General features: G+C 38.5%; 4 protein-coding genes and 3 long non-coding RNA genes across 22 annotated transcripts; 3 read left to right on the forward strand and 4 right to left on the reverse strand.

Annotated features, from left to right (window-relative positions):
- Positions 1-5,821: 5,821 nt before the first annotated feature.
- On the reverse strand, positions 5,822-6,823 carry LOC121881316. The gene is made up of 3 exons (XR_006091752.1): positions 6,776-6,823; positions 6,570-6,640; positions 5,822-6,464 (listed from the first exon to the last, which is right to left on the reverse strand). It is a non-coding gene; the product is annotated as an uncharacterized LOC121881316 (long non-coding RNA).
- Positions 6,824-27,865: 21,042 nt separating this feature from the next.
- Positions 27,866-54,032, reverse strand: LOC121880987. Of its 9 annotated transcripts, XR_006091672.1 has the most exons (8): positions 53,764-54,032; positions 41,450-44,301; positions 40,713-40,847; positions 37,876-38,092; positions 32,433-32,576; positions 30,186-30,279; positions 29,495-29,637; positions 27,866-29,397 (listed from the first exon to the last, which is right to left on the reverse strand). It is a non-coding gene; the product is annotated as an uncharacterized LOC121880987 (long non-coding RNA). The 9 variants fall into 9 exon arrangements; XR_006091671.1 differs by lacking the exon at positions 30,186-30,279; XR_006091674.1 differs by lacking the exons at positions 27,866-29,397; positions 29,495-29,637; positions 30,186-30,279 and adding an exon at positions 30,423-31,796.
- An 8,399-nt stretch (positions 54,033-62,431) lies between these two features.
- On the reverse strand, positions 62,432-81,171 carry wdr43 (WD repeat domain 43). The gene is made up of 18 exons (XM_042388720.1): positions 80,887-81,171; positions 79,681-79,815; positions 79,263-79,384; positions 76,703-76,823; positions 76,325-76,443; positions 76,093-76,195; positions 75,635-75,699; positions 74,319-74,478; positions 73,782-73,868; positions 73,484-73,609; positions 72,858-73,007; positions 71,564-71,650; positions 70,717-70,748; positions 70,458-70,521; positions 66,413-66,526; positions 65,639-65,708; positions 63,688-63,746; positions 62,432-63,518 (listed from the first exon to the last, which is right to left on the reverse strand). Exons 1-18 carry the CDS (start codon positions 81,091-81,093, stop codon positions 63,378-63,380), a joined length of 1,962 nt encoding a protein of 653 aa, XP_042244654.1. The 5' UTR covers positions 81,094-81,171; the 3' UTR covers positions 62,432-63,377.
- Positions 81,172-82,843: 1,672 nt separating this feature from the next.
- Positions 82,844-86,716, forward strand: trmt61b (tRNA methyltransferase 61B). Of its 2 annotated transcripts, none has more exons than XM_042389141.1 (7): positions 82,844-83,870; positions 83,977-84,079; positions 84,811-85,001; positions 85,147-85,238; positions 86,123-86,325; positions 86,406-86,489; positions 86,574-86,716. In XM_042389141.1, the coding sequence occupies exons 1-7, from the start codon at positions 83,073-83,075 to the stop codon at positions 86,606-86,608; spliced, it is 1,506 nt and encodes a 501-aa protein (XP_042245075.1). In that variant the 5' UTR covers positions 82,844-83,072; the 3' UTR covers positions 86,609-86,716. The 2 variants fall into 2 exon arrangements, with proteins under 2 accessions (XP_042245075.1, XP_042245076.1); XM_042389142.1 differs by having other exon boundaries at positions 86,409-86,489.
- Positions 86,717-86,939: 223 nt separating this feature from the next.
- On the reverse strand, positions 86,940-90,547 carry spdya (speedy/RINGO cell cycle regulator family member A). Of its 6 annotated transcripts, none has more exons than XM_042389147.1 (7): positions 90,448-90,547; positions 89,598-89,894; positions 89,415-89,473; positions 89,244-89,329; positions 88,930-89,101; positions 88,339-88,681; positions 86,940-87,602 (listed from the first exon to the last, which is right to left on the reverse strand). In XM_042389147.1, exons 2-7 carry the CDS (start codon positions 89,848-89,850, stop codon positions 87,544-87,546), a joined length of 972 nt encoding a protein of 323 aa, XP_042245081.1. In that variant the 5' UTR covers positions 89,851-89,894; positions 90,448-90,547; the 3' UTR covers positions 86,940-87,543. The 6 variants fall into 6 exon arrangements, with proteins under 6 accessions (XP_042245081.1, XP_042245079.1, XP_042245077.1 ...); XM_042389145.1 differs by having other exon boundaries at positions 90,430-90,529; XM_042389143.1 differs by having other exon boundaries at positions 90,205-90,503.
- Positions 90,548-91,511: 964 nt separating this feature from the next.
- pcare1 (photoreceptor cilium actin regulator 1) lies at positions 91,512-96,271 on the forward strand. The gene is made up of 2 exons (XM_042388831.1): positions 91,512-95,044; positions 95,708-96,271. Exons 1-2 carry the CDS (start codon positions 91,665-91,667, stop codon positions 95,829-95,831), a joined length of 3,504 nt encoding a protein of 1,167 aa, XP_042244765.1. The 5' UTR covers positions 91,512-91,664; the 3' UTR covers positions 95,832-96,271.
- Positions 96,272-125,290: 29,019 nt separating this feature from the next.
- LOC121881593 lies at positions 125,291-127,037 on the forward strand. 2 transcript variants are annotated; one of them, XR_006091827.1, is made up of 4 exons: positions 125,291-125,505; positions 126,364-126,415; positions 126,693-126,753; positions 126,959-127,037. It is a non-coding gene; the product is annotated as an uncharacterized LOC121881593 (long non-coding RNA). The 2 variants fall into 2 exon arrangements; XR_006091828.1 differs by having other exon boundaries at positions 126,367-126,415.
- The last annotated feature ends 17,142 nt before the right edge of the window (positions 127,038-144,179 follow it).

Consider the following 144,179-nt stretch of genomic DNA (forward strand, 5'->3'; position numbering starts at 1 on the left):
CACAACTTTTGCGTGGGAGGTGGCATACGCCTCTTTCAGGCCCCATTTTGTGCATAGCCATGGTTATAAATGAGACCCCAGCTTAACCCAATTGAACACCTATGTGTGATTAGGGTGTTTTCACATCTAACCTGTTTGGTGCGGTTCAAACAAACTCTGGTGTGTTTGCCCATTTGATGTTCGACCAAACACATGCTTTGGTGCTAATAGATAGATAGAATAATATGACAGTAGAAAGGAGTTAAAACTGAGGTGTGTTGTGCTTGTGTACTGCTACACTATTTTACAAGATCCCTCCTTCAGAGACTTGTAGGATCTATGGTAAAGGGCACTGAAACTGTTCTAGAAGCTTGATATGAACCAACACTACACTAAGACACATTATGTTTATTTCCTCTAATTTGTCGCTCATTTGTATATTTTAGGTGTGTTGTGCAGTAATATAGTCTCTTGTAAACAGCTACTGCAGCATCATTAACACTTTTGTCCTATGCTTGCTCTGTAAAACAACAGCTGCTCTGACTTGTTTGACAGGCAGAGTGCTGATTAGCATTTACATCGGCTGTTTATTTCTAGAGAGACTAGATCATAGCAATTTAACTCTGATCTGTTTCTCTACCTTTGTAGTGTCACAGCTGCTGGAGTTTGCTTACTTATGGTGTGCTTATACAATAATAGTGGTCTGATTTTTATCTCCAGTGTCTTTATATCTTAGGTAGTTTTCTGTTTGGTTGTAGTGACTTCTCTCTCCATTAAAAACTTTCCCTTTCTTCAGGCTATAAATGTAGTTTCTACTGGTTTATAAGTGCAATGTTCATGTATAATACATTATCAGCTTGTGTTGATGAGATCTGAGCAGTGTCACACCTTCAGTGTAAATAGTCACGTGACCACAGTCACATTTCTTGGATGCACTTTGAAGTGAGGAAGGAATCATCAAAGCTCCAAGACAGAAGACTATATAAAACATTTATGGTACTTTAGATACAATCTTGGAAGGGTGTAATATTGATATATTATTTTGAAATAATATGTAGTCCATGTTACTCGTAGCATGAAGAAATATTTTGTTGGTCACAATTGTGACTAATGGGACGATACAGGGACTCGAGGTATATCATAAATTTTAGTCACCAATCCACTGTGTGAGTTCTCACTGTTATTTTGGACGTCCTCAATCAAGATAAGCCTTTAGAGGCCACTTGCAACATTGCAGGTGTTCCCCAGGCAAAAAGATGACTTTGACAATGCTCCATCAAGCCCTTCACCTCGGCATCCTCATGGTTGTACGCACCTGATGTATTGATTTCTCCCCGTGGACTGGAGGTAAGGGAACTCTTGCATTCAACTAACGCGGGTATCAGGAGGTTGCTAGCCTGTGAGTCGGCCATTGCAACGTCTTCCAGCAGCTAATGCTAGCTTGGAGCCTCGATACTAGAGCAGTTGTAGATCAGAAGTGCATTCACGTATTGATTGATAAGATATGCTTTGAAGCATATTTAAACTAAAAAATAAGAAAAAACTTACAGACTGTAGCTTTAGCTTAACCAGACCAAAAGTTTTGGAAGGCACTGACGAATGATATCTTTCTGCCAATACAGGCAACAGATGAAAAAAACACTCATATGGGTCGTTTTGGAATGAGTATCAATGACCTATCTTGTTGAAAGTTCAATACACAAACTATACATATCAACATATTTACTGAAAGTAATAAAAAAAATCTCCATAAAAAAAACAATGTAGTAACAGTGTATGAAACTGTACGCACTATGTTCACAATATGTTTACCCTTCCTTACCTACCCTCGTCAATATAAATACTGTATGTTTCCACTAGTAAACAATTTTGACCAAATATAGTTAATTGGCTTCTCCACTGAAATTTTCAAAAGATATTACATATTCCTTAATGAGACTGCCTTAGTTAAAATTCAGTAGTTCAGTAATTCAACCACAAAAAGACCACATCATTCCTATTGTAATTACAAATCCTTCATATATTTCTACCCTTTCATGTTCGAGTGCTTCCACTTACAGTGTTACACTGTTGCTCAGTGAGCTGCCTTATCTCTTCCTCCTCACCACTGCACAATAAGACCGGATGAAAAGAGATATAGGAGCAGCTATACAGTGCCTCTCAAGGTTATATCCCACAGACACGTTAACCCTGTGTTTATATATCCATCTCTGCTTGAAGCAGAGGGAATGAAAGAAACAGTCTCAGTGTCAGGATCTTTGCACATGCAGTTTTATCTTCTAACACAGAGTGGTATCGGCACAGGGCAAAACAAAGTGAGGTCAAATGAAGTTTGTGTTAAATGTAATTTCCTGATTGAACACGCTGGTAATCCATCTAGCGCTCTGATGCACAAAACATTAATTTGTTGTCTTTTTGCAATTTTGTCAGAGAAAGAAAAGATAGAGTAATGCTTAGGGTAAGCCTGTCCGTATACCTAGCTGCTGCATATGCATTACATGCCAGAACACTGGATTCCATTATGCATTTCTTTCATTTAAATGTGAGCTGGAGTATTGTAGCAGAGATTTACTTTTGTCATTAAGCAGAGCGGGATAACAATCCCGAGCCGCCGTGTAATTTCCCCAGGCTGATACCTGGGATTGCAGGTTGAATCCCTGATCCTTCACTCTTCCTTGTACCATGGCGTTCAGAGTTTAGCACTGCTCTGTCTGTGCTATCCAAGCTTTAATAGTTTGCACTTTCTACTTTCATTAATTGATACCTCCATCTCTACAGACTGACATGCCCACCCACACATGCTCCACTGTCAGGATTTCACCACTCCTCTGTAGTACCATACACTGACTGGATATGAAAAATTCATTAGCCGCCTGGCAACCAGCAAGGTGAGCCTATAGTGTGAGTTGTTACCAAGAGAGACAGAAAGTAAAGAGTGGGAATAAAAGATGAGATAGAGGAGATCGGAGATGTGTAGTCGACATAAATGCATAGTTAGTCGCCTCATTATCTTTTACTGTCCACTCTTGTTGAACCAGTACATACAGATTGCCAGGATTATATATTGGTGATGACTGTGAGACACAGAAACGTACAAGACCACAGGTACTGTACTCTCCCTGTTTCCATAACAAGTGAACACGGTGGGCCTTGGGAGGCTGTGTCCAGCTATGAATCAATGCAAAGTGAACACAGTATATACACAGTTTTTCACCACAAATGGCTCCAAAAACGCCCATCAAAATAAAATCTGCTTGTAGAATCTACTTAGAGTTTATTATGGTTCATTTTTGTAAAGCTATGAATCAAGAAGGTATAACAACACAGACAGCATTTTATCATTTATCAGTTTTTATCATTATTACAAGCAGTTTACTTTGGATAATGGTGTTCACCTACTATCACCAAGCTTAATGTATTCTAAACTGATAGCAAGAAGCACTTGACCAATGAATAATATTGATGTCACATGCTCACATCACTTTTTGCTCAGCCAACAGGGCAGTCCTTTATAGTCGTGCACTAAATCTCAATATCAGTTTCACCCATAATACAAACAAGTGTATGTTTTCTTACATACCCCTAGTGGTTTCTGGCAGTCCAGATACTTTTGATTTTATTTGCCCGGGTTTTAAGATATCTGAGATTTCAAATTCTACTCATGGTGCTGGAAAAATTGCATTAACCCTCTGATGCACAATACAGGTCAAAGGTGACCTGAGCAAATGATTTTGTTAAATATCTTTGCATGTTATAGATTTTATCAACTAAGTTATTTTCTAACATCACAAACATTTATTTTAATGTTATTTTATTTTTGTATAAAAAATATTTTTGTATCACTACCCCATAAATGCACAACATGGGTCAAAAATTGACCCGTATGTATTCTCAATGGAATTTGATAGGAACTTTTGATTTGTTTACATATTTGTAATTAGGAACATATTTATGTAGACCGCTCCCCTCAAGGTCACAGTTTCACCTATTTACAAGACTGCTTTAACACAACTGTGTGACACATGTAAGTTTTATTGTACCCGCCTCAGAATATACAGTACATCATGTTCATATACATCCTTCTGTAAATGTATAAATGGTTAGAAAGATGTGAGAATAAAATAATTATATGTTTAAAATCATTATTGAGATAGCTTGACCTGCTGTGTTTTAGCTAGCTAGCTGCTGACCTGTGGTGCTTTAGCTGGTAAAGTGAGAGAGAGAGAGCTGACCTGTTGTATTCTAGTAAGTAAATGTAAGGTAAAAATATAAAATAGCATACAGTTGTTTGAAAATATAACCGTAGGTCCACTTGAAAATACTGTATTGTGTTTTGTTCCTTATTGACAGTGTTGACATGGCTGGTCGAAGTCATGCCAGATTTGGGTGTAACAAGTATAAGATGAGGAGGCAATTCAGAGAACCGATTCAGTGCCTGACGTATCTGGGCCTATATTTTTGTGCCAGCACAGGACGCAAAGCGCAATGGCGCACCAGCAAGCTGCTATCTTCCTGGGTGGACTGGAGTTATTTCCTCGACTGTGCCGGTTTGGTATCTTGGTGACTTACCCTGCGCCACAGGGGGAGGAGAGGCATAGTTGAGGGTGTGGCGATCTCAATCCAGTGACACACTGCAGTCTTGGTGCCAAGAATGAGTGCACCTCCAAAAAAGTGAATTCAACTTTAAAAAAGACATCATCTGCTCTTGGCAGCATATTTGAGCTGCTGTATTAATATTTGAAACTTTTTACGTCCCAGCTAACAATACATTTCCTCTGAGGAAAACTCTCCATGATTCCCAAACTGTCCATGTGTCATGATGGGGAAAGCCCTGTGTTTAAAGGGGATGAAATTAGCGATTATGATCGACCATGACTGTCACAGCCTCTCACGCACCCACTTATAATGTATGATAATATAATGTATAATTCTTTCTGATCCCACCCTGTATCCAAGGCTACGACAATACCAAAAGTGTGCTAGGTACAGTGCACTTGACTACGATCTGCACCACTGGGTTCAGGAAAATATGGCCCTCTGAAGATGATGATCCCGACTGTGGCCCACAGAGTCCAACTGTAGTGAATGTGCCTGAGGGATCAGCTTCACATCATGACTATCAACACAGTTCGCTGCAGTGATTGAAAAGTCAGCAGTTGCTCTCAGTGTAAGGATCACAGCCACAAACACACTGCGGTTATTTGATATGATTTCCCATGATGAGACAACAACAAAGGAATACAAGTGGATGTCGACACTGTTAAGTTTAGAGTGTTTTCTTTCAGTATTGTTCATTTAAGTCTTAATGGTAATGAAAATCGCTATCCAGATCAATAACACCTTAATCAATTATGTGATATGCTATAGGGTTATGTATATTATAAAGGGAAAGTCATAAATGAAATCATTTCAAGTATTGATTGTATTTTGTATAGTCAGATTTGTTGTAAAAACAACTCATTGAAACAAGTATGATTATATTTTAGAAAAAAATCATACTGTTGACTTTCATCCTGGTGGGTCATTTTTGACCCATGTCTGCAAATTTCAGTTAGACATATAAAAAATGTTTTTCTCTACATAGCAAGACAGAAAAAATAATAAATAATACAATGACTTATATTACTAATGGCAACTAATTAATTAATTCTCAAAATCCTGGGTGATGACATAATTTTGCTTCAAAGATAATACAATGAAACATTCAGCTACGTATCAAAAATATTGAAAATGAATATAGGTCATTTTTGACCCATGTTGTTCATTAAAAGGTTTAAATTTGTGTAGCCTGGTCATAAATGATGGAACCGGACACAGGGCACAATTCTTTTTGTGGGTCCTTTATTTCCCCGACTGCACTCAATAAAGAACAGCGTTAACTCTAATTTTGAGGGTTTGAGATAATCACAATGATAACAAAATAATATCACTTTTCCTGTGTTTTATACTTAATTCACAACAGGGAAAACAATAAAGAATCAGATATTTCTCCTATGAACAACTTTCCTGAAACAATTTTCCTGATGAAAACTTGATGATGACTTGTTCATTGCTCCTAACTGTCTACTATAGTGCAAACAACAATGGTGCAGTTAGGCCACCTGGAATATCACAGTACATTAACGCTAATAGTAGCCTGACTCCATCTCAAGCTTTCCAACAGAAAACTGAATCTAATGAACTCTAGACATGAAGTATCTATAGACAACAGTAGTGGCTCGCTTCTTAAATAAATAAAATAAAATAGAAATACAACACAAATAAATACATTTGCTCCACCACTCAACTTATGTCACTACCTTGCAGAAAATTACATTAGTTTAGAAAAATATATATTCATGAACAAAATATATTTTATAACCACTCTTACATGAACTCAGAATACACTTTTAGATGGAAAATAATGAATTCACTTGCACTCCAGTGTGCAGCCTGTGTGCTTAGACAAACACACCTGGGACTCAACACGGCACTCTATCTCCCCTCTAAATGCAGCAGAAGCATACAAACAGGGCAGTTTAGTGAAATAGTCAACATACAGCCCTATGATGCTATGATTCTATCTGTCAGTTTACTTTATCACCACTTACGCTGCACTGCTGTTCAGTGTTTGGCCTCAGCGTGGCGGGGATATCACACACACACAACACGTTTTACCAATCTACAAAAATCAGGAAGAGAATCATCATTCATCGAACGTACTCTTATACTCTTATCTACTGATGCTGCGGATCATCTTTGTGTTTTAACAATATATAACAGGATATTTTTCCTACACAAAGTGATAAATACATACCTGACAGTCACTCGTTTCGCGGCATTACAGGTTTTAGGTGCGTTAAAAGTCTCATGGGAGCTCTGTACTCTCGCGAGATCTACTTATTTCTATGATAGAAAGTAGTTCTAATGAAAACAGTGACAGCACATTTCTCAAAAGACACATTGCCGTTGAGTCTTTAAAATGTTGTTGTTTAATGCAGTGAGAACCACAAATAGAATTTAAAAAAATGTTGAAAGAACTCTAAGAGTTACATATTTAAAAACCACACCATGTATGTATGACTATATACTGCAGGGGTTAAGTGAGAAAATACATTTTTTTTTGTAATTTGATATATATATATATATATATATATATATAATATTAATACTTAATCTGCATTAATTTAATTTTTTGGCCACTTGGGGCAGTGTAAACACACTGTGAACACTCACATGTCACCTTCTTTTATCACATGATGACCTTGTTAGCAAACCAACAGTCCTCTAAATTAAACAACAATAAGAACAATAAGAAAAATATACAGCCAGCCAGATTCTTAAATGGATGGAAAATACCACCTGTAACAAAAATGTCCTTCAGATTACATTAATTCTGTTCTTGAGAAACATCTGTTAATGTAAGCATACTGTGACAAAAATACACTGTTCCTTAGTTTGTTTGAAGGGCCAGGCTGGAAGGCAGTAGGTGTATTCATCTATCATCCATTACATCCCCTCTCTAACTGAGACATAAATTACCACAATAATGTAATAATGTAAAGGCTTTCTCTATCATGCCATAAAATTGAGCCAAAGAGCCCCAAATGTCTGAGACTAATTATTTGATCCACTTTTTGTGTTGTATTTTATTTCATAGCAAACACAGAACAGAGCAACTAAACTTTAGATTTAATTTAACATTACATTATTGGAAAAGTTCATATTCAAGAGCAATATAAAGTCCTTTGGAGAGAATATATTTACACTGATAATATGATTCTTATTAACAATAAGTCACCTTCTTCCGTCCTCCTCAACAAACTGCATTGCAGACTTTGTTAAGCTGGGACAATTTAGTGCCAGGGGCCATCATAAGCAGAAGGGTTATTCAATTAGCCAGATAATTCTCAAGGCCATGAATAAACTTCAAAATGATGTTGAGAGTATTGTTCACAATAAGAGAGTACAGTGATAACAGGACATCAGTAAGGCTGCATTTGCACAGTGCAACTTTTGTGAAATCAGTCACAAGTGCCAAGTTTACATTGTTTACAAGTGCCAAGCCCATTTACATTGGCTTCAACACTAAACTCACTCTGATTCACTCTGATTTATGATACAAGCCCATGTAGCTATGCTAAAATCTGTGTATGGATCATTGTCTGTCTCTTTAAATGCTTGTATTCATGTTGTGGCTTAATTCCTTCCAAAAATATATAACTCAAATTGCAGTGCAAACCTCGTCTTCCATATCAGATCTTGAGGAGCTGATGGCTACTGTGAGAGTGAGTCCATGCGGACCTGTGACTTAATGTGCCATGGCATGAGTGGATGAGAAGTGGAGCACTGAAACAATAAATGTAACCATAGCATATGAATCAGTCCTTTCAAGTTGTTTCCTCTGGTGAAACATGAACAATTGTGGTAGATCTCTAGTGTAGCATATAGCATGAACAACCTATTATGTGATAGGTCAACCTCATAGATTACCTGTTCACTGAAAACACAATTCCTTTGAGCATGCAGCTGCATGAGCTATTAGTGGACTCGGAATGCTTTCAGTTCATCATGGTGACGCAGATCTGTGTCAAAGTGCCAAGAGAAGGGATGCTTGGATGGCTTTGTGTTGTCACAGTCATCTCTCTATAATTTAGGTGCATTATTTATTTATTTATTTATTTGTTTGTTTTAGCCTTGCACTTTTGAAGACTTGTGAAAATGTCATATCAAGGCTGTCAAATCTGCTGGATGTTTTTGTATACGTGTATTTATAGGACAATGCAGTAGGTGTGGTGTAGGACACAACATTCACTTTGTGGATGTGTGTGTGAATGGAGGTGAGGGTCAGGGGCATTGTCATAGAAACAGTTGGCTCTAATTTCTTATCTACCAAAATGCTTTGAATGGAATAATGAGATGGTATAACCACATATATGAATGATACTGACAAAGGCAGAGATTAGTAGAAACACCAAAATTAGATGAAAAATAATTGAATAACCAATATACTTTTAGTAAAAAAGAAAAACAGATATAAAGTAGAGCTGCAAAGATTAGTCAATTAATAGATTAGTTGACAACTATAAAATTAATGGCAACTATTTTGATTATCAATTAATCATTTTGAATCATTTTTTAAGAATAAAAAAGTCCAAATTAGCTTCCCAAATGTGAATATTTTCTGGTTTCTTTAGTCTTCTGTAAACTGAATATCTATTGGTTTGTGGACTGTTGGTCGGAACAAAACAAGACATTTGAGGACGTCATCTTTGGCTTTGGGAGACAGTGATTGATATTTACAACCATTTTCTGATAGTTTCTGACCACACAACTAATCGAGAAATTAAATGATAATGAAAATAATTGTTAGTTGCAGCCCTAATATAAAGATGCAATAACAACCGTAATCATTATCACCCTTCAGTAATAAATTAAAGTATGACTGCCTTTTGTATTGAGTTACTTCCATGGGATAAGAAATTTGAATATTTACCTCCTGTAGAAAGATTTGTGCTATTGATGTGGTTAAAAGTGAAAATTGGACTTGCTTAAAATCAGGTTGAGGCTGTGGTAAATCCAATGTTATACTAACCTATGGTCGCCAAAACTAGGAGGGGGCTGGGAGGGGGACTGGAGGGAAGCCATTTGCAGGCAGGTTAAGAAGGTTAAATGAATTAGGAATGGATTAGGAACATAGCTTGTAATTCCTCAGGTAATCTCAGGTAATTCCATTAACTGAAGATTTGTAGGACTTCTATAAACTGATAAACCTTTGTAAAATTATGACCTTAAACTGTTTCTGACCCGCTTTCAGCCAGCTTCTAGATCCAGCACAGCGACACCATGTAACCTTTGAGAAAAGAAGAACATAACATCCTCTTACTAATAGACTTTGGCATTGGCATATAATCAATAAAACATGTAAGTAATAAAATTGAGCCTTGCTCAGTTCAAAACACTCTGGAGTTTTGCTGCTATAGCCTTATTTGACCAATTGCTTATGGCTAATGTAGTGAATGTTAGTAAACTTTGGATATATATTGTTGTGCAGCTAACTTTATAGAGTGAGTTTATTAGCTTTATGAACACTTGTTCTATCTCACCTCACCAGGAGAAATTCTTGTTGTTTCGTGCTTGTAGTTCCAGGAGACTCAAGATGCAGCTAAGATCTGCAAGGCGTCAGTAGGATGCTTTTTTCGTAAACTTGCTAGTTTGTCTACTTTAGGCTACTTTAAAAATGTAATTAGTGAAAGAGCACATAACACAACTGAAAAATTCATAAAACTCTCTTCTACAAAGAACAAAAATGCACAAAAGCTTGTTAATAAACCTGACACATTTCTTTAGCCTTTCACCTCTGTTTAGTCAACAGAATAGTTTATCACTGTGAATCCAATGCAATCAATGCAAAAATGTGCATATGTACAATGAATAATCATGAGAAAAGTGAACTAAATAAAGACATGGAGAAAGACAATGTCCCTCCAAAATATGACATGACACCCTTCATGAATATTCATGCAAACTTAACTTTGAAAACCACATTTAACTTAATTTATTCCTTCAGTGTAAGTTACTTTTAAAAGAATCTGTATTACAATTCTATCATCACAGAATTTCCCCTCAAATTCTTTAATGTGTGAGACTGTTGCGCAGCAAAACACTTCAACCAGCTGTGTTCAGATTGTCTGGCTGGAGAAATATCAGATCAAGAGGGCACAGCTCAATGCTGCTGCAGTAAAAAGAGAACAGATGTTATTTTCAATAGTCAGTTCCTACAGAAATTAATCCATTGAGACATTTTATGATAAAAATTCATAAAACAAAATTTTCAAATGCACAACCAAGCTATAGGATAGCATTGCAACAATTGCTCACGCAGCCAGCCAGTGTCGGTGATGTGACTCTCAGTGGTCTCTTAGGAGTCTCTCCTGTGGTCGCATCATGGATGTATTAAGAGGAAATAGATACCACTTTCCAAGATGGCGCCCTGTTGATTCCTATTAAAGTTGCACCCAAAACATTTTCATGCTTTAGTGAACTTCTGTTTCTGTTCTTGCGCCCATAGATGATACAAGTTAGTGACTTGCCATTGGCTATATAAGGTGCGCCTTATTTATCTGACCTTCATGCTTTCACATCACAGGGTGCTTTTCTTGTTTTGCTCCACATCTTTGAAACCATCTCCTTCTTTGCAATCACGGAGGCAAATTCAATCGAAGTCTCAAAGCACCATCTAGCTTGGGAACATTTCGGTCTTTTCCCAGCATAGCCTGCAGTGATATAGAAAACTACAGTCAGAACCCAAGTGGAAACTCATTCTGTTTGCTGTGCGATCACACTAATCCAACGTCTGCTATCTGTGTCACTGTGAGTGAGTCATGATTTGCACAGTTATGTCCAACTGTGTCCTCCGCCCAGGGACACCACTGCTCCTTTACGGCTGTGTGTGTGTGTGGGTGCTGCCTCCTACTTAGCAGTTGATATGAAGGCTGCCTGTGATTCTGCATGTGTTGAATCCCATCACCAACACAGCACCTCCTTTTGACAGTTACACTCAAAGAAACTGGCGCTGGCCAAAGTCCCATCTGTCCCTTCTGAAGCATATGGGACTGGAAAAACATGTCCGGCTATGTTTTTTTCTGTCTCGTATGCTTTAATCACTGTCACTTTACATATTCAGTGTTCAGTTTACTGTTATACTCATGGTAGAGGATCTGTCTCAGCCCACCCAAGTTTTCTCCCATTCATTTGTACAAGTGACTTTTTTTAAAGCCTGTGCTGTCACATACCGCTGACAATATTGCCCACAGTAGCTTTGTTGGTTTGGCAGATCTCGTTATGGTTTACATTTCTCACAGTCTCTGACTCCTTTCTCTGTCTCTGTTCACTCTTTAAAGCCCTTTGAGACTTGCTTATTATAAAAAGGTTACATAAATGCATTCAACTTGAACTTGAATGGCTATAAACACGTCACCTCTATCAAGTATAAAAAGGTGTGAAAATTTCAAGGAGAGCAAGTGGTTAGAAAAATATTTCTAAATATTTCATGGCTACGTCCTAAACTGGAGGAGGTCTGACAAAAATTCACACCAACTCATCTAGAGAAGTTGGATAAGTAGAACTTAGCACTAAGACATGAAAGTCATTTAAAAGACGTGTAGTTTGTTTTTATGTCAGGGTAGATACAAGGTTCCTTTGTTAATTTTAAGTTACTTACTACACAATTGAATGAGAAGGGTCCTTTAATCTTGGTGCTCAGATGGCGACATAGCCAAGGTTTCACAGGGAGGCATCTTCTATTTCGACTGACACACTGTATTTCAATCAGTTGTTCACACATACAATAGGGCTCTAGACTAACAGTCACTGTCATTAGCTGATCCTTCCTCATGATTGAGAGCTAACAATGCTCTCTCTCCACTCTACTCTGCCTGTGCATCAACCTCCTTGCTCCTGTTGAAGATAATTACATTGCTATCATACTTGTCACAGTAGCTGGCCATACTTCTGCTTGGCCTCATTTAATATTATGTTGTTATTTGTCATGTGTAGCATGCATTTTAATTAATAGTTCTTGGGTCCTTGACTGCAGTGGAAGGTAACGAGCCAAATGGTTGGACAGTGATGTTTTTAATCATGCTGGTTTGTCTTACTTTACCAGAGACTGTAGCTTGTTAGATGAAATTACAGCAGGCAAGGTCTCCAGCAGCAAGAGGCAGAAATGGGTCATTGCAGAGGTTAATTCTTGAGCTCAGCCATTATTAGGCAGGAGTGTAAATCAACTATAACCATTACATATTGTCTATTCACCCACATTTTTAGCCATGCTAGCAACTGGATGGATGACACTGTTGGTCAGGCCACCAATTTGGTCCAGACTGAAATATCTCAACTACTATTACATGGATTGCCATTAAATTTGGTACATAGAGCTTGTAAGTAATGTTATCATTTAGCTAAGTACAGCCTCACAGACCTGCTAACATGGCTGTAGACTCTTAGGGCCCTATTTTTGTGAACCCATCACAGGTGCAGATTGCAGTCGAAGGCACCCTGTGTACTTTTGGTATTTTCGTGACCAGAAGTGCCGGGCACACCTGTGGCACTCTTGGATACAGGGTGGGATCAGAAAGAATACATATTATAAATTATAGGTGGGCGCGTTGGAGGCTGTGACAGTCATTGCCAATCATATCTGCTAATTTCATCCTGTTTAATCACAGTTTGGGAATCCTGTGAGTTTTCCTCAGAGGAAACTTTTTGTTGTTAAAAAATTTCAAATATGAATACAGCAACTAAAATATACTGCCAAGAGCAGATGATGACTCTTTTTAAGTTGTTGTCACTTTTCTGGACACATTGATGATCCAGTAATCACCATGTTTTAGCTCGTGATTTTACTCAACATCACAATAATATTTACCATCTGCAGTTAAATATCTCTGTAGTGCCATAAAACGAAAGTTGAATTTAAAATGTGGTCTAGTATTTTGCATTTAAAAAAAAAAAAAAAAAATTTCTGAAATTATTTTTAAAGTTTAAATCTGTTGGATTTGACTGTTATACATGCAAAAATAACTGCTGACAGTTTGGAAAGGAAATAGTTGCTTGTTGAATCTTCATGTTGTGACACACACATGATCCTGGTTATGATTAACACACTTTTGTCTCTCTTTCATTTTGCTCATCAAAGCCACATGTCTACCTGCTAAATATTCTATGGCATCTTCATCAATCACATGAATTACATAAATATACACTATGTGAATTCCATCCCTTTGTCATTCTTATATATATATTAAATTATAGTGAAAATTGTCACTGTTGCCACTACATAACAATGCGGAACTAAGCACTGCTCCTGAACCTTGCTCCTACATGATAAAGTAGTAATGTACTCAGATGTCATTTTTTATTAGGCTAAATGAGGTTATCATCTGAGGAAACAGTTTTGTCATAAGATAATGAGACATTCCTGATTAATGCTTAAAAAACACCGCTTTGTAAACTGGTACTCTATTTAAGCACCCTCACATCAGTGTGAAGAGGAGCATGGACTTTAATGAATGAGGGGGAAAAACACTTGTTATCTCTCACCCCTGAGTGATTTTAACTACTGTAACAGAACCACAACTGCACATGTGTTATGATAAAATCGCCAACCCAGTGTGAACTATTTTATTGTGTTGTGGTGAATTTCATAGAAGCCGCAAGTGCTGATAAAATATGCCGGCATTGTCTTTTGTCATTTTGCAAAAGACTTAGTAACTCCAGTTCTTTATATAGACTACAGTAGCCGCACAAGATATACTGTATCTGTGGATAGTTCGCTCCAGCTCTGCCCTTTTCACAGCATCATTGTGAAGCAGTTTGTTGCATTGTTAAAACATACTGCAGATAATAAAAAAAAAAATAGCCATATCTGATGGGGAATCACTGATAAAGCTTGCTGTTGTAAATGGCACATACAGTAATTTGACCAGGCAGCAGTTTGTCCTTGTGAGCTGTGTAAGTATGTTTCTAAAAACAACAGGAGCTTGTGGCTCACAGGAGGGAAGGCGAACCTGCAGTAAAACACACAGGAGGAACATATGAATATTAGATTCAACTTCTTAAGGATGAAAATGATGAGGAGAATAAAGTAAAATAGAACTGGTGCAGTTCTTTAACTGAGATAAGTGCAGCTCCTAGTGCTTCAGAGTAAGAACGGGACCAGAGGGGGTAAAGATAACACACTTTCCTGTGTCTACTAACTTAAAATGGAAACTAATGTACCTTATGAGCCCTTTTTTTTCCTGAACAGGCCTAGAGCCACACAACAACACTCCTCATTCAGGAACCTTTCCTCCTTTGGCCCAATTGTTTTATATTTAGAAATTATTCTCCAGTGGACCTCCATGATCACACCAGACATGACCAGGAGGCTCGTAAGCAAAGCGCCGAGCCTCTACTAGTGATGAATGTGGCAGTAGATGCTACTTTGTGTTTTCCAGGCCGTTCCTGGCTCTCTAGTGTAATAAACGCTTGAAAGATGATGGATACATCTTTGTATTTGCTGATTTAGTGAGAGCTTACTGCTGGGATTTCTTTTATGACATAGTTTAGTCTCAAATAAAAAAACTCTGAATGGTTATATCATGCCTCTAAAACGGCTGTCGCTCAGGCGGTATGGAAGTTCGCAGTGTAATATGTCTTCATTTATCATGCTGAGTACTCCTCTCTATGGGCAAATCAATGAAGACCTCGCTGTATGCTGATCATCTTTTATTTTTGCTAATAATGTTCCCCAGCAAGTCTTTACATGACAGAGGGATGCTATTCTATTGACAGCGTGACCCAAATACCTCAATTATTCCAGAAGAGTGAAATCGGAGCGGAGAGAGACAGAGGGAGGTGTTAAAATAGACACAATATTCAGAAATATAGAGTCGATTTGACACATTGGGAAAGTCTGGCAAATAACAGCCATGGCACAAGATCAGAGAGTTTTCCTGATGAATCAAGCATTAGATAGACGATCACATTACGCTGTGCAGCCGTGACATATTTCAGACTATAATCTATATGCAAATATTCAACGTCTTCTTTCATTGCGCCCTTTATGGGTCAGTGTGAATGTTAGTAAAGGACACTTCTAACATTTTCCACAGAGGTGCATATGCTGACCTTCATCCCTCAGTCTTCATTCCATTATTGACAATGTTGGCAAAGTTTCTGCATGCTGAATCATCACTGCTGCAGAATGTATTCTCATCAAATATATATAATTTTCTCTCTGCACTTATTCAAGCTCAACATAATAAATGGGAATGTCAGACCGCATGAACAGGTGCCTCTCTGCTTCTGAAAAGTTGCTCCATCGAGCTGTGATCCCGTGATGACAACGACGACTCAATCTATGTTTCAAATAAGTTGCCCTGTTGCAGGACACTATCAGAGTCACATCGGGAATCTCACTATCGCGGATCCTCTTTTGAAGTGTAAATGTTTGATAAGAGCCACTTCTGGCGGTTTTCATTTTCACAGCAATTGCACATTAAACATCCAACTGTTTCTCAGAGCCTCCATCGCCGTCTATGTCTCTGTGCGTAGTTGTGGGTGTATGGAAAGCCATCCTGTGAGTGAGTGCTCACACTGGCAAGACTATCCTGTTTTGTATGAAATTTAGTGACATTAATGATTCATGGTTTACAAGATAGGCTCTTCACTGACACTCTTATCCAGAATGATGATTTTGTACAATAAGTGCAGCCATAAAACAAGTCAACATCTGTGACTGTCATGCACTAGCATGTAGTGGTAAAAAAAACAATTACTACTGATGTAGGATTTTTCCTATGTCACAGCAAGAGCAGATAGTGTAAAGTATGATAGCAGTGTTGTGCCTACGTGTTGCCTGAAGAGAAACATCTTTATTTTAATGTGCATTTCAAGCACAGTATATTTACAGTGAAGAACCAAAATTATTGGCTCAGATTCTAAACACACATAGATTCAAAACATCCCCTCAGTAACCTGCACAAATTCAATACTAATAAAACTAATTTGCACTATGCACTGTCTCACAGTTTTTTGCAGTCTATGTTGATGGCGGTAATTAAGCCAGTTTTCAGTAATGAAAAAATTGAAGCCTATGATATTCTGGTTTGTAGTATTCATATCCAAACACTAAATCTCCACAGATGGTAATAATAATTTAATATCAAAATTGTATTATTTTGACAGTTCAGAATATCCTGTATCTGAAATTGTAAAAAATAACAATTCTATCTGAGATTTCGGGAAATGTATTTTTCGGTAAAAATGTTATCAGACAGAACCCAGTACTTTTACTGTTTTCTATTATTTGTATTTATTTATTAAAGCATTGAGACTGCATGATGAAAACATGGAATAAAATAACAGCTCATAAGGGGAATACACAAGTTCATATATAATATGGGTGGGTTTGCTTTATGTAAAGGGTTACATTCTCAAATTTTCCCCAAATTTTCCTTGTATTACTGCTCAGCAGTTTTTCACTGTCATCTGATTGTTACTGTAATGCTATATGGTATGTATGATATTTGTTCTTTATGTGGAAAATAATTAAAGCCACCAAAACACCTAAGCTTGATTTAGCAGTGTGATTTTTTTATGAGCCAGAGGATAACTTCATTAACCAAGTGTGTGCCAGTGCTCTGATAGACCCTCACACACAAGGGGAAACTATCAGTGCCAAACCTCCACTCATAGGACTGCCACTCACACCATCTGGCCTACAGTGCTCGTGGAGAAACACAGGAAACAAAGGAAAATGTGGTCAGTTCACAGGATTGATTAATGATTTCAACTCAATGTACAAATAACCACTGTATGACATCACCACTGCATTCATTAAACAGTAAAAGTGTCTTGGTGGATTGAAGAAAACAACGAGGAAATGCTACACTGAAAGCTTAACCAAAATATATACATAACCAAATGAGGCAAGATAAACAAAGCAATTTAGCATAACAGCAATTTAAACAAAACAAATGATCCAAACAAAGCAGCTGTGGCGTTATCTACAAATACGAGTACAATAATAAATGTTATTGATGTGCTGCCATGCACAAACTACATAAGAAGTGGAGAGTACAAACTTCTGCCCTCTACTAGGTGATTTAGGGCATTTTCACACCTGGCTTGTTTACTTCAGTTGAATCAAACCCCAGAGCATTGGTGCGGTTCGTTTGGGCAGGTGTGAACACAGCAATTGCACTGGGGTACGGACCAAAACAGCTGGACAGAGACCTTGTTGAAGAGGTGGTCTCAGTCTGGTTACAAACAAACTCTGGTACGGTTGGTTTGTGGCATGAAGCAGTTATGAAGAAATGTCAGTTCTGCTGATGATCCATTTTGGATAACTATTTCAGAAGAAAAACAAACTCTCCTTTCACTGCCTGCCAACCCCATGAGATTTCTGACCAATGAACAGAGTGACAGCTCCCACATAGCTTGTGTTGATACATTTTGGTTCACTTTAAAAAAAAAAATTTGCCTTGGGAAACCAAACCAAAGAGAAAATGCAACAAAGCAACAACTCACCCACTGATTTGGACCAAAGCAAACAGACTATAGGTTTGAAAATGCTCTCAGAGTCTCTCACTTTAACCGCAACACACTGAAGAATTCTTTTGTACTTCAGTCTATCCTGTTGCTAAACTGAAATCAGCGTGCTGCTAACTGAGATCTGAATCCAGAGGATATAATGTGATATGTATGATTGTCATGACTGTTTGATGTGTTTTGTACTTCTATGAAAAGTGTCATGTGTAACTGTGTGTTCAATCTGTGTGTAAATCTCTTGAATGGAACTACCTAAGGATGCAAAAGCCTTTTCTATGCCTGCTTGCCGGACTGGTAGCTGGCTTCCTGGCTCAGCATGCCGCCGTCCTCGCCTCCCTCATTGGGTTGCGAGGACTGTCTACCCCTGGTCATTAAACTTAGCACTCTGGAGGAGACAATCTTGATGCTTTGTGGTAGAACTATGGAGGTGTATGAAGAAGATCACAAAAACACATTTCCCTACTGTGAAAACCCCTCTACTGTGATTCCTGTGAAGGACATGCAGGCTTGGGAGAGGTGTGGAGTGCACCCGAAACTTCCTCCACAACACATTGCTCTGAGAAAAAAATCAGCAGAGGTAAGCGTCGCAGGGGCAGCTCCCCCTGTCCCAATGCTGCTGACGCTGCTTTAGCTGGCACTGCTACAATGTCTGACAAAACTGAACTTAATAACATCAAAGCAGAGCTGAGGATTTTGGAGAAAGAGAGCCACAAGTTACTGGAGCGACAGATACAGCTAAATTAAAGATTGGCCATTTGGGAAGCAGCTGGGGCTGGTGATGCTGCCCATACAAATTGGGGTGGCCATCCAGCCCTGCCCTAAAGCAGGGGCTGATGAGGGCGAGACACAAGGCCACAGTAGCAGGGTTCCTTGGCTACATCTACATCACAAAAACCTCACCTGTGCCCACTAGCACCTCTGCGCCTCAGGCCGGGCACAGCAGTTTTCACCCCTGCACCGACAGACAGCTGCAGAGGTATAAAAGGCTTTCTGAGATCCCCTCCACCACCAGCCCGGCTTTCACCACCACAAACAGGTTTGAAGTTCTCAGCCTCCCCTGCGTCTTTGTCACCCTCACTGCCATCAACGTCAGACAAGACTGTCGTCATCGGAGACTTCATTGTGCGAAATCTGGACACAGCGATTGAACACAAACTTTTTAATGATTTTAAAGTACACTACTTCCCCGAAGCAAGAGTTTCTGATATTGCACATGTTGTCCCCTCAGTAAACACAGACCACTGTGCTACTGTTATTATTAATCCTGGCCCAAATGACATCAGGCTACGGAGATGAGAGACCCTCAAGAAAGATTTCATTTCATTACACAGCAAGATAAAGATAAGATAATATCTGACCCTCTCCCTGTCTACGACCATGGCAGTGAAACTTTCAGTCGCTTTCCCTCAATTACTGGCATAAAAGCTGGTGTCTTGCAAACAATGTGGATTTTATTGACAACTGGGACTGCTTCTGGGGGAGGCCTTCATTGTTCTAAAGGAATGGTCTTCACCCGAGTCGAAACGTACGTCAGTACTGGCAAATAACTTTAGGGAACATTTGTTACTATTATGACAAGGACTCTACAATAACAGATCAGTGTGCTCCTATTTGTAGTCCGGTAAGAAACCCACTGCTTGAACATTTTACTCATAGCTGTACACATTATGTCTACAATACTGAAACTGTTATCTCTGATAGAAATGTCATTTTGAAAGTTATTTCTGATAGAAAAATCAAAGCACAGAAGCAGTCAAAGAGATGGTCTAGTTTAATTACTGTACCCCTGAAAAATCATAGCCCAGCCAAAAAATTCAGACATGGGCAGAAGGTAAACATGGCTCCATTAAACATCTGAGCACTTATTAATAAGACTTTTATCATAAATGATCTTAACAGTGAACATAAGCTTGATTTTATTTTCCTCACTGAAACATGACTCGGTTCAGATGGAGCCGCTCTCTTAAATGAAGCCCCCCCCCCCCCTTCAAATTATAGCTATATACACTCGACATGTGAGGGGAAGAGAGAGGAGGTCTAGCGGTTATATTTTCAGACACTTTTAAATGTAGGCGTTTGAGCTTGGGTAGTTTTTCATCTTTTGAATATCAGGCTATTATGTTGGAAAATCAAACTTCAGTGCTGTTGATTACTATTTATCGACCACTGAAGCATATAGCATAATTTTTACCTGAAATGTCTGGACAATTTCAGTCTGCTTTATTAACCATGAAAGGATCCTCATAACTGGTGATTTTAATTTGCATATTGATAACGTCTCGGACTGCAAAGATATGGACTTCATGCAACTTTTGCCTATTGTTGGACCAACCCACAACTGTGGCCATACACTCGATTTAGTGATCTCTAGAGGTTTGAATATTGTTGTTGACAAAATTGTTGATATTAATCAAATCACTACTGTCTATTCTCTAATGTGACTATCGCTGGTATAACAAAAAATGATACAGAGCACCTCATTAAAAGACGCTCTCTGATGTAATTATATCGATTCATGAAAAAAAAAAATCACTTCAACCCTAAATTAAGATCAGCTCTCGACATGGTGGCACCTGAGAAAACTAAAAAGAAATCGCAGATTAAGGTAATGCTTTGGAAAAATGAGCAAATTCGTCTGCTAAAGAGGGAATGCCGCAGAACTGAGTGTATGTGGAGGAACAACCAATTAACAATCCACCGAGTGATCCTTACAAGATCATTATATGTCTATAACGGAGCTTTATGCTGTGAGAGGCAGACATTGTTCTCTAAGATTATCAATGAAAGCAGGAACAATCCTAGAATTTTAATTTCTGCCATTGATCACCTTTTAAACCCTTTGTGAACAAACATGTCCTGCCTCACAATCAAAATGTGAGGAGTTTGCATCATTTTTTGAAAATAAGATTGTTAATATCTGAGCTAGTATTGCAAACAATATTGACAATCAGAAAAATCAGACTGTTAGTTCTTCTTGGGGAAATCTAGATTCTTTTTGTAAAATTAGTAAAGGGGAACTCTGTAAAATTATTCTGCAGTTGAAGTCTTCCACTTGCTCCCTGGATGCAATTCCTACTACTTTTTAAAAGAGGTTTTAGATTTATTTTTTATTTTTATTTTATTTTATATTTTATTATTTTATTCTCAATCTATTAAACATTGTCAATTGCTCTCTAGAGACGGACCTTTTCCCAGATGAACTTAAAACAGCTCTAGTAAAGCCCTTACTTAAAAAACACAACCCTGACTCTTTTGCGCTGAGAAACTGTAGTCCCATTTCAAACCTGCCTTACCTGTGTTTAAACAGTTAAATGAGTTCCTATAAGACACAAAAAATCTTGATCAATCTCAGTCTGGCTTCAGAAGGGGACACAGCACTGTTTTGGTGCTGGTAAAAATAACTAATGATCTTAGAGAGAGCGCAGATAACAAAAATGTATTTATTCTGATACTTCTTGACTTAACTGCTGCATTCAACACCGTAGATCACAAGATTATTCTACAGACTTGAAAATTGGATTGGTCTAAAAGGTACAGCTCTGGATTGGTTAAACAGATACCTCACTGGCAGAAGATACTTTGTTAACCTTGGCGACCATGTCTCTGGAAAGTATGATAGCCTTTACGGTATTCCGCAGGGTTCAATTCTTGGTCCTTTACTATTTTGTTTATATATGCTACCACTTGGTAAAATTATAGGTGATCATGGCGTGAATTATCATTTCTATGCTATTGACACTCAGTTGTATTTATCTGTAGCGCCAGATGACACGCCAGGTGATGTACTGAACCCCATTATAAATTGTCTCTCCAGTATGGAACAGTAGATGAGCAATAAATTTCTTTAATTAAATGAAGACAAGAGACAAAAGATTTTTTAGCAAACTTGGAAGTCTGGCACCACAGAACAAGTCAGAGGTAAAAGACCTGGGTGATTTTAATTCACACATAAACAATGTTACAAAGATTGCCATTTATCACCTAAGAAATATTTCTTGAGTTAGACCCTACCTTACACTGAGACATTACACTAAAATGCCAAAAAGATGACTCATGCTTTTGTATTTTCTTGCCTAGATTATTATAATGCACCCCATTCAGGATTACTGAAAAAAACAACAACAACAACAACAAAAAAATGTTAATAGGCTGCAGCTTGTATAGAATTCAGCAGCCAGGGTTTTAACAAGAACCAGGAAAAGAGATCACATTACTTCAGTTTTAGTATCATTACACTGGCTGCCTGTGTCGCCAAGGATTGATTTTAAAATTATTTTACTTGTTTATAAGGCTCATAATAGTTTAGCACCTTCATACATTTCTGATTGCTTATCCGAGTATGTTCCAAACTGTCCCCTTAGGTCATGTAGTGCAGGCTTGCTAAATGTTCAAGACATGAACTATAAAAAGTATGGCAGCCTTCTGTTTTTATGCACCAAAGGTTTGGAACATACTCCCACCACAAATTAGACAAGCAACTTCTGTCAATAGTTTTAAGAAACAGATCACGACCTATTTTTATGATCTTACTTTTAATTAATTTTTTTTTTATTTTTAAATATCATTGTTTTTATTTGGTTCTTCTTTTATACCTTTAAAACCTGTTTTATGCTTTTTTATTATTTTTTATTGTTTCATTGTTCTTTTTTATTGCCCCTCATGTCTTCTTTTTAATACCTGTCTTTGATTTTATCTTCCCCAGTAAAGCACTTTGAGCTGCATTTTATGTATGAAAAGTTCCGTATAAATAAATTTTATTATTATTGTTATTATTAAAATGATTTTCAGGGTAAACTGACAATAAAAGTTGTATCGTATTGTACAAGCAAACAATCTGCAATATCTACCGTCTCTAGTCTGTCTGTCTGCCTCTAGGATTGCACAATACCTCACAGGCTCAGCACAAACACAAGGACTCCTCTGAAGCAAGACATGAAGCACAGCATTCAGCACACATGAAAACCTAACATAACAGTGTTTGGTAACATAGCATTAGCTGGATAGCTGATGTGAGAACCGACCGGGAAAATTGCGATGCACAGCCATCGTCACGAACATGTCACAGCATTTGCAGAACCAGCAAACAGGCAGGAAAGCTGCATAAGGTTTGTGCATGCTAATGGCCCCTTTACAACTACAGTGAACAAGGAGGAACTTGTGGTGGCTCAGGAAGGATATTTTAACAGATGGCTACAACTGGGTAGAACTGAAGTGAGAAAGGCAAGTGGCAAACACCACAGCTGATACACCTTGAATCAAGCAATCAACATCCCTTAAAGCAGCTATAATCAATATTTTTCATGATAACAATGTATCAAATGACAATATGCAAAGTCAGAGATGTCACCTGTAGTGACATATAGAGAATTGTCATCGACTCTGCAGCTCACCTTGGCTTTATAGCAAGTTTCAGCTCATTGTTTAGCTGTCCAGCTGCAACTTTACTCTTTTGGTTCACTCTCAGCACCCTCATAGTGTTGTTTTCAGCTGCTAAAAACCCACTGTACACTACCTGCTGAGCACCAGCTGGCAAACAGACACAGGTAGCAACTAGCTGATGAACAAAGTGGAGCATTTAACAGCTTAAGAGCCAGATATTTCCCTCAGGAGTTGGTAGAGAGCAAAAACAGAGCTAAAAGAGAGTGAATATTGGACTTATATTCACCAGGTGAATGAACAAAAACATGCCGTAGCTGCTGGATGTGGAAATAAGCAACTGCTTGCTGACAAGTGCAACATATCAGCTTGAAAGGTGATGATGTCAGTGTTGTGTTAACTCCTTGTTTCTGCTGTCCCCAATTGGCCAGAAAATGAGCTAATGCAGGTTTAAGCCTTCATATCTTCTCAATGAAACTATAATTTTATGACACACATTAGATAAATCAATGGCTTGACTATTAACTTTGCAAGAAAGGAAAAGCTTGAGTTTTCCCCTTAACATTACATTTCTATAGAACCTGGATCCAGCATCTAGTGACCATTAAAGGGAACTGCAGCTTCAAGTGTTTTCATATTGTCTTGAACATTCAGCTGTTGAAGTTGTTGAAGATGTTAATATCAGTAGCCTATTACCTCATATTTTCTTCCAGTAACAACCCCGGAACTGACTGTCCAATCAAATCCAAATAACAATCACTTGTTATAACTTGCGAGATGATTCCCTCACTACAATGGAAATGAAATTTCATCGGAACCTCAGATAAAGTGATGATAACAATGAGTCAGGGCTCATTAAAAAAGTGGAAATACAGTGTAATTTCCTCTGTTGCACTAAACACGATGACGTACTTCACCCATCTAATTATCTTCAGCTCAATTACGCCTCAGCACGTACAAACGATCCTCACTTCTTCCTGTAGTCTCTGTAATCGTGTCGTCCGTGTTGGCTGTTTACGTCATTTATCGTCTCTGTGGCCATAGGAGATGTGAGTGAAATCAAAGTGAAGATTAATTGTCATGTTGTGTTCATTAGTTGATTATTTTCCAATCATTGCTAAGGTGTTGTTTTATGACACTCAAGGCAATTGTGGCAGGATATTAACATGGTGATGACTCAGATTGGGAAACGTGGAGTCATTCCTTTATAAAACAAGAGCTGAGTCCAACTGTATAAAGAAAGTGGAAATGAAACCTAAGTGCAAAGACGATTTGTATATCCGAGACTTCCAAGATACCCATCTGGACTTCTCATACCTCGCCTGAAGCAATGTTTGAAATAAGATCTTCTCTTACATGTACCACCAACCTGTCACCCCTGGCTGGATTTAACATAGTATAGGTCCAAACTGTGTCATTACTGACTGGAGACATCATGTAGTACGTGAGGAGAGCCATATATTTTACACGAGTCTTTTTCCTCGTCGGTGTCTCCAAGGTGCCGTTTGTTCTGATTCCCCTCCTTCATCAAGCTTCTGCTTTCAGCTGTCACTCTCTCACTAAAAGCAGAAACGGGGGAGTCAAGTTGGACCAATCAGGGCAGATAATGCGCTTAAATCAGCCAGTAGGTGTGAAAGCCGACCACTTGGGTTTCAACTCCTCACTTCAAAGCCTCCAAATTTGCTTGACTCTCCTCATTAGCTCTGAAGTGGATACCACAAATACTGCTTTCAGTGGTTAATCAATCGCATAATGAAAGTCTTAATGTCTTCTTGTGCCTTTGGGCAGTCTGGTGCTTGTTTGTCGTAAGTGTCAGAAAGAGAAGCAAAACTTCAGTCTTTCATAATATGTCGTCATTCCTGCTCATTCAGTCTCAAATCAGCTCATGGAGAATGTTGAGAAGAGAATCCAGTTGATGCACATAACTGGGAAATCATACCTGTTTTCTGGTTTTTAGAGACAGCAGCAAAAGTCATAAAATTCATACCAAAGTGTAATAAAATATTATTCAAATATTAACTGTATTTCTTTTACATGTTTACCGCCACAAACATTTTTCTTTTTCCTTTCTCTTCTTTTTCCTTTTATTAAAAGGAATAGTTTGACATTTTGGAGAACATGTTTATTATTATTGTCTTTATTTATTTATTTATTTTTGCTGAGAGTTAGATGAGAAGATCAATCAATGCACTTTCATGCCTATGAGTTCAATATGAAGCTACAGCCAGGAGACGCTAGCATAGCACAAAGACTGCTAACAGGAAACAGCTACTCTGGTTCTGTCCAAAGGTGACAAAATCTGCCTACAAGCACCTCAAAGCTCACAAATTATCACGTATAACATATCAAGTTTATGTACTCCGTTCAATAACTGAGGTGTAAAAAAGACATGTTGTGGTGTTTATAGTGGGGGGTTATGTGCTAAACTAAGCTGCTAGCTTCATATTTATCATAGTAGCGTGTATTTCCCCAAAACCATTGCTTTTAAGCTAGAAAAACCACGTCTGAAAGGGATTGATCATAGAATTACCACTGACTCATTTTACTCAGTAATTTTAGCACCTTTCAAGTGGTTATGCAGTCTACATCTTTACTGTTTTAATTCAGTCTCACCACTGTCATCAGTGTTAGAGTTTCCAGTGGCAACAGGCAGCTGTTTAAAATAGAAACAACACCAAACAAAACAAAGTTAGTGACTAGCTGGTGAACAGTGTGGAGCATTTAGCAGCCAAAGAGGCAGATATTTCCCTCAGGAGTTAGTAGACAGCAAACCAGAGCTAGAAGAGAGTGAATATTGCATTTACATTCATCAGGTGGCCAGACACACAACTCAAAATGAATGCTAATGTTGCTCTTTGTCTGCTGGATGTGTAAACAAGCCACTACCAATAAGCAACTTTATAAGATGATGATTGATATGTCAATGTTATGTTTACGATTACAGCTTTTGTCATCTCATCTTAGCCAAATGATAAAATAAAATCATGCAGGTTCTAAGGAAATTACCCCTGATTGTTGGCAAAACACCCCAAACCTTGTGATTAATAGTTTCAAAAATAGTTCAGATCCTATCTGCCTTTTGCTGGACTTATCAAGGACAGACTGAGGGAATGACTCACCATTTTTGCCACTCTTTATCTGTCATGGATGTTACCTGTCTGAAAATAACTGTGAGTCAGTGTATAAAGTGCTGTTCATGGATGCAGATAATGCCAAGTCCAGGCCAAAAACATGTTGCTTTTTTTTATACCTTGTGTCATGTTAACTGTTTTTATAGATATAGAGGAAGGGAAGTGATAACAACCTTGAGAAAAAGCAAATCATTCAGAGGCAAAACAAGAACTGTGTCTAGTAAGTGTCATACATTTTGGATTTGAAGAGCAAGCCATGTGCCCTTTCTGACAGGCTGGTGAGGACACTCTGTGGCTATCATGCACACAGAGTGGCAATTGGACATTTGACTGGAAAAATGTGTTGTGTAGGTGGAGTAGTGCCATACTGTATGAGCATGTGTGTATGTGTGAGTGTGTTGTGTGCTAGTGAGGTTGATGGAAAAACTGTTTAACAGTTGGAAAATACATTTATCACTCACTGAGCTGAGGTGTTGCAGTCTTGGGTATATTTTTCCCATGCTGGACATTATTAAATGTCTCTAGTTCGACCTCAGTAATGGCAGGCTGTGAAACAGTCAGAATAATTTACTTCGTTTGAGATTCTGTAGAGGAATTTTAGCTTGGTTTCTCTGGTGCAGAGACATATTGCATATTGAAGGTTGAGTTCACCTTTAATAGGAAGAGTGTTGTTCTCCAGTTACTTGATATAAAACTAAGCAGTATATCTAACAAGATAATAGATGCTGTGGCTATTGCCAATAATATACTGTATATTGTTGAAATTTTGAACATCTTGGAACATCTTTGACCAGACCTGCAAACTAAAGTGGGATGAGAAACTGGTGAAACTGAACCTCCTTGCCACTTCCTCTTCCTTGACTACTTCTCTTGCTGCTCTACAGAATTGCTTCTTTTGGTGCAACACACATTCACCGCTTGAAGCGCACACTGTCCTGTGTGTGTGTGTCCTCCCCATACAAATACAAGAACAACTCACAGCACAGTAGCCAGGATGTGCCAAGGAGAAAATCTGATGAAAATGCTGGAAAATCTGAAGCAATGAAATGTGCCCAGACACTGCATGTGTGGAATTTTACATGGACGCACATCATACTTCGCCAACTACAACGCATTGAGAAGCAGGTCGCATGCCTCCCATAGAAAACAGACATAGGGCAAACTTTGATTCAAGCTGAACCGCATTAAGTGGGTCTTTACCCTGAGCTGTTTGTGACTGTGGGCTGTATTAAAAAAATTCAATTTACATGCTGTTGCTGGCCAGACAAAGCTACAATTAACTAACTTTAACATTCAGTATAAGGACAAGCAAATGTTACTGCAGCTTTGTTAAAGAGCAACATTTCAGCAATTGAAAACAAAAGTGCTTACCTCAGTTTTCATCAGTAGCCTTGCATCTAAACGTGTGGTGTGTTTTCATTCAATAAGGCAAATTTTGCTGATTATACCCAAATAAACATTTCTCAGCCATTTACTTCTGGCTCTATTTCCTGAGTATGACCACATTTCTTTTATTGAAACTTGATTTGCTTGAGGGCAGAATGTTTGTTGTTGGCAAATTATTAAAGTAATCTTGAATGCTGTAAAAAGCTGTGGTTGAACTGAATTCTGCCTCAGAGAAATGTTTGTATAAGTAAAACTCCAATTCTGCTGACATACTGGCATCACTCCAAGTCATTCCAGGACACAACTCCATGTACAGTGAGACATTATAAGGTATATTACTGATAGTACACAAAACATTCAGAATTACCAAGTTCTCTTTTCCATAACATCACCTATATCTTCCTCTGTAACAAATCTCAGATGTTAATTTTTCATTATCCCCAACAGATGGAGATAAAAATGTTAGATGGGTTATTTATGTCTTAATAATGAGAACGTAGACTATCTTGTACTCTAAACTGTGGATATTTCATTTGTTAACAAGGCTCAATGTGATCCAAGGTGTAACATAAAGAGCACAATGGTGCAAGTGCTCTCTTCTCTTTATGAGAGCTACTATTGTTTGTCTTTTTATGTGAGGCACCAAGGGGATTCCCTAATGTTATACAGTAGACTCATTTGTTAGCGTTAAGGATTGTCATTTAATATGTAAATTGAGATCACAGCTAAGGTTATGCTGCTGTAGGCGATGAATTAAAGATGAGTTTGCATGTTAAAGACAAGTCCTAGAGCTTCGACAGAATGTAGCGCAGGAGGCTGTGATATTTTATTACTATAACAACTGTTTCCTTTGAAACCCATTTTAGTGAAAGAGAGTTTTACCTTTTTTTTTTTTCAGTCGATGAAATTTTCATGAATAGCAACAAACTCTAGCTCCCTCCCAACATTGGAAAGATTTTGGCCTAAAATCAATAGGTGCCATCTGCCCGAGAGCCTTGTGTCAGCAGTTTAGCCATATCACACTATCTACTACATCTCTCTGATCAAGACATGGCTGCAGCTCAAACGCTTGCCCAGAATGACGGCTGGGCACAGAAACAGTGGGTGGAGAGAGATGCAATCTCAGCTTGGCGAGCGCTTTGATGTGAGCCAAGGCGTCCAACGATTACAGCAGCCCTGTCCTTTGTGGTCGGGGCTGTTTTGTCCCTTTGGGAATACACCCTGCAGAAACCAGCTGCTGGTGAAAAAATATGCCTCTTTTGTGGAACAGCAAATCGTGCTACAGATATATTCGATGGGTTACATGTAGAAGGGGGAGTCCAAATGCTGAATGTACACCATGCAGCCTGTAGTTGTCAGTGTCATCGCATGCTTCCTCTGAGATGATGCTGTGGGCTGTCTACCATTTTCACTGCCAGAATCATTACTCTGAGTGGGCATAATGAAGGATCTGCATATGAACACAGACATACACCTCATTATTATAAATTATATAAGGGAATGATGTCTTTATTTTTACCCATGACTCTCTTGAAGTGTCATGTCACCTCATCACAGGACCCCCGCTGACAGATATGAACTAGATGTCTCCAAAAGGAAACCGTGTTACAGGCAGACATCATATTTACCACCAGTGGTGACAGCACAGCCCAAGGAAGTATTCGTCCTCAGCCCAAATAGTGTTAGTCATCTGGAAAAACAACAGCAACACAGAGCATGTTATTACATTTTCGTTCAGAGCCAACACACATTGCTGACAGAGACAGTACGGTTTTTCGCCCGGAGCTAGCAGCACACTCGACTGAACATAAATAACACTTCTGAATCAGTGACTTACTGCTGTGTGTTCTTCAGCTTTCACCACCCCAACCAAGGCAATTATGGCACAATCGTGGGGCGTGCGCCCGTGTGTGTGTGTGTGTGTGGAGGGGTTTTTTTTTGCGCTGAACTTCCCGCGGGGGAAAAACCTTAAATCGTTGCGGTTAATCCTGTCAGAGGCATTTAGCATAAGCACATTATATTTCATTTCAATATGTGAAAGAGATGCCACACTGCCTTCGCATCTTCATATCAGCTTCTGCTCATGTTCAATTCAATTCAACTTTATTAATCCCCATGGAGGAAATTGATTTAAAAGCAAGAAAAGTGCCTCAGACAACAAGATAAGGGACATAAAAACTAAGTCATGGTTTGAGAGAGGGAGGGAGAAGCGTAGCAAGAGCATTTTACGAAACTTACTTCGTGTGAAGACCAGAGTGAAGTCTTCATTGTGTTGGCTCTGTTTTCAAGGATGCTGTAAAACCTTTTATGTGGCCAGCTGCTTAAAGTGCCCCTGTCATGTCAAGTATGAGTATAAGCAAGAGTTTTTATCTTAAATCGTGGAAACATGGTGAATTCAGGGTATCTGGGAAAATAGCGGTCAAAAAGCATGTTGTTAAACCAGAGATTTTTATTTCTCAGGAACTAATCACAGACATCTTTGAAATTTCCTATGAGAGACAATCATTTAGTTTTTCATTCCCTGCAATCACAGCTCTTATGAAAGACTGGCTTTATGAAAAAAACAAACAAACAAACAAACATTTCTTTTCACGTCACCCCTCTTATCATTGGGAGTGAAGCATGCTTGTGCTCCATGTATGCTTTGAAATAACATATATTTATAAAGCCCAAAGAAACCAAAAGCACTCTTATGAAATCAATAACACTTCACCTTAACCCCAGCTTTATGCATTCTTTACAATACAATCAGTGTGCTTACAGACATTCAGCTGCCGTCAGAATGTATTCTTCTTGTGTAATCCTCTTCTCAGTTGTCTCAAAGCTTAAAATCCTTACTCACAAACCTTACTCAGTGATTGTTTTAATTATCTGTATGTCCTTTGAGATTGATAAAACAAAAGAAATCAATGAAAGATAACAGCCCGTTTAAGCACACTGTACACAAACACGTTTAAACACTTCCACAGTTAAAGGGTTGCTTCACCCAAATTACCATAAAAGATATTTTCTCACTTAATGGTATTCTAAGCAGGCAAATTGTTTTGATTTTATTTTTTCCAGGCGTGTGGATTATTCACCGTAACAAGGAAATTTTTTCCAGAGAGAGATGCCACTGCTGATCTCTCTAAATGCCATTTTTTAAATGTTTTGAGAGACAGAGACAATTCTAGTCACTTCCATTGTACTGGGGTGAAGGCAGACATTTCAGAGACAGATGTTGCTTGGCAAATGGAACCAAAACTGTCCAAGTACTGGTGTAAAGTCTCTAAATGCTGCTTTAAACAGCTTCCAAAATATACATTACTATCTTTAATACTGCTAGTGAGCCAGCCTGGTGACCTGTTTTGTTTTAAATATACCTGAACCATATGCAACATATTAAGAACAATAGGTACATAGTGTAAACACATCTGAAAGCTTGATGTTACAAAAATGTCGCTACAACCGATTTTCCAGCTGTATTATAATGAAATGATCTGATTAGTGACAATAAACATGAAAATAAACACCATGAAAGTCACTCATGTACACTTTTACACTATGCTTTTAAATTTTACACTATTCAGACACAGACATCAATGAGCCACAGTGACAACTGATAACAATATAAGCAAGGTCGCCATTTTTGTCATTGTTTTCCTACTGCACCTAGCAAGACTTGATCACAGTAGGCAGGAAAATTCTAACCTGAACAAACAATTTGCCATGTCAGATGTCAACAAGACAACATCAGACAGGCTTTAAGACAGCTTATAATAAGTTGTGATGAGATATTAAAAACCTTTTTTATGCATGACAAAGTAACACTGCAACCTACTGCAGCTAGCACTCCTTTGCTGGATACTCCTTTGGGAGAAATGGAGAAACCACTTCTTTAAGAAATAATGCTTAAAACTATGATAAAACTACAATAATATCTGTCCTTTTTCATATAAAAACACATAATTTCAACAAACCAAATGTGAGCATATATTTGTAGCATGTACTCGATGCAACATTTTACAGTTAGAAATTTAACTTGTCAGCAGTGATGGAAAGAGTACTAGAATATTTCACTCAGATAAAAGTAAGATTACTTGTTTAAAAATGTAGTTAGATAAAAGTAATAAGTTGGCCAGTAAAAATGTACTCTGGAGGATAGAAAATGTTATATCATAAACAATAAAACTCCACAGCAGCTGCAACACACAAACACGCAAATTAGCATGCAGCTAATTTCAGGTCATGCAACATTGTGGGTGTGTTCAATTTGAGTTACTTAGCATACTAGCATGTTGTTGCATTAAATCAGTGACTAAAATAATTGTAATTAATGTAGATGTAACCCTTTTTAAAGATTTGCTGAGGTACAATAATGTTAACCTTGACCATAGTGCAAAATGATGTTATTTTTTGTTCTGTTCATAAACTGCTAGGCCTGGGCGAGATGTGACTGCACTCCCTGACACTCCACCAGTGAATGTTAACATTCAGAACATGTACCTTTTACAGAATGCCAGTTGAGAGGCGAGTGGCACTTCGCTGGACACGGACCCCTGCCCTCCACACCGGCAGCTTTTTTCTCTGCTCCTTTCTTTGGTTCCATTCTCACACAGTTCATCATGGCTCATTCATGCAACTCTTACTCTGTAACAGATATAACTCGCAATGTAGCAAAATACCATACTTGGAATAAAAAAACTTCTTAAGTAAAATTACAGAATTTAAAAAATACTCAAAAAAGTAACTACTACCGGCCAGAGCTGTGAAAATACAAACTCATGCAATGAATGTCAGCAATAAACATTCATGATTTAATGGATCAGTGACTACGGAGCCTGATCTCTTACTCTACACAGCTCTCTTACTCTACAGAGTAACCGTGTAGAGCGTGTGATCTCAAGCTGTTCGGTCCCCACGCCATCATCAATATTTATGAGCAAGTCAGTATCCTTTATTTAGAGCAAGTCAACCTAACTTGCAAATCCACCTGGGCTTACCTTTGAACATGATATCTGATTTATCCAGTGATAACGGCAACAGCATGGTGCCATGATATACAATGTAAAGGTAGAATTTGCACATGAGTGCTAGGAACAAGATTACAAGTAAAAGACATACAGAATGTCCATTTTGGCTAAATGTACAGGATGTCCACTTTAAGTCTCTGTTTGACTATGATTACAAACAGCTTTAGTAAATGACACATGGTTTAATCAATGTGTAATTATGTTTGTTTTCACACAACACTCCACACCATTATATAACTCTTCTGTACTTGGTTGTCTTGACCACACTCCAACACCATTTTAACATCCAAATTAGCGGCTTTTCTATATAGGTCATTGAGCTCCTGGGAGCTTTGCTTAACCAGCGCTACTAGCATTGTGACATTTTTCTCAGCCACAAGGGAGCTCTACCGAAGAAAATGGGCTTCATCTGAACCACAGTGTCGGACTATGAGGTAACAGCAGAATTTTTAACAAGGACCATCAAGAGATCAATGATTCATCACGCTTTATTTCCACTACGCATAACTCATGACCCAAGGGCTTCATTAGGCTCTTATAAATTTTTTCATCATGTACATAGACGCTCCACAAATACAGCAAAGAGGGATGTCAAGTGTGAGCTATCTATTCCAGTCCTTTAATTCACAAAGAGAGAGGAAACTGTCATTTGTTGTAAATATTCATTGTACACAGCATATACTTAAGTCATGAAAGAAGAAGGCATATATTACCAGTTCATATATTATCTTTTAATTGACAAACAAGCAAAAAAAAAACCAAACTGCTTGTATTGAATTGTCATTTAAGTATATGCCTGAAATAACAAATTAAAGTCACCATGTCATTTAGTCAAGAAGATGATTGTGTTAATAATGTAAGTTCTAAATTGTTGGCTAAGAGTCACACGCTTATAGGTCCTATATGTAAAATTTGTGAAGCAATTTACATGTATCAATTGTTTTTATTGCCAACGAGTGAACTTAAAAAATGAGACCTTCCACAACTTTTTCGGTTGTGTGCAACAGCCTGTGGACTGATTTTTATTTGAAGGACCCGGGCCGGATTTTCTGTAAAAATCCAACGGATGTGACGCATATTTGTTAAAAGATCTTCAAAGGGAAAAAGACATCACTTGCAATAGTCTTGCCCCGCTGTTCGCACCACAAGCGAGGGTAACAGGATAGTGACTGTAGCTCACTTAACTGCCACCGGTGTCACTAATGAGAAATAATTTCTGATTCTTACGTATAGAACCTTTAATTGTGAAACCTGCAGTAAATGTATGTGTGGTATATAAAGGAGAAAAAGATCTGGTTCATTAGAACATGGATTTTTGCATCAAATTTATTGGTTATGAGTACACTGTTCTATTTAAAGGGAGCAGGCTTTTATGTAAGCAGAAATGTAACATGATTATATGCTTGTATGAGTGTTTTGTGAAGTGGCCATTTAGCTGAATGGAAATGAAGTAAGTATGTAAAGTAAAGTTTACTTAGTATAGCACCTTTCACAGAGCAAAGTCACAAAGTGCTTCACAAGAGAAAAATTATGAAAAATAAGACCATAAAAAGCAGTAAAGAAAGAAAACAAACAATAAAATATAAGCAACAGAAAATACACAAAATTACAAACACTAGACAGCCCGAGGTGAGACAAAAGCCATTTTGAATAAATGAGTCTTCAGCTGCTTTTTAAAGGTGTCAACAGAGACCACACATCGTGTGTCTACAGGAAGAGCATTCCAGTGTCGGAACCACCACTTCAAAGGCATGATCACCTTTTTTTTCAATTGAGAGCGAGGGACAACCAGTAAGCCCTGGTCAGAAGACCTAAGTGACTACTGGTGATATAAGGATGAAGCAGGTCAGAGATGTACACAGATGCCTGACCATGCAGGGCTCTTTATGTGAAAACAAGAACCTTAAAATGAATCCTAAACTTGATGGGAAGCCAATGTAAAGAAGATAAAATGGAAGTGATGTGAGTTGTCCTGCTAGACCTGGTCAAGAGCTTTGCAGCAGTGTTCTGGGCCATATGTAGACTTGCTGAGGCAGGTGAAAAGGGAATTTTAGTAGTCTAACTGGGATGATATAAAAGTGTGAATAATCATCTCTAGCTCAGGTTGTGATACAACAGACCTGAGTTTGACAATGTTTCGTAAATGGAAGAAACATGTACAGGTCAATGATTTGATATGTTGATTTAAGTTCATAGCCTGATCAAATATACGACTGAGATTTCTAAGATTACAATGTACAGCTGAAGACAGGGTCCCAATACACTAAGCAACCTTGGAGGCTATGCTATCTGAAGCAGTGATAAGGACCTCAGTCTTATCTGTGTTTAGCTGTAAAAAGTTGTTAGCCATCCAGTCCTCAATGGCAGTCAGACAATTGTACAAAACAGTCAGTTTGACAGTCTCATCAGGCATAAAAGAGTCATACAGCTGGATATTATCAGCGTAACAGTGATGAGGGATACCTTTAAATTTGCTAATAATATGACCTTAGGGAAGCATATACAAAGCAAATAATATAGGACCCAAGACAGAATCCTGAGGCACACCACAGGAAAGAGCAGCAGTTTCAGACATGTAGGGACCGAGTAACAGAAAAAACCCTATCTGAGAGATAGGAGAAGAAGCCTTTCAGTCAGGATGCTGTGATCTACAGTATCAAAAGCTGCACTAAGATCCAGCAGCACCAAAACAGAGCACTCCTCCACATCAGAAGACATCATTATGTCATTGGAGACTCTGAGAAGAGCAGTTTCAGTGGAATGCTTCTGACGGAAACCAGATTGGAACTTATCTAAAATGTTGTGTGCAGTCAAGACAGCAGTAAGCTGTTTGGCAACAATTTTCTCTAAAACTTTTGAGATAAAAGGCAGCTTGGATATAGTCCTATAGTTTTTGGGAAGGGATGGGTCAAGGTTATTTTTTTTTTTCAGTAGAGGCTGAACAACTGCATGTTTAAAATAGGCTGGGACACGACCAGATTGCAGGGAGCTATTTATAGTAGAGATGAAAAATGAAATAATGGTTATGTCAAGCATCAATTATGATTTCAACATGGAAATCAACTCCTAAGGCAAATCGTAAACTAAAAAAAAGATAGATAGCAAGATAGCAACAGAATCAGACAGTGTTGTAACTGACAGAGCACTGACATTGTGGGTGTATGTGATGTTGTGTGTAGCTTTATATTTTGTATGGTGTGTTCTGTGTGCTTTTTTGTTTTGTTTGTTTGTGTGAGGTTTTTTTTTTTTTTTTTTTTTGCTCTGTACTGTTTGTTGTTGTGCTGTTGTATGTTTTGATTTTGGGGGACTATGGATGCAATTTAGCTTCGAGCTAACTCCGGTGCAGTGCATCTTTAATGTTTAAAACTGCACACTGTCCCAATCAATAAATCAAATAAAAAAAACAAAAACAAAAACAACAAAAAAAAAAAACACTTGTTCCTTTGCTTTCCCTCTGATTTGGACAAATGCCTCTCTAATAAACTAAACTTTAGATTTTTCAATAGATTTGAGCTTGCCTCCATCATAGCAGCTAAAAGCAATGTTGGATAGAGAGTTATTGTCAATATGTTGTAATGTATAAATTGCCTTAAAGCTGCTCTATTTCATATTTTTATATTAAAACTACATCAGGGGACGAGTAAGAGTGCCTCAGCCAGCAGCTGCAAAACAGGCTGCAATGTTATCTTTGGGAGCAATCTTTTGAGATAAGTTTCCCTTTAACCATTACACTATGTAACACAATTTTTGTCCGTGGTTACTAAGTGTTATTTCCTAATTGCTTATGTCTAAAAACTTTGTGACCTTTTTGTGACCTGGACAATGATATTTAGAAATGTCCTATTTCCGATGGGAAAATGGGTGAATTTGCACATTTTCATTCACATAAAGTCAGAAAAAACACCATATGAATCAAAATTAACACGTATTTATACTTAAGTTATACAAAAGTGACCACAAAGGAAAATATGTAGATTTCAAAATAGCACTATCCTGGTCACAAAAGCGAAGTTTGAAGGGAATAATACCCATGTTCTATATGTTTTAGGCATAAGCAATTAGGAAGTAACACTACCCAGAAACAAAAAACAAGTAAAAATTTGTTACAGGGTGTATGTGTTGATGCCTTGTGTCACTGCCCAATCATTGAAGGTTTAACATGATGCTTCCTGACAGCAACTTCAAGTGTAAACATTTTTTTTTCACAAATGTCAAGATTTAGAAGCTAATAATTACCACTAACTCATTACTGAACTTATGCCTGGTCATGGGGACACTTGAACATGTTATCACTTCTGTTACTGAATCTGATTGTAATGTAATATACCAAAATAATCAACATAATCCATCTGTGATTAAGTTAAATCCCGAGGCCTGGGAATGTATTAAAATACAGAAAAAACAAAGGCAAATGGCAGAATTATTACCCAAAATGTCTGTTGTAAACATCCATCCCAGTTTACAGTTTACAGTGTCCTCTTAGTTCAACTTCAACCTACCATACTTGCTGTAGCTGTGAACAGACAGTTTTCCTATTCAGTGAAGGATTATTAGCTACATTTCAGATGAGTTACTTTCAGTTTTACCTACAAATATTGCAGTTTAGATAATCTGGCCAAATTCTGATTCTTTTTTTTCAGCAATGACACAGTGTTCTCAGATCTGAGGAATTTCTTTGGTGACGGCAATGTTATCACAATTAATAAGAATGATGGCTAAAACTATAAATATAAGACCCAAATCATAATAAACTGGAATTACCTTTTAAACGAGTAAGCAAGTTACTCAATTCAGTATCATAAAAATTACAGCATATCCTTCTTCACAAGCTGAACTATATCAAACATATGCGGCATGTTGATGTTATTGATTTATGAACTGGTATGACTTAATGACAGCATATTGAACTTACTAACCATAGAAGTGACTCCTGGCCTGTGTGAGAGGCCTCTATATGACGCACTGGTGACTTTGTGGTATTTAGCTTTTGTCCTGTGCAGATCGCTGACCTATCCGCTCCCTCTGGACAGCTGCTGTCTCCCCTTTTATGTGACTTCATCAATCCTTGCAGTTAAGTTCTGGGCTGTGGCCACTTTCACAAAGAAGAGAGGGTCTTTCTCTGCCTGCCTGGACCTGTGGAATGATTTGTTGATCACCATCATGGAGAGCATTTGTTCACTCAGACAGCTACTTCTGAATGTGCTGAGCACAAGATGGACCTGTGCCATCATGTCTGGGATTGAAAGGGCCAACTTGACCCTCTGTGGCCCTACTGCACTGTGACTCACTCGTTTCTCTCGGTCGCTACTCTGTCATCACCTGCAAATGAAGGCTGACTCTGTAGTGTCATTTAGGAGCAAGGCAATTACTACCTGGTGTTTATTACAACTAGGGGACACTGTCATAGATATAAAGCACTCAACACAATTTGGTGACTGATCCTGAATCAGTGTATTGACTGTAAGAGAATCTGAGTATATGCTTCTTGGGGAGACATATAAACTCTAGCTGTGTCCCATTTCAGGGAGCTGCTCATTAGGACTGAAGGCTAGTAGGTTGAACTTGCACCTTCTCTCCAAATAAGACATCTACAGAGGGTTCACCATTGTGTCATCACAAGTACTCTCACAGAGACAAATGACTAGAACTCAATGAATTTGGGAATTAATGAATTAGCAGTGAGGTACTCTGTGTTTAAAATACCACTGAGTTATTTCTATGTTGCAGAAAAAAAGCTGAAGAACCTCAGTAATTGATAATGACTTGTACCTTTATGACAGGATTCATTTTGCAGAGGCAGTCACCACAGTTTCCACTGCTGAAACCTCTGAATGAACCTACCTACCACTTAAAATGGATTCTGGATAAAAATCCTACTCTGTGTTCAATTTGTGCACATACAGTAATCAAATCTGCCTCTGAGAAAATAATGGTGGTGACTGCACCTGTCACTGACTGACAAGTCAAATGGTAAGGAAATTTCTCTTGGTTTGCTTGGCTCTGCAGTTTTGTTTTGACTGTATTAGGGGTGTGCCCAAATTACAAATACATTATTCGGCAAAGCGCAAATAGTGTTTTTTTTTTTTTTACAAACATTCATTTTGTACAAATATTTTAAAAATTATTTGTTTTCAGGAAGAAAAAAATAAATGTCAAATACCAGTGCACAGGTCGGTTACATCACTATCTCTCTCCTCTGCTCTGCTGTTACGTCTATCAGCAGGTCTCAACAAGGGGAGTCACTTCCACCTGCTACATGACGCACATTTCCTTATTTGGACATCACTCCCAGCATTGGGGTTGTTCCCCAGAGATAAATCTAAGCTACTGACCCATGCGAAGTGCTCCCAAGGGACTCTCCATAACCTGTTGTTCCCCTTCTCCTTTCCACAAAGTTAAGTTGTAAAAAATAGGCAATAAATGAAAAGTGCAAAGCAAGAATCACCTTTGAAGTTCTTCTCTACATGTTACACGCTGTGCTGTCTCTGTGTTATGGTTGTATAAATAAGTAGCGGCCTGTCGGCACATTGGCAATGCACTTGCTTGGTTTAGTTCAGGAGTCAGCACAGTTATCTATGATCTGGGAGACTCGAGTTTGAGACCCGGTGTGGGGACCTCCTTTATAAGATAATTTATTCATAAACACTTATTTTAACACTTTAATATCCTGAAATTAAAAGTATATTTAAAAAAAACAAAAACACGCCTATTTCTACTTTTATTTGAATACAAATACAAATGTAAATAATTTTGCTGCCTCAACAAATATAGATACAAATACAAATACTGGGCTCTCTGCACATTCCTAGACTGTATCATCCATATTCAAGATCACCTGTTTGCATCACAGCAATACACATTCATGGGAGTGAGATGATCTGTTATGGCACATTAGAAAGTGAAAAAACATAAAGTAAATTGATAACACTTCTCCTGTTGAATGCCATGCGTCTTTAGAGTTTGCATTAGAGCTTTTAGCAACAATAGCAGCGTGGCTCTAGGGATGGCAATTATAGCACTTGGCTCCTAACACTACTATTTAGTAAGGATTTTAACAATTTTGGACCAGAATCAGAGGATACTAGATTCAGACAGGAGGCAGAAATGGCTATTTGCAACATTAAATGACCACACGAGACAAGAAGCTGTAAACTGGTACTGTGTATTATTTTTGAAAATAAACAAAATAAATTAAATAACTTCAAGTTCAGTAAATAGTTAAATTCCACAAAGATATCTCAGTTTGAATTCAGCAATTAATTATTTCTTCTGTCACTTTTTCTTTTGGTTTTGAACCACTGAGTTCTTTTCAACTACTTTTCTGTTTTGACTGGGTGCACCCTTCTATAGGTTAACTAAATTCTCAATATCTGGATCCAACGTTAGTTAGGTAACAATATCAGAACCATATCCTGTTCAATTTTATCACTTCACAACACATTTAATCCTTGCAACAGTTCACTATTCACTGCTCTAGCAATAACAAAATCACTTTAACCAAGGTACAATAATACACCATATCAATAGTATGAATACTCAGTCCACTCATTTAAACCAGTGCTGGTTATGGCTCGGTCCTTCCACAGGCACAGGGAATGCGTTTGAAGAAGAATGAAGAAGGTAAGTGTCTATTCCAAGTCAAGTCAAAAAATAAAGAGTAAAGTCAGAGTCTGGGACTTTGGATTGTGCAAGTGGGGCTGGGGGTTGAGCATGAAAGTGGTGCTGGCCTTGTGCAGTAAGATGTTTACCCTACCGCTGTGGCAAGAGAGAGGTAAGGTTGACAGTTCTCGGCTCTGGGCTCTCGGTTCAGGGATCTTCAATCCAGGGATCTAATGGTCTCGTCTGGTTTGGCTTGCCATCAACTTCAAATCAACTCAAAAAACCTGACCTGCAGTCATTGACATGGCCAGAAATGATCATTAATCAATTGCCATTCTGATTTGTCAGAAATGATTAATTCCTTAAACCTCAACAAAATGTATACATATGATGTAAACAATCAACATATTTTAAATAACCTTTACAGTAAATGAATTTCTGGGTAAAATGAACTAAATTACTATTTTTTTCTTAACCTGGTATTTTTAAATTAAAACAATATTACATGAATTATAGACCAACAGTGTGAACTTTACACTTTATATTCTTATGTCTTCTGTTCTTTTTAAATCAGATTCACTATATCAATGAAGTATAATACGTGATAAAACATAACTTGGTATGTTTCTTCAGTATTTAAAAGTTCAGTAGCTTTATCAGCCACAGAAAACATTGAACAATTAAATACTCTACATGTCACATCTTTATATTTTTTCCAGTTGAGTTGTCAAACAGTGTTACTTTAGTTGAGCTCTACAACAGTCAGCTAATTGTACTGTTCAGCACTAAAGGCTAATTTTTGTTAGCTTTAGGCTGATTCACTTGAACTAGCCAGCTTAGCCTAGCTTCGTGTAGCGCAGCATTTAATTGTTTACTTTTACTACGACTCACCAATTCAGGAGTTCCTCTGAGTCACTCGGCAGGTTTCAGTGAGCAGTCTCTCACACACACACCTGTATGAGCTTACAACAAAGTACAGGCTGTTACCGTTCTGTTTTGACAACATTATATGGTGTTTTTACTGTTTTATCTGAGTTATATTTTTTACCACTCAGCGGCAGGTCCTTCCTCAACAGTGTCACCCAGCGTCTGACTAGCGTACGCTGTGTAGCTTGCCTACGGTGCTGCGGACCTGCGCTCTGATTGGCTAAGGCACTTCTGTGTTGTTAACTCTTTGTGACCCGGGTTACACAATGTTAGTTGGTCAGTCCACCACTTTGGTTGGACAGACATTTCCGAACAGCTATTGGATGGATAGCCACGACATAGGGTACAGACATTTATGGCCCCCAAATGATAAAACCTTCACACTGATTTTTTCTTCAGTGCCAGTCATGAGTGGAATGCCTCGACTGTCGAAATTTGATGTAGACATTCATTTCACCCTCATGATGGATTGTAATAACTTTGATCTGTAAACACTGTACATACAGTATTAAACATAAGCATACTGGCATTGTCATTGTCAGTATTTTAGCATGCTGGCGTTAGCACTCAGCTTAAAGCACCTACTGTGCCAAAGTACAGTCTCAGCTGAGTTTGAGTCTTAGCTTTAGCTTGACCAGCATGATACAAAGTTTTTGTGTTCATTGAAAAAATGCCTCCAATTTGGCAAATGGGCAAGTGAGCCATGAGGTGTTGGTTCAGTGATGTTTTTATGCTTTTTTGAACATCTACCAAGTGGTATTTATGTACGGTATGTTATTGATCTTGTAGCAACCGCACATTTGGAGAACAACCAGGCTAATCTAAAGCTTGAAAGAAGACAGTCAGTTCCTGCATGTCTATTTAAGAGAGATATGTACATTTATTGATTCAGAACTTCTAGTGTCATGATTTCTGATATTAAGTGAAACTCATTGGAGTGTAAAGGCTCAAACTGTCTCAAATTTCCTAAGTATACACAGTCTGACTTCCAGGCACTGTGAGTTCAGATTTTGTCTCCTGGCATGGCTGTCTGCATCATATCATCCTGAGAGACTTGTTCATGTTTAAAAAATACTGACAAATACTGACAAAACTTTACAAAACATTAGAGATATTTTTCTGCAATTTGACTTCCAGGAGGATTTTCCCCTTCAAAGTTTCATTCTGTTCCAACCCATAAATGCAGAGCGGTAGATGTGGTTACTCACAGCTTAACCTCCCTGGGAGCTGATCTCCATATCAGCTGCTTCATGTTGCACTTGCTGTTGTTGTGATCCAGAAGGTTCCAGGCAGTAAAGGAGGGATGAGTAGTGAGAGGCTTATTCCTGCTCCCGCTGCTTTACATGGGGCCTGTCAAACTAAGTTTATGGGCTTGCTGGTGAGGTCTAGCCTAAAGCCAATAAAGTAGCTACAAAACCTTCATGAATATATAATTTACCTCCTGACTCCCAGTGCCTAAACCCATCTACTTGTTTGGTTAAATGAGAAGTTCTTTCATTGTTCAACAGAGTTTTATTTAATAGTCTCACTTGACAAGTGTTACACAGAAAGGCCTTAATTTAAATTAAACATGTGCTGAGTTGTTCACTGTCAGGCAAATATGACTTAATTCTGACCCAAAGGTCAGTGCCATTATGTCGAAATGTGATGCATTTTCAGCCTGTCCCTGACTGTTTTTCCTCTTGTTTAAATGCCAGAGTATCTTCACAAACACTCCACTCTCAGACTACTCTCAATCATACATACATCTCAAATAAATTAAACTGCAAACTAAACTATTGGATGGCTCAGCCAGTAGCTCTAGCCAAGTCCTGACTTTTATCATGGACCTGATGTGAAATGTGATGGACACTCTCTTTATGCAACCTGTCTAGCTTTTCATTAACAAAGAAAACTGATGTTTTAAAGGGGTATTCCACTGATATTACACACAAAGATCAGTTTACTTGCCACAAAGAGAACTTCTGTGGTTCTGTGGCTTTAATGGAGCTTTCTAAGGACTGGGAAAATAAGCCTGGATAATGTCATCAGGGTTATTTTGGATTGGACATGAGAGTACAGTTGAAATGATTAGTTGATTTATGATGTCGATTGACAGAAAGTAAGTTAGCAACTATTTTGATAATCCATTAATCGTTTGAGACATATGCTTATTACAACTCCTCAGAGTGAGGATTTGCTGCTTTTTGTTTTCTCATATAATAGTATAGTGAATATTTTAGGAATATGGACTATTGGATGGACAGAGGAGGCAATTCGAAGATGTCACTTTGGGCTCTGAGAAACTCTGATGGGCAACTTTAAAACATTTTTCTGACATTTTTCAATAGTTCCATGTAAGGCAGATATATAATGTAGCACAACAAGCTAGTGAGGCATTGTAAATGGAACTGTGTTCCTGTGGATGCACAATGCCGCCTGCCTTACAAAGAACTACTCTGTAGGGAAAACATGATCGCTGCTGCTAGTCTTTGGAGCTGTTTCTGAACAAACTACCGTGCCCAAACCCTTCGTAATGAAGGAACATGTCACTCAGTGCAGCAATGTGGCTCATTGATGTGTTTTTAATAGTTTTTGGATGTAACTTTAGCACATTCAGAATGCTGCTTCTACAGTCCTAACAAAGATGAGTACCTGAACATATGCCAGTTCTCAGGTCACTGGATTCCAGTGATTCATAGAGCTTAAATTACTTGTCTATAAATCTCTCTGTGGCCTAGGACCAAAATACATTCATGATTGTCTTTTACCATTTGAACCCTCTTGGCCTCTTGAGTCCTCTGCTAGTGGTCATCTCACTGTTCCCAGAGTCCACACTATGGAGACACACATAGTTACTATGCAGAGCTGGAATATAAAGACTTAACCTGACTTTGACTACCTTTAAATCCAAGTTAAAAACTTTTATGTTCTCCACTACCCTGACTTAGCCTGAAGCATTCTTCACTGTACACCATGCAGTTAATTATTTGCCTATCTAGGATTTATTTCTCTGTTTGCATTTTAATTTTTTCGTATAAAATGTGCTCTACAAATAAACTTGAAGTGTGGAATTCAGTGTTTTTGGAGTTTGAACAATGCTGAATAAGTGTATGCATGGATTCACACTCAGGATATCTGAACACCTCTTTTTGAGTATTCTTTTTCAAATGATCTTTTAAAAATGTTCTTTCATAAACCCTCCAACTTTATGGAAATACAGTGCTAAATCGCTGGATCACCACTTTGGATTTCATGACAATGGATTCTTTGAGATAGTCCAGTGGTTTTAAAGGGTTTTAGGAAGTAGGCTGATTTTCTCAGCCCATAAAGGAGCATTTAAGGGGGACATGAAACATACATGTTTTGGTACCTGTAGTGCCCATCTGCATTAGAAAAACACCTTACCTAAAATCAGATTTTAAAAAGTTGTTAAAACCACAGATATGACAAATTTATTTTTGTATTTTCTACCTAGCTATCAACCTAGCAAGCCGACATTTTGGAGTGACGTCATTGGGATTGTTGGTTCTGTTGTCCAGTGAAGACAGTGAAGTGTTTCTGGGCTCCGTTTGAAATCATATCTTATCTTTTTATTGATGTCTAGTTTCTATTCTGGTCTTTACTTTGATTTTTCTATTTTTACAAGGTGCTATAATAGTTACTAGTACTAGTTTTAGAGACTGATTATCAATTGATAGTATCTAAAATATATGTTCAGTAAAAGGCAAAAGCTAGACTACACTGAAATACTGAAAAATCGCCATATGCATAAATATATTATTTGGCCTACTGCTGCTACTATTGGTATTGCTATTATTGATATTGTTGATTGTTATGGTCATGTTGGTCATGAATAAAACCATTGTGTAGTAAACAGGTAGATCTGACATCTGCCAATAAAAAATGCTTATTTAGTTGTGAGCCAATTCTGGGTTGGTAAAAAAAAACAAACAACAAAAACAAGTCAGACCTCCAGTTGTTTCTTAATGGATGGTCAGACGGTCAACACTCACACAATAATTTACTTTTGGAACAATATCTTACTTTTTCAACCCAAATTATTGTGCCTTACATTGGTTCGTGAAGGCTACGATATATTTTTTTAAAGGCTAAAACTTTATTGCATGCATTGCAAGAAGAAGAAACAAGATGATGGTGAGGAAGATAATTGAGGAACGTCTGGGGATTATCTCATCTATGGAGTCTAAAGTCTGGAGTGTCTGAAGTGTGAGCCTGACTAACTGCTATGGAAAACGTGGAGTCACGGTAAGAAATGTTTCTTTGGAGGTTTGCACAGGGTTTCTCTTTTCTTTTATAAGTTTATATTTATCATGTTTGTTATATAATTGTTGATTAGAGTGGAAATCTAAATTATGTTAACTTCATTGACTGCTTTGTATCCACTTTAATCATTTGGTTTATCTTCACCTGGTTTAGAAAAACAGAATGGGTGGGAAATTAGTAGAATGATAGCATTAGGGTGTATTAGAAAGTAAGGTGTTGGGTCACCATGAGCCTCCAGAATAGTTTCAATGCTTCTTGTGTGTGTCAAGTCTGTGTTCAACAGGGTTGGGATCTGGTGACTGTGAGGGCTATAGTATATTATTCACATCATTTTCATACTCATTTAACCATTCAGTGACCCTCATGCCCTGTATGAAGGCATCTGCATTTGTCATCTTTCTCCACTTGTGTACTTTTTTCTTTTAAAGGACCAGTATGTAGGATTTAGTGGCATCTAGTGGTAAGTTCGCAGATTGCAAACAAATGAATACACCCCTCCTCACCCCCCCCCCCTTCTAAGCGTATAGGAGAACCTATGGTGGCTGTGAAACTTGCAAAAAATGCGAAAAGCCCTCTCTAGAGCCTGTGTTTGGTTTGTCTATGCTGGGCTACTGTAGAAACATGGCAGGCTCCGTGGAAGAGGACCTGCTCCCTATGTAGATATGAAGGGCTCATTCTAAGCTAACGAAAACACAACAATTCTTATATCCAGAGAATTTTACACTTATGAAAACATACTTATGAATATTGTATTCCATTTCTGTTAAGTCCATTCTGCTAGATGCCACTGAATTCTACACACTGGACCTTTAATTACCAGTCTGTACATGGTTTCCTCTAGACAGCAACACTTTGAAAAGAAGAGCACTTTACCTCACAAACGCTTACTGGCTAGAATGAACCTGAGTACACTTTTAAACTGTTTGAAACTCTAATAAGAATCCAGTGAAGCCCTGACCGCTCATAAAGTGCATCACTCATCTGCACATTCAGACTAAAAAGACTGAATGTTTGACTTTTGTTTGCTTTGGGCTCACTATGAAAATTATTATAATCATGTCAAACCAGGGGGCGACCGTGTTTATGCAATTCATTCATTCATTCTTCTCCCCCCCTCGTGCAAGCAGGGCATGATAGCTGCAAGCAGCTCTCCTCAGAAGTAATTTTGTTTGAACTAATGAGCGGAGAGAGAGAAGCCGGCTCGGCGTTTGCTTTTAAACGTCTTTGATGAATGACTCCTGTCCCAGTGGCTCACGTTGTCATTAGCTTGACACCAGATAGAAGTGAAGTCCTAAAAGAAAATGGAAAATTGATTTACCTCAATTTTCATCCGGAGCAAATAGTTCATCCCCGTAATCCCACGCGACGGTGCACAGAGCGATTAGAAAACTGCCAGCGTGTGCTTCCTGTCGCGCTCATGTGGAAAGACACCATTCTAATCAGCAGTTATGCCATCGTTTCACTGTGCTGCACCAGTATTAATGTGATATGAAAGACAGTCACCAAAGCTGGAGTCTAATTTGGGCGACGTTTCAATGGGACTTATTTGGAAAGCTGGTTCTATTCTAATTGTATTAGATTTGAGCATATGTTCTGGGCCTAAGTGAAAGAAACATTTGGGGATTAATGAAAAAGCAGAATATTTGATTTTCTGAGCCTGGACAAAATTATGATTACATGGCTATACTTATAATTTATGGAAAGTCTTGTACATAAATAAATTAAACGCCAGTGTCAGGCTCTGCTACTGTCAGTGCTTCCTGTGATGCAGGATATCTTTCCCAGGCCAGTATGTATAAGTATCTCTAAGTGAGTCAAAATGCTAAGTGCAATTTTATTTTAAAATTAAGAATAAGTGCCATGCATAAACATTCCTAAGGGTTGGTGCTTGGTTTCAACTCCAAAATGTATTAAGAGGGCCCAAGAGCTCTCTTAAGTGAGTTAGGAGTGACCAGCAGAGGCAGCAGCTACATATTTTACATATTTTGGAAAGTATAATGATAACAAGGTCTCTCCAAATACACACACTACCCATACAATATGAATAAATCTTGACATGACGGATTCAGCCTGAATGCAATCAAATGTTCATGTTAGTGTGATTATTTAATGTTCATAGGAACAATATCTATGTCAATTATAAAAAGTGTAATATGACAAAATAACAAATCAATATGATTGTAAATGTATCATTTTTTGATTTTTAGGTCAACCTCTGCATTCTCAGAAACAATTATACATGTATTTGATTTACATAGCTACAAATTTTACAAAAAGATCTTCACAGAGTATCACTTAACATGGTTATTATATTCATCTACCCTGTAGCAGTGTTTCCCCTAGGTTGAGAGGTTTAGCCTGGCACGCAGCTACACATTTCTGTTTTCTATTTATCTGTTTAGCATCGTCAGGCTAGGCTAACCCCTTGTTGCTAACTTTGGAGCTAACCCCTTCACTTTTCCAGCTGTTGGGGAAACAACAGACGTGACTTTTCATGGTCTTGACAAGCTGCAGCATTTATTAACTGACACACTGTAGTCTGTACAGTACATTTACCACCAGCCTGACAACTTACTGCTAACCTTTTCCTCTGCTCTCTTGCTTAACCACTCACTTGCTTACGCTCTGCCCTATTCCTTAAAAGCAGCTATGCTACCTGCAGTTTCCCAGGCAACGACACAGACGTTAACTCACGTTTCGAGACAGCGCTGCTCAGTGGCTCCCAAATGCTATTGATTTGCCAATGAGTGGATATTTGGCGTTACTTTTGACATTTAAAAAATTATTTTTTGGCCTGGCGGGGGTTCTTGTTGGCTGTATTATTATAGGGGAAACACTGCTGTAGAGTTTTTGACCACTAGCAGCATTATGGAGGAATGTTTTTATGAGTGGGTGACCATTTTGCTTTTACTGTGTGTGCACATGAGGACGCACATGCATGCATGCAAGCTTGCAGGTGACACAACATCTCTGCCAATGCTTTCTCACTATTCTGCTAAATGACAGTTGTGGCAGTAATATGCAAAGATGTGTAGCAATGGGCTAACAAAGGCATTAAACTGACTGCAACATGCTAGAAAACTAGCTATGAAGGATATAAAAATAAAAAAACACATCTGTCAGACCTCCAGGATACACACACACAATGTGTTTTGGTGATTGACACTGAATGTAAACAAAATGTAAACAAAAACTGACATTGTCAACATAACAGTAGGGGAAACATACAGGCTTTCAACTTGCATGTTTCAATATACTTGATTATGAAAGTCTTGGATACAATGAACGCTGAATAGTCAGTAGAAGCTGTGAGGACTGATGTGATGAAGCCCTGACAAGCCCTCACCTCTGGAGGCCTGCTATTGGCTGATTCAGTGCTTGAGGGAGGGTATTCTTGGTGGACATAGGCTAATTGTAGTCCTTATTTCATTTCATTTTACAAATCACACTCAGACTTTTCTAACAGTTTATTTTAGCTGCTTTATCAAAGCCTCTAAATCCTTCTAAGATCTTTTTGACACTTAAGTCAATGTTTAGGATCGGGAAACAGGGAAACAATAAGAAGAGTGAGGCTAAATGAGCAGAGGATACCATCTAGATAAAATACGGCAAACACCATCATTGCTTCTTTTATTGCACATTGACAGTGTTCACCATCTGTTTCTACTTCTCTGTTTTGACTTTATGGATTCTGGTTATCTCAGCCAGAGGCAGGATGCCATTTCAATGTAGACAGCTCATCAAGACGAGTGACAAGTGTTGAGGTGTGAACGTGACCAAAGCAGGCAGGAGAAGTTGGGACTAAAAATACATTGTTGAGTGTAATGTACATACATTGAGTGTTCTGGCATCAAGTGTTGGCACTTTAAAGAGCAACCTAGCACCTAAATAGCATTTTTAGCACTAAAAGAGCAACATGGCTTGTATTACCCTGTAGGTCTACAAATTTCAACATTTTCTGAATGTCCACCATCTGCTTACAGCAGAGGAAAATCATTTTTGCAGTCTCATTTTGGGCTAAAACTACCACCTGTGTTGAACCTCTGGTAACCTCAATCACAGATGTCAAGACATGTGATTCACATTTGGCAGCTTGAAAAGTTTTCAACAAAAATGTTTTCACCATCAAGGAGAAATGGCTCATCCATTATCTCAACAAGTCCACAACATTCAGTTTAGCTCCTCACCTCCTGAGTCACATCCTAGTCACATGTATGCCAAGCAGAAACTGTTTGGAAACCTGTGTTCATGCGCTATATAAATATTGATCTGTCCTGTTACGGAAATGAAAACAGAATGTAGCCACGGAAACTTATCTAATAGAGCTTAGTGAAATCGGTCAGGAAGACAGCTTAATTTGCCATATCGCCTCTACTTTTCACTTATTGCTTATCATGCTATGCTCCAAGCTCTTTTCTTTGCTCCTGTTTTCTTCTGTTATCAAATTCAAATCCACATTGGTTTGAATCACACAGCCAACAAGCTTTATTTACCCTCTCTTTTTCTCCCATGAGGAATCCAATTACTAAGTGTGTTCATTACTGTAGACTACCACATGCACCCAGTCTGCCCCAAGATTGGATGGATTGCCATAGGCATGATCATATCCATTTTCAGTTATTTCTCTTGCACATTGGTTAAACAAGCCACTTAAATACTAATTGGATAACATAGAAGACACATGATGTTTCAGATGATGGACTGAGTGTTTCACCTCAAATTTCTGTTAGGAGCTGTAGGTAAACACAGCTGGAAGTTAATGGAGGTGTCTGGAGGCTAATGAATCTCATGGGTGGTGAATTGCAATTTTATTGATTTTACAAGTCTCCAATAAAGTAATGTGTGAATGTGATGAGGTTCATGATATCAGTAGCTGACATGGTGGTTGAGGAACAACCAACAGAGCTCATTATTTATAATTAGCCCCACCTTTTCAGTTACTGTCTCTGCTTATATCGCCGCTGCTCTTCCCACCAGGACATGCCGCTGTACCACGCTGCTGTGAAACTAGAGGCGCGTTCACACATACAGATACAAAGTAGTCAGCAGTCTCTGGTTGCTCATGAATCTATAGCTTCGTGTGTGTTGTGTTGAGCGTGTCATTTACATACTCTGCTCTGACTTGACAATTGTTTTCTGACATAGCCGCCATGCTAATGAACCAACAACTTCAGCGATTTCTGTTAAGATGCCGTTATTCTTTTAACAGTCTCTGCAGCTTGTTAAATACACGTCGTAGAGAACCTGGAGTCTGTGACAATCAGCTTTCACTTCATTTTGTTTAAAGTTATTTCACAAAGGAGAATGGAGAGGTAAACAGCCCTGTGCTTCTGTGACCTGCCCGACCGGAGGATAAGGCACTACTAAGCCGCACTTTAAAATGAGTCTACTAGCTTCTATGTACAGGTCAACACACAGATAAGTGTAAAGAAAATTAGACAGAAATGTGGTTTTGAGTGCAATTGTATAAAATGTATTAAGAATGGTAAGAATACTACAATAAAACTAGATGAGCACTTTATTTTTACAAAATTAAATACTGAAATGCCAAAGCAACTAAAATAGCAACAATACTGTGATCTTAAAATACCGTGCTGGTTCTGGGCAACAGGTAGGTAAAAATAAAAATCTGAACTATTCCTTACACAACCACAAAATCATAATTAATAAAACAGACTGACTATCAAAGGACTAGCCTTTATCTAATTCTGTTTGACCACTTGTTCCCCTTAAATTATGCAAACACGCACACACACACACACTATCACTTCAAACAAACACCTCTAAGTGTTGTGCAATATTTATCTGCATGCAGGTGCACGGCAAACCAAATGGCCAGCGCCCCCAGCAGTACAGCCTCAATACTAAATGAACAATATCAATAATATCAATATCAGAGCTAAATGAGGGAGCGTAGAGACAGCATTAGAACATTTTAAAAGGATCAAGAGGGCACAGTGTTTTCAACTCACAAGACACAAATGAACAAACAAACAAAAAAACTGAAATTATCATTGCCACAAGATAAGCTAATTATATGCCTCTACTATGATCACATCTGCCGAATAAGGCGCAGCTCAAATGCCACCTCACTCAACATCTATATCATAAAGAAACATAAAGAAAAGCAAGAATAGCAAGAATAGCATGGGCAATAAATACAACTAACAGTGCCATCCTTTCCAGGTGGGATCTACCCCATCTCCAACCACACCAAACACTCAATGCTGGGGTCCATTCCACATAAAGTTGAGCTTATCTCAACTTTTCTCTGTAGTATAGCTGGGCGCTTTCTGAATCTCTCAAGCTAGGGGGTGCTGACGTATGTCACGCAACAGATACACTTCATCAAATGTATCAATCCAACAGCTCCAAGCAACCACAGCAAATCCCCAGACACAGTTGATTCCAAAGACAGTAGCAGCAAAATTTTATGTTATATTAAATGATAAACTTTTAAAAATATAAACTTTATTAACCTGTAGGTGAACCTTGCTGACCTACCAGGTTCAAACTGGTCAATCTGCCCACAGAGCTGTTAGCTGGCTAGCCTAGAGATTAAGATAGTTGAAGCAAAGGCTCTGGATGCATGATGATAAAAAGGCATTTGTATCATTATTATCCTACCAGACTGTAGTTTTGTTTACATTCTAACTGGAAGAATTAAAAACTGGTTCTCTTCCCACTAAGGTTTAACTGAACCAATTTCTGACCGGACAGCTCTGCCTGAGAAATGATTGTATATCTGAGAATCCAATTTCTCTGTTGTTGATGATGATGATGATGACAACATCTGTCTATCCAGTCTGTCTGTGAGAGAATTGAGATGACAGTTCTACATTTTCATTGTTAAAGTTCAGCAGACAAACCACAATAGTACACCACCTATCTAAATCATTTACATCTATATATATATACACACACTAATGCAAATCAGTGAGTCTGAGTGATTTATTTGCACACCCACCAACCTCCTCCCCGTCTCCTCCCTCGTCAGTCTTGTGTCTCTCTTGTGGGAGGGTGAAGGGAACATCAAGCAGGCCAGACTTCACGATGCCAGATCTCAGAGGATCACAGAGTTCTTCAACCAGCCCGCCCCCACATCTGCATCCTTATTCTTCAATAAATTATCAGACTCATTTCTTGTTCTGTTTTGTATTCATGCATTTGACACAAACCCAGTTAATCACTCACATGCTGCTATCACTGAGATTTCTTTAAAAAAGATTTTTTGTTATGACACATATTATTAACATTTCTGGTTCGACTGAGCACTCACCAAGCCCCGTCCACCTTACTGTTGCTATGTCTGTCAAGCTTTCCATTCTCACACGGCACATATGCAGTTTGCATTCATAACGGTGAAAGATTTACCACTCAAAATTCTCAATAATATTTTAAGCAATGGGTCATTAATTCTAGACAGACATAATCAATAGCAGCAGGTGAATGTTGATTTTGAAATTACAACTGTCACCAGCATATTTAATCAGCTATAGCTAGTTATAGTTAACTCGACAACGCTGTCTCCAATGACCTTTATTACCTACCATATTTTCTCTAATAGTGGCCGGCTGTTATTTACCTCAACTGCAGAGGGTACCAGGCCTTTATTGGAAGCAGGCTTATATTAGAGAGAGGCCTTTATTCCTAATTCCCTCTGTTTGATAAGTATATTTGCTCATATTTTAGTATGGAGCCTCCCTGTTTTCTGATCTGCTTCCGTTTGCTCTATTAATTTTTTGTTACTGCATTATGTTATTAATAAAATTAAAAGCCTTCATTTCCCGACTTTTATTGTGAAACATTACACAAACATTTCAATATATCTTGTGTGAAGTATGACCGGTCAAGTACTGGAGGGGAAATATGGCCACTGTCAGTTAAAAATTATACAAATCTGAGGTAACGTTATGCTGGATATAAACATTAATAGCCAGTTAACAGCACAGTCAAATATCAAATATCAATCAGCTGTCTCTCTAGCTCCAAGCTAACTTTGTTCCTCTCACCTCCAGCTAGCCGTGCTCTCCTCTTGTCAGTTAACAGCAGCTCACGCTCCGGTTTTTCTTTCCAGTATCTGATTCTTTTCGTGTCAGTCTCAAAATGTCTTGCAGCTTTCGCTCCTTAGTTTTCTTCCGCAAAACTCTCTCTTTAAATTTGACGTCAAACTTCCGTCTGGTGGGTGCCATGTTCGCTCTCTACAGTGTTGTGGCCATGGATGTATTATAAGAGCTGGATACCGGACTAAAATTGGCGCCCATTCAGTCGTACGCCAAAAAAAGTTTCTAGCTTCCGGGTTTGCTTCAGAGTTGTGCGGCCCACTGAATATGCGCAGTAGTGTTCCCCCGCTGGCCAATAGCGGGGGAACACAGACTTTACGCTGTGATGACATCACGGATATTTAAATCGCTTTTCTCGGCTCGAGGAAAGTTTTACAAACATAAAACCTCCATGGATCAAAAGTTCATAATAGAAAGAGTCTTAATCGAAGTTGTTTGCAGTTCGAGGGGTCCTGTCTACAGTTTTACAGGCGTCTCTTTTACAATGGTGGTCTATAGAGAAAATCCTTTTTGGGCCGCAGGGAGATTTTTCGCTGCAATACCGCGAGTGGCCACTGGGAAAAATTGGCTGCAAGGCTGAGCGGCGGCGCCCTATCCAGCTCTTATTATACATCCATGGCATGGGTGTTATGGAAAATCTAGTCACTGACACTTGCACAGGTCCTATATGGTAATTCAAATATAGCTACCGCCATCTTGTGGCACCTGTACATTACTACAAACCACCGTCACATTATAACAGGCACCAAGAGGAGGAGGGGGGTGGACATTTATTTTCATTTGATAACGTTAAAAGTAAAATTAGGCTTTGCTGTCGGTTTCCCAACTCATTTTAAAAAAAGACAAGGGAAAAATAGGGAGAGGGGGCTAGTGAGTGAATGAAGAGATGGAGCTGGTAAGAAAGCAGTGAATCAGATCAATAAAAAAAATATCAAATTGTTTCACAGCAGTTACTTTCTAGAGTACAAATAAACACACCCACATCCCTGCACATCATCGTACAATCCTGCAGCGGTGCGCAGCAACACCTGATATGGTCTGAATACGGCCTTAATCCACCTTGGTTTTTTCCCATCCTTTCTGAACACCATTATTTCATTCCAACATAACCCTGTTTGGCTGCTTAGCTTACACACTTCGTATCTTCAAAACTGTATGTTTTCACTTATAATATTACAGGAGAAAATGCTTTTAGGATGAGGACTAACCAATGTGTCACTGTATCAAATCCATGACCAGCTTCCACACAGTGGGGGAGTACTACACTGTGGATGCTAGTCATGAACACAGCTAAATGTAATCTGTAAATCCACAAAATAATATATTTAGTTAATAATGTTCTCTGGACTTGGTACTAATGCAGCCAAAGCTTGACATGTCTGCCTTGCCTAGTTACAGTTGCTAAGCTATGATTGGACAATATGTGTTTGGGGGAGGGGTTTAGCAGTCAATTGGTGTGTCCCATAAAACCATGACCCTGAAATGAGGTGAAATTAATCTATTACAAAAGAAAAATATGTAAACACCAGTAATTATTTTTCATTAGCCTGACAAGTGATGGAACTGAAATCTCTTATTACTTCCAACAAGGAGCACAGGTTTCTCACCTCCATCTGTCTGACACACGAAACAAATTTGTCCATTTTGGTGACTTTAATCTAGCACCACCATCTGGCCAGTTGAGTGTATTTCATCCTTGACCCCTTCATTTGAAACGAACAAAAGTTTTTGTGTACATTCACGGTCCCAACAAGAATAAACACGTTGATTTTGGTGACCTTGTGACCTTTCCTGTAGAGCCACCATCAGGCCAAACATCACCTATTCTTAGAAAGGGTTCTAGCAGATCCTTAAAAAGTCTTAAAAGGCCTTGAATTCATTAATCTAAAAACAAGGCCTTTATTGGTATTAAAATGTCTTAAATCAATCTTTCAAAAGTCTTAAAAATGCTAAATGGGAAGTAGGTTTTTTAGGAATGCTTTTTTAAAAATTTTTTGATGTTGCAATGTCAAATCTCAGCGTGGACAACAATGTCTTTCCCTGGATTGCAGCAGAGAGGCTGCTCCTCACTGCTGGAGACATGACGTTAATAACAACACAGCAGAGCACTCCTCCTCCCCCTCAGTTTGTTATTGTCATACAGGCAGGAGACTGTAAGATGCTTTCAAATTAATGAATGAATTAATTCATTGATGCAGTTAACTTTTTAAAACAAAAAGGCTGCAGACCATTTATCTTAATTGCCAGTTATGTTCATATTTACTTCAGTGGACTAAGGGCACCAGTGAATGGTATGGCACACAGTTTACTAGAGCAAGAGACTGAGCATAGAGCCCCTTTTTCTATTCATTCAATCAATCAACAATCAGTTTTGAATTGAGAATCAATTCTGAATCGAATCAGACACCCAAGAATCAGAATCAAATCAAATTGTGAGATTCCCAAAGATTCACACCCCTAATTTTATGTTGTTTTATGTTATTTTTCCTATGTTTTCTACTCAGAAAGTGTTACATTTTTTCAACATTTGAAGCAGATCATCTAACTTTTTCACTGGACCAAAAAAGTCATGTTTTATGTTACAATTAACGTTTGGGCATAATTGTCCCTGTCCCTAAGTAATTGATGTTGTTTTTTTTCTTCAATTTTGGTGTAAATTTGGTCTCAAATTTCATTCCTAGTACTATTTAAAAAGTCTTAAATCTAATTTGCTTTAAGCTGTAGGAACCCTGTTATTTAAATATTGTTCTCTGCCCAGCATAACGTTGTCTGTGATAGTACCAGCTAACTGAGGGGATGATTAGGGCTTGGCAGAGGTCTGCATTCTATTGAGTGCTTTCTTGCTCAGCTTGTAAATTTGCATCATGCTTCAGCAGCTAAAAAATGGAGGCAATTGAGGCTCGGTAAAAGTGGTTTCAATCAGCATTACTGCAAGACACTGATGGTCAGATTCGGCATGCAGTGATAACTATTGTCCTTCCTTGTCTCTAGGCAATGAGCTTGCAAGGACCACACATCAGAAGAGCGACATATTACTGAAGCTGTCCTTGGGCAGCTAAGAGGGAGAATCTTTTCATTCTGGTCACTGTGTAACTTGACCTTCTGCATTGTGGCAGCTGGTCTTATTTGGAGGAAATGGCCTTGGGTATTGTGGTGTGACTGTCACATAATGTAACATGCAATTCAAATTAATTGTAAAACATTATTTATTTAAGCTCTGTTGGATGCCAATCCCAAGTAAATTCTGCACATTTAAATCCTTAACAATGTTGACATCTAGTGGTTTAAAGTTAATTAATCTATGGTTGGGTACAACCTAGAGAGGCAATTATGGCAACTCCCCTGTTCGATGAAAACATCATCATTTGGGGGATTTTTGCTCATAGTAATACAATATTGGATAAAAACTTACAATATTATCCTATTATAGTAATGCCAACATCCCATTTGTCTTTTTACACATTTCCTCACTACAACCGTTTCATAAATTCGCAACTTTCTCAATTAGTCTTTCATCTTTTTTTTTTTTTTTTCTAAATACACATTCCTCTTAAGTTGTCTTGATTTTGTTTCATTTTAAACAACTTCTGGATATTTTAAAGGCCCTGAAAACCTATTTTCTCAGTCAGTTGTGAGTGATGGGGTCCTACATAAGAAAAGATTTTGTTTTTTTTTCTTTTTGCCAAAGTGGGAACAGTTTGGGTTATTTGACATAAGAAATATTTGTATTTCTGTTTTTGACCCTGTGTGTCCCGCTGGTTTGAAGTTGGCAGGCTCAGTTGGAAAAAGATGATGTCATGTTTTTCCTTGCACTAATCAAAGTTTAGCTATATTAATAGTGCAACTTAACAACAGACTGAAAAAAGCAGCATTCTGCTTCCCTGTCTGGTTGAAAGCTATAAATCTGTTTCACCTGTAACCACACCCAACAGTGATGTCACGGGCTCCTGGAGTACATCTGTACATCTGCTGCAGCAAAGTGAGAAGTTTAACCCCCTTCAGGGGTCACTAAGTTACTCTTTAAATCCCTTTAAGTCATGAAGGCTTAAGTATTTCTCTAAAGCATTAAATATTCATCTCGAATTAATGAACAATCAACGTTTTAAAAAAAAGCATAGATTAGATGTAATTCATTCATTTAAAAAGCCTAAATTAAAATCTAAATTAATCTGCCCTGTCAGGACTATGTGAGTGTGGTTTGATCAGATCTGACTGATAGTGCCGGCAGGCAGATTTCAATCAATGTGTAATAAAACTATTGCACTTTAAGTTTTTTTTTTAATAGTTTATCCACATACATTTTATTTTTATATTGTCTAATGATGATGACATGGATGTCTGGTTTTGATTGTTATGTCATCCATGTTCTGTGTGATGTGTAATAAATTTTGAAAAAATGTTTAAAAAGTAAATAGAATGTTCCATTTGGTGAGGAGGATGCTTGATATATTTAAGCAAACTGAAAGAGACCTATTTTTTGATACATTTTTTTTCATTAACATGCAAACCAAAACACTGTGAAAAGCAGCTTATGGTCAGGGAGTGTGTTGGAGTGTAAAATCTATGTAATTTTTGCGTCACAGAGATGGTTCAACTTAAAATATCAAGTGCCATCATTGAAGATTTCACTTGAGCAAACCTGTTGTGTGTGTATGTGTCTTTGTGTATACCCAGAAACACTTTTGAATGCTTCTAAAAAAGTGTTTTCCATTGAAGGAAATGATTTTGGCAACATTTCAGTCGCTATTGAAATAAAATCACATACATCAGGCATGGCATTGGACAGCTCGGAGCGAAAACTGAAACTGTGAATGTGCATGTGTTGGGATTGAGCGACTCGAATGTGAAACGCTCAATTAAATACAAGAAAGGAAAATGATTCACCTCTCTGCTGATGTACTCTGATATAAATAATGAGGTGATGTTCAGCTTCCAGACTGAGAGTAAATAATGTCAAACTTTCCTATTTATGACTCTTGATGTGGGTCCTGACTGCATTACTTGAGAAACGGGATGAAATATGCAAGATACTCTTGTCAAAATGTCTTCAAGCACTAGATTAGATAAATTTCCCTTCTCATGTCATGCATAATTCTCTGTGGACAGGGACGAAGTAAGTTTGCTGCAGCCACCGTCGCTTGTCAAGACACTCAAGAGGCTATTTGTTATTCCTCGTCTGCGAGAGGGGCTGACATTTCCCATTGGCAGTTGAAGCACATCTTGCGGTGCCCTCTGCCCCCTTCATCTCCTGTGGTTTGCACTGCTGAAATGGGACAAAGCTCGCGGGGCCTTATAGAAATTCACTGGGGAACTCCGGCAGAGCCACATCCAGTGGTTTTCTGACAGATGTGTGATGGTATTGTGGTACTGCGTTTGCCTCAGGAGACTGGTGGATCACCTTATTACATACATTTACACAGGAAATGGAAGCATGAAGATAATAATATTTGAGCCCAGCAGGTGAGTTAAAACTTGTCCATGCTTCCATTCCATGCATGGACAGAAGCTGAAGATATTAAATATAGTCTGCTCTACTTGGAGAGGAATGCATGGATTTATCCTTTTTGGATATTTTTTCCACAGATTTTCCGTCAATATTCTTGGGCATTCATTACATTTTCTCAGTGTTTCATTCACTATCCTCCAACTTTATTCATTATTTTTGCACCCCCCCCCCCCCCTTTTTCTCTCAGTTTTATTCAATATTTTCAATCAGTTTCATTCACTGTCCTTGGATGTAACTCATCCAGGTGCACCACAGTGGGTGGACTGCTACTCTTCCTTGTTATTTTCCTGTTTGATTTCTCTCATTTTCTGCATTACATCAGCATCATGTCAGGAAGAGGCCTCCAGGTCAGCTCACACAGTGCTAATAAAAGTTTCCGTTGGCACTTCAAGAACTGTTGTCAGCCTTCTCCCTGCCATCTGTGACAGTGAGAAAAAAATATGATGACAAAATGCAGCCTCCATGTTCTTTAAATCCTGCTTTAAAATGTTGTACTATTAAAAAGGATGAACTATTGTTGCTGTGCATTGAATTATGCATGGCATTCATTATTCATACACGCTCATAAATGCATTATTTAATGTGCAAAAAAAAGTCTGGTGTTCATTCACACAATAGCTTTAGTGGAACACTGACATTTCATGAATGGTTAACCACCTATACTGGTGGCCTGGAGGAAACAAGTCATCACTAACCATTTGGAAAGCGACATGGTTTTCTCTTCCCTTGGCTGATAGTCTAACCACAGCTCAACCACAAGCTCTGTTAATGAGCTAACACCTCTTCTCGCCATTATCTACACTCTTATGAAGTGGTGTCAATAGCGTGAGTGGTAGGAGTCTCTCTTGGGGGCTTTAATGAATAGATTGGACAGCTCTCCCTCATCTTAGAGACCCTCGGGACAAATCCAAGGACAAAGAGAATGTGGCTTCTAGCCAGCAAATCTCATAACAGATGAGTCCCATGGTGATTTGCATTGAGAGGAACCCGGTGCCATCTTATTCAAAACTCAGAGATACACAAGTGGAATCTAGTTGAAGCTAGCTGGAAGAGAGGAGCTCATCATTAACTGGGAAAAGTGTCTCCTCATAGCTGCGGACCGGCACCAGGGGAGCAAGGACTCTTACAACCACCTCCATCATGGCTGACTAACTCAGCTGTTAGAGTGCACAGAGAGAGAGAGAGCGGGGTTTGACCTATACTGTAATTGCTGCCACTGATATTTGCTACTGGAAAAAATTTGCAGCTGCCATTCACTCATGTCAAAGTTCTCTCTGTACTGTAGCTCGCTGGCTCCTGGCTAAAGTGCTACTTAACTAAAAATAATATGAAACCAATTCTTGAACCAAGGTATGGCTGCACGCTGCTGTACTGTCTGTTTTACAAGTGCACTCCGGACATGAGACAGTTGGTATGCGGCCCAGGTTCCTTTATAGAGAAAACAAAGAGCACCAGATGAAGATGTGTGATGGATAGTCATGCTATACTTCATAAAATGACCAGGACAAGAGAAGTACTTTCCGGGACATTCAGAGCGTCCCACCAGTCTTTGTCACTCTAAATCACAAAGTGGTGCCACAGCACAGAAGAACATCCTCGTCCTCTCCAAATTCAGTCATCATAAATTAATTTCCATTTTCCAAATTAAATTCTGATATTGTATATGATCACTGGCAGGTACACAAGGAGGACATAAGGAGGTGGAATTTGGGAGAAGAAGAAGAACATGCATTATCAGCAAAAACAAAGCCAAGAGCAAGGAGAAGAAAGAAAAGATGATTTGTAGGTTCAGGTATTTGTCTGCTTGTGCATCCTACAAGTCACCTTGAAACATTTGGTTTCACTTCACTTTGTTCATGTTCTGTCATAATATTGCTACACTTCCTTAATTAGCAGGATTTTTTAAAAGCGAACTTTAATGGTTCCTTTTATTTCCTATAAAACCTGTTTGTCACAGTGGGAGTTACCAATAACACCTTTTTCACAGCAGACACTGACTTGTAATAGTGAGAAAAACAAATAAGAGGGAATAAAAGTGGAACTCCTGACAGTAATGATGGCTCACTCCCAGTTGACATGTTCTAGCTAGGTCAGCCACCATGCACAATCAACATTATTCATTATACCTCACAAAAAGGATTCATACTTTACTCATTATGTTTGGTCAGGAGCAGCAGAAACACAGAGAAGTAAATTTTCACAATTAACTTCATATTTTAGTAAAGCACACTTCAGGAAATAATGATTAAAAAAAAAAACACCTTGTATTTCCTGTTTAACCTGTGTTAACCTTTACCAATAATGACCTGTTTCACAGCAGATATTTTAACTTGTCCAAGCAGGAAAAGCACAGCTTGAGCTAGTAACTAATGATGCACAAAAATGCAAAATGCAGCAATTAATGTTATTAATTACACCTGTGCTTCTCCTGCTACAACAAACTAGAATACAATTAAGAAGTAGGGTTGAGGTCATTTCAACAGGGCAAAAATTCCAAACCACCTATCAGCTCTTTGCCTTCTGACTGCATATCTACAGCGGTGAAAAACACTGTGATAATGAAGATTTAAATCTTGTAGGGAGTCTTCTGACAGTGTGATCCAAGATGCACTCAAATTAAGCTTGAAGAGGGTTGGGTGATATGAAGATATATAAGAGATAATCTAAATTTGTCACCCTTTATACTGTAGTATCTTTCCCTTTAATATCTCTGGTTATATTAGGCCATTAGGGGTAGTGTTGCAAATCAATGAACTGGACTTCTTTATGGCAATATTGTGTTTTTATGATCTTTGCATCAATTAAATTAAGTACTATTATTTATCTGGTATTTAATTTGCTGGATATGCCAAAAACTTACATTCCTGTCTGGTAATTTTATCCTTTACTCAGTTTCTCAGCAGATGTTCAGATGATTTATCAAATAAGAGACCATGCTGGAGGGTTTTATACATACCTAGTCTGAACCAGTCCCATAACCCCTGGTGTAAATCACACCGTAAACACTGCTTTTCAAATAATAACCTGTCAAATCAGAAAGCCAGTCTGCATTGTGTACCAGCTCTTACTGTGGCTTTGACACTTCTCACCCCCCCCACCAGACACAGTAAGCCATTTTGAAAACCCATTTATTCACCTATTTGAGCAAAGTTCACATTTTCTTTTCCTCAGTTTGCCCCTGTGAGTCTGGGTTCAAGGCAGTGGACATCAGGGCATGCCCGGAAATTAAATGCACAAAAAGAACACGATTAAAACAAGAAGGCTGCAACAAGTCTGGAAATTAAAAAAAGAAAAAAAAAAAAAAAAACTGCATCCAGGAGACTTTACAGGAGTTCATTTAATCCCAAGGATTTCTGGGGGATAGCTGTAGAGGGAAGAGCTCATACAAACACTTCACTGTACATACAGATTTACATTGTGTGGGGACATGATGTATGGTCTTGCCTGGCAAGCCCACCTCTGGATCGAGCAGTATTCTGTACAACAAAGAGGGGCCCTGCATCCCAACTCCAAACCTGCACTGTGAACAAAAAAGGCACGTTCCAGATGGCCTACATGGTCGGTTAGAATGAACCAATCAGTGACAGAGTGCTGTCTCATCTACTGTTAAGCAGGACATACAATATACTGTAATATATTTGTGATGCACTATTTATTATACAATGACAAATCTGGAATGCAGACTGCAGTGTAGGCAAACTGGAACATCACCTGATTATTTCTTCAGTCATTTTCAATGCAAACTCATCAGGCTGTAGAGCTGGGATGCAGACTGAACTGACAAAAGCAGAAGGAGAACTTGCATTCATTTCATTTCGCCCTCCTTTCCAAAATGTTGCATCTGTTCCTCAGACGGGGGAAAAGACAGGGAGCATGACATCACTGTGTTGTGGCGAGGCAGGGGGCCGCACTGCCCAAATTCCAACATGTGTCCCTTAATTTTGTAAAACCATACTTTGTTCTCATAATAAAATCAAAAGCATGAAAATAAAATGAAAGTATATATAACTCTTTCAGGTCCATTTTGTGTATGATTGACATTTCTCCTTGTTTGTTCTCATTCCTCTTCGCTCTCGTTTTCGTGCTCCATGTCTTCCTCCCCGTTTGCTTTGGAATCTGTTCTGCTGTCGGGATCCTCCTCGTCCTCATCTTCTTGCTCTTCCTTGTCTTCTTCCATCGTCTCCTCCTCTTCCCAATTCTGAGGATTAAAAAAAAAAAAAATTAACATCTTAGTGCCAAGTTTGTGTTTTCTTAAGAAAAATGAACAGCTTAAGCAATCAAAAAGCTAACTAGTTCTGCATCAGTGTTGCTGACTTCTTTGAAACTTGGAGGACATCTTTCTGACTGGCCAGTTTAACGCAACTTACATCAGAGTCCTCATCAGGAAGACCTTCATCACCAGAGGCCTCATCTTCATCTGATGATTCTGCAAACAGGAACAGGAAAAACACAAATCCATCAGATGATTTCATAACATCAATACTGGCACAAGCCCTCCTACACGAGGAGACAGAGGGGAGGTGAAAAAGAAAAGAAAAAGTCTTCCGTGCTTTAACTCGCTTATAAATTTCATGCAGAGGGCTGGTATGTATTTGCATTTCAATACCATAGTGGGGCCACCTGGTTATGACAACAATACAGACTGTGTGGTGCAGGAGGGAGGAATGTCAATATGATTTGCTGAGGCTATCTGCTCCATTAGGTCAGCCAGGCACCATCTGCTGCAAACTGTGACCAGTGGACCTTTATACAGAAATGACTAAATATTACAGCATTGTTGGTCATAACTTTAAAAACACTTACATATTACATGACAGGACAATGAGGCAGAGTAATTAATTCATTAATTAAGAATATAATGGCTGAAACACACTTTAAAACCAGAGACAATTCTATTTTTTCATAATCTAACAGCCTCAGAGCGGACATTTGTTTTTTCTGGACTACAATTATGAATTACATGATGCAGGCTAATTGACATTAAAAAGCTATTTTACTAACAATACATGCTGGTTAACATGGCTGGTTTGCACATCTGCTATAAAGGATGAAGTCCCGGGAATACAAAGTAGAGGATGAAACAGTTATTATTGTACCCATCATTTCAGCAATCATTGTGAAACAGGCAAATGATGTTTGTAGTTTTGCGGTATGCTGCAAAAAATGTAGGTTTTATTAAAAAGAATTCACAACATGTACCATGTCAAACTGACAATATTATCTGCACCACCTCTGGGTGACTGCTGTGCATTTAAAGATCTAATTGTATATTCTGACTGTTATTTTTAAGTTCTAATTATTCCAGCTGATGCTACAGAATGGCTTATTAATCTATGAGTGATTAATGTACCCATACAGGTACCAGTACAATCAGAGAACTGAAAGATCAATTAAACATATCCATTCAAACAGTACATACAGTCCACACAACCTGACTAAACTATGATTCACAAACTAACTTCCTGTTAGATTCCCATGTTGGCTTCGTGATGGACCCATAACAAGCCAACAGCACAGCACCATCCACACATGAGTGTACAAATCTTTCTGTTCATTGGCTCCTTTTATGAACTTTTTTTTGTTAATGAACCTTCACATCTGGACCACTGACGGAGGTATTGGAAATCAAAAGCGCACCTTAATTATTTCATGAAAGCCTATTTTCTGCGTTGTTCAATAAAGCGTTTTATACTGTACGGTAATGAGAAATGAGAGTGAACAGAGTGGGGCCTTGTTGTTCCGCTCAAAGGGGAGGATCTGAACACTGCTGGTCAGGTTGCCAGGCAACAGGAGTCATGTTTGCGTGCGGTGCATTGCCAAGAGTGGCTGCATGATGGGTAACATTGCCTTCATAAATCTTAACCGATTCAGTGCAGTCTTCACAGAGCGTCCTCAAACGACTTAATGGGAATTGACAAGACAATGAATGCCAGTCAAAAAAAAGTGAGAAAACAATAGTGTGGTCGGATGGTGATTTCAGCAGAGCATCAGTGTGACTTGTTGCACTGCTGCAGCTTGAAGGAGTCACTCCAGTCAATCATCTATCTGAAGTGTTAAACTGATGAGTTGGGGGTTGAAATAAGATTATACCTTTATTCCTGACAGCTGCCACTCGCACTTCACTGCACTCAATCATCACTGGGATTGACAGACTGGCCGAGGTTATGATGCTACACATGAGATTTCAAGGGCCAAAGGAATTGTGATGCCACCAAAGAAGAATGTTTTCAAGAAGGTTTTTGAAGAGCAGGGGGAGCTGGGAAATGGAAGATTAGAACTGAACATAACAGGGACACAGTCAGAAGAGCAAACACTTACCCTCTTCATACACCAGCTTAGCTGCGTGGTCAACATCTGTAACTGTGTTGCTGCTGTCACTTGTCGCCACCTAGTGGTAAAGGGGAAGATAGGCATTAGAGGTTCAATTTGCACACAGCACCATCCTTTTTTTCCCCCCAGATCATGACAAGTCACTTTGGCCAATAATTAAATGCATCATAAACTGAGCACGGAGAGCTATGTTTAGTTTCAGAGAAGAACCTTACAGTTGAATCTCACATATGACATTCACTGCTGTACTTGTATTTGGAAATTGCAAAATAACCAAAGCTTGTGTGTCTACATCTCTGTTCATCAGCCCAGTCCTGAAGGCCCACACTTTCTCTCCTCAACCCTGTTGTTGTGCACTTGATGCAATTAGGGTCTACACATTTTGGATTATATTTGATTAAGGTGTGTAAGAGCAGAAGTGGTGCAAAAACTCTGATGTGAATTCAACACAGGAGCACATCACAAACAGATGAATAAAGATCCTTTCTGGCCAGAGATGCCTCCAACTGTGACATCACTGCTGCAAAATAAATGCCAATTCCAAGACTGGCAGAGTAATGCATGACCTTCATGCAGCAGGTTGAAATGATTCTGAAATCACATTGGGACAATTTACATCTGTGCCTGAATTTATTGCATAGATGATGTCCAGCACAAATCCTATCAGAACCTAGAGTGTCTGTTCACAAGTGATTGCCTGCTGACAACGAGCTTCTCCACATGCAGGCTACTGTGCTTATTTCTGTGCATGACCATGCTTACCTGTGTCATTAGGAGATACAGTTTCCCATGCAGCTTTGTTAGCTTGTGGAACATCTTCACTCTGCTCTCAATCATGTGATAAAGCACTCCAAGCTGGGTAACCAGGTCTGGCAGCTGTTGGAAACACAGATAGATCAGTTGAAGATAAAAAACAGAAAAGACACAAACAAGGCAGCACATGATGTACAAACCTCTGCTGAGGCCTTATTTTACAGCTTCCAGGGCTCGACATTAACTTTTTGAGGCACTTGCCCTTTGGACAAGTAAAATTACTTTTCACCTGTCCAGGCACAAAAGTCACTTGTATGGATAAATGACACAATGTAACTTCCGTTTCACTGAGACTTTAATGCTGCTGTGTTAGAGATCATGGAGTAAAATGTATTCCTTTCACATTGATATTAAGAATGTATTCTTTTAGCCGAGTAATGAGTGGCACATAACATGAAGACACTTCTTTTTTATGTTTATGACTTTTAACTTGTTCGGTGGGGCAAGAACATTTCTCTTCCACTTGCCCTACAAAAGATCCACTTGACCCTGACAAGTGAACAAGCATAAATGTCAAACCCTGTTTCATATAACATATACAGGCTGGGCTGGTGTATGTATTAGCAGACTTAGCTTCACATACAACATTGTCGTGGGTGGAATACAACGGATAGAAGGTTACCAACAAGTTCAAGTTTTCTCTTGTTAAGATCAATATCAACAGCAAATGTTACATCTGTATGACCTCAGAGGTCAGGGGATGTCATCTGGAAATCAAAATGCTTCGGGAAAGGTCATACAGTCCCTCAAAACTCCATAGGTTTCTTGTCTTTGCTGCATGAGTAAATGGGTGCTGAGCTGCTGGTTGTAGTCACACAAACAGAAGGTCTGAGACATAATGTCTGCTATGTGTGGTGGAGGTAACGACTGGAAATTAAAGTCAGGATTAAATATGAATGTCGGAGGAAGTATGCACAAAAGGATGCTGTGTGTGACTTCCATGTGCTTAGGGAAATCACAATACGACCTGATTGGACTGTGGAGAGTCTAGAGTGTATGTCTGTGCAGAAGGCAGGTACAGTACAAGTTAAAGCCCACTCCAGCCAGTGTCACTTCCTGCTCAACGGTTAATGTTCTTTCTCTAACAGAGATTGGGGGAGTGGTAAAAGTCTGACATAATCCATTACCATGGCAACCAGATTACCGTTCTAGCACACTGGCGATGCATTGGAATGGCAGGGTTTTCCCTGCCTATCTAACTCACAGGCAGGCCGCCTTTGTATTACTAGCCGCCGCCTTTGTTGAAAGTTCCGGCATTTGATGTTGACGAAATGAAAAAGGTGGAACTCAACTGCGAGTGCAAGTGCAGCGCAGCACGTGGACAGTCTACAGCACGCACATGCTGGAGTACATCTTCACAAAATGCAGCGGTTGCAAGCATGTTTTGATTTAATGACTAAATAATTACCTTTATGAGACGAAAGTTAAGCATATTTTGAACTTTCTACACCATCACTCAGACTAACGTTAGCTGAGCGGAGCAGCAAACTCCAGCAGTAACAAACAAGACCAGCTGACCAATACACACTGCAGCATTAAACAACTTACACCAACTCTGAGGTGAAGAAAATAACTTGGTACTAAGTCTTTTTCACCTCAAAAACCCTGTGCCCCCCCCCCCAGCATCTTGGACAGTGATGTCTTTCCCCAGAGCTAACGGTGCAGCAGAGAGGCTGCTCTTCACTACTGGAGACATGACGTTAATAACAACACAGCAGAGCATTCCTTCTCATCCTCATTTTGTTATTCTCATAGAGGCAGGAGACTGTAAGATGCTTTCAGATTAATTAATTCATTAATTATTGCAGTTAACATTTTGAAATGAAAAGGCTGTGGACCACTTGTCTTAAACGCCAGTTATGTTTCATATTATATTTCAGTGGACTAAGAACCCTGGTGAATGGTTTGGCACATACTGGAGCAAGAGACTGAAAATAGTGCCCCCTTTTCTATTCATTCAATCAAGAAATGGTTTCTAATCAAGAATCACTTCTGAATTGAATGGGCACCTGAGTATCGTGATGTTATTGAATCGAGAGATAAGCATATTGTCCCAGACCAACAAAATGAACACTGTCATTTGTCACAATATTTATCTTTCATCTCTTGGTTCCATCTTCATATAAAATTTAAATCCCAATAAACACTTTGTCTCTAAAATCGTGATTTGTTTTCACTTAAGTGCACAACACCCTGAGGTGCATGCACAAACTGTGTAAGCCGCACCACGCACATTCTTCAACCTTAGCCACACTTGTCTCAAAAACATCCAGGGAAAACCCTGAATGGTAGTGATATTATAGCCTAACCTGTCCACTTACTATGTCATTAACTATATAGACTAGGTCACATGTCAGTAACAGAGATACACAATGAAACCTTGCTTTATTTTTTAGTAAATATTTGTAAGTTTTCCTCCTCAGTGGCCAGGCCCAGTTACAGTTTAATATGTTGCACCCTAAGTTGAAACTTGAATAATAAATGCCAAGCGCAGAGGCCCACGGACTGTGTGCTGTATGCACACCTGCTATTTTGGTTCATGTGTGTGCAGCAGCGCGACGTGCAAAAGGGCTGAGTGAAGGTGGACATAAATCAGTGGGTGTGGTGATTATTAAATACTCTCTCAGTCAGTCACATCACTGCTGTCATAGCTCTGAGACAGCTGTGCCAATCACAGTTAACAATGATAATGTTAGCTCAACAACAGAAAGCTTTTCTTCAGGAAAAGTCTGGACAGATCAATGTCATGACATGAACACACATCACCACAAATCTGCAGCCAAAGACAGATGGAGTAGTTGTTTTTATCAGTTAGTTGCTATAATAACAATAGAAATAAAAAAAATTGATTTGGTATATGATTATATCAGACCGATGCTATTTCAACAATAATTCTAATGTATCTCCCCTTGTAAATGCTCACATAGTTTGGTTATTAATGTTACACAACAGCATTTGCACTGCAATGTGTTTCAGTGATAAAACATGAGACATTACTTTAGCTAAAAAGAAAGTAGGAAAAGAGGCTTTGATGAACTCTGCTGACCCAACGTCTCCTTCATAAAAAGCAGAATATTGACTTATAACCATCTAATGTGTGTAGAGGTGTGTGTGGTTATATTGTAGCAGCCTGGTGTTGTTTTCAGGTGATTTAATGAAGGTAAACATATCAGTCGTGCTGCCTTCAGATGCTGCAGGGATTTAATGAACTGAAGGAGAAGCTTTTCATACAGTATAAGGCAGAGCATGCTTTTGCCTGCCTGGGGCAGCTTTTTCCAAGGGGAGTGAAGTTTTTTGCTCGCTGTTTTTGCGTTGCTGAGTGCCTCATGTTTTTGCAGGAGTGCCCTGAATGCCTCTAGTTGAAAAAAACGGAAAAGTGCCAAACGTCATTTGCATCTTTCCCCATTGTCCATTTGGATGAATTGAGAGACGGACCTTTCTTTGGTGGTGACGTCGACAAGTAGAGAAAACCAGAGTGGTCTGGGACAAACTAGTGGTGGCTGATACCTGGAGCTATATTTACTTTACCAACCGTAGTTACCTTGATCTGAACAGAAAACAACACTCCTGGAGTGAATTTACTACAAAAAAAAATTGCAGTAAGCTGCTCTTTTTTTAAAGCAGCTTTTAAGCAATCCGTTGTTGCAGCACATCTGCAGCAAGTATTTAGTTTGAAACGCAGCACTTGATACTGTATCTGTAGCCTATGTGCACTCACAAAAACAAAAGGGAATTTATGAGGATGATGTAAGACTACAGCGTTCTACTACAGTCATATGTTATCGCTCCGTTTTAGCAACAGCTTCAATTTTTGAACTTTGAGCGCAAAATTAAGTTATTTGTCAAAAAATATTTGGTGAACAGTGTGGCTAATCAACATTGTCAGGAAATGACACAGAAACATAAAATATGTTAAAGATGCCCAAATAGACTGGAGGGGGGCTTTAAACATATAAAGCAACTGGAGTCATATGAGTAGTACAGGTAGACTCACCGAGGCCAGGTATGATGTGTGGTGCATCAGCACAGCTTTGAGCCACCGTACCATTAGAACTGCCCTGTAGAAAGAAACATGTGTATGAACGGTCAGGTGGGAACCAAACTAGTCCATTATGTATATCTACATGATGTGAGACATTGTTGTTTTCATCATGTGAAAAGCAGCTGCATTAGTGACTAGTGATTATGTGTACAACCACTGTGAACTTAAGCCAATTAAATGCTTAGAGTTGATCTGTCAAGCTTTCACTTACGTAAAAGGGTGCCCTTGGAGCCTCTTTGTGATCTACAGAGAGAGAGATAAGGGGTTGATTAAAAACTGCAGTAAATCATGGAACAACCTTAACACAACTTCACTTACAAATCCTGCTAGTGTGACCAAACATCTGGGCAGGTTCATGCAGCTTCAGACCAGACTGCTGACTAAGTGTCACAGAAGAGCATGTTTTTTCTTTTTTTGTTAATTTTTATATTGGCAAAGCGGCAAATACCACAGCTCGAGGCTGAAGCCAATGTAGAAGTACCTTAAAGTGCAATGTTATCGATGGCTGCTAGATGCTACAATTGACTTCCATTCAAAAAACATCAGCTTCTCTCTCTTTTTTTAGTCATTTTTTTCCAATGAGTCATTATGGTCTCAATCTCTAAATTGAAGCCCTCTAATAAGTGTGCTGGTGGTCATTTCGGAAATGATTTCTCAGTTAATAAGATGTGAAGACCTATAGTAGCTTTGATGTCTGCTGTGTGGGCGTTGATTGACAGCTGTGATTGACAGTTGGCTCACTTGCTGCTCTCCCCGGCTCTGACACTCGCACTGAGTCGGACTATTGTCACAATACTTCACAAAGTTTAATATTACATGATTACAATACCTGCCCTGTTAGCACAGTTTAGCTTAAGTAGCTAAAGTAAGCCTAAATACGTTAGTGTGAAAGGCAAAACCCTGCACTCCTTATCTGGAAGGTCCTGGCTCCAAACGGAAAAGATGGTGCCGACCATAAGCTGCAATTCTGGGCTTCAAATCGGCTTCAAAGCAAACCAATGGGTGACATCACACCCCACTGTGTCCATCTTTATATACAGTCTATGGTTGACACTCACCTCTTCCACCAATGGTAAAACAGCAGGGAGGGGTAACCGAGCAACCGTTTTCTTTATCACCATCTCTTTGCGAGTCTGGAAAACTTTCTGTAGGAGAGAAAGGAAACCACATGTAGCTGCAAATTTTTGACACATTTAAAGAACAAGTTTAAGTTTATACCTAGATGAGCAGTGTGCTTTGCACCCCTCGCAGTGTTTTGTCTTGTCCTGTCCTGCCTGTCTGACAGTAGCCCACATACATATAAAAAGCCTACACATAGTACTGATTCTCACTCCGCAGGGGTGGGTCCAGGGGAGGGTGCTGTCCTCGCAGCGACCCAATCCCACCTGTCGAAGAGAACACTTTTCCAAATCCAGGGAAAGGTAATAATGTACCATATTATAAATGTCTTTTGCACAGGCCAAAAGATAAAAAACTATTATTTAAAAAGAAAAAAATCAGCTTCCTTAACTATAAAAACTTTGAAAGGTTTAGGCTTTTATAAGACAGACTTTGAAAGATGGTTTGGGATACAATTTAAATTTTCACACCCAAATCAATTTAAGTTTTGGCTGGTACTACATTTGCCTTTTTAACTTTCTGAATGGTAAGTGGGCAAAATCTTTGTACAAAACAAACTTCAAATTAGGGCTGGGCAATATATTGATGTTATAAATTAATACAGTGATATGAGACTTGATATCTTCTTAGAGTTTGGATATCGTAATTGGAGCTGCAATGATTAGTCAATCAGTTGACAACTATAAAATTAATCACCTATTATTTTGATAACTGATTAATCGTTTTGAGTCATTTTTTTAAGAAAAAAAGGCCAAATTCTCTGATTCCAGCTTCTCCAATGTGAATAGTTTCTGGTTTCTTTAGTCCTCTATGACAGCAGACTGAATCTTTGGGTTGTGGATGGTACAAAATAAGACATTCATCTCGGCTTTGGGAAGCAGTGATCCACATTTGTCCCCATTTTCTAACATTTTATGGACCAAACAACTAATTGATTTATCAAGACATTTACTGATAATAAAAATTATCGTTAGTTGTAGCCCTAATAGCAATATCATGAGTAAGTGTCTTTTCCTGGTTTCAAAGGCTGCATTACAGTAAAGTGATGAATTTTCTGAACTTACCAGACTGTTCTAGCTGTTCTACTCTTTGTCTTTACCCACTTAATCATTATATCCACATTATTGGTGATTATTTATCAAAAATCTCATTATGTAAATATTTTGTGAAAGCACCAATAGTCATCCCTACAATAGTGTAACAATATCAATAGACTAAACTAAATTCACTTACATTTAGGATGTTGGCATCATTACTCTCCAGACCCTGCACCAGCAGCACCGCAAAATTGTCTGTCTGTAAAGAGGGCGTCCCTTTAGGAGCTCCCTTCTCAGAGGAGACTGTAGACAGATCAATTTCACCTAGTCGCTCCGCTATTGACATCTGCAGGGGAAAAGAATGACTTTAGCTGAACAGGAATTGGATAAATTCAGTGGGTGCACATATTGTATCAGCCAGTCTTACCCAGACTGAATACCATTACCACATCACGTAAAAGAAAACATGTAAAGTCAAAATTCAAAACATGTTCTCATATTTAAATGAGTCCGTTTTTTCTGACTGGAATGTGGAAAGAATCTCAGGAACTGGCAATGACAACTGGTAAATGACTGAAGAGGTCTCCAACTACTGAAACGTGAGTGAACTCATGCAGATATTGTCATCAAGCAGTTTAACCTTTTATTCACATGGTGAGGGTTTACTTGTGTGCCCTTGGACTATAAAGAGCATACATCTGAACACACAAGCAACATCTACTGGTTGATTATGATTGGTGTATGGCCAAAATGCTCACAGTAGGAGGAACATACCGATGCAGTGAGCCATGTGTGGTGCATCATCAGCAACACTCAACATACCTCTTTAGTGTCTGTGTCTTTTTTCCGTTTCTCTGATCCCTGTGAGGTTCCCTTCACTGGGGCTTGATGACCAGGAAGCCCTGGGACCAACACTCTGCTTTTGGCGTTGACAATTGGGGTTTTCACCTGGAACGGGAAATGAAATTCATAATTTTCATCTTCAGTCACAAGAATAGTTTGAAGTCATTTAGAGTACACATAAAATGGCCAATCAAATCATATGGTGAGTGAAATAAAGTCATGCAACATGCATCATCTTCTGGGCTCATATTAAGCAATGTGAAGTACTGATAGTCACCTTGGAAACGGCAGTTTCCATGGAAAGAGACAAGCTGGTCTGAACATCACGGGTCAAACAGACATGTCTGTCTGTGGTGTTGATCTCCTGTAAAAATGGGAGAGAGCAAGATGGAAAGTCAATGAGGAGCTGAACCCACACTGGTTTTTAAAGGCTGATAATGTTGTGTGAGGTATCTTCATATTTAACAAATCACCAGTTGAGACGAGGATTCAGAATTTAATTCTCTTCATGGAAACTACAAAAGCTCAAACAAAACTTCATCTCACAGCTGGCACACACTTGCAACTAAGATTTATCATACCGTATGCTTAATGAAAGCTTACTATCCACCATGTGGAACACAATTCACAACCACATATTTCTGATGCCCAGGAAACTTTTACAATGACTTTTCAGTTTTGAACACTGTAATTTAAGAAAATAACTTTCGCAGCCTATTTACACAGCTGTATATGGGGAAGAGGCTCTTTCAAATAAGCTGCACAATGATTGGACATCACACTTGTGCATTTCAGGAGCCCCCTGTGTACTCACCACTTTCTCCATAACCGGCTGCAGGTGGTTGCCATAAGCCAGCAGCACAGTGCGAATGTCAGCTCTGAGGGCGGCTGCCAGCAGGGGGATTGGCACCGGGGAGTCCTTCGTGTCTGACATCTGCACCGTACATGAGGGTGCGAGGGGCTTCTTACAGGGCCTGTGGGGACCGATGTTTAGACCCAACATGAGCATAGCAAATACACAAAACTGATTTAACTTTACATGGTGAGATTCATTATTCAACAACAGGATCTGACACTCCACACTATACAAAATGTAGAATTACTGCAGAGAGCAGAAGTGAATATTCCTTCATCTGCTGGCAGTGCACTGTCTCCTAACAGCCAATAGGGGGCAAATACTCTAACAGAGTGAGTGAATGAGAATTACTCAGGTGATCTGCATTGAAAACTCAAGTGTTTCTCCTATATTCATTCTGCAGTGGCGGTCACCATGAGTGCTGCTGCTAAAATGTCACACGACCATCAATATCAATGGGCTACTATTTATTTTCACTCGCACACTGTGCGAGCACAATAACACCCTACGTTACTGTGGAACAGTTTTGAGTCATTCTCTCTCCTCATTCTTCAAATGAGATCTTTGTGAAGGGTACTGTTACAAGAGTGGTATAGCTCCATTAAAGAATAGAGCAGTGCGTAATGCGTGTGTGTAGTGAGTGTGTAGTTGAGTGAGCAGCAGAAAAGTGATGGTGAATGCAAGCGGAGCAGAGTAAAAAGTTCAGAGTGAGATGTCAATCTGGCAGTAAATGTACAGTACAGGCTACAGTGTGTCAGTTAATAAATGCTACAGCTTCTCAAGACCAAAAAAAGTCTCCTCTATTTAAGGGGGTTAGCCCTGAAGTTAGTGACAATCCGTTAGCCTAACCTGAAAATGCTCACTTAAGGTGGACTGACCTTTAAGGTGGACCAGTAACTCTCACTTTAGTGTCAATCTCAACCGCTCTTAAATAGAGAACGGAGAAATGTCTGGCTGTGTCTTCTGAGCATAGAGGGAGATTTTCCTCATAGAGGTGGAAGGTTTATGACGTTATCTGTATCATATACTATAAGGTAGCAAAATCAATGCAGTGAAGAGGTACCATTCTCTTTGTTGTTGTAATGAAATCTGGGTTTATGAATAAAAGCTCAAATTTAATCGGCTCGGTGTGGACAAACAAAAGTCGAATCTTAAGAGTGAAAGACAAATTATTTTCTTGAACAGCAGGAAGCAAATGCATGGTGCTCAAGGGTTTTTCCATACCTTACACTGTTATATTGCTTAGCACAGTTTACAGTGTTTTAAGGGCTTACCCATTTAAAAAGTGCTCAAAGAGATGCAGCTGCCCATCCTTACACACCACTGCCAGCCTCACCGCCTGTGCAAAAGAAGTAACACCACACACACACACACACAGACATTTGCATATGGTAAATAGGTAATACAAAACAGGAAATATGTCTGTATAACTCTTACATAATTGCAACACAGAGAGAAACAATTTAGCAGGTTTTTAAGCATATGTTTAAATCCCATGTTCTCTCCCAATAACCATATCCACAGTGATGAACACTCGTTTAGCCATTTCCACACAATTAAGTTACCCAGATGGGGTTCAACAGTGTGTTCACCAATGTCCGCAGTTTTTATTCAGAGTTCCTATCATTTACCACATTCTGTCAATGTGAACACAGACTGAACTTATTTGATTCATCGGGCATAACTGACATTTCAGTACAAATACAGACAACATTACACTCGTCTCTCTGACCTCTTCCTTGCTGTTGGATGTGACAAGGTCGATGTGCTGTGGCTCGTCCGTCAGAGTGAAGGACACCACTGAGTTCTTGTCCTTTCCGTCTTCTCGAACTTGCCTACGATGAGACGGCTTTATATCAGTTACACAAAAACACAAGTATGGCATCATAACCAGCCAGACAACAGCCGTATGTCTTATACTGAAGATCAGCTCTGGCTGACCTTGCCGCTGTCTTTGTACTCACCATACACTAAGCAATCGATCGTGTGCAGCACCAGACAGGAAATAGAGACCGTTACTGTCAGGAGGTCGTGTGGTGGCAAAGCGCAGGGTCGTCACAGCTGTGGAGTGGCCTGTGAATTTCTGCAGAGAGGAAAAACAACAAAGAGCAGGACAATTGGGTCAATTCTGCTCTTAAAAGGTCAGAGCCATGTTTGACTGGTTTATAGCCTTCAATGCTTCTCTTAGCTCAGCTTACTGTAACTATGATCCAACAACCGCATTTAACACCGCTGACCCTTTCAAAGTAAAGCAACTAACATAACATAATAAAACCAGAATATAACAGTTGAGCTCTGTATAACACATCTATAAATGTGAATATGAAGACAGTGAGACTCACCCTGTAAACCTCCTTGGTGTCCAAGTCCCACATCTTGATTATCTGTCCGGCTGAAAGCAGCAGTTTGCCGTCAGGGCTCACACATAAACTGGTCACTGCTGCACGGTCCGCCTTCCACTTACTGTGTCAACAAAAGAGATTGGAGCACGTATTTATTTAATGGTTTAAGTTTTATCTTCAAACTGTGTGTTTATGGGATTCAATTTCTTCTTGTTTTGACATTATTCACTAGTGCATCAGAAACACCTGCTCTGTTTCCATTATTGTGAGATCTAAGCAAGGCTTCCTGTATTGTGTCTGATATGGCAGCACTTTTCTGGTGTTGTATTTGAGTGAGGAGCTCAGATTTCTTCAACAGCTTCTAACTCATTGCTGCACTCTACCAGAAAGGAGCAGTAAGTGGATGTGGACCACAAATGGGCTTTCGTGAGCATCGAGTGAGGATTCATGGTGACATTAAAGTTCATGGTGACTGTGTTGCTACTAAATCAATCACCAGAGAAATGGTGTTCAGGAAGAAGTACAGCGATACTAAATGTACAGTGGTATAGTCTACAATGATAAAACTAGCTGGTGTATTTCAGTGCTTGTGAGCTAAGTGTTATGTCTGACTTCTGTTGCAAAGCTAGCTACTTAGAGGCATTAAGTAACATCCACATTCTGATTTTTGAAACTATCAATGTCTTCTACATTAGGGAGCAGCTAAGACATAAGGCACCAACTTTGGGAGGGTACTAACATGTGCTGTGTATAAGTTAAAACAAATGAGACTGACCAATCTTTTTTTGAGCCAACTACAAGAGCTTTTTGAGTTTGAGAAGTGAAGGTTTAACAGAGTGAAGGCAGGACAAAGTTTACGAGAACAAAAAAAAGAAAGAGCACCAGAACCAGTTGGTGGTAGATATCTTCACTTATTCATAGCCATGAATAAGTAAGACATCTATTGTTTCTTAAGCAAAGCAGATATTCCTATGTGCCCGAATATGTAAACTCAATAAATAACTTATGGCACTCCATTCTGCAGAAGAGACCTAATGTAAATGTCTCCCGGTCTGTATAAATACCAGCCAGTCTGGTATATTACAAGGATTTTCAACCACTGCATCTTTCAGAGTGAGCTTTTTCTGCCACTGCACCTCAACTCGATTCTTCCAACTTTTACAAACACCTAACTTCTACTCAAGCTATCTTTGGTAAATTTTCTTATGAATTACGGTCTTGTTTTAACTTTGAAACTTTCAGCCCAGCTTTGGCTCTGAATGATGGCCTGATACACTGGTCAAGAATTTTTTAATAAGCAGGGCAGGTCCAGTACTGCGGATGACTGAACTGCAGACAACAAGAACACATAAAGCAGCCAGCAGTTCTAATGAATGATGTCCTCAAAGCTGCTTCAGGTTAAAAAAAAAGACAGCTTTGCTCCTGCTGCAGCAGCATTTTGCAGATGGACAGTGTCTCCAAAGTGCTGCAATTGTTTGAAAACGACCTGCGGGCTTTAGTGGTTGTCCATGTCTCCAAGAGGTCTGCCAAATCCAGTTCTGAAACTCCAGAACAACATTACTCTTTCCACATATAATATATACAGATACATTGTTTGTGATTAATGGAGACTTTCAGGGTTTCCAGCAGACATCCTGCCTCCACTCACGTCAAAAGAAATTGCACTTTTTTGAAATATCTTAGCTTTGTGGAAAACAAACCGAGGTACTAATTTACATAGCAAAGGCCATGTATTTACAGAGTGAGCTGACAGTTTAGATCATATTCTAGTAACTAAATTGATCGCGAGACAAGATACTTAAAGATCTGTCTGATTCAGCTCGGCAGATGACTGATCAATCACACTGTATGTTTTTACAAGTGGGGAAAGTCGATGCCAACGACTCAGTCAGTCACTGCTGTCACCCAACAGAGTCTTATTCCAGTTGAAGTTGGTTTACGGCTATAAAAGAACAATGCAGAAGCTTCTCATTTTTAGCTGGCCCTGACTGCTGCTTTCGCCTGTTACAATGGAAAACATCACCGTCATATCAGCTGCAACTAATTGATGCTAATTCTGTAACAGCCAAAATAGACAAAAAAATGGACTGATGTTTTATTAACGCTCTCTGCAAGCTGGTGTCTGTACTTCTGTCTTTGTGATTTAAAAGACACATCACTCTGTAATGCTGCTATATGACTGAGTGGACTGTGTTTTGATGACGATGATGCATGATCCTGGAAACAATGTCTTGAGAGTCTGAGACAGATGAAACGGAGATCATCTTTACACTTTTACTGGTTAGAGTGAAACTGAAAACAGGCTTAATTTTCCTTCACATTTCATCTGGCTCTGTACTACAGTCTACAGCTCTCTCAGGATGTGAGATGTTGTTTCTTTTTAATAAATAAGACGTTAAAATCACACCAGTGTGACTTTAATGTGTAGTGGTTCGGTCAGCTCTGGACACAGGTTTCATTCCCAAATCTAATCAGGAGGAACTCCTGAATTCTTTCCCATAATGATTTTAAAAAACAAAGCACAAAACATTGTATCTCTACTAATAAAGTAGATACTGACCTTCGTGTCTTGCCTGTCTGCAGGTCCCACTCTATAATATATGTGTCATCTGAGCCGCTGTATAATAAACTGTCTTCAGGGTGCCACTGGACACAATTCACTCCTCCACTATGGCCTCCATCCTGACAGAGACAGAGAATCATATGGTTAACAGTGGTGAACAAACTGCCCCATTACTGAATTAAACACTTAGAGGCTGCTCATGCAATACAGCATGACTACTGCCTAACATTTCTCACTTTGACAAAAGCATTTTTCACATACAAATTCAGTTCAAAGTTAGAGATTCTACAAACTCTGATCAATATATATATTTTTAACATTTTACAGTTTAAATACACTCTTGGAGTCTATCATCATATAACACTTCTGTAGGATATAATAGTATACAAGCCAGTGTTCTAAATCTCAAACTCACCAGGGTACAGTGCAGTGCTCCCTTTACTGTACTGTAGATGAGCACAGTGCCCGCTGCTGTGCCCATTGCCAGCAGGTCTGCCTTCTCCTCCACCTGCCCTGCCTCCGATTTCCTCTTCTTCCTCTGAGGCCCCTCCTGAAACACAGCACATTTGTAGCATTTACCTACTAAACATTACTAATAATGACACAGGTATGACATGCTCGGCACATACGCTTGACTCTATATGTACTTGTATCACAATTTTCACTAATTAAAATCACTGACCATTTGATATTTTAGATCAGCACAATAACAGCTGATAAAAGCCAGTGCTGTCTTTGACAAACTGCTACTCATTGATATGATATAAAAAAAAAAGCAAGCTGAACAATCTAACAGCAAGTACTGCCATTAATTATAAAATATCATGAACACAGGATGCAAAATTAACTTTTCTGTCCACCAGCCTAATGGCTAGTGAATGTTCAAATTTTACCAGCCACTCAACATATAACCATTACTTTTTTGGCTGGTGAGTGAAGCAAATCTACCAGTCATTTGCATATTTTACCAGCATTTGGCTGGTGGTTGGTGCCAATTTTGTGCCCAGCATGGACACATCAAATCACTTTGTATCAGAAGTAATAAGATCCGTAGTTTAATTCTTGTCATAACTTAAGGCATATTTTCTTGTTTTAAACTGATAAATTGTATTACTAGGCCAGGAGATACTCTACAATGAAGCAAAACTTTCTGAACCTCTCCTTCTCAACGTGTCATGGTGGCACACGCTTCTGAAGCTTTGGTGGACTTAAATAACGAATTTATTTGCAATGTCGACTGTCTAAAAGACAAAACCACATAATTGGTCGTGGCAGTTTAGCTGCGGCAAGTATTCTTGAAAGTTACTTCGATGTTGAAGCACCAAATTGAGACACTGTCCGTGTTTTCTTGTGACTACCATGTGGGACTAACATGTGCGTCCTGCGCAGCTGTTGAAAGCTAACTAGCAGCTAACGCGGCTGACCCGCTAAACAAGTCAGCGTCGGATACATGAAAGCATCCGTATTAACTCATAGCAGAGCGCTCCCAGCTTTCTATACACTTTCTACTGTGAATACTGACACTTTTCTTGTTCAAGCGTGTTAACTTCTCTGAGAAGTCCGTCCCAGACAGCTTCTTAAGGCCTCACTAGCTTACATAGCTAACAGCAGGCTCACGTACCTTCACTGTTCGGCATGGTCCCCACGATATGCAGCTACAAGTGGCACTCAAATGGGCTGAAGGCACATATTCCTGGTGAAGTGTTTTACTGTCTGTGTTCCAAATGCGAAGTCTGCCATCCTGGGCACACAAGGCTAAGTACTGTCGTGATTTGGGTGAAAAAACGCAGGGGAGCTGCAGCGGAGAGCTGCCACTATCGGCCGCCATTTCTGCAGCGCTGCTTGCGTCTGCGTGTCGGGGTTTACACAAAACCACGTGTGGCCCTCCGCGGACATGCGCGGCACAGCGTCAGGAGCACCGCCCTTCCCATTGGCTGCTGCCACACAACTAGCGGCATTATGCTGCCTTCAAGTGTCATCGATGCAGCGGGAACATTTATTGCGGTCCGCCCACATCAAAACAAGCGTGGAGTAAATTGTCACGATTTATTGCTGATCATATCTACTCTCACTTTTTATTGCTTTGGAAAAAAATGCATTGTTTGGATTAACTGAATATGACAGAAATCTCTGCTCACAGTTCTATTTAATTAATCTGCTTACTATTTTGACCAAATTTTATATTCACAAATCCAAATTCTTAATCAAAAAGTCAAACTTTTCAGAGCTGACCCCCATATCAAACAATACATTTCTTCAATATCTGAATGTACAAACCAAAAAGCTGTTAATAACCACTGTAAGGTTTACAAGATATTTATTTAACTACTTATTTTTTATTACAACCTTTAGCCCCCCTGACATGTTTGTGATTGTAGATTCAAGTTAGGTGCTGTAAACTTGTTGAATAAGTTACTTGTTTCAGTAAAGCTGTTTAAAAAGTAAAAGAAGTCTCATCGATGCTACCACGATAACAGGTCAAAGATACTCTATAACTGTCTGAACTGTCTCTGATCAGTTGTAAATAACAGGATTTACAACCGGTCGATGCATTTAGGCACTTTCGATCGAAAATATCAACAACACTGACAATACTCAAGTAGCCCACTTTATTCAATAACTAGTGATAAATGATGATTGTGTGTATTTGTCTCCGTTTCGCCCTGCTGTATATTTCGCCCTGAAAATATTTACGAAGTTTGACTGCACCTGAATGCAACAACAAATAAATTCTCTGCTGTAAATCCATGTGTATAAGGATGTTGTTAAAATTAATAATTATCTTCAACAATCAGTTTACTGAGAAATGGGCTGCTTATATAACCCACCACAAAGACACAAAAACCTCTGTATGAAGAGATATTGTTAAGTTGTATATATGTTGTATACCTCATCGGCACAACTTATGCTTGTTCTGTAATTACTAAATGAAAAAATAAATCTTTTAATTATCATTGCAATTAATTTATGTGGACCTGTTTTTGATGCCCAAATATCTTAACATTTACATTTTACATGTAAATTAATTTTTGTAGATAGCCTATGGTTAAACATGTTTTATGACGTTTGAATTATAAATGACTAGAGAGAAAGACCCCGTTTCCCTGTAATTATTTGACACTGTTAGGAACTATCTTTCCCCATTTAACCTGCCATTTAGATAAGCTGAGAATTGGACAGCTTCATGACGTGTGTGTGATCAAATTACCTGAATTAGTTGCTCTGTGGTTTCAGTACTACACATTGTGGGCCATGTATTCACAGCTAAAGGAAAGGAAATTTAATACTAAGGTCATTCTGACTGCCATTTGCACGTTGTTAATTCTGTTCCAAAGAAATATTTAATTAGTACACTGAAGCATTATCAAAAGTAGAAGATATGCTGTTTATTATTCCCAAATTTTCCCAAAACTCAAGACGAATTACAACAAATTAAAGAACACATTAACTTTCTATGTAAACAGATGAGTTTGATAGTGTAATGCACATTTGAGCTCGACATGAGGCGTCAATAAATGCATTTGTATAGCTATGATACCACCCTCTGCTGGTTAAATTAAAGGACTGCAACTGTGTCGCTCACTTATGACGTCGTTCACGTGTGTTTTCCAGCATGGTGACCTCCTTCCTCTGTAAATACAACCGGGTTTAGCAGAAATTAGGACGATCCTGTCATTAGTTGTCACAATGCGAATGGACGTTTCAACAAAGTTTGTTGTTATATTTATTTGAGTAGTGTATTTATCAAATATTGTATCTCGAGACATATTTTTCCGTCTAGTTTATAGATCATATTCATCCGAAGTAATGACTGTGCAAATGCCATTTGCTGGACTAATGATTGCGCACAGACTGGTGCGTATGTGCTCATCCATCCCAGCACATTGCAGACACAGAGACGTTCTTGTACACCTAAATAAAAGTAAAAGGGAGATCAGGACTTTTTCAACTGGTTGTGTGAAATGTAACGACAATGAGAGAGACAGCTCAGACCCACCACCCTTGAACACCAAGCTGACATCCAGACAAGCACTGCTGTCCAGGAGGAGGAGACCGCTGTCCCCACTGGAGAGGATCAGTAGCCTGCTGCCCCAGGATGCCCTGACCACCGAGGTGATGCAGCTGAGAGAGCAGAACAAGCAGGAACCTGAGGAAGACACTAACATCCAAAAGGAGCATGCACTGGTGGCAGAGTCTTCAGAAGAGGAAAGTGGACATAAGGCAATTCGTAAAGATGATTCTTGTACATATGATGCATCTGATGCAGCAGACAGCTCAGAAAGTCAGTTAAATGGTGCACTTCATCACGAGGAAAACATGTGGATACCAGCCACTCTTCCAGGGGAGAACTTTCTTGCCTTCGGGGAGCTGCTGATGGCTGAGCATCGTAAGAAAGGGCGAGTGGAGTACAGGAAGATGTTCGAGCTTCAGACGGGGGCACGCCTGCATAGCAGCTGGGGGATCATCCTGCATGACGACATAGCCGGGCAGCCCGCAGGTCGGACCCTGAAGACAAACAGAGGGGCTCCCATCTTCATACGACGGCCCAGTCTGGATGAATATGTACTCTATATGAAGAGAGGCCCAGCCATCGCCTACCCTAAGGTATGTGCTGTGTATTTGTGTCAGGAGTCACATTGATCATTAAGTTCTTCTCAAAGATTTTGTGTGCAATTTCTTTCTGTCTCTGCAACTCTCCTTTTCCATGCAGGATGCAGCTGTCATGATGATGATGATGGACATCACAGAGGGAGACTGTGTGCTGGAGTCGGGCTCCGGGTCAGGAGCCATGTCTCTGTTCTTGTCCCGAGCAGGTCTGCATTCATTATATTTTCATCATCTCACTTTGGCTCTGTTCCGCTCACATCAAAATGACAGCATACAGTTAAAATATGCATAAAAAAACAGAAGTCCCAAAAGACACTTAAATAATATAGTAATGAATACATGTACATGTGCACTGTTAGAAAAACAAGAAGTCTTAAGCCTGCACAGCTTCAACGCTCTGATTTTACAGTTGCTGCTACAACTGACTTGTATATCTTACCGGTAATTTATATATATTTGTAACACAAAGGGCAGGGTTACAATTCAGTTTCATCATCTCTCAGCCTTTAATGAAATTTTGATGACTTTTATCATGCTGTCATTTTGCTGAATACTTTTGTTTTAATGAATGAACAATTTAAAAACTACAAAATGAGCTGTTAAGTTTTTTTCTGATGGATTTCATAACAGTGGACAGTTTAGTGCATTGAAAATCTCTGATCATTCATATTTTACCTACATTTGCCATAGATTCAACAGATTTACCAGCTAAATCTGTACGCCAATCAGAAGTTATGTACCGCCATTGACTGTCATTTTAGGACTGTCATGAAGGACAGTTACTGAGGTTAAATGTCAAGTTTTCACAATTTCATGTCCTCAGCTACTTAAATGTTGCTAAAAGTGATCAGAAAAGATTAAATATGTTTCCCTATATCAGTATGTTGTGAAACAGTCTGAAAGTAGAGCTGATATTCTGCACTTTTTTTCCCTCCAGTGGGCTCCAGGGGCAGTGTACTTAGTGTGGAGGTCAGGGAAGATCACTACAAGAGAGCCATGCGGAACTACCAGCGCTGGAGGAAGTCATGGAGTCTGCGGCGAGGGGAGGAGTGGCCTGACAACGTCCAATTTCACAACACTGACCTCTGCGCTGCCTCCTCGCTCCTCGCTGGTCGGGGATTCCATGCGGTCAGTGTCTGGTGTAAAGGGGCGGATATGGAGGCAATGGTTACACTAGCAACAGTACAGCGACACTTGATCAGAAGTAGTAAGACTGTTGGAGTTAGATTCTGTGACACCAGCTCATTGACAGATTGGATTATGTCTGTTGCAGATTGTTCTTGACCTGATAAACCCACACCTGGTTTTACCCTCTGTGATTCCACATCTGCACTCCGGAGCTGTATGTACCGTTTACCTCGCCAAGTGAGTATCTCCACTGCTGTCAAACCAGACCTAAGATGATACTATGCATTAGTCCATTTCTTAATAGTTTTTGAATTCTCTACACAGTTTGTTTCTACTGTAAATCTTCAAAAAGTCATTACAAATCGTGTTTCATTTTCTAAAAAACAAAAGACATTTATTTCCTGAAACAGCTGGATAATTGTGTTTCTGTTTATAGCAAACAAAACTCAAACAGGAGTAAAAGGAGCATTTGTGGGGGGACTATTTTAAAAAAATATAATATCCCTGTAATATAAAAATGATTCATGATTGAACCAGGAGGAGTATGAAAATGGCAGGCATGATATAACTGGGTCCTTACAGTGCCAACTAGTCTCACATTGGCCTTAGACATAACTGAAGGACTGTAAAATATGGTGTCCAAATTATTTTGTTTTTTTTACAGACCTAAAGAATGTTCTGAATATTATATGTTAGTATGTACTATCACATATGCAGAATTCATCTCACATCCAATCAGAGACTATCTTTCATAACACTCTATAACAATGCTAAAAACATTTTTATCCTCACATTGTTAAAAACTTTTACCAAAAGCTACCAACGTCATCTATGTTTTATGCATACTCACCTTTTGAATACTGTATTTCTGAGCTGCAACTAACAGTTGTTTTCATTTTTGATTAAACTATCAGTTACTGTTTTGTTAACTGATTATGTTAAAAAATGGCAAAAAAATCCCATCACTTTCCTAGAACTCAAGTTATATTCAGCCAATTTTAAGATATTCTATTTTTTGCTTAGAAAAGTGGGACCTCATGACAGAAGATGCAACTAGTAAGCAAAGTAACCAGACTTGCTCATGCATAAAGACTCTCTCTGACTCTCCCTCTGTAACAAAGTATAACACAGGTCGTTGACCTGCTGGAAGGGCTTCGATGTTTGGCGCTCCCTTTGCTGTGCGAACGCATCATCGAGGTTCCCGTCCGGGATTGGCTGGTGGCCCCAGCCCTTCAGAAAGACGGGCAGCACTGCAAAAGAAAAGCTCCCATCTTGGATAAAGACCAAAGCGAGGAGGATGAGACATCAGAAGAGACTGATGAAGGTGAATGACATTGATAAATCAGTGTGTTTGTGTACAGCTGACGTGGATAATGTCATTATGAGCGTACTGTTTTATTTCAGCAGAGTCGACCACAGAGGGAAACCCAGCCTTCGGGAGCATTCCCTACATTGCCAGACCTCATCCTGAACAAATGAGCCACACAGGTCAGACGTTCAGCACATTTCTAGTGGCTAACAGATTACATAAGATGGCGATGATGTTATAAATAAATGCTCTTTTGTTTTCAGCATTCCTGGTGAAACTGAGGAAGTGTGTGCAGTAGCTGCTCCACCTGTAAGAAACCAAAGACAAAGATGATTGTTTCATGCTTTAACATGTCAAGTAAATTATCTCCTTACTGTAAATAATTTAATAAATAACAGTCAAAATATCTATTTTCGTGTATTGATTTTAATGTGAAGTCTATCATGTAAATGTCAAGACAGAAATCCACTACAATACAATATTTCTCAGCTAATTTAATGAGTAGGATATATGTTACGCAGTTAAGTGAAGATATGACTCACTGTAAAACAAAGCTGGACTGCAAGGACATGAGACATCTGTCATCTGAAAAGCATAAACTATAAAATAAAGAATCGCAGAAAGACAAATTACATTCAAGCCTTTATTCAAACTCAAGAGGCAGTGTCGGGTCAGTTAACAGGCACATTTGGCAACAATACTAAAAAAATCACTCCCTGTATGAGAAACACTATGTTGTCCATCCATCCACCAGTGTCTGAACTTTAATACAGCCATAAGATACATTAACATAACGTGTGAATGAATGGTTGTAAAAAGAATTCCACAAGTGCTTCAGTAAATAAATAAATAAATAAATAAATAAATAAATAAATAAATAAATACCATGAACTCAGTGTAGGATAAACAAAATTTTCGGCGTACCACTACAGACAACATTAATCTTACTGCATGTTTTCATCAGAGAATGATGTACAGAATGACATTAGTTCATTGTTACGGCTACTTTCTTACTGGAACGGTTACTGACAGGATGAAATTTGTTCTGATCAGTTCTGTTGAATCAGTATTATTGTTTATATTGTAGTAGATGAAAACAAAGTAATGAGTCCCACTTGTGATTTAGACCTTTACTTTAGAGTAAAAGTGGTATTAAAGCCAAGAGGAGAGACGGTAACACACAGAACTGCTACAAAGAGGGAAGTAGTGAAACTGCTGAGGTGAGGTGATGCTCTACTCCTTGCTGATCCAGTCCATGGAGGTGTCGTATATGGATCCGGAGGACTCATCCCCTAACAAAAAGAGAAGATTTAAATAAATGTAGTTTAGTCAAAGTGAGAAACAAGTCAATCTTGTACAAGCAGTGGGAATGTTTTTCAGAGAAACCGCCAAACTAACTATTACAGTGTATCTCTGTTCCTTTTTTCTTGTTTGTCTCCTTTCTTTTGTTCTGTATTGGATCAGTTGTGTTGTGTGTAAAGTGCTATAAAAATTGAGTTGAGAGGTTTCTTTTAATCATTTATTTAGCAGAGGTGGTGTTTGTTTCAGAAAAGGTGATCCTTCTTTTATGTTGGCATCCAAATTAATTCCAGGATGCTGACTCACTTAGCAAGATAACATTGAAATGAAACATGAAATATCTTGTGAAAATGTATTATGAATAGTCATCAACATGCAAAAATAAATCCTATTCCTAAACCAAAATATTCAAGCTCTTTTTCAAATCATTGGGATATAACACAATCTTTGCCAGTGTGACTTTCTAATCCTGCCTTGTGAAATACCTCTCAGGTGTGATCCAGCTAAATCACATCTACACACAATCCAGATTACGCAAGACTCAAATTTGAGGTGGAAAAGAGAGGAAGATTCCACTCTTTCCTCTCCAGACCAGTTTACATCAGGGTGGGAGTGCTATGTCCAGAAATTACAGTGATTTAAACAAACTGTAAACACAACACTGGCTTTAATATGAGATTTGATCCACTCATGGTTGGGGGAAAACACACCTGGATTAGTGATACCTACTGGGAACCTCATCAGCACAGCAGCAAGAGGAATGCTGCGCCTGGCGTTTAGTCTCCACCACCTTCCTGTGAGAGGCGACGGCCCTGGGTGGGGTTTTCTCCAAACTCAGCACGGAGGCGAATGGCAGTGGGGTCTGTGCAGGGGAGCCTCCAGAGGGAAAAGAGAAGTCTGGGCCCTGATCTAATCTGGTGCTGCGGTTACAGAGGGCACAGAGGACCGGGGAGGCGGTGGGCCCGCGGGGAATCCGGGCTTGGTTTCGGTCACCGTACTGCCGCTGGGCACCGCTGTGGTGCTCTGACCGCTCTCGCTGCCACACAAAGTGAGAGGGCACAATGGCCATCACCTGGAGACACAGACGAAGACACATAAACAGAGATGTAATCAACACCACAGAGAGCAAGAAGAAAGCATGCAGCTACAACGGAAAGTAAAAAACACACATCACTGCAAAAAAAAAAAAAAAAATACACACACTGATGGAACTTGTGGCATAAAACCCAAGCAATAAAAATTGCACAGTGCTGCAAAAACAAAACCCACAGAAACCCATTTATCAGCCCCCCCCCTTTAGGCAATTATACTTGTGTGCACCTCTTCACAGCAGCGCCTGCTGACAGCAGCTCTGTACTCGATGCGAGCCCAAAGCTTGTCTCGCTGCTTGAGGAAGCGGGTAAACTGCTTCCTCCAGTTCTTGCCCAGCGCCCATGGAAAAATCTCATACTTATTCTCCTCCTCATCCTCCTCCATGGTGTTGGCAAGATACCTACGGATGGAGCACATGAGCTGATTTCAGAGTTACAGTTTTGCCTACAAATCAATAACAGGAGCAAAAGCGGTGGCATACAAAGGTCACTTTGTATAATAATATCAAAATATGAAAGCAGGACTTTTTTGTCTGAACTTACAGTGCAATGAAAAAATTCTTCCTGGTGTATTCAGCAATAGTGAAGTGGGCCCGTTTGAAGTACACAAAGGTCATGGCTAGAAGATACTGAAAAATTAGAGGGAACAGTCAGAGCCTGTGGTGTGTAAGCATCATAAAGCTTCAGGAGAAGGTGGGGGGGGGGTTACTTTACCTTGTCTGTCATTTTACAGCAACAGTCCATCCAGAGAAAGTCTAGGATTAGGTCATCAACTGTAACAAAACATGACTGTTTAAAATACAAGTGTTTTCAGCTTATTGACAAATTTAAAACTAACTTTCACCACTTGGATGCAATTGAATAACAACATGCTTCTTATCTGGGCTATTCATTCACCAAAAAGTCTGAAGTACGATGCCATCTCCTGTCGCTGAATGACAATAGTTGGAGGCATGGTCACTGTGGCATAATACATCTCATCCCGACACTGGCTCGGCTGGCTCTTCTCTGGTGGGCCCTGTGCATCTTGGCCGTTGGCTCTTTTCAGCCGGAGACCTCTTCTGATCTGGAGGGAGCGCGCACTGTTGGGTTTGACCCGGACAGTTACTGAGGGGGGAGTCTGGCACCACCTGAATGTATGCTTCATCATGCTTCAGTCTGGATCATATATGGTGAAGAGGTCTCTGGTTTGTTCTGAGAGGAAACGGAAGGCAGGCAGAGGGGAAGGAAATGTGACACTTTACTTCACTTTAAATGATAAGCTGAAAGTCTCCTGTCATACACAACACAGCATTAGGTCTGTTTAACCTGGTGTCTGATTTAGACCCACTAAAACATCATAACAACTAGCTTCCAGTCTGCTATCAGCCTCACTCTCCAGCTCCAAGAGAAGATAACTTTAACGTTATTTCATTGAGTGTAACTTACTTTCTAACCAGCGGTGGTTCAATCAATTGAAGGAGATCTTAAAGCTAACTTAACGCTAGCTTAACTTATTCCTCACCTGTGCAGATCTTATTGTAATTTCAGAAACTGAAGAAGCGTTGAGTTAGTTAGCTGGGTTAAGTTAGCAAGAGACCAGCCAAAACTTATCGGATTTCAGTTTAACTCACGCCTGAGACACAACTTGATAGCCCTAAAAGAATGAATGAGTATTGTTCTTAAGAACAGGGCAGCATGCCAGCTGTTAACATGATAAAACTGCTACAAATGAGATTAAAGCGGTCACCAGTAACAGTCCACTGACCAGTGGCCAGAGGAGAGAGTAATCTGAGAACGCGCTTCAGGACCCGCGCCAAGCCGTACACCTGCACGCGAGGACGCGCACGTTCTTCTTCTGCTTCTTCCTCTAGTATTGGCGAGTCTCTGTTACTATATCGAGATAAAAATAAAACCCGATAAATGAAAATAATAGTACAAAAATGGATTTTCAAAATGTTATTTAAAACATTCTTTACACAATATAGACCAATGTTATTTGTCTTAACTGAGCCTGGTAAAATTAAATACCAGAATTTCCTACTTCAAGCTTGTGGAAAGCAGAGGTGGAAAGTACAGTACCTTTACTCAAGTAGACTACTGAACGATTCTGAAGTACTTTACTTGAGTATTTAAATATTATGGCATTTTATTCTTCTTCTCCGCAACATGCCTCACTGTTCCAGTGAATTGATGCTGGATAGGGAAGTTAATAGAGGATCACCAAATCACCCAAAATAACTTTATGGTAGGTATTTTGGCCTGTTTGTGTTTTGGGAAAATATGTCAGATGAAAATCTTACAATAGTATTAATTGGTAAATTTATAGTGATTTAAAAAAAAAAAAAACTACATGCAAAACTGTTCAATATCATCCAAACAATTGATAAGATAAATTGGTGCATGTTTTTAATGCATTTGAAAATGAAAAGCTTTCATCTTTATATTAATGAACTATTTTTTTTTTCTTTTTGCTATGTAAGTGGTCCAATGAGCTAAATAGGGAGATATTGTTGTGCAGGCTATAAAAAAACCACCTGAGGCCCGCCCTCATTACACAAATGAGCTTATGGTCTTACAAGTAGGTGAGTTTTATATGCTTTAACGTGACATATGTGCATGCTGAGGAGTTCACTGAAAGCCTCACTAATCCTCTCAGCTGCTTGTCCTTTGTAAGATACAGAAGGATGTGTTTCAGAGCAGCTACAAGGATTTTTTTATAAACATGACCACCGATCTGTGGATTTATTTTGCCTATCTATGACAGGTGGAAGGGATTTGAAAAATGGATTTATCAATATTTTGTTTTGGTAGCATCCTCATGGAAAGGGATCTCATCAGACTCAACAACCTCAGCCATCTGAAATTGACAGATACAGCAGGTGGCTAAGGACCTTGGCTATTCTTTGCATCATTTACCGCACTGTCTCCTGTGTTGGTGTTACTAAGAAGACATAAAAGTAAGCATATACAGAAACATCTGAAATGGGCTGCTCACCATCCAAAGGTAACAATTTTGGGACTTTGGGTCCCTTGAGGAAGGGTAGAATGCTGCCCCCTGCACCTCAAGAAAGCCCCAGAGAGTCCCAGTTTGAAGACGGAGAGAATCATTATTCAACTAGATCAACAGATGGGGATACAAAGGAAAGGAAGGCAGCCGGACAAACCCAGGTATTTCAAAGAGAGGCACATATGACACCACAAAAAAAGAGATCTGTGACTGAGCTAGCCCCAGAAGCAGTAAACCTGGATAAATTGGGGAGTCAAGGTATGGAGAACAACACCGTGTCACAGAGAAAAGAGAAAAATGGAGACAAGCAGGATGTAACAGAGAAAAAGCCTGGCAGAAAACCAAAGAAAAATACCAGAGGTGTGAAAGTGCTAAAAAAGAAAGACAGAGACAAAGACAAACTACCTGCTGAGCAGAAAGTGGACTTCCCAGAGCCTCTGGTAAAAGCTCACCAAGCTGCTTATGCCTTTTTGAATCCTAACATAAACAAATATGACATTGTTCTTGGACTGTTGGAACAAGCAACCCAAACTCAGACATCCGTACAGCCTATGGTTGCCTTTATGGCTCTGCGCTATGAGGAATTAATTCAGGTACTGGAAGAAATGGCAGATGAGGGAGAAAAAGTTTTAAAAGAAAATGGAGAACATCTTGCTTGGCCAAGCCAAATGAAAAACCTCTCATCTTCTCCACCTCTGAAGTCTGGCTCTACTAATATTGAGCCCCCACCGGATTTGTTGCAGCAGCTGCTTCAGTACACTACACAGAGAATGCGGAATGTGAGCCAGACTGTTGGAGGAATTGGGGACTCTGCCTTGGAGGAGGCAGTGGAGTACTTTGCCTCTGTCTCAGAGCTTTTGGAGGAGAAACTGAAAGTCAAACGTGCAGTAGAGACTAGGCTAATGCAACTCTTATCTCGCATTGAAATGGCCTCTCTGCGCAAGCCCGGGCCAGAGGATTCTGCTCTCTTTAGTGAGGACAGTGGTATTGGGGCTGAGAGTGAATCCCTTGCTGGATCTGAAAGACGCCATAGAAGGGAAAGTTGTGAGTCCACTGGGGCAAATAGAACTACTCCTATCAGTCGTAGGGGATACACTGCCATGAACATTAGGCAAGGAGTGTCGAGGCAAAAGCTTGCACGTCAAATTAGTCCAAGTGTTTCCCTCACTTCTCTCAACTCAGTAGGTTCTGCATGTACCATAATGGCTAATGAACAAAGAGACTCATTGCTAGGATCTGTCTCCTTTGATGATGGGGAGGAAGATGATGAAGATGATGATAAGATGGATGAAGGCAAGGGAGATGGGCAAGTAATGTTTAGAAAGCGATCAAATTCTTCACCTGTAGACTGTGAACAACAACAACCATGCCGCCTACCCTCAAAGCGCATAGAGAATCCTGAAAATGTAGAAATGACCCTCAAAATGAAAAAAGCTATTAGTGGTAGGATACAATTTGTCCCATCATCAAACTCCAGTGCCAAAACAAAGATAGCGGGCAGCCCAAAAACCAGTAGACGCCAGTGGACTGATGAGGGGGAACAATCTCCAAGGAGACCTCAAACCACAGCACCTGTTCGGAGGGCAGTGGTAAAAACGACCCCAGCAGCTAAAGAGCGACGTTCCCGTTCTGCAGAATCCTTGCGAAGCAAAGGTGAAGATCCTACTCTTATTGAACTTGAAAGGACCCAGAAGAATTTGAATCAGAGGCTGCAGAGAATGAGTAAAAGCAAAGTGACTGGAAACATGAGGACTGCTCCATCTAAACAAAATCAAGGGACCTCACCAACACAATCTCCAGTAACAAATCGCACACGTCGCTCACTAGAAAAGAACAGCAATCCCCAACCACTTAAAGACAAAGCAGACCTTACAAGGCATATCAGCAGAAAACAGGAGGTAACTAGTGATGTGGAAGAAGACAATAAACAGAAAGACAAGAAGACAGCAAAGGGTCCTATAAAAGCTACTCCACCCCCTAGCCCTCCTTTATCACCAACACCATCTTCGGGCCTGTGCAGAGGCAGGAATTCAGTCAAAAAATTGATTGATACCTTCAGTCAAGGAATAGAGGATCTAGAAGGCCCAAAAGTTTTGGGGCCTCTCAAAGGTGTACGGAAGTGTGGTGTTCCTGTGTTACCAGGTTTAGGAAATGTAGAGGCTGTGCTTAGCACTGGGATAACCAGCTGTAGACCTGAATCCACTTCATATGAGAAGACAGATGATTTAGATTTGGACAGTCTTCCTCCACCTCCATTGGAAGTATTAATGGACAATTCCTTTGAAAGTGCCCAGAGTCCAGCTGCGGTAGCAGATGATGGGGCTACAAAAGTCAGCAAATCACCTGTGGTCAAAAGGGCTGTGGTGTCGCAGCGACTGAGGGCCTCATTTCAATCAGTGACAGTGTTGCCAAGCAAAGGAGGCATGCCACAAGGTTCCAAGGTTATTTCTTCTCCTAGAGAGGCTCAACAAGCCACATCTGCTCAATCAAAGGTCAACCAACCACAAGCAGAGACAGACCCAGGAAAAGAAAAGGATTCTTTTCTGTCCCGACAAGCCAGAAAGATCATACACTTAAGACACTCTGCAGACTCTCAGTCAGAGAAATCGTCAACAGGTTATGTAACAACAAATCCATCTGCCAGTCAAGAAGAATCAACAGATTTACAAGATGATGGCAACCTTTCAGTGCCTGGACCTAACACTACAGTGTCTACAGTGCCTCCTCCTTCAGTAGTCCATAGCCACCCACCTGCCACCCCACCCATGCCTAAGGGTCGAATGTTACCATCCACGCCTTCTACCCCAAGCAGCATGCATCGAAGACTTCCCAGTCCTCACAACTTCAAAAGGCAACCTACTCCACCATCTTCAGCTAGCCCCCCTGTTAATAGAAAACTTCCCACACCACCAGCAGTCCAGAGGAGACTTCCCAGCCCACCTGTTACAAAGCAGAACATTTTAAACTCATCCACTTCATACCCTTTCAAAGCACCGTCTCCACCAGCTTCACCAAAAGTACAAAGATGGTCAAGAGAGAACAGCAGTGAAGACTTATCTTCTGCACGGTTGATCAGTAATGCTCGTTCGGTCTTCTGCCCTGCCTCTCCATCCATGTTTGAGGCCCAGCCTTGTCCAGTTCCCCAACCCCCTCAAGCATGGACCTCTACTGGGGTCTCTTTTCTCTCGCGTACTTGGGGGAGTCGTGGGAGGTTTCCTGTGTCTGTTCAAGGACCCCGACCTTTCATCCGACGAAGCCATTCAGACCGAAGGCCAAGTCTAAATCTTCCACCACGATCACCAGGCATCTCAGTGGCTGAGACTTGTGGAAGTGAGCCAGCAATATGTACACAGGGGTGAGTGATAAGCACATTTTTATGTTACACATCCTAAATCCTTAAAGGTACCTTAATAAGTTCTTGGAAATTTTTCATTGTAAGTTGGCGCCACTTATAAGGAAAATGGAGAATGTGTTTAGTTAGTACAGTTGGAAAGTACCCACTTATAAAAAACCCACTGGTTTTTCAAAAGGAACCAGCAAAATATACTGCATTAGCAGCAGCTAATGTGTAAAGAGAGAAGAGATCCACTTGGTAACCAAGTAAATATTCATTTGCAAGTTTACAGATACCTCACAGTTGTTTATTTGCTTACCTGTAATTTCAACCACACAGGAAACTTTTTAGTTTAACTAATTAGGTTATTTTCTTAAAACAACTATAACTAGTGAGTGTAGCTTCCAACTGTACCACCTGAAAAATCTTGGAATTTTTCATTTTCTACCAAATTACACAACCCTTTCCAGAAAATATCATAAGAATTAACAGCTCCATGTCATCAACTTCTTTCTAGGTAATTGATATTAATATGTTACCATCATACTATACCATCATACCAGCTCTTTTTTTCATACATGTATTTATATAAGAATTACCAAGGCAGACATACTTCCCCCCCCTTAAACAGCAGCATCAAACTCTACTACAATTAATGACAACACTCTCCTTTCATTCTTATAGGCTGGATGATGAACCAACCAGGGAAGATGAAATATGGGGTAGCCAATCAGATCTCAGAGCTACACCACGCTCTGCATCACACCCAGACCTGTGTGTTGTTGGACAGTCCTTGCACAGAGAGTAAAGGGGCCAATGAAGTGCCACTGGGATTATGGATTAGCAGGCTTACCAAGGATTTAAGGTGATGGCGTTTATTCTACTGGGAAGAGGGGAAGAGCTAATTTCATCCACCTTGCTGCAGTACAACACCTCCATAATGCTTATATTTAAGTGTGTTTCAGTGTTAATTCATTGGAGTGTGTGTGCGCATCTTTGCATGCATATATGTGCACGTGCACTGTAAACATACTCTCGCATCTGTGCTTTCGGGAAGAAATACATATTACAACACAGTTTAATGTTTACAATATATGAAATTCATAAGGATTCATAAGGATATTACAGATTGTACAGTTAAGTCATAAATACATCAAAGGTCATTTGGGGATTTGTCATAATCTACAAAAGGCTGCTTAAAGTTGCAATACACAACATTCAGCCACTAGATGTCGCACTATAGCACCAGCATCTCAGACCAAAACAAACCGTTTACTCAATAAAGTTGGAAAAAAAGAAAGCTGACAGCTCACAAAACTCAGATCAAACTGTCAAACTAGGCAGTGCTGATCAAAATATGGATCAAGATTCTGTTAGTGCATTGCCTATTTCTTGCCTCAAATATTTTCAGAAACATATTTTAGTGTACTGTTTAGCTTTAATTTGAGAAAGTTTGTGATGCAGCCGCCATGTTGGAAATGGATGTGGAGGACACGGAGGGACTCACATGAACTAACATGCACACACAGCCGGTGCGGCTTCCAAAACAAAGAACAGAGAAGCTTGGATAACAATACACACTGAGGGAGTGTGACTTCATTCACTGCTCAGGTCACCATTATTCCACTATATCTGTACATAGCAAATAGTTGTCTGCTGACATACAGTGAGACTCAATGTCATTTATTGTACCTTTAAGTTTACTTTCAGTTCATTCAGTTACATAATCACAATTCAAATACAAAGTAGTCTTGGTGGCTCAGTGGTCTAAGCTGTCTTTTCTGTCTTTTGTATGTTAAAAAAGGAGAAAAAATAGTCCACAAAACCATTGAAATGTGTCAGTAAAATATGTCCGTATTGCTCTATTACAGCCAAATTAGCTGTGTTATTGAATGAACTTAAAGTAAATTGATCACATTAGTGGCAGGGCATATTCCAGGTTTTAAATCTTACTTGTCTTTGATTTTTGGAAATTATTGGTCCAAGCAGTATTGTCATCACTAATAATGAGACATCACATTACTGTTACAAAGTATGTGTTTTAATAATTTCAGTGAGGTGACAGTTCTCTTTGTTGTCATTTGCTGCAAGATTAAAACAATGTTCCTGTTAGCCAATATTTTCATAAGGTCCTGAAAATCTTTTTTTTAAATCTATTGTTATTTTTTGTGTATCATATTTCCTTTTGTACAATCTGTTTATTAATAAAAAAAGATGATCCATACCTTTGCATCTCCTATTATCCATCTTTATTATAAGAATTGGGTTATTTATTAATGAATAAACTCATTTGATTTAACAAATAGACTTTACTCTTTACTTTACTCTAGATGTTACTAGTATGAGTTAGGCTCCTACAATTCAGTAGCACCTTTAATTTGTCTTTATCCATTTCCAGATGGAGTGGAGTTAATGATAAAGACAAATAATATATGTACATATATACATATGAAGCCCCTCACAGAGCCACAAAAGGCAAACTGAGTAGAACTTTGTGACAAGTACACTGGTCTTCATGTGTGAAGATAATGTCCACACATGACCAGGATTTAGAAAAATGCTTTTAGGTCTCTCCTGACTAGCATTTATTTGCTAAGATGAGGCAGATGGCAACTCATAAAAACACAGTAAGTACAATAATAATGTACAACGCTTACATAAAAGTAGTGGGAATAAGATCCTGTCCTCAAGAGTCCACACAGGAGGAGCCATGAAACATCTTAATGAGCCATGAAACATTAAGACCTGATATCATGGGAAACAGAGAGAAAAATGCTGCTGCATTGTGTTTGGATGAAGCATTTTCCATTTTCTTACTCCTTGGAAATATTTACTAATGTTGCAGTGAATGCTTCCCCCTTGTTTAGATGTGTCAAAAGTTGTACCTGTTTCATCAGTCATACTTGCAAATTTACCAACTGTGATTAGTAACAACACATGCTGCCTGAAGAAATCCATGAAGAGACAGAGCACTGTGCCCTTTAAAAGCAACCAGTTAAATTACTGTCACTGTAACACTGAAAAGGTGAATGCAGTCATGTAATTGTACAGGGAGAAGCAATAATTGTGATCTAAAAGTCCACTAAGCAGTGGTAATTGTGGTGCAGACCTTTAGCATACTGGCAAAATCCTCATTTTAAATGGCAGACGTGTGGTTGAAGTATGGACAATATTGTAAAGATGAAAATGGTTTGTTTATAATGTCATGGGGAGTGAGAGTTCACAGTTCTTGAGTCCTTTTGAGGGATAGAATCCAACATCAAAGTAAACAACAATTTCACAATCTGTAGTGATGTGCATAACTGGACAGCACACTACTTCAAGATGATCTCTCATTCCATGTCAACAATTTGATCAACTCCTTATTACTTATACCTATTTTGCATCATTTTAGATTATGCAAAGTGGCTCCATGACATTACTGAAAGTGGATTACAAGGCTGATGAGGAACCTGTCTAGCACCTGTGGCCGAGCGTTAGGGTGTGTATGTTCACTGTGTTTCCCATTTTTCAGCATCATGCATCTAAATGAAGCTGCATTGACTAAAGATTGTTCTCATTTATTGAATAAATCATCTGTTTTCCCTCAAACAGATTATTTTGTTTGAAGGTTGCCAACAATAGAATACTGTTGGCAAGCTAAAATGTGACTGGCTGACTCTTTGATGTAATAACACACTGACTAAGCTTCAGTGAATCCAGAGGATTAAAGGAACTGAAAGAATACTGTATGTGATAAGCTTGTATTTGTTTGCCATCAGGTTGATGATTATCTTGTCAGACTTTTAAGTGTATAATTAAAAAATATGCCAACAGCCACAATTTTTAGACTTATAATGCTGACAAAGAAAACCCCCAGGAAGTAATTATGGTGGTTTCATTTTTCTAAATGAAATAAATGAATAAATCTCACAGCAGCAACTCCTACTCAAAATAATATTGAAATCCCAAAATATAGATGTTTAATTGGAACTGATAATCTTTTTTATTTTTGCTCTTAATAACTCAAGTTTGCAAGAGGCAAGATTTCTGTCAGCATGCATACTGATAATGAACATCACAGTAAAATAATTGGTTTTACTTTCATTCCACTTTTTTTTTTAAACAAAGAATGACGCCCTCACTTTCATTTGATCCTTCTTTCATTCATTTGCATTTTGCATCATAACTCTATATCTCTGGACACACTATAGTGAGTTAGCTCTGAAAAGCAACCAAAGATGCGAGCCTGTTCATAGGTTCCCATCGTGGGGACTAAACCTGTCAGATGGTGAATGCTGAAGTGAATACAAACTCACAGCCTGTGCACTCACTTGACCCTGATACTCTCATTCATGTTGCTCTGCCTCCACACGTCAGTCAGTGGAGCTTTTCCAAGGTGGTGGAGGAGTGCTTCTGGTTTCTCTTTACACAATGGTCTCCCACATGCAGCAGACAGAGCACTCTTCGAGATGGAATACTGAAATAATGGATTTTCTTATATTCAACCTTTCACCTATCTGCATGTTTTAATGTAGTGACACTCACAGTGTTTACTGATTTAAAGTCCAGTTCAGTGTGATTCATGCATGCTGTAATCATTTATTTATTAAAAGATGCATTGGTTAATGGAACCTACATTCTTCCTTAAGGTTACAAATTACATGTATTAATCACTGATTTTTGTTAATAATAAACTACCTTAATACTTTTGCTCCAAATAATAATCTAAATACCATGTTGGGATTATTTAAAGTTCAGAATTTTTATTTGGCATTTAAACACATTTTTAAAACATAGAGCAAGAAACAGTTATTAAAAAAAACAGAACAGCAATAAAATCTTTTCAACATCTTTTTTGTGTGTGTTGATTGATATGCAGATACATATACCTATAGTACATACATACAACTAAAACACTACAAATAGTATGTAACCTACTAATAAATAGATAAGTTTATGAAATCATTATGATATCTATGCTACATTATGCTACTTAACAATGTCAACAAAACATCCATATCACCATAAGCAGCTTGCTTGCTAATGTGAGTACAATAGCAGATACCACTAATGTTTAAATATTCTGTCTTATCAGTGTAGTGATGTCAAATTTTCTGAGATAAAAAAATATATAGATAATGCTTATCAAATGTAAAATTGTGTTGCATACATTAACATGGCTAAGTAACATGCGAAGGACAGCTGATATATGGTCTACAGATAATACTGTATATATCTAACAGAAAAAGGATGACAGATTCCTATAAATGTCCATAGGAAATGCATACAGATCAATTTTGACCCACTTACAGGAAGTTTGAGTATTAATATTACAAATTAAGACCTAATTTTCTTAAAATGTTATAAAGGTAAATAAGATTTTGAATGGGGTGAAATCAAGACTTTTGAGGAATATAAAATGCTGAAATATATTTTTCATAAACATAAAAAACAACAGCCAGGTCATTTTTGGCCCACCCATGCATCTAAAAGACACTCTCAGTATACTGTAAAGGTAGATATATAATAAATGTAAATTATAAAAACATGTAATCTATATTAAAATGATGTAAAATAAAGAAACGATTGGTTGCTGCAGCAGAAAGGGGTCTACAAAAATAACATAATTAAATATTACAATAACACATAGTTAACATTACTTTTCCATCCACTTAATAAGAAAAGAACTTTTGAACAAAAACCATGAAAAGGATCTTTTCCTTTCTGTTAAAGCAACCTTAAAGAGCTGCTGTAATCTATGTGTCCTCAGGTTAACTAATTTGGTATGTTAGGGTAGAATAGAAGGTAATTTTTGTTGATCTTTTGATCGAAAAGGAGGGAACTGTGAAGGAATTTTCATATATGTTTCATACATAAAAATGCTCCTCAGACAAGCAGACAGTGAGGGACAGACAGCTGTCTTCTTCCCAGCTGAGCCGACCTAGCTTCATGATTGTTGCCATAGAGACAGCGCTAAAGTAAACAATCTTATAGGGATGTTGTCATGGGGGACAAGTTCGCCTGGGCACTGCCTGAATAACTGATAATGGTTCAACTCTTTTCCTTCAGATTTGCTGTAGCATTTCACTGGGTCTACATCGGCACTTTGAATTGTAACTGCTATTTCCTTGGTCAATCAAGTTTGTGTATGTCAATAAATCTTTTGCATAAGACATCCATATCTCCTGGAGCTTCTGAATTGACAAGCTCAAGATTTCCATAACAACAAGGACAGAGGGCATGAAGCCATGCCTGCAATGAAAACTATTCTCCACCAGAGGAGTATCTTGTTCCACTATCCATCTCTCACCATCCCTGTGCAGTCAGACACCTGATAAGAATTCAAAGACACAGATGGAATGCAAATGTATTGCAATCTCACTTTGTTTACTTGTTATCCTTAGATTATGAGATGCACATATAATATCATTAGTGCATTCTCTAATATGTCACACAATACACCACACTCTAACACTGAATAAGATTAGTGCTTCCGAAGCAGAATTTTCCAGTGTAGAAAATGTGAGGATGACACATGGGAAAATGATAAATCACATCATCTGAATCCTCTCTTGGGGGAAATGAGTACGAACATGTGTGGATTATACCAAAGGAATTACACTGAATAATCTTCATGTCGATGAGCGAATGTTGCCATAAGAACAGTCAATTTATTAATAATGGTGCTGTTATATTCTCTTTGTCTTCATTTTCCTACTCTGTATGTTTCAATATTCCCTGAGATAGGCAAAGATAGAGCTTTTAAATTCATGTAAGACTGCTTTTTAGTGCAAGATTGTGCCATTATTTAAAAAGGATGGAATATCTGCACCGAGCAAAGATAGGGAAATAAACCCCAATATTTTTATATTTGTTAACAAAGCCATGGTGCTACATAAGATACTGTACTTCACCAATGTTTGACAGCTCAGGGTTTTCAATTTAGTTAACATAAGGTTATCTTCTCACCTTTCAAATGTCACCAGGCACAGTAATTCCTCTTGAAGATTAATGTGACCTTATATTCACATTTACATTTGTAGAAATTATTCATTTTGTTGGGTGTTATGTATAAATTATGCACATGCACACAAAGAATTGATAAAAACACTTGGTATCTATTTCTAATTTTGTGTGAATATAGTCTGAAAAATGTCCTCTGATCTGTCTTATGTTTATAGTTTCTTGTGTTGTAAGTCTCAATCGCCACACAGAGTGCAGTATTTTGATAACAATGGGGACACTGGCCTTCATTTATTCCCTGCAAAAAAAAAAAAAAAAAAAAAATGCCGAAGGCAGATGATATAACATGTGGTGGGAGAATAACAATTGCTTTACTGACTGTGTATCTAATTTGACCCTTTTTGAATTTGAAGTTGTTTTTATTATATAAAGAATGCTGCTTGAATCAATTTTTGGTCATTGTTGGAAAAAAAGGGGGGAACAAATTACAGTTCCCTGTGCAACAAAGACACTCTTACATGCAAAAATGCAATGTGTTCATACTGTAAGTAAAATGTGAAATGTCTAACTTTATATTTATATGATCACAATTAATATTTTTTTCAACATGGTCTAAGAGTTAACGGCTATGCTAGTCGCTCTGTGAGACACTTAAACAGAGCAGTGCTTTGAGCTAAATGCTAACATTAACATGCTAACATGCTTACAATGCCAATGTTGACATGCTGATGTTTAGCAGGTGTTATGTTTACCATGTTCACCATCTTAGTTTAGCGTTTTGGCATGCTACAGCTGCTAACTGAATTGTTTTTGTTATAATGATGGCACTAGATGAAAAGGTATTAAATCACCAAAGTTATTACAATTGTGGACATTATGTCTGTGCCAAATTTCATGGCAATCCATCCAATAGTCATACCTGCCATCACTCCCGATTTACACAGGAGTATTTTTAACCCTTTTGCCTGCTGTGATTGGTAATTATTCCTGTTAATCTCCTGATTTCATAGTTTTTTCCTTTTTGTTATCACAACCCGTTTCTGGCACTGTAAAGCATGTGTGTGCAGCTGCTCTCAGTGTTTTAATACCTTGCAGTAGTTTTGCATTCAGAGTATGTAGTTTGGTTAACTTCATATGTTTAGACAACGATGGTCATTTTTCAAAAAACAATCAAATATTGTTATTTATTCAATATTTCTGTTTTTAATTGCCAATTTAGTTGCCACTAGACTATTGTGGCGGTGAGTTCATACATGTATGTAATAACAGCAGGACAGAGGACTGAATGATGTGTAAGTTTTAACAGAAAACATTAAAGAAAGCATTAAAGCTGGAAAGACTTAGAGGAAGGAGTTGGTGAATTTTATGGATATGGAAAAAGTTTATGATGATGCAAGTACCTGCACTGCTGCACTAGTAAATTTTCATGGGAACACGGGACTTTATGATACTGAAGAATACTGAAGAATACTTTATATATTCTCCCAAAGTAATTACTGTTAAACTTTGTTAAAAGCAGTGAGGTTTCAATTTCCAGTAATACGTGCTACAGAGGAAGTCAGTTGGTTTAAACCCCAGGAACATGTTTCATTTTTTCAGAAAGACTGATGAAAGAAATGCTCAGTGAGAGATTGCATGGAGTAACAGAGGCTAGTCTGGTGATGTCAGGACTTTAGCTCTTTATAAAGACAGTAAACCAGCTTCATAGCCAGCAGGGAGGCTTTACTCTTAACTCAGGTTGTGGCCAAAAGTTTATTTAGCTGCTTGACTTTTCTGTTACACAAATGGCTGGATTAACCTGCTAGAGGGCCCCAGGGTGAAAATAAACTTCTACCTAACAGTTAAAGTGAGATGTGGCCTCAAGTGGCAACTACAGACAAATGGTGAAAGCTTAAACAAAATGTAACAGTGGCTACAGAAGAGGAAAATGCAGCCTGTCCTCACAAGAAAAAACGACAGTATAGGTCTAAAATTCAGCCATCAAAAACAACCTATAGTTACATTAATTCCACCTAGCAGCTGCAGTAATTACGGCGGGGAAGATCAGATGACATCAATATAAGGTGACAATATGCCTTATTAGCAGTATGCGGATTGGGTGTATGGTTAGATAGATAGATGGACTTTGCTGCAAGAGATCACTGGTATCGTCGTTTATTTATGAGGATGTGTTGGAAAGTCATAAAGTCAGTGAACAGATGCTATAATGCCTTTTCCACAGTAATATCTATTTAAAGTTAGCTAACATTAGCCACCATGAGTTACCGGTCATACCAGATAAAGTATGGCTGTAGCAGCATAACCCCTGAGTGTATTGAATTGAGTTATAGTGCATTTTTTGCTTATGAATTTAAGTTTTATTTGCAAAAGACAGATTATGTAATTTCTTCCTTTATAAGTTATGTTGTCTCATTTTAAGAACAAACAGAAGAATACTGTCACAGCAGAGGTAAATAGCAGTAGATCAGGAAGTGTCGGCATACTGCCCCCGCACCACTTAGTATCTTTACCAGAATAGGCCCGTACTACGCGTAATTGTTACTCTTCGGGGAAAAACTTGTCAACAGCTTCAGAAGAGTACAAAACCTGCTGTGAAAGCTATACAGTTTGAGAATTACAACTTTTGTCCCCTCCTGGGAAATGTATTATTGTTCATGCCCTCTGCATTTAGCTTCATGGAAACAGTTTTCATTTTAAACACAGCAATCAACAGTCATTTTTTTCCACAGCGTGTTGTAACTGGTCCTTGGCTTGGTTGTGTAAGGAAAAGGAATTCACTGCCCACCAGACCATGTGAAAACATTGTGCATTAACATTTAAGTAAATAAGTAATAATCACTAAAATAATATAACTTGGAAAGGATGTTAAAAATGTGTTTGACGTTAAAAAAACTTGTTGAACAATGTGACCCATAATCTTTAACAGCAATTTATTTTATTCATACATCATATATATTTTATATAGTAAGTACAATACTTTGACAAGGCAAAAACACAAGAAAATAGTAACACACTAAAATAATTTCAATGCCTCTGCATGCAATGTTAATGACATACATTTCATTGAACATTTTACGTTAAAATATGAAATACAGCAATGGCAGCCAAGACAAAGAATTCAAGTCACAAATTATGTACATACTCAACATCATTTATTTGCATGTGAAGATGTTATATTGAATATGTGCTGTTTTAAGCCTTTTCTGATTATTTAGCTAGACTGAAAGGCTTAAATGAGCACCTGACTGTTAAACAATTTGCGGCTTTTCGTCGGTGTTGACGGAGTGGATGTTAAACATACACTGTCGGTGCACCTGCTGTTTTATAGAGATGAAAATAAATGCGTGGGCACCATATCTCAGCTGAGAAAACCAGGTACACAGTTGTGCCTTTTATCACAGGGGCTGATGTATACAATGTTTACAATGCAATTACCATCACAGCTACACTCCTCCCAATACAAATGTGGAATGTGGCAAGTTAATCATCGGAGGTATATGATGAGTTAAATGATGTATTAATGTGGTTCATTGTTTTGGTTTATTTCTCTGTTAATTAGATTGAGCCAAAGTGATATTTACTGAACGAGTTCCTCTCATAATTGCCTACACAACATTGTTATTGCATGTTTGCACAGCCTGTCAGGAGGTGAAATCAACATTTGCCTTGCTCTCCAGCACTTCAATGGATGTCATGGTTCCAACAATTGCATTTGCTGTCTGGATCTGAATGGTTCACATCAGTTCACATAAGACTGCACCCACACTGGCAAAACAAACAGAGCAGATGCACAGACAGAAACTAGACACACACAGACAAGCCAATTAACAATGATATATTACTAGATATCAGTTCTAATCCTTGAAGAACTGAAGACATTCTGCTGAAGCCGTGTTAGAAGTGTTTAACTCTTACAGTAGTTAAAACACTTGATGGCTTTTTTGAGGGATGATTCATGAATGTAAATGGACAGCATTTTGAAATAGATTTTGATGAATTCATCACAGCAACGAGTCTTGCAACAGGTCTTGGTCATAGTAGAAGAAATAAACATTGACTGTGGTGGTAGACGGGTCTCTGATGTCAAAGTTGTATGTTTTGGAAGCTTTGGAAGTTCAACCATCCAACCCAACCTTGTCCCTTAGAGCATTTGTGGTGCTAACAACATTACGCTACTTCTGCCTTTACTTCTTACCGACAACAGTCATTATTTGCATGGCTACAAATGGTCGCTTGTCAGGAAAATGCAAACATAGTATGTCAATGTAAATGTTTCACCAAACAACCAAAGCTGTTTTGGTGGTGACTATAGTCTCAGTCACTGATAGTGTACATATGACTTTGTGTTCTAATGTTGGCTTGATAGCTAGCTAAAACATGGCTAACTTAACATGACAACCATTGTTGTCTAGTTAAACATGAACAACATTACATGAATAATGGGTAGCATTAGCTTTGAGACATTGGCAGACCCACTTTCATGCTAGCGAGCTAACAAAGTAAAATCAATTGAATTCACTTTAAGCAACTGTTTCTGTTTCACATCTGTCTTTTTATTTGAATGTGTTTGTAATATAGCATAGTAGCAGAAAGCCAATTGCCCACTTTCATTCATCCAATAAATATTCTTAGATGGCATTAGCTAAACCCAACAGTAAACCAAAGTATCACTATCTAAAACTCTCACCATCTTACTAAACTGGTCCAGATAACATTCTTTACACAAAAGCCAGGACCAAAGCAAATACTCAAGTCCACAGTGTCTCTCTTTATCCCATTTACACAGCCTGACTCCTCCGGCTGGCTTACAACCGCTGAACTCTCTGGTCCACTGGGGCTGAGGAAAAACATGACCCACCAGCTGCCATGGACGCCTCTTATCAGGGCCTGTGTGTGCCCAGTGCTGGTCCGGACATGGCAGCGCCCAGATAATACTATCTGATAACCATCTGTGTCAAATGGCTCTAACCTGAAGGTGAACTCCAGCTGGGCTACACCGATACAGAAGCAAAGATGCAGAAAACATGCTCTAATGGGAGGACCATGAGCATGACGAGCATCGTGAGATTTTTGGGCTCAATGAGAAAACTCATCTACATGCCTGTATTACTGATTAATGTCAGATAAAAGCATTTTGTCTTACACATCACTGATTTTATGGTTATGGGTGTGCAAGATCAATTAATTTTTTTTAACAAGTTGATGGCTTCATATGTGTTGCAAATGTTGCAAAATAAAATATGCATAGTAGATATTAGGAGGAAATGTCCTATATTAACTTGAATACCTGCAGTGCCTACAGTAGAGAGTGCTTTAATCAGGATGCATGTCTGTACATGTTGTCATGTCATCAATAATAAAGAGTCTGACAGGCAATTTATGAGCTGTAAATAAATTGAGATCTCCCAAGCTGAAAAACACTGGTTATTAATTTTTACATTCTATTTGAAAATACAAACATAACTTCATGCACTGCATCTTTTAGCCATTATAACGAACATCATACAGCACTTAGTGAGTAACTGTCCCTTGGCTGTTATCCAGCATGTTCTGACTTTTTTCCTTTAATTCACTTTTGCTTTGTTTTTAATGTCCCTCACTTTTGTCCTTATGTGTGTATTTCATCTTTTGTGAAGCACATTGTATTGTGTTTTTATATAATATATTAATATACTATATAAAATGTAGGATATGAGCATCCAAATGTTATAAATGTGCGACTTTAGAATAGATTAATGAATAACAGTGGCTCACCAGACAGATCTTTAACTGGGACATTTTGTATGGACATTATTAGTCTATTAGTGTGGTAAGATCTTTATTGTTTATGATTCATTTATTTTTATTTTTCAAAACAAGTTACAATGTAATATCCATGATTCTCAGCACAAATTGTTCCTGATGTATGAGGAAAGATGGTCTGTAAATGTTCGCTACAAACTTACCAACATATTGTCTCATGAAAAACAACTACAGTAGAGCCTTATGTGGAGCAGGATGTACACTGTTACATTCAGGCTCATTAATATTAGCAATAGAAACTGACAGGTTTAATAGTCTACCAGAAGAGAAAAGGCTTTGTTATGTGAAATCCATTTCATGTTTTATTTTTCATTATATGATGAAAAATGTCCATTTCTGATTATTTCTTTTGGTTGGATGATTATAAAATGGAGGTTTTCTTTTTTTTTGGTGGCAGATTTTATTTGTAGACATTTTCCTTGTCTCACAAATCTTCTCTGACAAGTGTTTTACCACTGCAACAGTCTTTTAGGCATCTTATAAGACTATGAGGGCTGGACACTTGTATGTGCACAACACAATAAATAACATATTTAACTAATGAATATTACTAATATGATTATTATCATTAGAATACAAAAACAACAACAACAACAACAACAAAAAACAGGAGTTCCGAGATGACTAAGGAGGGTCAGTAGTGTTGCTCACACAGCATATCACACTGGATATTTCTCATTCAATCAACCTTTATTTACTCTGAGGAAAACACATTAAAAAAATAAATAAATCAAGAACTAAAAAAAGGTAAGTGGTAATAAAAGAAAATTGTCAAAAACATAATCACATCAAATACGTCAATGCAAGAGTTATTCAAAAGCATGGTTGTAGATTTGGCTGTGGAAGGTAGGGACATGTCTACCAATGGCAAGGTGTTGCTAAATTGTCCCTACCAATATTTGTACTGATCTCAAAGGATCTTGCCATTTTTACTCCACATAATGTTAATGGCAGAGTTGTCAGCTTTGTGTGTTTTCTGTGGATTATTAAGATAAAGAGTAAAAGGTAAATTAGCCACAGCTTGTCCCACTGATCTGTTTGTGAATGTCAGAGACACAGAATGGTGAGCTGCAGCCTCTCAGATCTAGTCATAAGTTCAGGAACTGAATGACAAATGATACAAGTTTTTGGAATCATTTTAACATTTGTTTGAGTGTTGCTGTGGCATATTTATATTACTATGATTATGAGGGACAAAAATGTCCCTACCAAAGATAAAAGCAAATCTAAACCCTTGATCAAAAGCCTCAATATTAGTCAAGAGCATCATTGCTAAAACAGGCACAAGAAAGATCAGTCATGGCCACAATGAAGTATCTGAAACTACAGTGACTCAACGCCAGAGTATTGAGTTTCAAGCTTTGCTGTTACTTATTCCATGAAGAGGGAGCAACATAATGTGAGGGCAGACTTTCTAAGCTCAGGATTTGCTGATGAAATATGAATCCAGTCTGCAGAATATGTTTGAGTAAATGATGCTATCTTCTTGCGAGGGGGCAAGGCTACATTTTGATTAAGAGTGCAGTGATGTGTAGTATAAGCTACACATCAAAATGCAGAGCGAGGATAATGCACATGCCAAAAAAGCATAATTGGCAATGTTCAGTGTGTATGTAGCAGTAGTTGTTAAAGGTGATCCATGAAGTTTTCTCATTCACAAGCATGAGTGAGGAGAGCAGAAGCGAGACTCTGAAACATCTTTTGAAATATTGATTCTATTATGTAAACCACACAAAAAAGAACAATAAGAGAGGCTTTTAAAAAAAAATCCTAAGGTGTTTGTGTTTGTCAGTCTTGTTCTTTTATTAATATTAACATGCCACACGCTAATGTATTCACAAGAGGAATCTTTAAACCACTAACATATACCATTGTCTTTCATCTATGGCGGATCAGCTGCTTCTTCTTGTTTTGTTATCTGTGTGCCCTCAGGCCCTGACAGTCTTTCATCTCATAACAATGAAGCGCACACTGAATCTCGTGATGTTAATTTTTGCTGATTGCTTGCTTGGGAACATTCAAACTTGTTACCCCATGTGTTATTTGTTATTTATGTAAATGACTTCATTATTAGATTATTTTCCTGCCAATGTCAAGTATTGAAGACAGACAGAGAAAATGAATTTTAGTGATTATACTGATTCCCATGATGAAGAAGGACATATTAATCCAGATTGAAGATGATCTTATTCGAATGTTATCCTTAAATCAATTAAGTGTAAGTTATATTCTTAATATTGAGACCATCATATGAGTGTGATTCTAAAATATATTTATACTTTTCTTCTGTTGCATCAGTTACAACTGATAGAACAACATGTCCTAGATAATTGTTATTTTGAACTCTTAAAGCTGGAATATTAAATTGCATAAAATTTAATGTTCCACATCTTCTTGTGTGAGAGCCAATCATGTATCACGACCATGTGGGAGACTCGCAAGCTGTGCTCTGATATATGCTGTACGTACAATCAGACAGCCCTGAGAACCACACAATCCCTTGTAGAGAAAGTAAGGCTGTGCACATTCAGCAGCTAGGCAACTGTAAACACACACGTACGCACACACTCACTGTGTTGACTAGATTGTGACAGAAAATTGTTATTACAGTTATGCAAGGCTGCTGCCAATAAATAAAAATCTGACCTCGGAAAGCTTCTTTATATCTTATTGAATATGTGACTTGGTTTTCTCAATATGATGTTCACTGACACAGGGCTGTCGGTGCAGTGTTTCCAACAAAAGTCGGCCGTATACTGAGCCACTGTCAAATTTCATGAGTCATTTGCATATAGATAGCACAATCAAAGATCTGCAGTGACATGAGAGTTTGAATTTTCAGATTGCTTAAGTGTCAAAGTGATGATTGGATGAAAACTGATGATTAACAGCTACAGGTTCAATCAGTTGCCTGTATGATAACGAGCAATAATAATAAATACCAGAGAAGTGAAAGGGAAGGACAAATGGGTCACCGCTATTGGTATTCAGAGCCGAGGAATAAGATCTTTAAGCACAAAGATGCCCTAACATCCTTCCAGACAAATTGTGTGTTTATGTTGTATAGGCTAAGCTATTAGTTCAAAGCGTGTGCATACATCCCTGAGCTTTGTACTCACTCACTGCATGAAGGCTGGGGTCCCAGCACAGTGCCTGCATGCTCTGCATCTCAATAATACCATTAGCATTCAAGGTCTGTAGATTCTGCTGGACCACAAATACAGACAAACTAACTGTGAGCTTGATTAGATAAATGCAGTTAAGATATTTGTTTACTTGCATGCATCTTTCTTCTGATAAGTTTTTCTTCTATATAGAATGAATAAAGTGATTAAGCTTTGACATTGTAGAAGCGCTGCATTATCTTTATTTTACCACTGTGGTGCTGAAAAGTGGTGCCGCCTTGCTGAAAATTGGGTGTAACAATTCTCCTTTGCACCAGGTGGCAGTATTAGCAAAGGGATTCTTCTCATGGTACCCACCTAACAATTCTTTAATGTTGGTGATCATTTCCAGGAAAGTACATTCACCATTTCTTCTGCTCACTCATGTTTCACTGCAAATGGAGGCACATATTCTTTCTCATTCTAAATTCATAAAAATCAAACCCAAGATGGAGGTTTTGCAGGTGTAACTCCCAAAATGTTATCATTAAACATTCTTTACATATAATATCACCTCTCATCCCTCTGCCACATAGATACAAGCCAGCCTGCAGGTGGAGAATGAAAGGAACACATTTCTTAGACCTGAAACATCATTACACCCTGTAATCAAGATTGAGTTCTTGTTAGTGATTGAGTTCAGATTGAGTTCTTGTTAGAGATTGAGTTCAGATTGAGTTCTTGTTAGAGACTGCATTGGCCACAAATGCTCTTGAGAGCAACTCTGCGGCTCTTCCGACACAGTGTTGCCGGAGCCTTTGTGAAAGGTCAGGTAAGCAGCTGTGACATTGTTCTACTCACCAAATGTCACGATGTCCCAGGGGTCGATGTGACTGACAAGGGACCTTATCTGGTGGGATAACACCACTGCTGGTGGAGGACTGCGTAAGGGTTGCTGGTGGTTGGTAGGAGATAACAGGTGGTGGAGTGGTTAGTACTAAACGTGGTCTCCAGTACACTATCATTAAACTAGCACACTGGTTTGCCAATATACTTGTTCAGTTCTAGTTTTTTTTTTAATAAAGTCAAACTTGTTTTTTTGTAAGAAAATATCAACAATAATAATTCAATTTTTCAAAGATGATAATACCGTTTAAGCTTCAAGCCTCTGTGTGGGTGTTTCCCGTGGCAGCGATACTGACATCTGAGAGCCGGTGCTGCTAAGAGATGAGCTGTCAACTTCAGTGATGTGCTACAAACTGGATACTGTTTAGCATACTAATGTTGATGCAAGGCATTTTTGTCCCTTTTTTCAGCAAGCCCACGCAGGGTTCGCTAACCATTAGTGATTTAAAGCTGTCTGTCCTCTTTTAACATGCAACATTTGGCAGGACTCACTGTGTTATTAAGAGTGTATGCCAAGTGTGTATTTAATGATAACAAGCTAATTGGCTTCCATTTGGACAGTGGAGGCTAGTTAGCTTGCTAACGTTAACACTGATTTTCACTAGACGTTATATTTTTATTTCAACACCTGGTAGTTAATGTATTCATCCCACTTTATACAAATAATTGTATTTAGCAAGTGTTGGCTGTGCAGTTGTGGTGACCGTAGATGACCAGACTTTCAAAATTTAAGGCAACGACTACGGCTAGTCCTGAAACCTCAGCACTTCATAAGTTACCCAGTGTTTTGTATCACAACCTCAGAGTAACATATGGAGACATGGAGATTTGAAATATGACCAAATAAATGCAGAAGTCAAAATAAAAACCAAATATACTGATTTCTGAGCAAACCTTACTTTTTAATTTCAGTTCAATTTTATTGTTCATTCAAACTCATCCACCACCAGAATTAATCTTCATACAGAAACAAGCTCTAAAAGCTGCAATAAAATGTGATTTTGGTCAGACATTAACTTTTTATTCAGTGTAATGTAATCCAAAGAGTCATCCCCAAAGGAGCTGCTGCTGCTGCTGCTGCTGCTGCTGCTAAGGATTTCATTATTATGGGTTTGAATGGAGAGTTTTAATGGACTCTGGTCCCAGTGCATTTTTAGAGGGTTTTAATTCCTAGAAATCATACAATTCTGGGTGAACTTGAAAGTTTAAAAGCTTTAAAAAATAATTCATAACAGCAAATATAAAAGTTGGCAGCTTCAATTAAAAGATTAACAGTAAGTGTACTAGCCTTTGAAATCCTTCGTTGAACCCATTAATGAAGCCTTAAGTCATCTAGAGGTGGATCACCAGCGTGTCCCTCCCCTCCTTCTCTGCCTTCAACTTGTCTCTTCAGACATGCAGTAGCTGTCGACCCTTTGTGCTAATTCTGTTTCCTCTCGCCTGTAGTTTAACTATCAAAAACAATGTTCCAGTACACGTGACTCCCCTTTTCTCTCCCTGTGTACTCTCTTGACACATTCAGTAGTTTGCATTTAAATCATGTCTGAATCAGGACTGAATACCTGATGAGTATGTTAAAAAAATAAAAGTGGAAACAGGAAATTAGAGAGAAATATAAACTCTTTTGGTGTAAAAGCACATCTTTTTAAATCTTCAGTGAAGCACTACTCTAAGAATCTATTTTGTCTTCTTCAATAAACCTGTCATCAATTTAAAGAAGTTCTTTAAGCTTTGGTTGTATGGCTCCCTTCTACCCTCCGGGCATTTAATTAATACAAAGCTGTTGGGAGGTACAGAGTATTTTATTAGGTCATGTGTTCACTCTGTGTGATATTAATGAGGATAGCTGCAAGGCTAAAGGGGCTTTCACTTTCTTTGACTCCATCCCGTAAATCAGGATGGTAGACTTTAAGTCTGTTTTTTTAAGCCAAAGGTCTCCAACGTTTCCATTTTTCCATTTCAGGCCATTTGTTAACCCCAATTTACTTATCAGTTTAAAATATCAGACATGTGACAATGTGTTCTTATGATCAGAATTTTAAAGCAGTGTTAATGAATTATTTGGCTACTTGGGGGACAGTGGAACAAACTATAAACGCAATTGTCAAACAGCTATCTATTTACGCACCCAGCAGACACGGAACAGCATTAGCATTTGTTTGGAGTCATGTGTCTGATGAGCTTAAAGATGATAAAATGTTCAGGGGAGCTGAGGGGAACTGCAAATTTGGATATTTCTCTATGGGTTTTTACACTCCCTTTCACATTACGCACAGTAGTCTGTCCAATTGTTATATTAATATATGAAAGTACTTATTAGCGAAGCTTTAATTATATTATTGTTTAAATTTTGATTTTAGGTACATTGTGAGATAATGTCACTTCCAGATCAAGCAGTCTATCAGAGAGATGCTTACTTGTAATAGAAGCTGATGAGCACACAGCTGGTATTTAGTAAAATTAGTTTCAGTTAGTTATGTTCAAGATGTAAATATAAGCTAGAAAATGAGCCACTGCAGCCACACTGTCTTCACTCACTCTCACTTATTTCAGGTTTATGTCCAGATTTGAAATATTTTATGAGAGATCATAGCAGTATTATTGAATGTTTTGCCCCTGTCCCGGGGATAGTGATGACATCTGTCCTCGCCAACCTCAAATGCATCCACTGGCTTGGCTGAAACTTTAAATTAGAATTGACTTGCTGTACCTTGTAGCACTAGTGCTTCCATGCTGCACTGTAACCACTCTCCATGGAAATTGTTTTTCATCTCCCTTTATTTATCATCAGTCATTTTGGCAACATTGCCATTTCTCTGGAGCGTGATGCTAGCTTGGAAGGCAGCCATTTCTTGTGTCTACAAATGCAAGTAGAAGCTAAAGTTAAGAAACAACCGATTCCATGGGAACCACAATATAAAAAGAATATGTAAGTAAAACATCTATTTGAAGATGGGTACATACAAATATGAGAATTTTTTCTCATATTTTCTTATATTGTTACAAGTTAAACATTCCCCTGTAGGCCAGCTTGTGGGGCTTTCAATCAGAGAACTAAACATCAAATATTACTGAAATGGAAGACCAGCAAAGTGATCCACTGATATTTTAAATGAACCCATTTAAAATATATGAATGGCTTCCTGTTTATAGCAATTCATTAGTGTTCATGAACAAACAAAATAGCTCCAACATACAGCGAAAGACAACATAACTTCCTTCATGACAGGATAAAATGACTTGAAACCTCTCTACTCAGACTTCTGTTTACCATAAACAGTTTTAAAAATAGCTTTAATTAACAAATTATCAAATTAACTTAATCAGAGATGATGAACATTTTCCATAATCAGAGTTCTGGTTCCTGTACCTGGTGATAGAACAGTAATTGCTCAGCTTGAGTTCCCCAGACAGTATCTCTAGATGCCTTCGATAAATTAATACTTGCCACTAATACAAAACATCCTAGCTATTCTACACTCTCAATGCCAAGCTCATTATGGAGCTCCTTTCAACAGTAGGTCCTGTCCTGTTCACTCTCATTAACACTTCTCTCTCTGCTGCTGTGCCCTCAGCCTTTTAAAGGAGCAAAGATTAAAACCCTGCTCATACTTGTTCCTGAAATCCCTAACAATCACGGGCCAATTTCAAATCTCCTCTTCATCTCTAATCCCTGGAAGATACCCACTTAACTGATGATCTGTCCAGCAAAAGAGGAACTTATGGGGGGAAACCAACCCAGTGTGGCACATGCGCACCAAGGTGTGGTAAAAGCAGCCTGATGTGTTTTTTTTTTTTTTTTTTTTTCTAGTCATTGCTTTCCACACAGGTTTGATATCAAATGGTTCAATTATCAATCAGGAATCATGAGGAGATCTATAGGGACACACACTGTCCTTGGTGCTGAAATGAATTCAGTGTTACCACAAAGATGCATTCTTTTATCTATTTGTTAGATTACACAACCTGCATGATCAAAGCATGTGGAATTGTATTTTTTGCTTGAATATATTTTTTGGTTTTCATAGTTTTCCACAATAAATAAGGACACAAAAAGTGAAACAACAGAAACAGAAAACATTATGTGGATTATTGCATTGGGTTGAAAAGCATATGTTTTTTGCAAGTGTAACAGAATATAATATGTACACACTTGTGTGTCCATCATATCACAAGTTCAATTTAATTTCAATTCAGTTTTTTTATTATAGTGTTAAATCATAACAAAAGTTATCCCAGGGCTCTTTTCACATAGAGCAGGTCAAGGCTGTCCTCTTTAAGTTAAATATATTGTTAAAGAGGGCCCCTCAAAAGACCCCTGCCCCCTCTCCCACCAGTATATCTGTCAAACCCTCTGAAAAAAAACTTGTTTATTGCCTTACATTGACTTTAAAATTATTATTTATTATTATTTTTATATTGCTTAACAAACTACACTGAACCTGTTTTTGCAGCCCTGTGCAAACATGATACAAGCTGTGATTTTTAACTTAGGTGTACCACAAGGTTCAGTATTAGGCACATATGTATATAGGAATTGAGAGGGTATCTTTGTCAAAGAGAGGGGGAGATTGAAATGTTGCTTCTTATGAGGGAAGCGTTCTGGATTTCTAAATTGGCCAAAAATGTTAAATGATGAACTAGATCACTTTAAAAAAAAATAAAAATATATTATTTATCCAAGGATATTGAGAGACGGAGAAGATTGGAGTATATTGTGTTTTGAAAAACAAGTTTGAAAAAATAAGGTTGAAAGGGGACAGAATTTGCTGCATTGTGTTGATGATCACAAACTTTTTCCCATTGAGGGGTTTGGATAAAAGATTGTATTGAATACTCTGATTTTTTTTAAAAATTGTATGTATATATTGTATGTATATACTCTAAGTCTAACCATGTCACTGACCTTCATGACTTCAGAGAGGTCAAATTTCAAAACCTAGAATGTGAACAGTTTAGAAAAACATTATAACCAATATATAAGTAACTGTTCAGTGAACATTTTAAAGCCTCTTTCCCTTTAGGAAAAAGGGACACAACCAAACTTCAATGAACACACGTTGCTTGGATCACCATAACAACACACAAGGAGGGTTTATGATTAAGCATCATAGCTTCTTTTGTTTGTAAGAACAGGAGCTATTGATATACTGACTAAGCGAGGCGCACCAAGCCCCACTTATACTGTACAATGGGTGGGACACCAACATTCTGGTGATCTTGCACTGAGGCTCACACTGGTCTACACCTTGATTTTTTTTCTTTTTTTTGTACAATAGAAATGTTTGTATGTCTTATGTAAAATATGCTATTTGTTGATACCTGCTGATGCCTCTATTGCTGTGCTTCCATCTTTTCTGAGGACCCTACCTCTGAGTTTGGCAGCGATTGTCATAGTGAGGTCACATGGGGAGTCATTGGCAGCTCCTGCCATCAGAGCTTGCCAGTCCTTTTCTCTCAGCCATCGGTACATGGTGCCAAACTGAGAAATGAAGCATGTTATCTGTAACTAATACAGTCCATCTCAGCACTAGGGGTATCACGCTCCCCTCCCTGCAGAGCCTATACAACAGGAGGTGCGTAAGCAGAGCTAAGAGAATAGTAAAGGAACTCCATCACCCTAATAACAGCTGCAATCAGGCAAACGCCTGTGCAGCCACCAAACACAGAGAGACTGAGGAAGAGTTTCTTTCTATAGGCTATCAGAGCCATGGACAATGAACAATAAACTCTTCAAAGACATTATACTCAAGGATTATTATTTTTTTATTGTTGTCTCTTCCATATGTATAAATTTGGTAAATATTAGCAGAGCTTTTATAATTTCTTGTACTTGTATTGTACACTGTCTCAGAGTTTAACGCAACAACATTTCACTATATGTCCTCGTATGCGTATGTGACAAATAAAATCTCTTGTCTTGACTCTGTTGGATTATATGACATTTCAGACTGGGCTGACAGCTGTACTCCATCCACAGGACAAAACGCTGCTGATCTACCAGACAGACCATCATTAGGAGTGTGAAGCTGAAGCCAGACCAGCTGTAAACTTTGATATTTTAATGAACAGATTAGGGTATGGCATTGCAGGACACTAAGCTTCTTGGTGACAAACCAAGGATGTTGAACCAGCTGCAGTCTCAGCTGGATATGCCATTGCATATTAAGTTTGGTTTTATATTGAAATATGATAAAGTGTGATGCTTTTGACAGCGTGCATTTGAAATTGTGACCTAATCTGTATGCTTAAATGTAGATAGTCAAAATGTAAAATTAAGTTAAATAATTTGTTCTCATTTACTCTTTGATTTAAAGCAGAATCTTCCAAAAGCACTCCCATGAGTTAATTCAGCTTTTCATAGCAGATTTGAAGCATTCTTTTGTCCGCAAGTCTCCACTTTCTCAGAGTCAGCTGCACCAACAGAAGTAATATCTCCATGGTGAACAGTCATATCCTCCAGGCATGCAGTTGACAAAACTGCAAATCAGTGGGTGTCAGTTTATTTACAAAACAAATCAAAGTTTAAGCTTCAAGTCAAATGGAGCTTCAAATCTTACAGTTTGTTTATGTGTGAGTTCTATAGACCGGTGCCTTGGGGAAGGCTACGCCATCCTCCATTATTCCTGTTTGTGTGGCTGCTATTCCAAGGCTAAGGACATGCTGGTGAAATCACACTAAATTTGGTCAAGTTCATAACTCCCACAGTAGCATGCTTTAAATTTTCTCCAACTCAGGAATGTGACAAGAGAAAACATTACCTAGAGTTAGAATGATGAGAAAATATTCAAGAATGTAATCAGTCCCTTGCTTGAGTCTTAGAAATAGTAGTAACAAGCCCCCTACTTATAAAACTATTATATCTGGTGCTGTACTGATTGCATGTATGACTTAATGACATGCTTACATGACTGCACTATACACTGGGAAGACTGATTTGGCTTACCAGCTCTTGTAAAGTGGGGTGGTGTCAGTTTTCATCTGTTGTTCAACATTCAACCTGCTGGGTGCTGGTTGATGCTTGGAGGTACAAGATATAGTATTTTTGCTGTAAGTAGCTTCCAAACAAATCAATTAAAGCTTGTAAAAGAAAAGGAGGCAATGTGCTTTAAATGACCAGAATTTCCTCCATTGAGACCGTAAGACAGTGTATGTCTTGAACATTATGATGCATTTTCCCATTAATGGTTGTTTTGACCATGTACTGTATGTGTTATGTATACACACGGGTAAACCCATAGGTTAAATTGTGTTGATTTAAATTTTGTCACTTTCAAAAAGGGAAAAACATTGTAAAAGTCTTTATTTTATGTTATTCTTATCTTTATATGTGTATTTTATGAGGGAACTTAGAGACATTAGACCCACAGAGCAAATATGTTAGTCATGTCTGCCATCAGGTAAAACATGTATGTTAACAAATACTGTAATACTAATATGGGTTCAGAGCTTGAATGAGATCATCTTGAGGTATCTCAAATTCTATATAGATGGTTGTAAATGGCCTATGACAATATCCAGTAACCTCTGGATTAATTAGTGTGGCATTTACCTGATAACTTGAATTTTAACTTGATATCACCTGAAATTGCTTTTTAAAAAAAGTCTTTTATGACTAAAATGATTTTGGTAACTTCATAGACCATCAGATTAGACACCTTTTGATGTCACTCCAGACCTGATGTCCTTTGGAATGATGATGAAAAATGTTGTGATCTCCACTTTGAAGAAATCTTCAAATTAAAATGTAATATTATAAAACTGAAGTCAGCATGCATTAATTCAAGCCCACTGCATATGTAAAACTTGCCATTTATTGGTTAAATAGAATCCACTCAGCTAATGGGCAAAAGTCACATTTTATAAATAGAGCATTTTCATTGGCTGAGACCATTAAATATTTTATGTACATCACAATGAATAATGGTTATGAGCGGGTTAAATGCTTTTAATAAAACTGTAATTTTATAAGAACAGTAAGAGTACCAGTGTACTAATGTTAATGCCGGCATATATAACTTTTATTGATTAATTAATTACAAATTATTTATTGATATGCAAAGATGTGAATGACAAATATGACATCTTTATATCGCAGACAGACATTACAGGAATGCATTTGCAATTACATTTACACATGATTTCAATTTGCAATTCATCAGAAAAACAAAGTCAGGGTGTACGCATTAAAGCAGATTGTCTTTTCATGTGAGGATAGTTTGTGAAAATCTGAACTCTGCCATTCTGTCATTTTCTCTGTGGTGTGAGAGGCTGCAGCTGTGCTTTCCACCACATCTGTTGCTGTTCTCCTCTACAATAAGCAGAGAAAAGGAAAAAAAGAATTCAGAGAAAGAAAGATTTCAGTAGAGAACAGTGCTTTTAATCTTCATATGCTGTATTTAAGGGAACTACCACATACACCACCCTGATGAAGGGAAGATAGCTGATAAAGACTGTTGAATAAAACATGGCGTACTGGAGAAGAGTTGTGCAACATGTTTTAATTTTGAAAGATAAAAAAGTAAAATAAATCTAGATTTTGTTCAGAAACCATAGAAAAAAAATGTGGGTAATCAATAAGTACTGGGCATATGACGTGTATTTCTACTGCAGCTGTGGTCAGCAGAAAATGATGTCTACATACACAAAGATACATACAATGAAAGTCTGCAGAGAATTTACCTGTGAGGAGTGAGAAGAGCTGTGGCTTCACTTCACTGACAAACTCATGCATGGTTAAACTCTCACCGGAAGGACTGGTAACATTGGGGATTTTATATACTGTACAGTAGATGATGAGGATGCAGATATTACAACAGAGCTCTAGTCAACATCCTCTCTGTGCTGACATAGCAGTCTCATCTGTCATGCATATGTCTCCCTCCTCCTGCATCCACGCAGCCACAGCCCATGGCCAGCAGCTGACTAATGAACAGGACGTAGGACAGGAGCTCAGAAATTCTTACTGGCTGACAAGTTATGGCAACTTTGCAGCTACATAAAAAATGTCCGAGAATCCACACCTGGCAGCATTGCTGAGGTCCAGTGGAGAAGTAGTTGTATATCAGTACAGCAAGCTCAAAATGAGATTCCTGTTCTGTCCTGCAGCTTTGCTGTCCAGGATTAGGTATTACGTCCATATTAGATGATTCCACACCTCAGGATTTATGTCCATTGCTAACTTTCAGTATTCAACGGGTACACAGGAAATAGTACCCATTACTGTATGTAGGATGGAGAAAAGAAAGAGTGTGGAGGTTGGGGTAGTGGATGGGTGTCTAGCACATAAACTTTCATGTACGAGACTAGAATTCATGGTTTAAACAATTATTGTTCATTTTACCATGATCTTTTCAAACCTCAATGAAGTGCTGTACTTGCCCAACACCACTTTACCCATAGTTTATTTGCCAAAACCACAATCTTTCCCCAACCTTAACCACACTGCAGTTGCCATGTGCAGGTATTGCAGAAAGATATTTTTTTTATGTGATTACGCAATTCTATTGCCAGACAAGAATACTGATATTGAACGATTCTTCAAAACCCCATGGATGTTTTTTACATTTCATTCCAACATTTTTAAGACTTGTGAGTTCTAGGTATTGACTGAAAGAATGGGATTGCAGATATAAGTTGCCAACGTTAAATTCCTTTCCAGGCTGGGGATCTCACACAACTGAAAGGAGCTCAGAATATACCTGCTGCTGCTTTGCATTTAGAGGAGCCAGTTGAGGTGGTTTTGGTGTCTGATTAGGATGCCTACTGGACACTTCCTGGACATGCCTGAGGGTATTCTGAGTCTGTCCAATGGAAGGATGGCCCAGGGCAGACCCAGAACATGGAGGGATTACATATCCTATCTGGTCTGGGAATATTTAAGGATCCCCCAGGAGGAGCAAGAGGATGTGGGTGGTGAGAGGCACATTGTGGCTACCTTTAGGGCTAACTTTTAAAGACATGAAAAATTCTCTTAAGATTACCAGTCCATACTTTTAGCAACACAGCCACTTTCTTTGGAGGAGTCAGACCTCCAAGATTATGGCCAAGGAGTTTGCTTCTTCATGTCAATATGTGTTCTATATCTTTCCATATGCACTATTGCATTCAGCAGGATCAGAAATTGAGCCAATGACCTGCCAGAGGCCTAAAGGTCATCACCAATGAACTGAAAAGCATGTGCTTAGACTCAGTTATCTCAGACAGCAACAGGGATCCTGAGCTCCTAACATTTGTGACATTAACACTATAACCAGAATGATGAAAATAAATGATGAAAAAGTACAAAAGTAAAACTGACATTATATATATAAAAAAAGTACAGACTAGTGAATGGGGATTTTTCCCATAGTTGATTTTGTGCTTTGATATATTTCCTGATACTGACTTAAGCCTGAAAGATTTTCTCTTATCTTTGTTTTTGGCTCAAACACAGGCACAGTGCTTTTTCATTCTGGGCTTCCATAGACAACTTGACTTATAGAGTGTGTATGCAAGTTTGTATTCTAATTTAGTAGTAGAGAAAGTCACTTCAGTATTGTCAAGGTTTTGCAAGCATGCTGTTTTTGCTGTACTTATCCCCTGCTTGCAGTAAATCAATAAATCCACTCCTATTGTTTGTACAAGTGACCAGATAAATGCACACCTCAAATGTGGCTGGCTGGTGTGTTTATCAGTGTACAGAAAGAAAGTAGCCCTGTTTGCTCTATTTAGTGGCTTGTTATAAAGCTGTTCAAGAGTATGCCAAAATCATTTCATTGACTAAAGCTTGTTTCTGCTTGAGTGTCCATTTCAGTCTAAGTGAATCACTAATATCACTACTGTAGTAATTGGCTTCAATTTAGTCACCCTATATACTGTATATGTAGAACATGTGTCTAGGTAATAAGAGCACACAGCTAATGAAAAATGGAAACCAGAAAAGGATACATCTTCTGGAGAACACATATATGTGCCCAGTCCCTTGAAAGTTCCAGTAGAGACATTTAAAACTATTTACATGTCCTGACATGTGTGAGTTATTGAAATGGCAGAAATAGCTGAAGTTGAAACTCATAAGTTGTACCTGAAATTTAAACACTGAAAGTAGTTGAAGTTGGAGGTGAAATAGAAGCAATATCAGAAGTTAAAGGGTAGGTTCACAATTTTTCAAGTCTGTCTTAAAACATTAGTATGAACACTGAAAGAGGTTTTGCTAACAGTAATAATTCCTCCTACTAATACTGGTAACTAAAAGATCCCCTCCAGTGCTTTCAATGTAAGTGATGGGGGTCAACTGACTGTTGTTTGAGGACAGACCTGAAAAATTGCGAACCTATCCTTTAAAGCAACTTTTTACAAGGAAGTTCTGAAAGTGTATGTTTTTGAATTAAGTTGACGTGTGAGTTAACATAAGTAGTAAGTATTTAAGTGAAAGTGCTTAAAGAAGAGTCAGTGGAGGTGTTAATACTGCAAAGAGTGGAAATGTCAGTTGAAGTTTATGTGCTGAAAGGAGTTAGTGATGGTTCAAGCGTGAACTCAAGTGTAAAACTGTAAGAAGATAGTGCCAGTTAAGGTGCAAGTCATGAAAGAAATGTGAGCTAAATGGAGATGAAGTTTCAGTTAATATATAAGTGATGAAAGAAGATAAAGAGTCTGAAAGGAGCTGAAGTGTCAGTTGATGTAAAAGCCCTTAAAGCATTTTAATTGTCAGCTAAAGTGCAAACACTTAAATGAGATGAAGTGGTAATTAAACTGCAAGCACAAAAAGGTTCATATTTGTCTTGGTATAAGGCACACAGTAAATGCAAAAATAAACGTAATAATAAAACACTAATTTTACCTGTTATCAACTTAAGACTACTGAAAGCTAGGATAAATAAGTAAGAGCATAGATTTTAGAGAAAGAGTCTGAACTGTTTTCCCGCTCATCACTCTAAATTCAACAGATTATGTGCAGGTAAAGTAAAGGGAAGCCCACTTACTGAACAACACACCTGCCCATTCTGTCAGATAGTGGAGCGTTTGACACGTCTCCACCTCTGCTTCTGTTAATGTATGCTTCTTTCATCCAGAAGTGCCAGCCTCTTGAAGTTTTATTTAAGGTCATTCATTAATTGAGGTCATTCTAAAAGCAGTGATAACACTGACATACTGTACAAAGTGTGTGTGTGTGTGTGTGTGTGTGTGTGTGTGTGTGTGTGTGTGAGAATGGGGTAAATGTGAAGGAGACTATGACCATCGACTGTATAAAAATATGGACGTAGTTACCGTGACGTCACCCGTTGGTTTCTGAAGAGCAGTTTTGAAGCTGAAAGTGAGCCGCTCCAGCCATCGCCATTTTGGCAGTGCGTGACGCTGCCTAACTCCCAGCCAATCAAAAATGGGCAAAGAGGCGGGCCGAATGGCTGAAACAAGCCACCTAGCGGCTGGCGGACCTGTCACTCAAAGCAGCCATGTCCTTCCTTATGCATAACTTTACGGCTTAATAAAATTTAAACGAGTGAGTTATAAAAAAATTCACCCCCCCGTACAGTTGTCATGAAAGGGGAAATTAGCTATAGAGACCAAAACCATTTTTTGTTCCAGGCTTTTTTGTTCAAGTGGCCATTCGAGGAACTGCAGTTTTTGGCACTTCCGCATTGGCTTCATTTTAAAGCCCTGGAGGTTGCCGCCTGACTATGACAGGGGTGAACACAAATCATGGGTGTGTTGACTTTGCATCAACAAAATAATTTCCAAGTGTCGTTAAGTGTGCAATATAGGAGCAAGAGTGTTTTATAGGGTTTGATAAAATGGTGTGTGTGTGTGTGTGTGTGTGTGTGTGTGTGTGTGTGTGTGTGTGTGTGTGTAAAGTAAAGGATGCCTCCCTCTGCTGCTGGGTAAAATCACATTTAAAATCACAGTTAGAGAGCAAGACCTGACTTCCAGCTGTGTTGAACTGTAATTGCCACCTGGATTTAGAGATTTGTCACTTGGCGCGGGCCTCTAAAGAAAGCGGGAAGCATCTAAATCAGTGGTCCACAAGCTGGGGGTTAAGACCTCCCGCAGTGTCGCAAAATAAGCGAGAGGGGTCGTGAGATGAGTAATGGTAGAGGAAAAGAAGATCATATTTCTGCTACAGTAATTTTTCCAGTATTGGTTTTTGCTTTTTGCTGGTAAAGCCCTAAATCATTTTAAGCCTCCTGAAATTGAAAGAGTCATTAGAAGGTGAATCATTGCTCACCACTTGTAGGCGTATTCAGCCTGTCATTTTAGGTCATGAGTAGAGGTTGCTTCATTTTAAGGAGTTAGAAGTCAAAAAGGTTGGGAGCCACTGCTAAATAATATGAAGGAAGACACAACTCATCCAACAGAGAAACCGTTTTTGCTACCAGAAATTATAGCTCTGTTGTTACATATGAACCATGTAACCTCACTATTTGTTTTCATGTTTTTCAGTGAATACCTGAAGGAAAAAAAATTGTTGTTAATGTATGTTTTTCTGAAAGCATACATATTTTCTTGGCTTTTAGCCATTTAGTGGTGTGGATCTAGGAATGGTAATGTTGATTGGTCGATAAGTACTTTGGCTGAAATATCTCACTTTGGTGATCCCCTAATTTGTTCTCTTTTCCTTAATGTTTTTGGTTTTGAGGGATATAGCTAAACAAATATGACCTGGTTGAAAGCTAGCAAACAGCTAGTTCGCTCAGAAAAATACCTAAATTCATGTAAGCAGACCAGAAGTTCTATGGCAATGTCCTGGTAAGTAGCTAATGTTAGTTTAGCAATACTAAATAATTAGACATTGATGTGTCTGATATTAATCTTCTTTTTTAAATAGCAAACATTTAAACCTGCTATTATCTTGCTGTCTTTATGGCTTATCTAGTGCTGTAAATGGTTAGCTAAACTAGATAATGTAATATTTGCAGGTAAAAAATGGACCAGGGTAGCATTTGGCTAGTGTTAAGCATGGATGTCTGAAGTTAAAATGGAATTTCATTTTTACTACCACCAGCAAATACCAGGTTTGCACTTAAATATCACAAAAGTCATTAGGATACATCTGGGAATAATGTGGCTGGTGTTTAACATATACTCTCATTTATGCTGAGCAAAACAGAAATGTAGGATTGACAGAAAATGAATCATTTGATACACTTGATTCAGTGTCAGTTATGATAATGTTTATTCAACATTAAACATTAAGATCACTTTTAATTTGGTTTAATGGCATAAATCTAGATTCAATACTTCTGCTTTACAATCAGTTACTGTTTATTCAATTGTACTTTGCTATCTAGATTGCTATACAATTTAGTATAGACATACCTGCCCAAAGGATGAATGCCAATGAGTTTGGTGATTCCTTGACTTTCCATCTAGTGCTGCCATGAGGTGGAACTTTTATCTTATCCAGTAAAATATTTCAACATGGTCTTGATGGATTGGCCCAATATTTTGCACAGACATTCATAGTGCCCAGCTATAGGAGAGGGCCTATAATTATATATATATATATAATTATATATAATATATTGGATAAATGAGTCAGATGCAATCAGAATGGAAATTGATGTTGCGCAATCTTACTTTTGCTCCTCTCTGTCTGGACGAAAGAAGCACAGGCACGGGACAAAAGTGACAGTCAGATGAATTGACCACAAAACGGGTAAGTACTTAATATTTCTGGCATATTATGCTCATTAATGACTCAGTTAGTCCTCCAAGCAAATGATCATGTTACTGTCAAAACAATTTATCATGTTAAATGTTGCAATTGTATGAAATTGGTCCAATGCATCAAACTCACCTTAGTGCATAATCACCATTTTCTCTAATGAATAACATTGGGTTGGAATTTAAGATATTTAAACCATTACAAATCCTTACCAATCATTTGCGCTCCATCTCCAATTTATGCGTAGTCCTCTCTTTTTTATTAACAGCAAGAACAGTTGAAGCAAAGATAATCAATTGAATAAATGGAACAGTAAGGCTTCACTCGAGGTAAGTTACTCCAGATAACTTTTTTTTACCATTAACCTATTAATATCAGTTGTATTGGCCCCAAGGTAATCAATTAAATAAAATTAACCAAGGGCATTTTCATTCAGTCAGCCTACATCAAAAATAATACAAAGTAGCCTTGAATGGATGGTGCACAAACATTTATTCATTGTTTTTTTTGTGTGTGTGTGTGTTTGTTTTCAAGTCACATCTGGACTGATGAGACCTCTGTTGGCCTTCCTCACCCTAACCCTGGACATTTCCTGCAAACATAGAGAGGAAAGAAATACATGTTTAATAATAAAAAAGTAATAAAAAAGTTACACCATGTCAATTTCATCCCTCCCCTGTCTCCGTCAACTTTACCCTGGCTAGCACCAAAGGTAGGCTCACATGATAAATTAAACCTTCACTGATACTTAGCCTACGGATAGGTCTAACAGATGATATACATTTACAATTTTCAACTAATAAGCATTACCTTAAAAACAGAAAACACCTCTGTTTTATATTTTTTACTTAGATTGAAAAATCAGTTTTTCTATTGTAACTGGCAAAACTGATCTGATCAGGCTGATTTTGGATGCGGACTCAATGGTGGAGTGTACCTCATGTGGACTTCACAGCATATCCCTGACTTCTCTGTTACAAGAGAAAAAGTCTGTGTTGCTACTGTCCCCCTGATACTTTTGTCCCAGCCCTCCCCTACCCTAATGACTTTGGTGATCCCCTGAATTTTCATTGCTTCATTATCAGGTCAGCATTTCACTTTGTCCAGTTTGGTTTCATGACCAAATACAAGCAAAACTAATGACACTCCCATCAGCCTCAGGTACTTTGTGCTAACTGCTGATTTGCAAATGTTAACATGCTAACATGCTTAACTAAGATGGTGACTGTGGTAAGTATTACCTGCTAAACATCAGCATGTAAGCACTGTCATTATGAGAATGTTAGCTGCAGAGGTTAGCATTTAGCTGACCGCACTGCACCTAAGTACAGCCACACAGAGCTGCTAGTGTCCCTTTAAATTCTAGTCTAGTTAATACCACAGCAGTATATGTCAAAATATAATGTGAAAATATTTCCAGTCACCAAAGAGTGACATCAAACCCCAGTTTAGAGGTGAACATGAGACAAAATTATGTCAAAAGTACATTTGAATGTTTTCAAGTGAACCTAATCAGAGTTTTAACTATCTGGAGGATTTGGCTCCATACTGTATTATATGCCCCCCCGCCACCCCACATTCTGTATTCCATTTCAGGAAGGTGGCAACCCTAGTCGGCAGCTCTTATCAGAGTGTTAATTGAAAAGGTTGTGCAAGCTCCCAAAAAGTTTATTCATATTTTTGGCCTCACTTAAAAATGCAGCGAGAATCCTGACAGCACTCATTTTTGAAGACTCACTATAACTTGTTAATTAAGTTGCCATTGTAGCTTTTTACAATTAGTGGATCATAGAAAGTGAGTATCATGGCTGGAGCGAAATTTCTTATCACATTCTGATGTTTGACCAAAAACTTTAAAAAGTGTCTGAATTGTAACAACTTCCAAGAGCACTTTTATGACTCACCTACAGCTACTTCATTATTTTGGAATATTTTTAGAAATAACAAAGCTCATATTTTCATCTTTCTTTCGTTTGCCAGTGGCTCAGGTCCTGACATAAAGACTACACGCAAAGTCTGTGTGCAAGACTATTTTTTGCCTCTCCTCTAGTTTCTAAAAGTAATTTAACATTTTCCTGAGGTATTCCAGGAAAGGACGTCTGAAACGCTGTCTGATGTCGCACCATCATCTTTTGTTCTTGTGCCATCAAAAACACAGCTTGCTTCTCACTGCTTTGCCTCACAGAAAGACTTGCTCCTCGAAAAAGAAAATTCAGATCTTGGTCCAAAACTGAGGAAAACAGTTGTTTTATCTGAAGCAGCTTTGAGTGCTGTGAAGCTTATGACTCTTCCTCCCTACTATGTCTTTCTGCTCTGTCAGATTTTGAAACATAGTTTGTTAGTTTTTCTTTGGTGTTGTTTTTTCCTCCTAAAATAATTCTAGACACACAGCACCTGTCTGAAAGTAAATCATTTCTGTCTAGCTAAGTGGATGATGGAGTGTGCGTCAAACCCACTTGCTTTGTAATTGCTGTTTGTATAGATAACTACTGACTTCTAATTAACTACTGAACTACTGGGGCTGCTTAAATGCATGCTGAAGGAAAATATGTCAAGCAATTAAATGTGCCATAAAAAGTAGTCTAATCAAGTCTTGTGGCCTATTATGTGGCCATTCAGTCTTTCCTGGTACTCCATGCAATTTACTTAACCCATAAACACTTTAGTGCAATTTACTGACAGAGAACTTGTTCCATAATACCTGTAGTAAATATAGGATTGGATAAAACATGGGAGATTGAAAACAAACCTTTACGAGGACATTCCTGCAAATGATTATGCCAACTCTGTAACAAATTCACTTGCATAGTAGTAGATAAACTAGTTTATTATAACCAGGTATAACACTAGTTATAGAACAGAATGCCATTAGATATGTCTATTTTGCACAAATTATGTTTTGCAAGAGTCTGCTTCTTATTTTCAATGCCTAACCCAATGTATCATTAGAATATCTTATTGAAAAATATTGGCAGTGAATCTTGAGGTAAGGTCAGGTATTTGCATATGGACATAATTTGTTGGAAATATGCCATTGTTCACTCTGTTGGCACAGACACTTTCTTTTGAATTTGGTGAAAGTTTGAAGCCTCCTGTTGTCTGTCTACAGAACCCAGAACAGTCAACAGTATGGACCTCGCTGTCACAAAGTGCCTTGATTTTTGTTTCTGTCACGTAACATTCGGTTAGCTGTGCTGCTGCCCGTCTAAAGCAGAATGAGCATCTGCCTCTCTTTGTTGCTTTTCCTACACAGTTGGCTCATAAAAATGTTCTTTGCCTCTGACAACACATAATAAAATGTGAAATAATTCATAATGTCCTCTGAGCACATATACTGGAACTCACTTTAGCTGCCCAAAATGCTCCCCTAAGCCCTGACAGTTGAGCGGGTAATAATGCCCTCTTGCATCACTCTCCTTACAGTTTTTCTGCCATCTATTGATGCCCAAGTACATCAGGAGATGACAGAAGTAAACTGGATTTCACATCATCTCTTTCTCTATGAAAAGACAATATGTTTCTTTGTAAGTTGCCAAAACTCTACAGAAATCTTTAAGAAAATCTGAACCCATTTTAAATTCTGCTTTTACTCTTTGCTGCCCCCTTTCAATGCAGAGCATCAGCTTGTCAGTTGGAGTTTGCTACTTAAAAACACTGATGATTGTAAATATAGAATACTGGGATCTCTGCCAACTCTCAGCAGGGATTTCAGCTTATTGCTGTGTTGCAACAAGCCCCTAGCTATGTAGGCGCTGTATAAGAGAATATATACTGTCTTTATGAAGTCTGCTGGGTGCGTTTGGACAGTAAAATAGGGATATTTTTTGCTTAACAGTTTGTGTGACTTTGAGCTTTTTGTATTTATGCTCAAAACACAATGTGGGATTCATCTTTGGAAATACAAAACATGAAGGCAGCTAATTAGGATTGATGGTTTTATTGGTGATAAGACTGTTTTCCTTCTTCCCCAGTACTTGAATAAATGTATAAAAAAAATTCTTCCAGCCTTATATGGCAGGCCACTGATGATGCACATTTGTATTGTACATTAGTTTCTTTCATATGTTTTCTTTTTTGCATTTTTTCTTTTTATTCATGTCATCTCTGGTTAGTTGAATGATGCATCTTGAATGATGCATATTTTGAATGGTAAATTGGTATTGACCCTTCCCAAGTGGAACTCTGCTTTCTTTATACTAGCTGTTATTGATCAATCGCAATTGACCAGTCACAATTTCACAACTTAGCAACAGTAACTGGGCATGACATCTGTCAGGCGTTGGATTTCTCCCCATTTATGTGTGCATGGGGCTGTGGTAGCTGCAATCCTCTCTTTTGTGTGTCTTTTTTATTGCCCCCTGAAAACCAAAAATGCAAGAGAAAAGATGTGAGGAATGGATTAAACAGTGTGTTTAAACCTGCAGTGTAGAACTTTTACATATAAATGAACATCTGTTACATTCAAGCCCTTGCCAAACCAGTTCACACAATGCTGATTAGGTCTATCACCACCAGGTAAATCTCTCTGTATTTCACAGTATACAGAGCTTTTAAATCTTATGTTGGGGGCGACATTCCTGCACTGGTCATTTGGCTGTTAATCATGTGGCTCTTCTAGACTTTCTAAATGTTATCAGACCAAATGGTTTAAATTCTGATAATGAAACGAGTCATTTCTCGGGGGGTTGTGTGATGCTCAAAACAATTTATCCACTGTTTTACAGCTGCAACAGTAGGTTACAGCCAGTATGTACTGGCCTGTGGCCTACTGGGACAAATCTCATTGTTCTCTAGCTTGTGTGTTTCATCAACTAGTAAGGATGCTGACTGTTGGCATAATAGAGTCAGAGTTCAGAAACGTTAAAAGAGTTTTCAACCAACTCACAGAGTTGATGTTAGATAGCTTTAGGTAGCTACAAAAAAATCATGTTAAAATACTTTTTATCTGAGCGCAAACCCTGGTACACTGCAAATATGGTACAAAAATATGTATTTCATAATAACAGACATTTGTCATTGCTTATCACACTGCTGGAACGGTTTGTCACAATTCTGCATTTCCAGTGCAGAGAAAGTCTGAAAGTAGAATTCCTGCAATAGCTACATAGCATCCTCATAATCAAAATGCTATTTGCTGCTGGTGCGCGGATCATAAAACCTTTGACTCCCAATTATACTTTAAAATTGACACCATCAATCAGGTACAACAGATTAGTATGCTATTATTATTCTTTTTCCAAATGAGGTTTGAACCCTATAGTTCTCTAGGGAGAGTGAGTCCGAGCAGCAGCCATTTACTACACTGCCCCACTGCTGTAGGATGTGTAATCATATTTTGTGTGACAACTACAGCAGCAGGCCATTCCAGACACACAGGTTCATAACTGTGAAGAACTGCAAAGTCCAAAGCCATGGTGCTCTTACAAGTTTTTTTTTTGTGAACATTGAATTTCTGTCACTTTTGTACACGGGCGAATGACTCAAAAGCAGAACTACACAGGGAGCCAGTGAGTTCATAATAATAGTATATATTAAAAAAAAAAGATAAGGCTAACAGTCAGACAAGGACAAGGCAGTGACAAAGATCCATAGACTACTAAAGTCAGAACGAAAGTGTCAGTCCATGTGGCAAACAAATCCAAATGGGGAAAAGGCAGGAGGCAAAGAGTCCAGAAACAGCCCACAGGTCATACACAAGAAAAGCTCCATGAGAAACTTAGAATAAATACACCAGGAACACTGAGATAACACTAGGGAAACAACAAGGTGGGCTAGAAGTCTGACTTGAAAAACATAAGACAGTCTGGCATCTAAACAGGGGAAAGACTGGGCTTTAAATACACAGGGACTGATTAGTAACTAAACACAGGTGAGCGAAAAGGAGACACAGTTGAAACATGAGGCAATCAACAAAGGCAGGAAAACACAGGAAGTAAAAGTAACAAAACACAAGGAGAACACACTTCAAAATAAAACAGGTACTAAACTAAAAGTTTGAACGAAACAGAAAGTCCTGGCGGGATATGACAGTTTCTGTATAAGTGAAAATGAGCAGGGAGAGAAAATAAGAGCAACAAGGAGAACAGGAGGTTTTTTTTTTTGGAAAGAGAGTTTTCGGAGAGAGGTACTGACTGCTGTTCTGACTGCATTATGTTGGAGAGTGGAGACCAAGTGAACGAGGCTATAGAGGAAGAGAAGACCTAAGATGGATGGATTGGTTTGGACTTAGTGTGGGAAATAGGCTTTAATCTATACAAATGGGTTGCACCATAGAAGTTAACTATAACAATGTACACCTTTCCAAAGTGGTTCTCAGACACAGCAGACAGCTGTAAGAGACAGATTTTTTTTCAGAGGTTGGTAGAGAGCAAAAACAGAACAAAAAGTGGACTGAATTTACATTTACCAGGTGGACAGAAACTGGACTCCGAATGGTAAATACAAAAGAAAAAAGGCGATTACAAAACAGTATTGCAAGTTTAAGCATTGCCACTATTGTTTCATTGCTCCATACTTGATGTAAAAGCATGAGAGTGTTATTGATCTTTTCTTTTAACTCTCAGCAAGAAAGCGTAAACTGTGTGTAGTGGATAAACCCAGGAATATAAGGAGAAGCTAAATTCTTTCAGAATCATTATGATGTTTGAGTCTAACAGAACATTTCTGTATGTATACAAGAGCACACAGACCCAATGACCCCCAACATAAACTCAGAATTCTGACTTTAAACTCAGAACTCAAATAAATTTTTCACACGTGGCTCTAATTCTCTCCCGTAAAGACCAGCTTTCTCTTCATGCAAAGAAATGTATTAGTAATCAAGGCGTTCCCGTCAAAAGATCGCCAAGGATCCTCTCTCTTTTTCCTCTTCTTCTGGGCTTCTTCTTTTTCTTGCTTGTTGACTGATACTCTCGGCCCATCTTGCATTTCAGGCGTTGTCTGTTTTTCAGTTTTGCCTGAGAGATGCAATTTCCAGAAAACAGGAACTCTCAACAAAGAAGCAAAAGACTGCAAAGACACCTAAGCCACAAGCCAAGCCATGCTGTTTGTCATTTTGAGTATGTATTATCTCCTATTTTTATCGTGTAGTTTAACTTTTTAAATAGTTTTTCCAAGGCCCCCTTTTGGTAGTTAGAGCTCAGCTTCAACTCTACAGACTGCCCTTGAATGCATCAAGACTGGAACACACACCCCTGCTGTGTGTCTGCTGTGTGGCCACAGCTAGTCTGAGACTGGATTCACCCTCCTGAGAAGCAGTGAACCAAAGCTGTTGCACTGAACCTGCAGCGGTTCTCATCTGGCTGTCACCTCGTCCCCCGAGGATCACAAATCTTCGGCACCATGCTGGGGAGTTTGCCTCATCATCAGCCCTTCATCACCACCAAACAGTAGGAAATTAACCAGCAATAAATTAAGCATGTGGCATCTGTTTTGTCTGAAGAATTGATGCAGAGCTAATTCTATTATTGTTGTTGTTATTATTATTATTATTATTATTATTGGTTTTAGATAGCTACTTACCCCTCATTGCTCTTTTGACTTGTTTTTTGATAACATTCATTCATTAATTCATTTCAATCAGAAGAGACAAGTGAATGAAGCAAAAAGAATTGTTCATTATACAGATGATATTGATGACTAAGTGTTGTCAAAAGCCTTTGGTGCTTAGACTCTACAGGGAGATTTTGAATCGGGGGACATCAGTCCTGAGCAGCAGCAAGATAAATCCCCCCATAGAGTCCAGACACTGGTGGTGGTAGTTTTGGCCGATGACTTCCGCTGATTGATAAAGCTGATGAGGTTGATGAAGTGATGCACTGATGAATCTGCAAAGACTGGGCGGTGATGGGGCACTAAGAGAGGGAGAACACAAAATTAAAAAATTTAAACAAACTTTAAAAAGACAGTCGCAATATGATAGGCAGACAATGAAGGTGTGTCACCGTGCTATTGGTTAGATGTGACCAGCTGATGTGAACAGTTGATCTCTTAATTGACATACAGGGGAATGACATCAAGGAAATTATGAGTGAGCATGTGTGAGGGATGGGAATGACAGACAGAATGACAGGTTTGAGAAATAAAACTACAGACCTGAGCATGTAAAAAATAGTCTTCCTCACGGAACTTTCACTAAATTCCATTTGTTGTGTCTGCAATAACTTGTTAATTTAATTTACCCATTCATTCATTCATTCGAGTTGTATATATGCACATATCCTTAGTGTTTCCCATTCATCCCTATCTTCATACAGAATTTTGAATTTATTTTGCAGACTGCATATACAAATTAATTTTTATACATACAGTAATGTGCAAAAGTTTTAGGCACCCTAGATTTTTAGATTCTTATCCATTATGCAATACAATCAGGGAAGTGTCTGATCGGTCCCAAATTTATTCATGACATGACAATGACCTCAAGCATACAGCTAGAGTCATAAAGAACTATTTTCAGCAACAAGAAGAATGATGAGTCCTGCAACAGATGGTATGGTATTTTACAACAACCTACCTGCAATTTACCATGAAAAACTGTGTTAAAGTGAACCAAGGAGAACTGCTGCTGTTTTAAAGGCAAAGCTGCTCACAGCAAATGTTAATTTCATTTAGGTTTCTGCTGTTTACTCAACTTTGTAAGAAGTTAATTGATAAATTCAAACAATTTATAGCAATATTTTTGTAAGCATTCTCACTTACTTTTAGTGCCTAAAACTTTTGCACAGTACTGTACATAAACACATGAAAAAAGAAAAGAGACAGATCCTTAAATACAGCAGCTCAAAACAGCACAATGACCCAACTTAAAGTTTTTCTGTAGTCCGAAAAAAAAGGTGCAGGCTGAAGCCGCTGCTTATAATGCCTGCCTTTTAAACACACATTATGTTAGATCTTGAAAGGTAACTTCAAAAACAAAAGAAAACAATCAAAAAGAAAACAATCAGAGCAAACAAATAAAACAATACAAATCAATAACAACTTACATATCCTGTACCCTGTCCAGTCTTTCTTTCTGATTGTCCATTTCATATTTTCTAATGTATTTTTCAAACGTTTGTTTAAACTTAATAAATGTCTCATGTGTTTTCAGTTCCTCACTACAGCTGCTCCATAAATTAACCCCTTTGTCTGTAATACAATGATATTTTACATTAGTCATCACTAATTCTTTATTGAACATACAAATTCCTCTCAAGTCATGTTGACTTTCTCTCATTTGAAACAACTTTTGAATACTTTCAGGTAATAATTGATTTTTAACTTTGTACAAGATTTGAACCATTTTAAAATCTTTAAATTTTAGAGCCTTTAATTCAATAAAGAGTGAGTTTGTTGGTTCTCTATGAGTGGTTTTGTTTACAATTCTTATGGCTCTCTTTTGAAGGATGAAGTTTGGATTAGTGTTTGTTTTATGTGTATTTTCCCCACTTCCACACAGTAAGTCATATATAAAGGAACAGTATAAGGTGTATAACAAAGCTTGATTTAGAAGATCTTTGGCTTTATATAGTAGTGCAACTTATATGTGGCTTCCAGCATAATTTATTATCTATTATCACTCCAAGAAATTTAATTTAGAGACTCTTTCTATTTCAACATCATTTAACATGAGTTTCCTGTTTGAGTTAGTTAAACAATTCCCAAAGATTATAAATTTAGTTAGTTAATTACAATTTAGTGTTAGTTTGTTAGAATCAAATCAAGTCTTTAGCATTTCCAGTTCTTTTCCCACTGTATCCAAAAGTTATTTCAAATTCTTACCACAACAAAATAAATTTGTAATATAATCTGCAAATAATATAATTCTTAATATTTTGGAAACCTCACAAATATTATTAATGTACAAAATAAACAATAATGGGCCTAACACTGAGCCCTGGGGAATCCAACAAGTAACCTTCAATAGTTGTGAGTTACAGTTATTTATTTACATATATTGATACCTATTTTCCAGGTAACTACTTAAGTTAACTACTAACTTAAGAGAGTTCTACCCCTCTAATTTCATATCTTTGTAATTTCTTCATTAATAAGTCATGGTCAACAGTATCAAATGCTTTTTTGAGATCCAAGAATACCCACACTGTTTATTTATTATTTTCTTTTGCAGTTGATATTTCCTACACAAAATCTATGAGTGCAAACAAAGTTGTCCTATTAGTTCTAGACCCATATTGCTCTTCAAGCAGTACATTATATTTTGGAATGACAGCATCTAGTCTTTTATAGAATATTTTTCCAATATTTTAGAGAGCTGTGAGAGCAATGAAACAAGTCTATAATTAGAGAGTACATGTATGTCTTCAGCTTCATATATCAGTATGACTCTAGCTGTTTTCATTTTGCTTGAAAATACACCAGTTTATAGAGACTGATTACAAATATGTGTAAGAGGTTTCACCACACACTCAATAATATTTTTAACATGGACATATCAATTCCATTCCAGTCAGTAGACTTCATATTCTTAAATGTTTTAACAATGTCAGTAATTTCTTTTTCATCTGTTGCCCTTATAAACATGGATTTATTTACATATAGTTAATAGTTTTACTTTCCACATCATCTTTAGGACTAGTCTTAGCAATCTCCTTAGCCAAACCAGGACCAACATTGATGTAGCACTGTGTGTTATAGACTCATACTGTACATTGAGTTAATGAACTCTGTATTTGTATTATGTTCAAATGGGTTTAACAATATTGAAATCCCTGCAAACAAAAACCATCTTCTTATTGTTTATGTCTTCATACAGCCCCAAGAACTTATCCCTAAATGTATCTATGCATGATCCTGGTGTTCTATAGACACAGCTTATTAATATATTTTTTGATTCTTATTCTCACTTTCTACAGTGATACATTCTATGGCATTGTCTATACAGTAACAAGTAACATATACTATACTATACTATACTATACTACACTAACAGATTTACAGAGTTTCAAACTCAGGTGTGAGCACAGTAATCACACTCGGGTGCAGATCAAAACAACCATACCAAGGTCCTTTAGAGGAGGTGGTTTCAAACAAATTCTAGAGCAGTTTGTTTGTGGTGGGAACATGATCCAACCTCGATCTAATCCAGCTACTAGGCGTACTCTACAAGTTTGAATGAAACAGCTCCAAGTGAGCTTTGGCATAGTGGGATGTGGATGAGCGAATTTAATTTCCAACAACTAGCAAGAGAATGAATTGAGGTCGGACCTGGTTCAACAAAGTACGTTGCACTTGGCCAGTGGACCTCCTTCAGGACCTTCTTCCTGTGTTTACATTCTTGCTCCCGCCCCAGACACATCTGACCAATGAGTGAAGTGAACATTCTCATGTGGTTTATTGTGCTGCATTTTGGCTTGCTTGGATTTTTCTCTGTGTGAAAAGAAACTAAACCAAGAGGAAAATGCACAAAGTTCACCAAGTTCACTGTTCTATAGGTGTGAAAATGCCCTGAGATTTGTAAGTCAGCTGCTAAAAGCCACTGTATTTTACGAGCTGTAATGCCGTGCTTTTTATAAACTGACTCTAAAATCATTTTAAGACTTGTCATAAGTTGTATTTGATGTCAGTCACTTTCTATGCTTTTAGCCAGCTGACCTAAGTTCAAGTTCGAGTAGCTACTCACTTGAATTGGTAACAGTCAGTATTATCCTCTTTCCATGCACTCAGTGAGCTGTCCTGAGTTAAAGTAACCACCAATTTTGAATGAGTAATGTTCAGTTATTTCTTGACAATATTTGCTCTCCAGTACTTGTCCAAATCTGCACTCTCCCTGATGACCAGCACTTTTGCTTTCTTTGGTGACCCATTGAGTTTTATGAATACCTTGCTTTTTGCTGTCCACACTGATTGGATCTTGCTCTGTTTTCTCAGGAAGCGTGCCCTTCTGGCAATGTCAGCATTTTTCTTTGTTACGTGCTTGTTTGCATTCACGTCAGATCCCTTCAGCTTTCTTCGTTGTCTGAGCAGTGTGTTTTTTTGTTTTCTGTTTGCAAAGCGAATTATTATGGCAGGTTTCTTGCTTTTGTTTTTTTGGGGGAGACGACGACATGCCTCAATATCATTGCTGTCCATGGATATGCCATTGTTGTCAAAAAAAGCAATCACCTGTCACTCCCGGTAGTCCAATACAGGCACGGTGGGTTCTCCAACCTCCGCTGCCTCAGCCCTCGCATATGACTGGCGCCTGGTCTCCAACCTGCTGACAATTAAGTCATCCATGAGGTAGTAATGCTCAGGATTGCCACTCGGCACTCCAAGAGGGCAATCCTCTTATCCTTCTTGACATTTTGTCATTTCAGTTCCTTGATCTCTCCCATCAGGTCCATTATCAGTTTCTGTTGTTTAGAGATAGTTGCAATCTCTTCTGACATAAAGTTGAGCGATTTCTTTATGTCCTTGACTTCCTCATCTGTAATTGCACTCTTTCTTGGTAGCATTTTATTTGCTTAATGCAATGTATGCATGACAGACCAAAAAGATTCTGCAAAAATTATAAAACAAAGTTTCATCAGTAGACACCAACATCAACATGGCCGGGCTGGGCACAGCCAAGCTAAGCTAACTAGGCTAAGCTAGCTTGCAGGCTCACTGGCGTCACTCACTCAGGTCCATGTTCTTGAAATGTTGTTGCAGTCCAGGCGTTGGTCAAAGCTGAAATATATCCAAATCCAGTCAAACCAAGGTCCAAAAACCAAAATCAGTTGTTTTGAACGAAAATACTGTCAAAAAGCCAAGAAACACAGATACACAGCAGCACAGTGACCAGAAGTCACTTAGTCATCAGCAGTGTATCCCTGGGTAGTTCAATAAATAAACTGATTTATTGCCAAGTCGTTGTGTATTCCTTTGTAACAGAGATGGAGGTCACTATATTTAGAGTGATTTTCGTGTATAAACTGATTCATTTGATTTAATTGTTTTTCCTCCAATTAATAAAGGGAGATGGAGCCCCATATAATTTTACAAGTACTTAATATTAATTTCCAAGTGTAGTAATACTCGCTACAACAACTTGTTGTACCAGTAAAACTGACCAAAGTGACTGCGTTAATCTGAAACTCACGAGTTGCAACATAGCAGTAAGTGTTGGTGGTGGTTCAATAGGCTGCTTGTCCGGAGGCAAGTGGTGGTAGAGCTCAACTATAAGCTGGAGATGTGAGAGTGCAAATCCTTTCACCGCCTTGTGCACCAGCAACGTGGTTTCGAATTGAGCAGCCACATGCCATTACTGGAGGGAGTATAAGAGAAGGAGATAAGATAATCTTTAGAGGAAGAAGGGAAAGTGGCCGGCAAAGGTCTCAGTAAGCCGTAGGTCAGTGTTTCAGGGGGCAGTTGCACTTTAGATTGAAGATGGCTAAAGCTCAAGGTGCGGATGTCTGATGATTTGATCTTGGCTGCACTTTAAGCTTTGTATGGCAGCTGGAAGTCACACCATGGAAAATGAAAGGAGTGTTGAGCACTGTTGCCATAACAATAGTATGGAAAATTGGGGGTGACACAGGATGGGGATAAATGTTGTGGATGCTGGATCAAATTTAAAGACAGTGGGGAGGGGGTTTACCTTGGAGCGTTTCCAGTGAAACACATTTTGATGCAACACTTCTTTCTGCCTTAAGCACACTGAGGGTTTACACAGAAGTCCAATTCAGACGGCAGTAGAATACTTTACTAACCCACAGAGCTGACAATAGAGAACATCAGGGGATACCATCATCAATCTGTAAGACAGTAAAACAGGCAGCACCATTCACCAGTCACCTAATATAAATGTTGAATGTGTGAGTGTGGGTATATTGCAGGTGTCTCCACAGATGTTTTATCAAATTAAACCCATGATACCTCCACTATAAGCTTAGCTGTGATTTCTGGCACTCTGGAAAGACAGGGACAGCACAAAGTAAAACACAGTGGAGCAGTTTGAAACCAGAGCTGATAAAGAGGCTGTTGTGATATTAACAGAAGTGACCAAATTGAGCTTGTTTTGGAGAGAAAGGGAAGGGATGATATGATGCTGTAGACATAAACTGGTTTGAGAATGGATTGGAGGCTGAAAATGGATTTCTTCAGTGGAGGAGTGGCTGACCTGAAGATGGATGGATGATATTCCCTTGGCTTCAAAGAGGATGGTAGTCATAAGGTTGTTCAGATCAACAGCAGTGGAGAAAGGAAGAAGGAATGAGGTGTGGAGTTCAGAGGGGTCTGCTGGTTGTCCTAAGTTAAGCTAATTAGCTGTAGCCTTATATTTACCAGACAGATGTGAGAGTGGCATTGATCTTCTCATCTAACTATCTGCAAGAAAGCAAATAAGTGCATTGCTTTAAGGAATAAATATATAACATTTTTGAAGTGCTAAAAATTAGACACAGGTTCGTAAAAACATGTTACATTAGCATAAAAAAACGTAGCCCCTTCGTGAATTTCAGTGAGACCATTGCATTGGCACAACAGGATCTGGCACAAAAAGCGCAGAGTTGTCGGTCCATAAAATGTTAACCCTGGCTCAACATTTGCAGCGATGCATGCACGATGCAAAACCATGTCTCATAGTTTTATAAATGGCTGTGCAGTGTTATGGCATCTGATAAGCCTACAAACTCATGGATCTATTGACTTTCATGGAGTGTTTTTACATATGTTCACCTCACGTTTTGGAACTCAAACCATGATTAACATAGAAATCTGACACCTTAACAGTATAAAAATAACAAAAAATCACAAAAAGCATATGTCCCCTTTAAATATCACAAACCTGGTAAAATAATGATTTACTCATCTTAAAATGCTTAATGCAGCAACTTTACATGAGGTTAAATAAAAAGGTAACAGTAGGTTTAGAGGGTAGCTGGGAGAAGCAGCTTTGAATGTCATCAAACTATTCTCGAAGTAAGTGACAACGTCAGTGAGAAAAAGGGTAGAAGGCAGAATAGAGTTAGATACAGAGGATAGAGACTGATAGTTGGGGAGATAGAAGTACAACTGACAACAGGCTTGTCAGCCAACAAGCTGGGCTCATGCCACTTTCTCTGAACTGTTTTCAGCCTTGTGAGTTAAGTTGACAAAGCTTTAGACTCCCAGGGCAGGTGGGGACATATGGAAAGGTCTAAAGGAACAGAAGGAGGAGAGGGAGTAAAGAAAGAGACCAAATGTTATGCCCTGTGGTGATGGAATGAGGTTAGACAGTCAAGAAGGGTTATTAGTGAGGGGATTGGGGGGGGGGGAAATCAGGTACTAGCAAGAAACTGAAAGGCTAACAGCTACAGCGAGGACCAGGACCAAGAAGTAACACCACTAATGTAACTGTTAACACGGGGATACACATTTTTACACTCAGACACGCTCTGTCAGAAAAGATTTCTGCTTTGCTCGTTGCTGAGGGCATTCATTATTTTGTTTATTTTAGTATTTTATAATAGCTGTGTTTTCATTTAGACATCACATGAATTGGTTTTGCTCTGAATCAAAATGATGTGCTCATTATTTTATTTTGATTGCTTGCTTCCCAGAGAAAAATCATTTCTCTTTGCGAGATGCTTCTTGATTGTTTGGGGAATTGCTTCATTTGTGCAAGGAATTTGATTTGATAAAGTTTTTTTTCCTCTTGTTGCTTGTGACTGTGAACTAAGACTCACAGTAACATAATAAATGATGCTGTTAGGAATAATCCTTTTAACATCAATAAAGATCTGGTTCTGTATTCATCAATCGTCTCAGAATCACTCCTACGATTCACACATTCTCTTCCATTGTCTAGTTCATCTTTCTGTTACACCTCTGTTAATGTAGGGGCCTCACAGGTGAGGAAAATGAGCTATTATATAGTCTTTGGTAGAGGGGGTATGACGCCATTTACAGGCAACCAAATGAAACTGACCATTACCTTGATTAAAATTACAGCTTTCTCTAGATTTGAAAATTGTTGGAAACACTTGGGATAATTTAAGTACACAACTCAACAAAATACATAACATAGATCTAGTTATTTTTAGACATTTTAATGCAAAATAGTTACATATTACAGCTTTAAATATAGCTCTGCCATCAGTAATTTCAAATAAGTGAATGTATCCCATGATTTGCATGAATACAGCTTGTTTTTCTTTACATTGCATGTTGAAGAAATTAAGGAATCTGCATTATTAGTTATCTGAGGAGCTACAGAAGTGAGCTACTAATACTGGCAAAAATGAACAAATTATTATTTTGTGACAATTCTTCTTCAAATCCATTCAACTCCAGGATTATGCACTCTACTCTATACACTTATACACTCTAATGTCCAACACTGACAGAACCTCTCGCCTTCTCCTGCCTACTCAGCTATTACATGTTACCAAACTAACTGCCAGCCATATAAATGGAAGCACTACAACCTTTGATTGCGTTGGGCGGTGTTCAGACCGACATTAGTTCTGTGTGAAAAAATGCAGCCCTCTCATTAACTTGAACAGGTCCATGCTTTGAACTGTAATGCAACGTGACATCATCCGGCAAGATGCAGCATTGGCCAATCACATACATGCAAGTGCACATTCCTGGTGCACTTTCTGCATATTCCATATGTCATTATTATAATTATAAGCCTTTAAATGCAATAATCTCCAACTCAACTTCCTGGATTGTATTTCATTATCTCACTGGTACCTTAATAAAACACGCTCCTACCAATGCAGCCCTTTGAATTGTTTTAATGCAGGACAGATCTTGGCCTGAATGCTGCCTTACAAACTCCCTACAGTACTGTGTGACAATGTTTAGCTTTAAGCACTGAGGATGGTGACTGATTGATACATATTTTATCCTTGGAGCTTACCACAGCTGGATGTGCCTGCTGCTGAGGTCTCATACATACTCACTGCCCTCAACACTTCCCGTACATGCCGAACTGCTTCCCATATGCTGGAGAATAATGGGGGCTTTGGGGGCCTGCCAGAGTCAGACATTAGACTCTGTGCTTGATAGCCCTTTAGCCTGTGGACATTTTTCCTGGTGCCTGACGAGTTTGGTGAGTCTCATTGCTGAAGTTTGGTTGATAGTTGGACAACTTTTAGTGCCTGTTAGTGTTCATAATTGTTTTGCATTTTAATTTAAATACTTCATATTTATCGTACTATCGTGTCCAGGTAACTTTTTATTTGTCCTGATATGTATGCTGATACATACGAGTTAGTGGATTTTCATTTATTTACTGTAAAAATAATACACATGTAGCATCAACACAATTATAATTTTATTTTATTATAATTTTTATAATTTATTTTATTAAGCTGCATGTATAACAAGGCTACTATACTGTACATCTATTAGCCCCTTTTAATTAGAGTTGATGTCTGTGAGCATTCAGCAATTTTCAACCAGGGAATATTCATTTGCCACCTTTATTTCTGCTGAAGCACTTCCTCATGACAGAAAGTTTTAATAAAAGCACTGGGGAGATTTCAAGGCTTTGGGGCTGAGTCACCACCGTGACAAGATAAAGAAATCCCACCACAAAAGTGCTGAATTATGTACATGCTCAGATTTTGAATGGTGCTCTTCATAAAGATCTGTGACCAATTCACTTGCGACTCAATCCCCCCCCCCTATACTGGGATACAGTATATGAATATATTTAAGCACATATAAAAACTTTTTAACTAATATGTTTCTGCATATTCCATCATAAGAGCAGCAAACAGTATTTAATGGTTGTACAAAACATAAAATGTTGCATAACACCACATTCAGGCTGATATCGTGTCCAGCTTCTTGTTTTGTT

Source organism: Thunnus maccoyii, chromosome 16, assembly GCF_910596095.1.
Source record: "Thunnus maccoyii chromosome 16, fThuMac1.1, whole genome shotgun sequence".
Classification (NCBI taxonomy): Eukaryota; Metazoa; Chordata; class Actinopteri; order Scombriformes; family Scombridae; genus Thunnus; species Thunnus maccoyii.

Coding starts and splice junctions, on each gene's coding strand:
- wdr43 (XM_042388720.1), bottom strand. CDS start 81,093: ATGGCGGCCGATAGTGGCAGCTCTCCGCTGCAGCTCCCCTGCGTTTTT. Junction 74,479..75,634: donor TTTGAGCACTTTTTAAATGG/GTAAGCCCTTAA, acceptor CGGTCCCCACAG/GCCCTGTAAGAAGCCCCTCG. Junction 71,651..72,857: donor ATGATGCCAACATCCTAAAT/GTAAGTGAATTT, acceptor TCTCTCCTACAG/AAAGTTTTCCAGACTCGCAA.
- spdya (XM_042389147.1), bottom strand. CDS start 89,850: ATGATGAAGCATACATTCAGGTGGTGCCAGACTCCCCCCTCAGTAACT. Junction 89,474..89,597: donor ATCGTACTTCAGACTTTTTG/GTGAATGAATAG, acceptor GTTTTGTTACAG/TTGATGACCTAATCCTAGAC. Junction 88,682..88,929: donor GCAGGCGCTGCTGTGAAGAG/GTGCACACAAGT, acceptor CTGTGTCTCCAG/GTGATGGCCATTGTGCCCTC.
- pcare1 (XM_042388831.1), top strand. CDS start 91,665: ATGGGCTGCTCACCATCCAAAGGTAACAATTTTGGGACTTTGGGTCCC. Junction 95,045..95,707: donor CCAGCAATATGTACACAGGG/GTGAGTGATAAG, acceptor TCATTCTTATAG/GCTGGATGATGAACCAACCA.
- trmt61b (XM_042389141.1), top strand. CDS start 83,073: ATGACTGTGCAAATGCCATTTGCTGGACTAATGATTGCGCACAGACTG. Junction 85,239..86,122: donor TGTACCGTTTACCTCGCCAA/GTGAGTATCTCC, acceptor TCTGTAACAAAG/TATAACACAGGTCGTTGACC. Junction 86,326..86,405: donor ATCAGAAGAGACTGATGAAG/GTGAATGACATT, acceptor GTTTTATTTCAG/CAGAGTCGACCACAGAGGGA.